Source organism: Balearica regulorum, chromosome W (genome assembly GCF_011004875.1).
Source record: "Balearica regulorum gibbericeps isolate bBalReg1 chromosome W, bBalReg1.pri, whole genome shotgun sequence".
NCBI classification, from domain to species: Eukaryota; Metazoa; Chordata; class Aves; order Gruiformes; family Gruidae; genus Balearica; species Balearica regulorum.
In genome coordinates, this window is record NC_046219.1 from 5,231,807 (window position 1) to 5,375,985 (window position 144,179).

The 144,179-nt window shown below is 45.1% G+C and overlaps 1 protein-coding gene across 2 annotated transcripts; it reads left to right on the top strand.

The window, feature by feature from the left end:
- The first annotated feature begins 34,638 nt into the window (after positions 1 to 34,638).
- LOC142599164 (nuclear cap-binding protein subunit 1-like) lies at positions 34,639 to 93,606 on the top strand. 2 transcript variants are annotated; one of them, XM_075738926.1, is made up of 23 exons: positions 34,639 to 34,835; positions 36,642 to 36,727; positions 37,517 to 37,617; positions 39,183 to 39,339; positions 40,828 to 40,935; positions 41,823 to 41,944; positions 42,427 to 42,496; positions 43,913 to 44,128; positions 47,415 to 47,512; positions 50,582 to 50,645; positions 59,154 to 59,264; positions 60,545 to 60,609; positions 61,371 to 61,433; positions 66,904 to 66,978; positions 68,038 to 68,141; positions 69,532 to 69,654; positions 70,902 to 71,004; positions 73,814 to 73,907; positions 77,114 to 77,217; positions 77,957 to 78,071; positions 87,562 to 87,705; positions 88,078 to 88,191; positions 89,113 to 93,606. In XM_075738926.1, the coding sequence occupies exons 1-23, from the start codon at positions 34,802 to 34,804 to the stop codon at positions 89,224 to 89,226; spliced, it is 2,385 nt and encodes a 794-aa protein (XP_075595041.1). In that variant the 5' UTR covers positions 34,639 to 34,801; the 3' UTR covers positions 89,227 to 93,606. The 2 variants fall into 2 exon arrangements, with proteins under 2 accessions (XP_075595041.1, XP_075595042.1); XM_075738927.1 differs by lacking the exons at positions 34,639 to 34,835; positions 36,642 to 36,727; positions 37,517 to 37,617; ... (1 more) ...; positions 40,828 to 40,935; positions 41,823 to 41,944 and adding an exon at positions 42,035 to 42,142.
- Positions 93,607 to 144,179: the final 50,573 nt, after the last annotated feature.

Here is a 144,179-nt window from a genome sequence, read left to right on the forward strand (position 1 = left end):
TGGGAAAAAGCCCTGGAAGGAAGAGGGGCCCAAGACAGCTGGGTCACCTCCTCCGAGCTCAGGAGCGATGCATCCCAACCAAGAGGAAGTCAGGCAAAAACACCCAGAGGCCCCCAAGGATGAACAAGGAGCTCCTGGGCAAAGTCAAACACAAAAAGGAAGCCTACAGAGGCTGGAAGCAAGGGCAGGTAGCCTGGGAGGAATACAGAGAAACTGTCTGCGCAGCCAGGGATCAGGTTAGGAAAGCCAAAGCCCTGATAGAAATTAGTCTGGCCAGGGATGTCAAGGACAACAAGAAAAGCTTCTATAGGTATGTCAGTGATAAAAGGAGGACGAGGGAAAATGTGGGTCCCCTCCGGAATGAAACGGGTGACCTGGTTACCCAGCATATGGAGAAGGCTGAGGTACTCAACGACTTCTTTGCCTCAGTCTTCACTGGCAAATGCTTGAGCCATATGTCCGGCTCACAGAAGGCAGGGACTGGGAGAATGAAGGACTGCCCACTGTAGGAGAAGACCAGGTTTGAGAATATCTAAGGAACCTGAAGGTGCACAAGTCCATGGGACCTGATGAGTTGCATCCACGGGTCTTGAGGGAACCGGCGGATGAAGTGGCCAGGCCACTCACCATCATATTTGAGAAGTCCTGGCAGTCCGGTGAAGTTCCCGCCGACTGGAAGAGGGGGAACATAACCCCCATTTTTAAGAAGGGGAAAAAAGGAAGACCCAGGGAACTACAGGCCGGTCAGTCTCACCTCCGTGCCTGGCAAAATCATGGAGCAGACCCTCCTGGAGACTATGCTCAGGCACATGGAAAATAAGGAGGAGATTGGTCACAGCCACCATGGCTTCACTAAGGGCAAATCGTGCCTGACAAACTTGGTGGCCTTCTGTGATGGGGTGACAGCATTGGTGGATAAGGGAAGGGCAACTGACGTCATCTACCAGGGCTTGTGTAAGGCATTTGACACTATCCCACACAACATCCTTGTCTCTAAATTGGAGAGACATGGATTCGATGGATGGACCACTCGGTCGATAAGGAATTGGCTGGATGGCCACCCTCAAAGAGTTGTGGTCAACGGCTCAATGTCCAAGTGGAGAACGGTGACGAGTGGTGTTCCTCAGGGGTCGGTACTGGGACCGGCACTGTTCAACATCTTTGTCAGGGACATGGACAGCGGGCTCGAGTGCACCCTCAGCAAGTTTGCCGACGACACCAAGCTGTGTGGTGTGGTCGACACGCTGGAGGGAAGGGATGCCATCCAGAGGGACCTTGACAGGCTGGAGAGGTGGGCCCGTGCGAACCGCCTGAAGTTCAACAAGGCCAAGTGCAAGGTCCTGCACGTGGGTCGGGGCAATCCCAAGCACAACTACGGGCTGGGCAAGGAATGGATTGAAAGCAGCCCTGAGGAGAAGGACTTGGGGGTGTTGATTGATGAGAAGCTCAACATGAGCCAGCAGTGTGCGCTTGCAGCCCAGAAAGCCAACCGTGTCCTGGGCTGCATCAAAAGAAGTGTGACCAGCAGGTCGAGGGAGGTGATCCTGCCCCTCTACTCCGCTCTTGTGAGACCCCACCTGGAGTACTGCGTCCAGCTCTGGGGGCCCCAGTACAGGAGAGTCATGGAGCTGTTGGAGGGAGTCCAGAGGAGGGCCACGAAGTTGTTTGGAGGGCTGGAGCACCTCTCCTATGAGGACAGTCTGAGAGAGTTGGGGGTTATTCAGCCTGGAGAAAAGAAGGCTCCGGGGAGATCTAATTGTGGCCTTCCAGTACCTGAAGGGGGCCTACAGGAAAGATGGTGAGGGACTGTTTATCAGGGAGTGTAGTGACAGGACAAGGGGTAATGGCTTTAAGCTGAAGGAGGGTCGATTTAGATTAGATGTGAGGAAGAAATTCTTTACTGTGAGGGTGGTGAGGTACTGGAACAGGTTGCCCAGAGAGGCCCCCTCCCTGGAAGTGTTCAAGGCCAGGTTAGATGGGGCTTTGGGCAACGTGGTCAAGTGGAGGGTGTCCCTGCCTGTGGCAGGGGGGTTGGAATTAGATGATCTTTGAGGTTCCTTCCAACCCAAAGCATTCTATGATTCTATGATCTTGGTGGTGTCTGCCCCTTTAAGCCACTCTCAACACTCCACCTTTGATCTTTCCATAGGGATGACCATGATATCTCAAATTATGTTGGATTTCTGCAGCATGCCAGGCACCTTCAAGGTGGATAGTACAGGAAATGCAGAAGAGGAATGAGACCTGATGCTCAAAAAGTTACCTCCTCAGAAAAAAACCAGCAGTAATCCCTAAAGAAAGGCTACAGCCAAGTTCCTTCTATGTCTGTATCTGACTCTTCTTCTCAGCAACTAGCTATTTCAGTTGAAATAACTGAACAACCCCAGTCAGAAGACAGCAATGTTCTTATCAATTTTAACTAGAGGTCACTGGAATTCTGGAGGCCACAAACTTTTCAAACAAGAAAGAACTGAGTGCTCCATAGCCTGGTGCCACCACTCTCTAGATTGGCCAGTATATTTTTATGTTCACTGAGATTAGTGGAGCAGGCACTAGTGGCAGTGTGAGAATCATTTTGTGACTTGGTCACTAGAGCCAAACATGGTTTGATCAGTGCTGTAAGCAACAACTGGGCAACAAGAGCAGTAGCATCTGACACCTCTACAGCTGCTAATGGCTCATAACAGCAGTCATTCTATGGGGGACACATTGTTTTACTGGCCCAGCTTTAGGGGAACCTTGCCTTGTGCTCTCATTCTCATTTTGTCTGTCTTTCAAGCCATGCAACAGCAGATCACCAGAGAAAGGGGCAGCACTGAGATAGCAAGATGAAGATGAAGAAGTCCACAAGGTAGTTGGACTCCCTCTGCCCTAGACAACTCAGTGGAGACTGTTGCAATATAACCCCAGCCTTTTCTGCTCAGATACTTGGATTGAGATATCTTCATTAGAAAAAATGATATAATGATCATCAAATACAGACAGTTTCCCCATGTAGAATCTGTCTAAAAACTCTTCTAGGTATTTGTGAACCCCTCTTTTTAGCTGGAAAATCTCTCTGCACAGTGCCTGTTTAAAGCAAATTGGCAGAAAATCTGAAAGAGACAGTGACAGTGGGCTTGTACCAGATTGCCCAAATCACATACTGGAAATGACAGGCTGAGAAGTAGCACCTTCTCGGTGACCATCAGAAGACACCACATATGCCCCACAACTCTCGCCAGTTCCAGATGGGATTGGTGGGTTGCCCATACTTAATGCTGGCTTGATGATAAACTCAAATAGATATTTAATGGTACAGTTTAAACATACTCCCCTCCTCAAACACATTCAGCAGAAAACACTTGCCTTTGAAAGTGCTTCGCACTGACTTAATGGAAGAGGAGAGGAGAGGAGAAGAGAGAAGAGAGAAGAGAGGAGAAGAGAAATTTCAGTTGGAAGGGACCTACAATGATCATCTAGTCTAACTGAGTGACCACTTCAGGCCTGACCAAAAGGTAAAATACGTTGTTACGGGCATTGTCCAAATGTCTCTTAAACACTGACAGGCATGGGGCATGGACCACGTTTCATGGTGGTGCCTCATGGTTGCTTGTTATTGACCAAATCTCATGGAGTTCACCTACAGAAAATTTCTCAGCTCCAGTGTGCCATTTCTGATCCATGAGGAAAAGAAGCAAGGTATGACCATCCTTGGAAGATTCAATTGGTTGGGAGGGACATTTCACTTTCTGCTCTGATTCAAGCCTGAATGTCCTAGCTAAATGCTCCAGCGGCCACAAAACTGCCTATTCTGGAGTGGGATTTCTCTCTTTTTTCATCTACTCTATTCCACAGAAATAATTAAGTAACCAGTGGAACACAAAGGGATATTCCATGCCATATAACATCATGCTCAGCAAAATACCTGGGGAGTAGTCTTTCCAAGGTAGCCATTCCTTGGAGAATGACTGGGCATTGTTCTGCTGGTGGGAGGTGGTGAGTGACTGCTTTTGCGTCACTTGCTTCCCCCCTCCCTTTTCTTCACTTATTAAACTGTCTTTATCTCGACCCATGAGTTTTCTTGCTTTTGCTCTTCCTTTTTTCTCCCCCATCCTGCTCGGTGGAGGAGTGAGCGAGCAGCTCGTGTGCTTAGTTGCTGGCAAGGGTCAACCGACCACATTTAGTCATTGTTTTCTCTTCAGGAAAAATCGCAGCCTGAATGACATTAAGCTGTTATTCAAATGGATCTCCCACCTTGAGGGCAAGTGCTGTGATCATTTAGCTACAATTTATGCTAGGCTTTGCAACTAATGCCAAAAGCTAGTATTCAGAATTCTATATCCGTAGCAGAGAAAGGTGCATTCCTTGGTGGAGACAGGCATCTACCCATCTCAGCTACTAAAGGCCAGAAGCCTTGTCTCATCCTGTCTTTCATTCCTGACTAATCTAGGTAAGGCTTCTCTTAGGCACTTACTTTTCCCCAGGCACTGTAAGCAGAGTGCTTATCTCAGGATTGAGAATTCCATTAGGCAGTAGAGTACCAAGACACTGCAATACCCAAGAAGGTTGGATAATACTGCTATCAGATCTTGTCACAGATCTGTTAATCTGTATGATTTAGCAGGTGAAGGGGATACAGCATTGAGCAACAGAGAAGAGCCAGGGGCTGCTGATGCATTAGGAACCAACAGGAAAACACATAAGAAATGCTGCAAAGGAATTAGGGCTTGTTCCTCTAAAAAGGTGACATGGTTGACAGCCCAACCGAAGTGCTTCTATACCAATGCATGCAGCACGGGTAACAAACAGGAGGAGCTGGAAGCCACTGTGCAGCTAGAAAGCTACGATCTAATCACTATCGCAGAAATGTGGTGGGATGAATCAGACGACTGGAGCTCTGCAATCGATGGCTATAAACTGTTCAGAAGGAAGGAGAAGTGGGGGGTTGCCCTCTATGTAAAAAAAAATTAAAAAATGGATTGACTGCATAGTGCTGTCTTTGAAAAAGAGCGATGAACAGGTTGAGCTTATGGGTGAAAATTAGAAGCCAAGCCAACAAAGGAAACCTCACGGTTGGTGTTTACTACAGGCCACCCAAACAAGGGGAGGATGTTGACAAAGAGTTCTTACTTCAACTACAGGAAGCATCACACTCGCATGCCTTGGGACTTCAACCATGCTGACACCTGCTGGAAAAGCAGTGCAGCAAGCTGCAAGCAGTCCAGGAGACTCTTGGAGAACATCAAGGATAATTTCTTAATCATAGAATCATAAAATGGTTTGAGTAGGAAGGGGCCTTTAAAGATCATCCCGTCCAACTCCCCTGCCCCTTTATATAATATATAGAGCCCTCTTTATATATTGAAAGGCCACAATAACATCTCCCCAGAGCCTTCTCTTCTGCAGGCTGAAAAATAATAACTCTTTCAGCCTTTCATCATAGGAGAGGTGTTCCAGCCCTCTGACCATTTTCGCGGCCCTCCTCTGGAGCCGCTTTAATAATTCCATGTATTTCTTGTGCTGCGGGCTCCAGAGCTGGATGCGGTACTCCAGGTGGGGTCTCACAAGAGTGGAGTATAGTGGGTGAATCACCTCCCTCAACCAGCTGGCAATGCTTCTTTTTATGCAGCCGGCTTTTTTAGTGCTGGCTCATGTCCAATTTTTTGTCCATCAGCACCTCAAGTCCTTCTCCACAGGGCTGGTGATTGATAGACAGCGAACTTCCAGTTGTTTGATGAATTGGTGTGTGGCACCGTTGCTCAACAACACAGATGAGCTAATTGGAGAGGTCAAGATTGGTGTCAACCTGGGCTGTAGTGCTCATGCCTGGTGGAATTCGTGATCTCAAGGGATGTGGGCCAGTGTCGTGGTTTAACTTGGCAGGCAGATAAAACAAACAACCACACAGGTGTTCACTTACTTCCCTCCCCACCAGTGGGAACAGAATCAAAAAGGAAAAAAAAAAAAAAAAAGGTTGAGATAAAGACAGTTTAATAGGAGAGAAAAGGAAGAGAATAATAATAATAATGATGATGATGATAAAAGAATATACAAACAAGTGATGCACAGCACAATTTCTTACCACCCGAAGCTGATGTTCAGCTAGTTCCCGAACCATGTTGCCTCTCGGCCAACCCCCAGTTATATACGGAGCATGATGTCAGATGGTATGGAATATCCCTTTGGCCAGTTCGGGTCAGCTGTCCCGGCTGCGTCCCCTCCCAGCTTCTTGGGCGGCCCCCGCCTTCTCGTTGGCAGGCCAGTATGAGAAGCTGAAAAGTCCTTGACTGCTTGGCAACAACTAAAAACATCAGTGTGTTATCAACATTATTCTCATACTAAATCCAAAACACAGCACTATACCAGCTGCTAGGAAGAAAATTAACTCTATCCCTGCTGAAAGCAGGATAGCCAGGTGAAGAGTAAAGTCAAGACCCCGAATTTCAGGAGAGTAAACTTTCAGGTGTTTAAAGAACTAGTGGATGGGACCCCCTGGGAAATTGCCCTCGGGGATAAAGGAGCAGAAGGGAGCTGGCAGCTCTTTAAGGACATTTTTCTTTAGAGCACAAGAGCTCTCGATTCCCATGCATAAGAAATCCAGGCAAGGAAGGCAGGAGACCAGCATGGCTGAGTAAGGAAGGACCTTCTGGTCGAGCTGAAGCACAGGAAGGAAATGCATAGGCAGTGGAAGCAGGGACATGCCTCCTGGGAAGAATGTAGAGATGCTGCCCGGGTGTGTAGGAATGGGATCAGGAAAGCTAAGGCACGGCTGGAGCCGAATTTGGGAAGGGATGTGCAGAATCATAGGAAGAGCTTCTACAGGTATGTTGGTTAGAAAAGGAAGATTAAAGGAAACATACCCGCCCTGATAAGTAAACCAGGAGATCTAATGACAACCAACATGGAGAAGGCTGAGGTACTCAATGATTTTTTTTCCCTCTGTTTTCACTGGCAATCACTCGTGGTTTGCCCCATACAATGATGTCATGAATGTATTGCAGGTGTTCCAGAGCTTCACCCTGTTCCAGTGCAGTCTGGATCAGTCCATGGCAAATGGTGGGACTGTGTTTCCACCCCTGGGGCAGTCGATTCCAGCTGTACTGGACGCCCCTCCAAGTGAAAGCAAACTGTGGGCTGCACTCTGCCACCAAAGGGATTGTGAAAAATGCATTTGAGATATCAATTTTGGCATACCACTTGGCTGCCTTTGACTCCAATTCGTATTGAATCATAGAATCATAGAATACCAGGTTGGAAGGGACCTCAAGGATCATCTGGTCCAACCTATCTTGGCAAAGGCTTCGTTTAGACAAAAGCACTGTCTAGACAAGGTGGCCCAGCACTCCGTCCAGCTGAATCTTAAAAGCATCCAATGTTGGGGAACAGACCGCTTCCCTGGGGAGATTATTCCAATATCTGATTGTTCTCATTGTGAAAAATTTTCCTCTTGTGTCCAGTCAGAATCTCCCCAGGAGTAACTTGCACCCATTACCTCTCATCTTTTCCATGTGACTCCATGTAAAAAGGGAGTCTCCACCTTCTTTGTAGCCACCCTTTAAGTACTGGAATATGGTGATGAGGTTTCCCCTAAGCCTTCTTTTCTCAAGGCTGAACAAACCCAGTTCTCCCAGCCTTTCCTCATATGGCAGGCTTCCCAGTCCTTGGATCATCTTCATGGCCCTTCTCTGGACCCTCTCCAGCCTGTCCATATCTTTTTTGTATAGTGGGGACCAAAACTGAACACAGTATTTCAGGTGTGGCCTGACAAGCACTGCACTCCTGGAATATGTTTTCCCAGGTGCAAGATCTTACACTTGTCCTTGCTGAACTTCATAAGGTTCTTGTTAGCCCACTCTTCCAGCCTATCCAGTTCTTCCTGCAGGGTGGATCTCCCTTCCAAAGTGTCTACTTCCCCACTCAGTTTGGCATCATCCGCAAACTTCATCAGGGTGCACTTGATCCCATCATCCAGATCACTTATGAAGATATTAAACAGCATTGGGCCCAGTATCATTTCCTGGGGGACCCCACTTGGTACAGGTTGCCAGTTGAAAAAAGAGCTATTTACCACTACCCTCTGGGTGCGGCCTGTCAGCCAGTTCCCCACCCATCGCATGGACCACTTGTCTAGACCATAACGCATCAGTTTCTCTAGCAGGAGGCTGTGGGGAACTGCACCAAAAGCCTTGGAGAAATCCAGGTAGACAGTATCCATTGCTCGCCCCACATACACCGAGCAGGTTACTTTGTTGTAGAAGGCAATCAGGTTTGTCAAGCACGATTTGCCCTTGGTGAATCTGTGCTGGCTTTTCCCAATCACGTGCTTCATTTGACTTGTGACAGCCCCCAGAAGAATTCATTCCATAACTTTCCCGGGGACTGAAGTAAGATGGATGGGCCTATAATTTCCTGGATCCTCCTTTAAGCCCTTCTTGTAGATGGGGGTGACATTAGCCTTCCTGCAGTCTTCTGGGACGTCCAAGACTTCTCAAAGATTATGGAGAGTGGCCTCACAATGACATCAGCCAGATCTCTTAACACCCTTGAGTGGATATTGTCAGGGCCCATCGATTTGTAAGGGTCAAGCTCCTGTAATAGTTCATATACCAACTCTTCCTTCACTGACGGCGGGTCCATGTTTGCATCGACCTGGATTTTTGTTCCCAAGGCCTGGGGCCCAACAGTGCTGGTAAAGACAGAGGTGAAGAAAGTGTTGAGAACCTCTGCCTTTTCAGCATTGTTGGTGACTAATTCATCTCTCCTGTTTAACAGTGGGCCAATATTTTCCTTCTGCTTCTGCTTGTTGTTTACGTACCTGAAGAACCCTTTCTTGTAGTTTTTGACATCTCTGGCCAATTTCAATTCGAGCTGAGCTTTTGCTTTTCTAACTGCATCTCTGCACACCCTTGGCAATGCCCTTGTAGTTCTCAACGGGTATTCGTATGATTTTCCATCTCTGGTACGCTTCCCTTTTGGTTTTGAGCAGACTCAGCAGCTCACAGTTAAGCCAAGGGGGTCTCATGCTCCGCCTACTTCCCTTACCTTTAAAGGAGATGAACTGGTTTTCTGCTTCCAGGAGAGCGTTCTTGGAAAATTTCCAGCACTCGCTAGCTCCTTTCTCCTCCATGGAAACTTGCCATGGAATCCCTCCCAAGTGAGCTCTGAGTGAGCTGAAGTTTGCTCTTCTAAAATCTAAAACCTTTGTCTTAGTACTAACCTTCAGCATGCTCAGCAGGATCCCAAATTCCACAATATTGTGATCACTGCAGCCAAGGCTATCGCTAACTGAGATGTTACAAAGCAGGTTTTTGTGGAGAACAACGCTTTAGCGAATAAAGACGGCGTGGGAAACGTGCGATTTCGACCTGTGCGCTAAAGCAGCGAAAACCAGCGGTTCAAAGAAAAGATATGCACAAAACAGGCCTTGCATTCTTCGGTAGCTCGTAAATAACATGTGACTGGCCGAATCCAGGAGATAAGGAGCTGAGAAGAGCCAGCCAGGCGCCTGCCAGGTGCAAGAGAAAAACAGAATAGCAGATCTTGCAGGGAACACGAATCGGGTGATGATTGGGGAATAAAAGAGCCTCCCCTTTTAACAAGAAATACTATATAATCAGGAAATTCTGTAATAAAGTGGATTCTGTATTTGCACCCTACGGAGTCCGTGCCTATCATACACCACAGATGGTGCCCGAACAGGGACATGAAAAATAGAACAGGGACTTGAAAAATAGAAGGAGGACCTGAAAAATAGAAGAAGGAAAAGCAGTGCCGATAATTACCGGTGGTGTACCCCTGCGTAGCTGGACGGAGGAAACTGCACTGCATCGAGCGCTCATATTCATCACCGGTCACTGGACGACACAGGTGAGCAGCCGCGGGGAAGTTTTTTAGACTGTTGTTTTTTCATTATGGGACAGTCAGCGACTCGAGAACAGAAGTTGCATACAGAGATTTTACAACGTATTTTACGAGAACAAGGTTTTAAGGTCGCTCCGCTGCAGTTGGTGAGGTTGCTTGTATGGATTCGGGACTATTGTCCGTGGTTCCCTGTTAAAGGCTCATATGATCTCACTCAGTGGCAGAAGGTTGGTGAGGAGCTGCAAGCTAAGCAGCTTTTGCAGTTGGAGCTCCCTGATGATATATTGACTACCTGGCGTGTGGTTTATACTGCTCTCAGGACTCTGCTACCTGCTGAACAGGTATTGCAGAAAGTGAATGACTCCGTATTACCACCCGCTGAGACAAATACGAGAAAAGAATCTCGTTTGTTTGAATTAATAGATCCTGAGTTGGAGTCAGACTATGCTGAGGTGGTGACTGAACCTCTGCTGCCGGAGGGCGGAGCAGACCCTGGGGATCCTTTTGATCCAGGTCCCGTTGATCCCGAACGAGAGCTGGATTTATATCCCCTGCTTACTCCTGTAAAAGCGATGGCTGCTTCTGCCCCCACGGCAGAAGAGATTTTGCAACAACGGAGACAAAAGACTCTCTCACGGCTATCCCTGACACCCACCCCCCCACACACTCAGAGCCCACCCGCCCCCTTCTGCGCCCCTGCCCCCCCCCCTCCGAGTTACCCATTACAAGGAACTGTTCAGTCTAAAATCTTGGGTGGACTACTTGACGAGTGCCGGACAGAGGCACTAAAAAGAGGGGACATATCGCTTCTTCAAGCCATGCCTGTGTTGTATCAACCGAACAGACCCCCCCCCGAATACCATATGATGTAATAAAGGAGGTCCGCAAATCGATAAAGGAGTATGGTTTGCAGGCATCATTCACAATGAACTTGTTACAGGTTGTAGGAGAATCTTACGTACTGACACCCTTAGACTGGAAATCCATCCTACGTCTTGTGTTGTCTGCAGCACAGTACTCTGTGTGGTTTTCGGAATACCGTGAGCTGGTGCAAGTTCAGGTGATGGACAATTTAACGGCAGGAACTGCTATTGGTCTTGACGAATTAATGGGAGAAGGGCATTATGCTACCGGGATAGCACAGGCTGGACTATCGCGGAATGTTCTTGCCCAAGCCACAGGGTTAGCCTTGAGGGCACTCCGACGGGTGCCGGATTTCAGCAAGTGAGAGTCGTCATTTGCTTCCATTCGTCAGGGACCTCAGGAGCCGTATGTACGATTTTTGGATCGTTTACAAACTGCTATACAAAGACAGATAGACTCTTCTGAAGCAGCAGAATTGTTATTGTTTCAGCTCGCTATTGAGAATGCAAACACAGACTGCAGGCGAGCCACTGATCCTATTCGTAATCACGCAAAAACTTTGAACGATCTTATTAGAGCATGCCAAAACATGGGCTCTGAGCAACATAAGGCAGGTATGCTAGCTGCTGCCTTAGCTCAACAGTTGGCACTTGCACGAGCTGCTACTAAATGTTTCTCCTGTGGTCAGGAAGGGCATGTGAAGAAAGATTGTCTGAAAGTGAGAAGAGGAGGACGAGGACGAGGACAAGGAGGGCAGGGAAGACAACTTGCTCAATTATGCCCTCATTGTCAAAAGGGATACAAACAGGGCAATCCACTCCCTGAGAATACCTCGGGAAATGGGAGGAGGGGCGCGAGGTCCGGCGCCCTGAGACTACACAACAGGACCCAGCCCCAGCCCCCGCCGGCACAGTCCTTGACCTGGCCGGCACAAATAAGCGAGATGAACGCTGGCAACCCACTACAGTCGAGTTTCTCAGACCAGCCACAGCAGGCAGCGCCGGGTTGGACCTGGCCACCAGTCAATCCACAGTAATTCGAGATCAGTCAGTACATCTAGTGCCTACAGGAGTGTACGGACCTTCGCCTAGGGGTTTATGTGCCTCATTGCTCGGTCGTTCCTCCACTTCCAGAGCAGGTTTATTTGTTTTGCCTGGGGTCATAGATTCCGATTATACTGGGGAAATAAGAATTCTGGTTTGGACCCCTACGCCACCTTGTACTATACCTATTGGAGAGCGAATTGCACAATTGCTTTTGCTGCCCAACACTCAAATTCAAACTGAAAGTTCCGCCCATGTTGGCGAAAGGGGGTCCTCTGGGTTTGGTAGTACAGGTCTGCCTCGCATTTTTTGGACACAGAAGATTACCACGGGACAACCGATGTTGACTTGTAGAATAAACGGTCGGGTGTTCACTGGCTTAGTGGACACTGGAGCGGACGTTTCTATTATCCAACGATCGGACTGGCCACAGGAATGGCATTAGTAAGCGTTTGCTGCTAGTTACTGGAATTGGAGGGACACAAATACCTTGGCAGAGTATGCATTCCTTGATTGTGGAAGGTCCTGACAACAAACAAGCAGTTTTAAAACCATATGTTTTAACTGTGCCATGTACTTTATGGGGTCGCGATCTCTTGCGACAATGGAACATGACAATAACGACACATTTTTAACACGGGCCACTGACGTTCAGCCGCAACTCAAACTGAGTTGGTTAACAGATAAGCCAGTATGGGTAGATCAGTGGCCTTTGAAAGGTGAGCGGCTAGAAAGGGCTCATGAATTGGTGCAAGAGCAGCTACGATTAGGCCATATTGTTCCCTCCATGAGCCCTTGGAATACTCCTATATTTGTTATTCCTAAAAAATCTGGCAAATGGAGATTGTTGCAGGACCTCCGAGCTATTAATGCAGTGATGGCACCTATGGGGGCCTTGCAACCAGGAACTCCTAATCCCACTATGATTCCGGACAATTGGCATTTGAAGGTTATTGACTTAAAAAATTGCTTTTTTACCATTCATTTACATCCTGAAGATTGTGCTCGTTTTGCCTTTTCGGTTCCTGTGATTAATAATGATAGACCCATGCAACGGTTTCATTGGGTGGTTTTACCGCAAGGAATGAAAAATAGCCCGACTATATGTCAAATTGTTGTTAGTGAGGCCTTGTCAAATATTCGCAAAACATATGATGCAATCATGTTATATCATTACATGGACGATATTTTGTTGGCTGTGGAAACTGAATCATCTCTTTCCCGAGTTTTCGACAGTTTAGTAGCTGAGCTTCAGCGATACGGTCTCCAAATTGCGATGGAAAAGGTACAGTCACTCCCTCCATGGAGGTATCTCGGCTGGAAACTTCTTGATTCGCATGTATATCCACAGTCTGTACGACTTGCTACTACAGTGAGTACTCTAAATGACTTACAGAAGTTGTTGGGGACAATTAACTGGCTTCGACCACTGTTGGGAATAACGACACACGAACTGTCCCCCCTTGTTTTCGTTGCTGAAGGGGAATCCTGAACTAACTTCTCCTAGATAATTGACAGAAGCAGCCCAGTCGGCGCTGCAGACAGTGATAGATAAAATTAATTTTATGTTTGCTCATCGAATTTCTCTGCAATTGCCAGTTCGATTGTCCATCATTTATCATTCCTTTCAACCATATGCTCTCCTAGGTCAGTGGGACGAGAAGGTGCAGAAGGAAGAGCATGCTTTACGCATTTTGGAGTGGTTATTTTTGCCACATTCTTTTGCAAAAACGTTGACCACTGCCCTAGAAATGATTGCTAGACTTCTTTCGCAGGGTCGTTTGAAATGTCAACAATTGACAGGACAAGATCCTACCTTCCTTCATCTACCATTAACCAAAGAAGAATTTCGTGTTGTATTGTGTAACAGTTTGGCTTTTCAGGCTGCACTGGCTGATTATACTAATGTTGTTTTGTATTCTTTGCCACGCCATCGTTTATTAGGTTCTCTGCACTGTTTACCTCTCCAACCACGGTCTTTGTTGAGTTCTGTTCCTATACAAAATGCTCGTACTGTGTTTATCGATGGTTCTGGCAAAACAGGTAAGGCTGCAGTTGCATGGCGTCACGCAAACTGCGAGGAGTGGGCCTCAGATGTTTCTCACTTATCTGGATTGACGCAGATTGTAGAGTTAGCTGCAGTGGTCCGTGCCTTTGAGTTATTTTCTAAGGAACCTCTTAATATCGTTGCAGGTTCTGCATATGTTACAGGTATTGTTCAGCGCTTAGAATCCGCTTTTATACGAGAGGTAGACAACAGACAGTTGTTTGATTTATTGTTAAAGCTAGCCCAACTTTTAAAAATCAGACAGCATTCTTATTTCATTGTCCATATTCGCTCTCACACTAACTTACCAGGACCCCTTGCTGAAGGTAATACAATAGCAGACCAATTTACAATGGCTGCGGTTTTTCCTCGACGTTTTGACCAGGCAAAATTAGCTCATGAATTTTTCCACCAAAATGCACACTCATTACGAAAGCACTTCTCTTTAACTACCGCACAAGCTCAAGATATAATTTGAGCATGCTCGGATTGTCAGCGCCTGTCCCCTTTGCCAGTTTTGCCAGGGACTAATCCCAGAGGTTTAAATGCTAATGATTTGTGGCAATCAGACGTCACACATATTTCTTCTTTTGGACGCCTTAAGTACGTTCATGTTTCTATTGACACCTTCTCTGGTTTTCTGGTAGCCACTGCCCATTCCGGAGAACGTGCCAGAGACGTTGTGAAGCATTTTTTAAGATGTTTTGCGACCATGGGGGTCCCACGGAAAGTTAAAACAGACAATGGCCCAGCTTATGTTTCTCAACGTTTTCTGTTATTCTTACAGGACTGGGGAGTTGAACATATTACTGGAATTCTGCGTTCCCCTACTGGTGAAGCAATAATAGAACGTGCCCACCGTTCTTTGAAATCTATTATTGATAAACAAAAAAGGGGGAATCCAGTAGGGACAACACCACAGGAAATACTAGACAAAGCTACTTATGTTCTAAATTTTCTTAATCTATCTGGATCTAAGCAATATAGTTCCACAGTAGATAGACATTTCAGAACTGAGGAATCCTCTACCGTGAAGCCTCAGGTGTTTTATAAAAATTTGGAATCTGGTCAATGGGAAGGACCGGTCCCCTTGCTTACCTGGGGACGGGGATATGCTTGTGTTTCTCTTCCCTCAGGTCCCTATTGGATCCCTGCAAGGTATGTAAAGCCAGCCCAAGTGAAAACGCACACTGAAGATGAACAGGACGATAAGAAACACCAAGATGATGTTGCATCTGGGATTGATCAACCTCACAATTAAGATATGGTGGCTTATAGAATTGCAGATGTATTATAATGATAGTTTTAACACATCAGATTTATCTTTTTCCCTGGCTCATTCAAATATTTGGCGCATGGGCCTTTCCCTTTTTAAGCGACAATTATATCAAGTACTAATGACGGAGAACACAACTAAGGCTAATGTAACGCTTTTGTCAAAAGCAAAAATCATGGTCTGCACAACCCATCCTTATCTTTTGCTCTAACCTCCAATGCTACTATTCTATCATGTAATGCATCTTTTTGTATTACCCTGTCTTCACCAGACTTTAGGAGTTGTATAACTTTTAGCGATTTATAAAATAAGTCTTATCTCGACTAACATAAATATAAGGCCTTGTGTGTCACGCCTCTTCTATGGAATGACACTCAGCATGATTGGAATTGTGAAACAACATTTACAAGGACATTTGATTTATCTCTTCAACATAATATTCAGTCTTTACATGATCAATTGAGGGACCAAATTAAAAAATTACAGGAACTAATGAGTCAAAGTGTATTCGACACATTAAAAAATGACCTATCACGGCTAAATCTGAAAACTTGGTTTAGTGGTTTAAATCTTTGAATGTGGGTTTTTATTGGCATAGGCACTGCGTTGTTTTTCTTGTTCTTGGTGTTTTTTACAGATTCTATGGTCGGCTATCTGACGACTGCAGAAGATAGAGGCACGTGTTATGGACACACTGTTGCTCAACGGGGTTGTCATAAACAAAAAAGATGTGGAGAACAACGCTTTAGCTAATAAAGACGGCGTGGGAAACGTGCGATTTCCACCTGTGCGCTAAAGCAGCGAAAACCAGCGGTTCAAAGAAAAGATATGCACAAAACAGGCCTTGCATTCTTCGGTAGCTCGTAAATAACATGTGACTGGCCGAATCCAGGAGATAAGGAGCTGAGAAGAGCCAGCCAGGCGCCTGCCAGGTGCAAGAGAAAAACAGAATAGCAGATCTTGCAGGGAACACGAATTGGGTGATGATTGGGGAATAAAAGAGCCTCCCCTTTTAACAAGAAATACTATATAATCAGGAAATTCTGTAATAAAGTGGATTCTGTATTTGCACCCTACGGAGTCCGTGCCTATCATACACCACAGGTTTTCTTGGTTTGTGAGTAGCAAGTCCAGCAGTGGACTCATTCCTGGTTGGCACATCTAAAATTTGTATGGGGAAACAGTCCTCTACGCATTCCAGGAACTTGATGGATGACGTGTGAGCTGCTGTATTGTTCTTCCAGCAAATGTCTGGGTAGTTGAAGTCACCCATAAGAACCAGGTTCTGTTGACCCGAAGCTTGCTTAAGTGACCCAAATATTGCTTTGTCGGCCTTATCATCTTGTTTTGGAGGTTGGTAGCAGATGCCTACTGTAAGATCCCCCTTGGAGATGACCTCTCTGATCTCGACCCAGAGGCATTCGATAGGACTTCCACAATTGCCGTAGTTGACTTCTATACATTCAAGGTTCTCTTTTACATAGAGCGCGACTCCTCCACCTCTTCTTCCCTGCCTGTCTTTACAAAACAGCCTATAGCCATCCATCACAATCCTCCAGTCATGTGAGTTGTCCCACCATGTTTCAGTTATTCCTATGATATCATAATTTTCTGACTGGACATGGAGCTCCAGTTCCTCCTGTTTCTTCCCCAGGCTGTGTGCATTGGTATACATACACTTGAGGTGGTTGGTCTTCTGGTTCACATCTTGGGAGGCAGCTAAGGAACATTTGTTGCTGGTCTGGTTGGCCTGGTTTATTCCCCAGTTGGCTGCAGTGGCGTGAGCATTGTGCCACTTTGGACCCCATCCCTCAAGTCCTTCAGTTTAAAGCCCGCTTCACCAAGTTGACCAGCCTGCTGCCAAAGATTCCCTTGCCTCTTCTAGACAGGTGGATCCCATCCCTCCCTAACAGGTTCTAGTCATCAAAGAATGTCCTGTTGTCATAAAAGTCAAAACCCTCGTGACCGCATCAGTCACGAAGCCAGGAGTTGATTTGCATTATACGTCTATTTCTGGCTGCCCCCTTTCCTCCAACTGGTAGAATGGAGGAAAAGATAACTTGGGCACCAATACTTTTCGCTTGTACCCCCGGGGCTTTGTAGTCTTCCTTGATTCTGCCCAGGTTCCAGCTTGCAATGTCATTCATGCTCACATGAAAGAGTAATTGTGGATAGTAGTCTGTGCTCTTGACAAGTTGTGGCACCCTCTCAACAACATCTTGGACTTTAGCTCCCAGAAGGCAGCATACCTTTCATGACTCCCTGTCAGGCTGGCAGATGGGCACCTTGGTGCCCCTCAGCAGAGAGCCACCCACTATGAGCACTCATCGCTTCCTTTTGTGGTATCCACTGTGTGCTGTTGGTACAGTTTCTCCTTGCAGACCTTGCTCATGGGTGTCTATAGCTGTTAAAGCTTCATATCTGGTTTTGGTTGTGAAGGTGGAGGGTGGAGACTGAAGCAGAGTCCTGCTTTTGTGGGTCACCAGGGTCCAAGGTGCCTCATTCTCAGTGGTGTCCACCACAGGAGCATGGTTCTGGAACCACCTATCTATCTATCTATCTCTGTCTCAACCCCTCTAATACTGCTCAGCCTTTTAACTGTTTACTGCAAATCGGCCACCTGACACAACAGATCATCAACCTGTGCACACCTTTTGCAGGTACTTACCTTTTCTCCAGGAGAAGGGTCTGGGCACTTGTTGCAATCTACCATCTGTACTGGAGTCTCCTTCCTTACCAGTTCTGTCTGGGTGGAAGCATCAGATATCTCAGGGGCTTTCTCAGTAGAAACACAAGTTTTAGCTCTGAGGCAAGTGCCCACCATTATGGCAGAGACCTCTTGAGCTGGTAGGGTGACTACACCCTTCCTGCGCAAACTGCCACACCACCACGCTCTGTTTGCCTGCTCTGGTCACAGCGTTCCTGGTTGCTAGTGCTCCGTAGGCTGCTTTTTATAGGCATGGGGGTGGACGCGGTTGCTCTGGCAATGCCTAGGCCTCGTCAGTGCCTCCGCAAGAGCTGTCGGCTCCTGGCATATCTCTCTGCTGCCCTGGTGTTTCCCTGCCTCAGGAAACCCCCCTGTGCATGGAGATCTGCCGCGGAGCAGCAGATCAGGCGGCCGCTGGAACAGCTCACGTCGGCGACTGACTGTTGTATTGAAGTTCTAGCATGTCCGGCACGGCAGCGCTCAGCGGCGGCGTGACTTCATTCAGGCCACGATAGTCTACTGTCAGTCTCCATTCTCCATTAGACTTTCGCACTGGCCATATGGGACTGTTAAAGGGCGAGCGATTTTTGCTGATCACTCCTTGGCTTTCCAGTTGACGAATCAGCTTATGGATGGGAATCAGGGAGTCTCAGTTGGTGTGGTATTGCCATCAGTGCACTCTTACGGTAGCAATTGACACCTGTTGTTCTTCGACCCTCAACAACCCCACAACAGGAGGGTCCTCCAAAAGACCGGGCAAGGTAGACAGCTGTTTAATTTCCTCCCTCGCCAAAGCAGCTATACCAAAAGGCCACTGATACCCTTTTGGGTCCTTGAACTATCCTCTCCAGAGGCAGTCTATGCCAAGGATGCACGGAGCCTCTGGGCCAGTCACAATGGGGTGCTTTTGCCACTTATTCCCAGTTAGGCTCACTTCAGCTTCAAATACAGTTAACTGTTGGGATCCCCCTGTGTCATGGTTTAGCCCCAGATGGCAGCTAAGCACCACACAGCCGCTCGCTTACCCCTCTCCCCCTGGTGGAATGGGGAGAAGAATTGGAAGAAAAAGGTAAAACTTGTGGGTTGGGATAAGTACAGTTTAGTAGGACAGCAAAGGAAGAGGAAAATAACAGCAACAGTACTTAGAATATACAAAGCGGGTGATACACGATGCAATTTGCTGACCTGAACCGATGCCCAGCCTATCCCCAAGCAATGGTCCCTCCTCCCCGGCCAGTTCCCTTTATATACTGAGCATGATGTCATATGGTATGGAATACCCCTTTGGTTAATTTCGGTCATCTGTTGTTTTGGGTTTGCGTGGCAAGGTTTTGGTAGCGGGGGGGGGCTACAGGGATGGCTTCTGCGAGAAGTTGCTAGAAGATTCCCCTAGGTCCGATAGAGCCAATGCCAGCCAGCTCCAAGACGGACCTGCCGCTGGCCAAGGCCAAGCCAATCAGCGATGGTGGTAGCACCTCTTTGATAACATATTCAAGAAGGGAAAAAAAAAAGGGAGTAGCAGCTTGTGCAGCTGGAGAAAGGAGTGAAAAGATGTGAGAAACTTTGCAGACACCAAGGTCAGTGCAGAAGGAGGGGGAGAAGTTGCTCCAGGCACCAGAGCAGAGATCCCCCTGCAGCCCGTGGTGAAGACCATGGTGAGGCAGGCTGTCCCCCTGCAGCCCATGGAGGATGATGGGGGTGCAGAGATTCCCATTCAGCCCGTGGAGGACCCCACACCAGAGCAGGTAGATGCACCTGAAGGAGGCTGTGGCCCCATGGGAAGCCCACGCTGGGGCAAGCTCCTGGCAGGACCTGTGGATCCGTGGAGAGAGGATCCCACGCTGGAGCAGGTTTGCTGGCAGGACTTGTGACTCCGTGGAGAGGACCCATGCTGGAGCAGTTGGTGAAGAACTGTAGCCTGTGGGAAGGACTCACCTTGGAGAAGTTCATGGAGGACTGTCTCCCGTGAGAGGGACTCCATGCTGGATCAGGGGAAGAGTGTAAGGAGTCCTCCCCCTGAGGAGGGAGTAGTGACAGAGACAATGTGTGATGAACTGACGACAACCCCCATTCCCCGTCCCCCTGTGCCACTGCGGGGGAGTAGGTAGAGAATCTGAGAGTAAAGTTGTGCCCGGGAAGAAGGGAGAGGTGGGGGGAGGTGTTTTAAGATTTGATTTTATTTCTCATTCCTCTACTCTGTTTTCCTTGGTAATAAATCAGATTAATTTTTTCTAAGTTGAGTCTGTTTTGCCTATGATGGTAATTAGTGAATGATCTCTCCCTGTCCTTATCTCGACCCATGAGCCTTTTGTTATATTTTCTCTCCCCTGTCCATTTGAGGAGGGGGAGTGATAAAGTGGCTTTGGTGGGCAGCTGGCCTCCAGTCAGGGTCAACCCACCACACCTATCCTGGCTATGTCCTCTCCCACCTTCTTGTGAAAATTAACTCTATGCCAGATGAAAACCAGGACACCCTGTCACTTTGTTGGCATTAGGGTACACTGTGCGCTGGTATCTAACTCGAGCCTTATACTCCTGGGGCTCTGATGTGCCAGGCCATCGAATCCACACAGTCCAGTTGTGTTGTTTTGCGTGGCAAGGTTTTGGTAGCAGGGGGGGCTACAGGGGTGGCTTCTGTGAGAAGCTGCTAGAAGCTTCCCCTGTGTCTGATAGAGCCAATGCCAGCCAGCTCCTAGACGGACCCGCTGCTGGCCAAGGCCAAGCCAATCAGCGCACCTCTGTGATAACTTATTTAAGAAAGAGAAAAACAGTCAGAGAGAGCTTTTGCAGCCAGAGAGAGGAGTGAGAAGATGTAAGAAACTCTGCAGACACCAAGGTCAGTGCAGAAGGAGGGGGAGGAGGTGCTCCAGGCACTGGAGCAAGATTCCCCTGCAGCCCGTGGTGAAGACCATGGTGAAGCAGGCTGTCCCCCTGCAGCCCATGGAGGGAGGATGAGGGGGTGTAGAGATTCCACCTGCAGCCCATGGAGGACCCACACTGGAGCAGGTGGAGGCACCTGAAGGAGGCTGTGGCCCCGTGGGAAGCCCGCGCTGGAGCAAGCTCCTGGCAGGACCTGTGGACCCGTGGAAAGAGGAGCCCACGCTGGAGCAGGTTTGCTGGCAGGACTTGTGACCCCGTGGGGGACCCACGCTGGAGCAGTTTGCTCCCGAAGGTCTGCACCCCGTGGAGGAGACTCACGTTGGAGAAGGTCGTGAAGAACTGTCTCCCGTGAGAGGGACCCCACGCTGGAGCAGGGGAACGATGAGAGGAGTCCTCCCCCTGAGGATGAAGAAGCGGCAGAAACACCATGTGATGAACTGACCATAACCCCCACTCCCCGTCCCCCTGTGCCGCTGAGGGGGGGACGGAGGTTGAAGCCAGGAGTGAAGTTGAGCCCGGGAAGATGGGAGGGGTGGGGGGAGGTGTTTTTAAGATTGGGTTTTATTTCTCATTGCTCTACTCTGTTTTGCTTAGTAATAAATAAGATGAATTCCCTCTCTAAGTTCGGTCTGTTTTGCTCGTGATGATAATTAGAGAATGACCTCTCCCTGTCCTTATCTCGACCCATAAGTTTTTTTTTTTCATTGTACTTTTTCTCCCCTGTCTAATGAAAGAGGGGAGTGATAGAGCGGCTCTGGTGGGCACCTGGCCCTCAGCCAGGGTCAACCCACCACACCAGTAAACCCGGTTGTCCCTTTCCTCCACCTGGCTGGAGGCAGGGCCCCTCTAGTCCTGGTCATAGTATTTGTTACCGATGAATGGTTTTGTGTGGCGCACATGGGTTCGAATCTCATCCTTGTTACTCACTTTTTGTATGTAAGAATCAGAAGCTGCTTCCATAAGATCAGAAATTAGATCATTCCTCCTACTCTGGGAACTGCCCACTGGAGGCTGGAGCAGCACTTTTCCTGGAAGAATCCCCATTTAAGATATTGTTTTTCCTAGCAATTCACGTACCCGTGCCTCTAGGGTCAAGGTAAGTTTTCCATACCACTTCCTCATGTCCTCTCCGTGGTCATGCAGGTAAAACCACAGGGTGCCTTGTGGTGTGTACCCTCTATATCCTCTCTCTTGAGCAGAGGAACACTTACTCCTAATAGCTGAGACACTGGTCCATAAAAGTGGGGAATTGGACATATCCTCTTTGATTTGTCGGACCTCCTGGGACAGTTTTTTGGATTTATCAGACAGTTTTTCCACGGCCGAGACACAGGCCCATAGGGAGGAAGAGAGATTTTCTTCATATTGCCAGAGTTGGCCAGCCACGTCATTCACTGTTTGTGTGTCTTCGTCTTTCCAGTCCACTACTGTCAATGATTTTGCATACGCTGGTTATACGCTCTGTACAAACCTCTGCCACATGGTCAGGTACATTGGATTTCATCGGGGTCTGTGGGTAACTGCACATTGTCCGGGTCATAATAAACCATCTCCCGCATGGCTAATTCCCTCAGGTACTGGATACCTCTCTCCATGGTGGTCCCCTTGCCTGGATGACATACAACATCTTCACTGAAGGTATCCCTTTCCCTCATGCTTGAAAAGTTGCCTCCGGAGGCTGAGGGATTGTGTCCTTTTTCCCAATCGCCTTGTCAATGCCCCCTTCCCTAGACAGGGATCCCAGCTACTTGGCCTCCCCACCCTCTAATTCCAGGCTACTGGCCCAGTTTTCCCAGCATCAGAGCAGCCAGGTAATGATATGTTCGCCTGGATGGTGGTTGAAATCTTTTTGCATATCTTGCAGCTTACTGAGGGATTGGGTGGTTATCTCTGCTTCTGTCTTTTCCTCCTGTTCTTGTGATGGCCCTGTTTCATCATCCTTTACTAAAGAGTTGACTTTCGTGTCCATTTCTTCTTCTGTATAGTGGTGACTGATACCAGTATGGGCTGATTCTCTGGTTCAGCTGCAGTGCTTATCGCTGGGGTTGGAGTAGCCACAGTGCCTGTCGTAGGGGTTGGAGTAGCCACAGTGCCTGTTGTGGGGGTTGATCTCCGAGTGGTATTCTTAAATAGTTATTTAATCCTAAACAAGACCTGAACCGCATTCAGGAGACCTAGTAATAGAAACATGCTGGTCTGAACATCCCAAGGATATTCAACATTCTCAAGAGCTATTGTAATTAGCCTGGAGAAGAAGGGGAAGGTGAGGGAAGGTGTCTCCCCCACATATTGGCTCTCCGAGGAGAAAAAAAAAAAAGCGTAATTATTAATAGCTTCCGACAGATGCCTCCTGAAGTATGGAGATGAAGCCGTCACTGTCACTCTGCCGCTGCTGAATACAGATTCAGTCGCCGCTGAATACAAATACAAAACTGGTCTGGCTATCAATGATTTTATCATGCTATAAACCAGTAGTACACCAAAGCGAGCGATAACCTTAATCCAAGGCCCAGAGGTGACAAACCACACATAAACACTGATAACCAGTATATATGGCATATAAGGTGCTACATGACACAACTCTGGAAACAACTCTGTGAACAAATAAAACAACATTGTGAGCAGTGGACTAGTGATGATTAAACTAATACAATGATTACTTGTAACAAATTTGTTTTAACATGCTCTGGTCAGATCTGTTGTTATCTCAATCCTTTGTGCCCCACGTTGGGCGCCAGAAAGGACTGTCATACCCCAGTCAGTAACTAAGCACCACACAGCCACTCGTTCACCTCTCTCCCCACAAGGGGATGGGGAGGTGTAGCATAAAAGGTATGAGTCTGATGTGTGGCTGAGGGAGGCCCTCCCGTTGAGTCACAAGGTTCAGAAAGGACCCCCTTGCTTTCTAAACTCCTTCTCAGAGAGGAGCCTAGGTGTGGCTAGGTCCAGTCTTAGTCCCAGACTTGGTCAACGGTTTATGTCTAAAGGATTATGTGTGTAGCCACTTATCAGAGTCAACGTTTGCCTGTCAGAGCCCCACTAAGGACTTTCACTGAAACAGTTTCGCAAAGTTGAAAAGAAAAATAGGTAATTTATTGAGGCAACAGATATAAAAAGTTCAGAATTCCCTTTTTGATAAATATACTTATGTGGTGGGTTGACCCTGGCTGAGGGCCAGGTGCCCACCAGAGCCGCTCTATCACTCCCCTCCTTCACTAGACAGGGGAGAAAAAGTATAACAAAAAGCTTATGGGTCGAGATAAGGACAGGGAGAGATCACTCACTAATTGTCGTCACGAGCAAAACAGACTGAACTTAGAGAGGGAATTCATCTAATTTATTACTAGCCAAAACGGAGTAGAGGAATGAGGAATAAAATCAAATCTTAAAACACCTCCCCCCACCCCTCCCATGTTCCTGGGCTCAACTTCACTCCCGGCTTCAACCTCCTCCTCCCCGCTCAGCGGCACAGGGGGACGGGGAATGGGGGTTACGGTCAGTTGATCACATGTTGTTTCTGCTGCTTCTTCCTCCTCAGGGGGAGGACTCCTCTCATCGTTCCCCTGCTCCAGCATGGAGTCCCTCTCACAGGAGACAGTCCTTCACGACCTTCTCCAACGTGAGTCCCTCCCACGGGCTACAGTCCTTCACGAACTGCTCCAGCATGGGTCTCTCCCATGGGGTGCAGACCTTCAGGAGCAAACTGCTCCAGCGTGGGGTCCCCCACGGGGTCACAAGTCCTGCCAGCAAACCTGCTCCAGCGTGGGCTCCTCTCTCCACGGATCCACAGGTCCTGCCAGGAGCTTGCTCCAGCACGGGCTTCCCACGGGGTCACAGCTTCCTTCAGGTGCCTCCACCTGCTCCGGTGTGGGGTCCTCCACGGGCTGCAGGTGGAATCCCTGCTCCCCCTCATCCTTCCTCCATGGGCTGCAGGGGGACAGCCTGCTTCACCATGGTCTTCACCATGGGCTGCAGGAGGATCTTGCTCCGGCGCCTGGAGCACCTCCTCCCCCTCCTTCTGCACTGACCTTGGTGTCTGCAGAGTTTCTTACATCTTCTCACTCCTCTCTCTGGCTGCAAAAGCTCTCTCTAACTGTTTTTTCCTTCTTAAATATGTTATCACAGAGGCACTGATTGGCTTGGCCTTGGCCAGCGGCGGGTCCGTCTTGGAGCCGGCTGGCATTGGCTCTATCAGACACAGGGGAAGCTTCTAGCAGCTTCTCACAGAAGCCACCCCTGTAGACCCCCCCCCCCCCCCACTACCAAAACCTTGCCACGCAAACCCAACACAACTTACTGCAGTAGTGTGAATATATGATGATGGTGCTAGCAAAATGCTATCCTGGGTATTCTTCACCAAAAGGTGAAGGCGCAGTGCTTACCAAGAAGGTGTCCCTGTCTTGGGTGGAGGAGAAGGAGCACAGCCCATTGACTGCCTCTTTGGGGTCTTCAACCTCTTCTCTCTCCCCAGAGGTATTTTCCTCAATATTTTTTCTATCCTAACCTTAGCTGTTCCCTTCCCAGGGCTGGCGTTTAACATGATTTGGGTGGAGAGTCAAGTACTATATTCATATATGTTTAGCATGCACTTCTTAAAGCTCATTATTATATTAAGGGGTGTTAACTTTAATATTCATATCATCGATAATTGAGCAAAAGGTCTCACTCTGGGCACCGTGGACTTCAAGATTCTGTGTAGAAACCGTGTATCTGCTTATTCCGCATTCTTTAGCCAAAACAGGACCGTCCTGCTGCCGCAAGACTCCCTCCTTCGGCTGCTTCTTGTGCCGACCTTGCGGATCTCCATCCATAATGTCTGCACAAGAGATAAATGGACACCAGCATTTTTAACCTCTTATGTTCAATTCTCACAGGAGGAGAATGGAAAAAAAAACTCATGGGTTGAGATAAAGACAGTTTAATAGGATAACAAAGGAAGAGCATAATAATAATAACAACAACAAAAATAATAAATAAACCAAGTGATGCACAAATGCAATTGCTCACCACATGCAGAAGGGAAAAAAACCAACCAAATGCCCAGTCTGTTTCTGAGCAGCAAATCTGCCTCCTGGCTTACCTCCCCAGTTATATATGGAGCATGATGTTACACGGTAGGGAATATCCCTTTGGTCACTCTGGGTCAGCTGTCCTGGCTATGCTCTCCCAGCTTCTTGTGCACCTGGCAGAGGGTGAGAAGCTGAAAAGTCCTTGACTTAGCGTAGACACTACAACTACCTAGCAACAATTTAAAACATCAGTGTGTTATCAACATTACTCTCATCTTAAATCCAAAACATAGCACTATACCAACTACTAGAAAGAATACTAACTCTATCTCAGCCAAAACCAGGACACTGATTTTCTCACCGAAACACAACATTGTTCCCCCAATGCTAGATAACCGATGTCTTTGAGTTATTATAGTTGGAATAAAACAGATGGTTCAGTCTCTACTTTTCAAAGCAGCTTAAGACTCAGCAAACCAAAACCTGATCCAGCAAATCCTCTGCACCAGGAACATTGACTACCAACAACAGGTCAGTTTTCCAAATCTACTTTTCCCATGTCCTGGTAACTGTGCAAAAGGGAACTTTTTTTGCTGAAAGTGATTTTTTTCTTTACTTATCTCTCACTTAAGTTATAATTTCTTTTGAAGTCAGGTTTTAATTTTCCTTAAATCAACTTATCAATTTCTCTATAGGAGGTAGTTTTTGTATCAATGCCCACAGGTACAATTTCTTCAAACACAACAACTTGAAGGTGTGGAAAAAAGTGAGCTAGGCTGTTGTGCTGGTTTTGGCTGGGATAGAGTTAATTTTCTTCACAGTAGCTGGTAAGGGGCTATGTTTTGGATTTGTGATGAAAACAGTGTTGATAATACATGGATGTTTTAGTTATTGCTGAACAGTGCTTACACAGAGTCAAGGCCTTTTCTGCTCCTCACACCGCTTCACCAGTAAGTAGGCTGGGGGTGCACAAGAAGTTGGGAGGGGACACAGCTGGGACAGCTGACCCCAACTGATCATAGGGATATTCCATACCATATGATGTCATGCTCAGCAATAAAACTATGGGAGGGGTTGGCCGGGGGGGCTGCTGCTTGGGGACTGGCTGGGCATCGGTTGGTTAGTGGTGAGCAGTTGTTTTCATTTGCATCACTTGTCTGTCTTGGGTTTTATTTTTGTTACTATTGTTATTGTTATTATTAAATTATTAAACTTTTTATCTCAACCCATGAGTTTTCTCACTTCTACCCTTCTGATTCTCTCCTCTGTCCTACTGGGGGAGAGTGAGCGAGCAGCCATGTGATGCTTAGTTGCTGGCTGGGGTTAAACCAAAACAGCTTCTCTAAAAAAGTATATACAAGAACGATACACTAAAAATATCTAGTTGTCAAGATAAAATTATCCACTTGAATGTGCTACAAGTACAGTGCATTTCTAATCTTCACATCTTCACTAGAAGCGAATATTGCAGGGTCCTGGAGGCCTGAGGTGAACAACCATCTCTAATCTTTGATTTGGTTATGTACAGAAAATGAAGCAGTACTTTCTGCTAATAAAATTGTCTGGAAGACAACAATACTGATAACAGGAAGAGCAAATAGCTTCTCCTCAAAAATAGCATACAGTATCCACAGCACTATGGGAAGCAAAACTCTTCAGAATAGCATACAGCTTTCTCCAGAGGTACCTTCAGCTGCTGTCATGGTCTGAACAGAGTAGTGAACACGTGCTCAGACATAGGCAGGAGTTAGCACCTGACTCCCTCCAGTCAGGCACTGATGGCAGCTGGGAGAAGGGTCTTGACTCTGTGCATTTCTTCTAGAAAAGAAAGGTACCTGGTTCATGGAATCAATGGCACACCTTACAGGGAGCCTGGGACAACAAAAACTCCATGAACCCAAACCAGTGCAAACTAAGCCAGGGTCTTAAGACAGAATGAGGAAGAGAGTACAAGAATACATTGCAAGGATAAAGATATGGGGTGTGTGGTCCTCTTTTGGGCAGTGTGGTTGGAGTAAAGGTATGTGATAGGAATGATGGGGCTGGAACACGTCTCTTCCTTCACCGCTATGCAGCCTGCACAGAACTGGGAGTGATTCTGAAGCAATTTGTACCTGGTAGTCAAAAGGAGAAGCAGATCCAGGATTTTGGAAGGGGTCAGTGGAACTATGCCAACTGATGAGGCAATGCACAGAGGAAGGGTGAGCAAGGAGGAACAAAGTGGGGGTAGACAAAAGGGTTATAAAAGGGGTTGGTTGCATGTAAAACAGGGCCAGTCTTGATATCCATAAAGTAGAATTTTCCACTTTGCAGGGACAGAAATGTGTTTGGGTTAGTGCTTAGACACTGTTTAATTTAGGGTTAAATGCACTACTTGCTTTGCTGCCGACTATATCTTTGAAGAAGAGCCGAAAGACTGATAAAAAGCATGCTTTGCTAAAGAGTATCCTTGAAGGAGAGCTGGAAAACTGATAAAGAGGAAACATCCTGCCCCAGAAGGCACCGAGAGCTGGGCGATTGCCAGAGAGGCCTGAAGTCAACAAGAATCAGAAGTAACTAGGGGAAAGGGAAAGGTGGCTGGGGGGGCAGGTTTACCACCACCTACCCAATTAAAGGACTATGCAAGTTACACCCCCTCAAGGAGCATGCGTGCTAATTTAAAGATGCTTGACCAACAGTAGATGATGCGGTAATTAATAACCAATTAGCGTAAATTTAGGCGGGTTTTTCTAATCCTGTAACAAGATAAATATGTGGTAGATTCTGTGTGTAGTGTGCTAGCTTTGTGGAATTGCCACCTAGCACCCATCTCTGCGCAGACATGAAATAAATAAGATACCTCTGCTCTGTGTGTATATTGGCGTACTGCACACTGGGTAAACAATCCCACTTTTGGGACAACAGTTTGGCTGAACCCTGTGCCTGATCACTGCAATCTGTCCTATCTTCTTATTAAATCCTTTCTTAACTATCTCTCTGTGGAAACCTATTCTCTATCCCGTGTGTATGCCTGCTGCAAGGTCTAAGTGCCAGCTACTGGGGGGGACTGGTGTGAACAGATTGGGTGCCAGCAACTCGAATCAGACTAGGTGTGTGCATATAACTCACTAGGAAACTGCAAGTTAGACCAGCTGGCAAGTAGGGGGATCTGTGCAGGTGTACCAGGCAGACAGAGGGGCCGTGCTGGTACTCAAGGGATCCACAAATGTGCATGTGCTTGTGAATCTAGAGATTGGGGGGTGTGTGTGCCTTCACTAGTGACCTGTCTCTTCCAGATGAAGAGAAAGGGGACTTGGCTGTCTGTGTTTGTGCTTTATGTGAGTCCTATATGTAGGTGCTGTTGAAGGCAGTGCCTTGTCTGTGGGAGTCTATGTGACTGGCCATCTCAGTGTCCTGTGTATGTGTCTCTGCAATATGTGCTCAGCTTCACTACTGGTTGAACCTCCAAATGGGAAAGTGGCAGCTATGTTCCTTAACCTGGGCAGAAATCCCGGGTCCCTGGGTGCACCAGGCTGGGTTCCGGTGGCCGGGAAGGAGGGAGTCCTGGGACAGAGCTACTGGAGGTGGTGGCCATCCCTTAACAATGGTCTTGAACAAGAAGGATACAATAAAAGAAAAACTGGGAAAAAACATTCAGTATCCACTTTTGTATCTTTTCTTAAGAATGATAGAAAAGAGTTACAAAAGCTTGTGCAAGAAAAAGAAGGTATGACTGGTTAATAGGCAAATCCCACAGTCGTTCTAGAGTTAAAACTCCCACTGGAAGTTTGCCTGAGGACAGACAGTAGAATTGTGCCCAGTAATTCAGGTAGCTAGAACAAAAAATGTCAACATGCATAATATTGACATTAAATCTAACTGATTCATTCCATCTACAGCACTGACATAAATGAACAAAATCTCTGAACCAGTGAAACAAATTTTACTGAATCAAAGGGAGTGAGAGGGAAAGAATCCTCAATTGATTGAGAAGTCAAATGCCGTATCTATCTTGGTATGATGGGTTAAACTTGTCTGGCCACTAGGTGCCCACAAAGCTGCTCTCTCACTCCTCCTCCTCAGCAGGACAAGGGGAGAAAATAAGATGAAAAGGACAGGGAGATCACTCTCCAATTACCATCACAGGCAAACCAGACTTGACTTGGGGAAGATTAATTTAAATTTTTGCCAATTAATAACAGAGTAGGATAGTGAGAAATGAGAACAAATCTAAAAACACCTTCCCCCCACCCTCACCTTCTTCCTAGGCTCAACTTCACTCCCAACTCTTCTACCTCCTCCCACTCGGAGCAGCACAGGGGGAATGAGGAATGGGGGTTGCAGTCAGTTCATAACGCTTAGTGTCTGTCGCTCCTTCCCCTGCTCCAGCATGGGATCCCTCCCACAGGATACAGTCCTTCATGAACTGCTCCCAACGTGAGTCCTTCCTACAGTCTGCAATTCTTCAAGAACTGCTCTGGCATGGGTTCTTTCCAGGGGTTACAGTCATTCAAGAATGGACTGCTCCAGTATGGGTACCCCACAGGCCGCAGTTCCTGCCAGGAGCCCACTCCACCATGGACCTCCATGGGCTGCAGAGGAATCTCTGCTCTGGCACCTGGAGCACCTCCTCCCCCTCCTTCTTCACTGACCTTGGTGTCTGCAGGCTGTTTCTCTCACATTTTCTCACTCCTGTCTCTCACAGCTGCTGCACAGTGATTTTTATCCTTTCTTAAATATGTTTTCTCAGCTTCATTGATTGGCTTAGCTTTGGCCAGCAGTAGGTCTGTTTTGAAGCTGGCTAGAACTGGCTCTGTCTGACACAGGGGCAGCCCCTGGTCTCTTCTCACAGAGGCCACCCCTGCAGCCCTCCCCCCTGCCCCCCCCCCCTTAAACCAAATACACTTGGAGAAAAAAGAGCTGGGAAACTATGAGATAAGAAGCATCAGGACATTTTACCCTGGGAGCTGCAGAGAAGTGTATGTGTATGGGGAGGTACCTTCCTTTCATTTAATCTGAACAAGGAAGACTGGCTTTGTACTTGCGGAACACTGAATTTCTTTTGCTTTAAATAGCATCAGCTCTGGGAAGGAGGTCACAGATCAGATATGCAATTCTGTTAGCTGAGTTAGAATACTGTGTGAAGTTTTGTTCCAACCTTTCAGAACAGAATCACAGAACAGTAGGGGTTGGAAGGGACCTCTAGAGATCATCTAGTCCAACCTCCCTGCTCAAGCAGGATCACCTAGAGCAGGTTGCACAGGATTGCGTCCAGATGGGTTTTGAATATGTCCAGAGAAGGAGACTCCACAACCTCTCTGGGCAGCCTGTTCCAGTGCTCGGTCACCCTCAAAGTGAAGAAGTTTTTCCTCATGTTCAGATGGACCTCCCTGTGTTCCAGTTTGTGCCCATTGCCCCTTGTCCTGTCACTGGGCACCATTGAGAAGAGTCTGGCCCCATCCTCTTGACATCCACCCTTTAGATATTTATAAGCATTGATGAGATCCCCTCTCAGTCTTTTCTTCTCCAGGCTAAACAGACCCAGCTCTCTCAGCCTTTCCTCATACGAGAGATGTTCAAGTCCCCTAATCCCCTATAATTTGATGATATAGAAAAGTAAAAAATAACCACAAAAAGAAGGAAAAAATGATATGAAGTTTGGGAAAGTGACAAAGGACACAAAGCATCAATGGCACAGTTCATCCTGCACCAGGGGATACAGACAAAGCTTAGACAATAATTTCTATGTAGTTAAGCTACAAGTGACTGACAACAACATTCAGCATTCAAGAAAATGGCAGAACAAGAAGCCAAAGCCTGTAGAGAAAAAAAAAAAAAAAAAATCACACTCTACATAAGAAAAAAAGTCCTGGGAAATGGAACACCATAATGGTTAAGTTTAGCATAGGGAGACCATTCTCCCACTATCAGCACAGAGAAAGAAAGACTCCTTTGGGAAGGCAATTCAAAGAAAAGTTTAATTAATTTTCTGCTCAGACTTGCTCTCTAGAAGAGTCTTTCCCCACTGACTATACAGGGAGCCTAAGAAACCTGGCCAACTGACCTCCTTGGCTCTAGTCTCTGAGGAATTAAGAGAACAAGGCTATTATGTAGTAATACCATTGTCAGCTGTTTTGCTCTTTTCATGCCTGACGATACAGATTACAATTTCACTCTCCATATAACACATTATCCTGCACTAAGTAAAGACAAATCTCTGTAAAGAAAGTAACCGCTGCTGCTTAAAACATTAACTTACCAGTGAGATACAGGTGTTGGCACTGAGCCTTTTGCCAAACACAGAGCTTTCCTGGGTCCTTCACCTCACAGTAACACAGCAGTACTTCTACCTTGTTGCCCATAACATGACACATTAGAACAGATAGAAAGAGGATTTTAGACTTGGCAGTGATATCTTGCATTGAATTTAAAAGTTAATCATGTTTCTGTAGCTAAGAAGTTACAGATAGTTTTTCACAGTTAAGGATGTCACAGATAGATAGCTTTGTAGATAGTTGCTAGGTACTACTAAGGATGGCTATTGTACAGTCCTACCCCTATGTTAGTTAATATTTATCCAAACAATGTATCAATTAAGACGTGATCATCAAGAGGTAGAAGCATAACTGATGAATCATTAGTCTGATCAACAGACCCTGAAGAACCATTTGGAAGTGGCAGAAGTATTGAGAAACTAGGGGAAAAGTAATTTGGGCCAGGGTCTCCGCGACCACTGACCCATGAGCCCCCTACCCAAATTATACCACCTACTCAAAAGATAAAGGCAGAGAAAAGAACTGAGCATGCGTACTAGTTTGCTGTGTTGGTTTTGCGTGGCAAGGTTTTGGTAGCGGGGGGGGGCTACAGGGGTGGCTTCTGTGAGAAGCTGCTAGAAGCTTCCCCTGTGTCTGACAGAGCCAATGCCAGCCGGCTCCAAGACGGACCCGCCGCTAGCCAAGGCCAAGCCAATCAGCGCCTCTGTGATAACATATTTAAGAAAGAGAAAAAAAAAAAACAGTTGGAGAGCACTTTTGCAGCCAGAGAGAGGAGTGAGAAGATGTAAGAACATCTGCAGACACCAAGGTCAGTGCAGAAGGAGGGGGAGGAGGTGCTCCAGGCGCCAGAGCAAGATTCCCCTGCAGCCCGTGGTGAAGACCATGGTGAAGCAGGCTGTCCCCCTGCAGCCCATGGAGGGAGGATGAGGGGGTGTAGAGATTCCACCTGCAGCCCGTGGAGGACCCCACGTTGGAGCAGGTGGAGACACCTGAAGGAGGCTGTGACTCCGTGGGAAGCTCGCGCTGGAGCAAGTTCCTGGCAGGACCTGTGGATCCGTGGAGACAGGAGCCCACGCCAGCGCAGGTTTGCTGGCAGGACTTGTGACCCCGTGGGGGACCCACACTGGAGCAGTTTGCTCCTGAAGGTCTGCACCCCGTGGAGGAGACTCACGTTGGAGAAGGTCGTGAAGAACTGTCTCCCGTGAGAGGGACCCCACGCTGGAGCAGGGGAACGATGAGAGGAGTCCTCCCCCTGAGGATGAAGAAGCGGCAGAAACACCGTGTGATGAACTGACCATAACCCCCACTCCCCGTCCCCCTGTGCCACTGATGGGGGGACGGAGGTTGAAGCCGGGAGTGAAGTTGAGCCCGGGAAGATGGGAGGGGTGGGGGGAGGTGTTTTAAGATTTGGTTTTATTTCTCATTCCTCTACTCTGTTTTGCTTAGTAATAAATAAGATGAATTCCCTCTCTAAGTTTGGTCTGTTTTGCTCGTGATGATAATTAGAGAATGATCTCTCCCTGTCCTTATCTCGACCCGTAAGTTTTTTTTTTTTTTCATTGTACCTTTTCTCCCCTGTCTAGTGAAGGAGGGGAGTGATAGAGCGGCTCTGGTGGGCACCTGGCCCTCAGCCAGGGTCAACCCACCACATTTGCATACTAGGTGAAGAAATCTGAACCAATCATTGTAACTGGGAGTGTACTAATTTGTAACTTTTGTGTATAAGTATGACAAGAGAACCGGCGTTAGGGGTGCTTGATTTGTGGAAATCCACCGAGCACCCAGGCCTGAATAAAAAGCATTATCTCTCCTGTGTGTGTGAGAATTGGCATATTGCACACCGGGCAATGAATCCGCTTTTTGGACAACAGCAGCACCAAAAAAAAAAAAAATCTTTTCCTGGCTGTGTGTCTGTTTATGGAGGTGTTGAGTAACATCAGCATAGGTCTGCTTTGACACTGCAGGAAAAATACAGTTTCAAGGGGGTAGCGGGTGGTCGTGTGGTGTATGTGATCCTATAAAGTCCATATCTTTGCCATTGATTATACCAATGTAAAATGGAGGCAAATGCTTCTGTATCAGCACAGCAATAATGCTTTGTGCAGGTGCGAGCAGCTGTGAAAGGTGCACAAAATCGGGAATGAGTTCAAGGAAACTGGATGAATTGAAGAGGGAATCTAAACCAGTTGAGTAAAGGAAAATCAAAAGCTAAGGTCTTTTCGGTACCTCAAAGTTTCACTTGTCCAAATTTCATTTTAAAAAAAGAGAAATTTGAACTTGTGCTAGATGATGTGAGGTGTGAGGCAGATGCAAACCTACTTACAGCAAGTAAGTTTTTCAAATTGTCAAGGGATTTTCTTACCTTGTCAGATCATCAAAGCTAATGTGGCTTGTGTCTGAGAGCCTACCAGAAACCTTGGGATGTCACCAGACATCAGTAAGGTACCCCAGGGGTGGGGCTCACAGAGCACAATTTACGCATGCAGTAGGCAAAATATAAGCCTTCAAAAGAGACCAGGCACAAGTGAAAGTAAATAAAACTTTTTTATTTAATAGAAAATTCATTAAATTTGTGTCTATTCCTCCCCCCATCTTAGAAATCATCTGAGTTCTTTGTACTATAGAGAAACAAGCAGAATAGAGCTAATTCCCAGAAAGTCGCAGGAAGTCACGAAAAGAGAAGGCAGCTTTTCCTATTGCTCTTTTACCCCGGAAGAAGATTGAGACGAACAGGAAGTAGGGAGGGGGCAAGTGGAGAAAAATATTCTGATCGTTGTTGTATGGTCTTTACATAGTCCTCTTCCTTCTCCTACTCTGGGTATAGCGTTCCTGCTTTTTCCTCTTTCACACGCAGATTTCTCGCAGGGGCGGTGCTAGTATGTCTCGGCGGCGGCACAGCGACGAGAGCGATGGTAAGCATGGATGGAGTGAGTTAGTTCCAGGGTCTGGACTCCGCGTGTCCTGCGCTTGGGGCTGTGTCGTCCTTAGGGCTAGGGGAGTGGCACGTCTCGGCTGAGGTGACTCCTCGAGGCGCTATCTCGCCTCTGGCTCTGGGTGGTGGCGGCTCACCCTGGTCCTCTGTCAGGACTTCTAGGGCGCTCTGATGCAAGGAATCAACTTGTGTAACTGGGGCTAAAGACTGTCCTGACCCGTTGCTTCGGTCTGCCTCAAATACAGGGAGCGCCCTGGGTGAAAATAAACTGATCAGAGCATTCAGCTCTGCATACGTGTAGTCAGAAGGATGTGTTCTCGCATCTTGTACAGGCTTAATGGAAAACGTTCAGAAAACATTGAGAGTGGAGAATGACTGACTTCAGAAACTGAAGCAAATGCTGTTTCTCTTAATAACGTAAATCTGTGTGAGTGGAGAGTTGGACAGTTTTGTGACTAGCTTTTTCAGCTTTTGATTGCAAAGATAAACTTTTTTAATCACACTTTTATTTTTTAATTGCTTTGATGTGCAGTTTTTTCTAAGCTTATAAAACCCCTAAAAATATAAGCAAGGATTCTTAATATCTTTTTATATATATACATATATGCTGAAGAAGATGTTATAAAGCACTAACAAAATACACAGTAACTGGTAACTCTGTAAAGTATGTTTAGTTTATCTCACATATACTGTCTCATACTGTAGCAGAAATGCAGAATTATTTCTAAATAAAATTTGAGACAGCTACAATGTTAACTTTATACTTCATGGATTAGGTCATCAGTAATATGGCTATACTTTTGTTTTTCTTGTTTATTGGGTCAATTTCAAATGCTTTTTCAGGACTTTTTTTCTTAGAAGTATGTTGCTGGAATGGTAAAAGTATCTAGAGAGTTTTTAGAATAAGCAGATGTACTGGGGTTGGCTGGGATGGAGTTAACTTTCTTCATAGCAGCCCATATGATGCTGTGCTTTGAATTTGTGACCAAAATGGTGTTGATAACACACCAATGTTTTAGCTATTGCTGAGCAGTGCTTGCACAGAGTCACGGCCTTTTCTTTTTCCCACTTTACCCCTCCAGTGAGTAGGCTGGGGATGGGCAAGATGTTGGGAGGGGACACAGATGAGACAACTGACACCAACTGACCAAACAAATATTCCAGACCATATAACATCATGTTCAGCAATGAAACTGGAAGAGTAGTCTTTTCAAGGTAGTTGTCACTCAGAGACTGGATAGATACTGGTCTGCTGGTGGGAGGTGGTGAATGACTAAAGGGGGCCTACAAGAAAGCTGGAGAGGACAAGGGGTAATGGGTTTAAGCTGAAGGAAGGTAGATTTAGATTAGATATTAGGAAGAAATTCTTCTACTATGAGTGGTGAGGCACTGGAACAGGTTGCCCAGAGAAGTTGTGGATGCCCCATCCCTGGAAGTGTTTAAGGCCAGGTTGGATGAGGCTTTGGGCAACGTGGTCTAGTGGAGGGTGTCCCTGCCCATGGCAGGGGGGTTGGAACTAGATGATCTTTGAGGTCCCTTCTAACCCAAACCATTCTATGATTCTATGACTGCCTTTGTATCACTTGTTTCCCTCCTGCCCTCGTTCTTCACTTATTAAACTGTGTTTTATCTCAGTCCATGAGTTTTCTCGCTGTTGCTCTTCCTGTTATCTCCCCCATCATGCTTGGTGTGGGGGGAGTGAGCAAGTGGCTGCATGCATGTTTGGCTGCTGGCCAGAATCAACCCACCACAGCAGGCAAATAACATATTTAATGTATTGAAACAGGGCAACCTCACAAAAGGAGGAGAACATCTGAGCCATCTGAAATTGAAGAGAGACTTGAATCTTTAATATGCAGAGTGGGAGAGAAGGTATAAGTACTATTTCCATATTGGTTTGTGACTTAGGGTCCTTGAACATAATGCATTGTTTTCTTTGTTTTATATGTTTTTATGTGTTAATAGACACATATATGTTAATTAGTGGTCCAAAAAAAGAAAATCCATTGGAAACTTCCTAGCCGGAAAATTGTTGGCCTCTGCAAAACTGGGTTTTTAAAAAGAAAATTCTTAAATGCTAACCCTATGATACAATGTTAAAGTATAACTAGTGAAGAGGTATCATTCCAACTCTGAACTTTATCACTGCTTCCATTTTTTCAAGGAGTAGAGGCAAACTAATGCGATGTGTACCAAAAAAAGCCAAACACACAACAAAAGATCCCACCAATGTCACAACTGGGTTTGGTGCTTGTAACAAGCATAGAAAAAAGGGTGACAACAAATATGATGGGTCTTATACATTAACTTAAGCCACATACAAGCTATGTAGTTGTTTCACTTCCCCTGATTTCATTAATATAATGTTTAATTCAGTTACTGAGAGACCTCTGAAGCTATGTTAACTCTTACTTCCTAGGAAAACACTAGAGCTCCTTGCTATGGAGAAGTCACAATTGAAGCTCCTCTTAGTCATTTTTGCTTCTTATTTCTAGCAAATGAGAGAAATTGTGAATTCCTAATGGAATTTGAATCATTACTTCTAACAGGAACAAAATGCGAAGTAATATTTTGTTTTATCCTATTTGCTTGTCTTCCGCTTGTTATTGTGGGGGTAGTTGATATACCAGATTGATGAGAAGACACTCTTTTCTTTCTTAGAGTACTTCCTCTCTGGAGAGCAACTTGGAGGGTCTAGCTGGTGTCTTGGAAGCTGATCTACCAAACTATAAAAGCAAGATATTAAGAATTCTTTGTACTGTGTATGTATGCAGAAGATTTGGGAGGTGCTCTGTTATCTATGCTAAATAGAAAAGTTTACGTATTTGAAGTACTTTAAATGCTGTGAACAGCTTTTAGTTCTTGAACACTGTTATTGCTTAGGCTTTGTCTTACTCCATGCAAAAGAAATCTGAGGAGAAGCTTAGTCTATTGACTTAGGCATAAATCAAGGAAAATATCTATGTACAGTACTCCCACTTGAAATGTGTGTGCAAGGTCATAAGCAGAGTAGATCCCAGAGCTGCTTTCTCATTGCCATGGGGGAATATGCTGGGTAGTATCTTGTTTCTGAATTGAACGGTCACTAAAGAATACAAAAATCTGTTGGGTGTCAATTCTTATCTTTGTATTCCTACTTTTCCTGTTCCCCTTTTTAGGGGCTGAGGTGCTCCTCTCTCCATGAACCTACCCTCTAGTAGTGGAGAGATGAAGGGACCAGAGGTAGGCTCCCCCCTTGGCTAGCAGCACTCCTTCCTCTCCCTAGTAAAGCACTGGAACTGAATTGCTTTGTCTGTTGGGCCACTGGGGACGTGTCCCAGGAGGGGATTGTGTGGGGTCTGCAATAGTATACCACATTGGGGAGGGAGGGGTGTGTGGGGGTGTTTCAGTGCCAGCTTGTGCTATAGCTGTAAGGAAATTTTAAATCCATTTTGTAGCACTGTTCATAAACATAAGTCAAACAGTACACCTGTTTCCCACAACAGCTGAATGCCTTTGAAGGCATGGAATTAGCTTACACATTTACAAAACATTTGAAGAAAATAAGTAGTTACAATAGGACTTAACCTTATACTGAAAATTCCTTACTTAAGTTTGAGATACTTAGAATCAAATTTAACTTGTAAGTGATGTAAAATGTTTACATCTCTCATGTAATCTTGCTGTTCTAGTATAATAGAATGGCTAACTTATGCTACACTGAACAAGTTGTCTTAAATGGTATTATTTGATCATATTCCCATAGAGTATATAAAACTGGAAAGTGAGGCAGAATAGTCAGAATGGTTTCTAATATATATATATTTTCAACAGATTTTTTTTTTTAAATGACTGATACTTTCAAAACTTTCTGTTAAATGATACATTTTGGCAGTACTTAAAATTATATTACTAGAAGCTTTTGTCAAATGTTATTCCAGTCTGATACCTTATGCCCTTTGCTTGAATAACAGCTTTTGTCCAGATTGAAAGTTTTGCTGAGTTGGAGACTGCAGCTGAAAATGTCTTAAAATGTAGTTGCTATAGGTTTTAGAAGCTACTATAATCCTAAGTGCTTATGAGTTAAGAATAATTAAAGAGAAAATATATTGAAATGTAGTTAAAAGTAGTGTAAATAATCCTAAAGGATTATAGTCCTAAAAAAGATGTTCTGTAATCTTTTGTCCACAGGACATATAACTAATGTCAGGTTAGCAGTTTACCTTGCTTAAACACAAGAGAAGCGTAACCTATACAAAGCAGGTTCAAAGATGCTATGTAAATGCAGTGGTTGGCATGTGATAAATGAACATCTAACAAAATGCTTATTTTACTTCATTTAAATCAGTGCACGTCTATTACCAGAAAAGCTTACCATTTACACAACATTAGTTGGGCTGCTGAATGCCAGGAACTACAACTTTGGTGGGGAATTCGTAGAAGCCATGATTCGTCAGCTCAAAGAATGTTTGAAAGTCAACATGTATAATGAAGCTGAGTACTTAGTAAGTGGAATCTTTCACATCTCTTTTTCCCCTAGTCTTCCTCTCCCCGTACCCACCCAATATTACTTACTCTTCCTTTTGACATCCAGAGGGACTGGAGATTTTCTGTATGCAACATGGTCTTTTCTGGCATCCCCATGTAGTGCTCTATAGACATGCTAGGAGAAAGTGTGTAGTATTCCTTCCTAAGGAGATGAAAAATTAGGTTATAATAGCAAAACTGACCTCCAAGCTATGTGTGAAATTTCCCACAACCAAATTAACTCTCAGGAAATCAGAGGGTTTCTTTCTCCCCCCCCTAGTTTGTTCTACAGGAGAATATAGAAGGTGAATGAAAGCTATTCATTTCTACTGTGCTCAGAGACAAATACTGTTCCTGTTGGATCCCTGTATTTATTTATTGATTTTAAAGGCAGCTTATTCCCAAGTGGATAGGTTATATTGGATAGCTGTAATCAGTTCTGTATGCTCATCCTGCTTGTGAGTAATGAAGACCAAGTGGGTAATTTTCAGTGCTGGCTCCTTCTGAAACCACTTCCATTTGATTAGCAGCATACCATTAGTTTGGTGCCTTGTTAAAATCTGACAATAGCAGTGGTTTTAAGGGTCTGTCTGTATGAAACTAGTTCAAGTTATGGATAAGTGACCATAGAAATGTATTTTGTATGGAAGTTTTGTATGAGCAGTATACTGATTTAACACTGATGTGTACTGTTATTCTTCTGGATACATGCAAAAAGTGAATTTCCATCTTCATTCTTGCATACTGTGTGTGTTACTCTGTGTCTCTCACCCCCAACAGCTTCCCTGCCCCACCCCTTGCCCACTCCCCATGTCTCCATCTCTCTGACTCTCGACCTTGCCCTGTGTCTTATGCATGCTCTTTCTAGCCCCTGCCTTGTGTCTCACTTGCTGGCTATTTCTTTCTCTGGATTGTGCCCTGTGTCTCATTTTCTCACTTGTTCTTTCTCCAGCTACCACCCTGTAATGCGCTCTGGCTCATGCTTCATGTCTCACTCATTCTTAGGCTCGTGCCCTCTGGCTTGCTCTCATGCTCCTGCTTTCTCCAGTTCCCTCCCTGTGATGTGCTCTAGCATTCTCTGTGTCTCACTTGTTCTTTCTTCAGCCGTCAACTGTTGATGCCCTCTGGCTCGTTCTTTCTTGAGCTCCCACCTTGTCATGTACTCTGTTTCATGTGTTTTGGCTTGTGTGTTCTTGCTGCTGCTTCTCATGCTCCTACCCTGTGACATATTCTGGCTTGTGCCCTGTGTCTCCCTCACTTCTTTCTCCAGCTGTCACTGTGTGTCCCATCCATTTCTCCCCCTGTTCTGTTGTGCCCTCTTCCTCCTTTCCCCCTCCCCCTGTGTGTCCATCCCTTCCCCCCATCTCCTTTGATGTTGAATTAATGCTTATTTCTTTTTGTGTAGTTGAATGCAAGAGTATTAATTTAAAAATTAATAAAATAACATTTTTGTTGTTGTTCAATAGGTTCGTTTTCTATCTGATCTTGTGAATTGTCACGTAATAGCTGCACCTTCAATGGTAGCCATGTTTGAGAACTTTGTGAGTGTGACACAGGAGGAAGATATACCGCAAGTAAGCATAGTAACTGCCATCTCAAGTGCTGTGCTGTTTTTACACAATTTCACTTTATCATGAATAAAACATTCACTTAGCATGAATAAAAGGATCCTGTGAGTTAGACAATACATGCATACAGTAAAATAGTTAAGTCTTCTTTAGTGAGATAACTCAAATTTCTTTTCCTTTGCTTCTGGCAAGTATATAATAGTGAGTTTTGCCAATTTTATTGAACAGTTGTAATATATAGTTAGTTTGCAGAAAGTTTCTAAAAATAATATTTGTTCTCTTATGTGTGCATGTCATGTTCCAAATAAAATATAACATCTTTCAGGTAAGAATATGTTTTTCCCTTGGCTGCCAATCCAGCTAACACACTGTGGGCTATGGAAATTTGGTTTATCTCTTTCTTTGCTGGTGAATGCATTGCAATAGCCTAAAGAATTCATAGATCATGTTAAGGTCACTGTAACAGTGATGCACCTTATGGTTTGCATATGCCTACTTTATGGAAGGGTCAATTATTAAATCATTCTGATAGCTTAGTTCAATTTCACTTTCTTTTAAGTGTTTTAAAAGAATTTCTTCAGGAAATTTGCCATTGATAACTTTGAATTATTTAAGTAAAGAGGCTCTGTAGAAGGTTTTTTGTGTGGGTCTCCAAATATAATGTATGTCTAAATGTCTGCCTCTTGAATTATGCGTTCCTGTTTTCAAACAGCCTCTTGACACGTCTTCAGGAACTTGAACTCACACGCAGTTGTAATTCTAAGTATTGATTGCTGATTTAACTTGAGTTGATCTCTACATACCCTTAAATACTCCTGGGTTTGCTACTTTCTGCATTGAGACAAATTCAATAAGTTTGACAAATAAATCCCTTTTTAATTTATTTCCCGTAGGTACGATGTGATTGGTATGTGTTTGCATTTCTGTCATCTTTGCCTTGGGTTGGAAAGGAGTTGTATGAGAAGAAAGATGCTGAAATAGATCGCCTCTTGTCCCACACAGAAAGCTATCTGAAGTAAGCTATAACCAGTAAATTCTTTCTGATACCTATTCAAGTAGGGATCAATAGCTTTGATTATTGTTAATTTAGAAATACTCTAAATTTTTAGACCCAAACAACTGTGAGGAAAAGACCCTGAAAAATAAAATAGATGGAGAGGTTTATGAATCTAAACACCTTAAGTATCACTCTCAACTTCTGTGTGTGTCTAAGGTAATATTTTCTTGATGCATATATTTCTGCATTGTTATGACTAGGCTGCTGGTCACCTGTGTCTCTCTGTGTGTGTGTGTGTGTGTGTGTCTTTTTCTCGAAGTGATTTAACACTGCCATTGAGACTAGGTGTTAGTGATTATTTAAATGTTCACAAACCTGTTTTTATACTACTGCAGACCTCATCAGCTCAATAGACCAAACAGTAGTATACTCACAATAAGAAAACATTGCTTTCTAAGATCAGCTTTTTAAGTGTTAGGTTTTCTTTCCTGTATAAACAGGCGTCGCCAGAAGATTCATGTACCCATGTTACAAGTTTGGACTGCTGATAAACCACATCCACAAGAAGAGGCAAGTAGGCTTTATTTATTTTGTACTGTTTAAAAGATGCTTTAAAATAATTATTTAGCTGAAATGTTCTTTGGAAATTCAAAATTAAAGGTGCTTTAAGAAAAAATTTAATTCTTTTGAATCGCCCTCCCATGTGTCTTTATTCCAAATGGATTCTAGGTAAGACATTCTCTTCTAAGTCTTGGGCTAAAACTTAAAACTGCATTGGGTGAGTGGGAGAGCATTTTGTTGTTTGGTGACAGTCCTCTTTAGGAAATGCTGCTAAATGAGGAATGGTCATTGAACATAATATTCTTGGGAAATGGGGTTACAAGGCTCTGTACTGAAAGTACCTTTTGGAGAAGGAAGATGTAATTTACCCATTAAAATGTTTCCCTTATGCAAAAAGAAAACCTTTAGAGTGTTCTTCCTGCAGTAGCTTTGCTTTTTACAGCTCTAGAAAGTGCTAAACAGATACACACAAACGTTATGCAGCACTAATTGCACCCTCTTTCATAATTAAACTAAAAGTATTAGAGGGGAGAGTTGGCTGATATGAGGTGGTTTTTCTTTTTATTGAACTTTTACTTTTTCCTCCACTGGACTCACTCCAGTATATATCAATGTCTGCCTTGTACTGAGGAGCCCAATACCAGACACAGCACTTCAGATGTGACCTTACAAGTACTGAATAGAGGGGAAGGATCACTTCCCTCGACCTACTGGCTATGCTCTTGCTGATAAAGCCCAGAATGTGATTGGCTTTCTTTGCTGCAAGGGCACACTGCTGGCTCATGTTTAACTTGTTCACCAAGAACCCCCAGGTCCTTTTCTCCAAAGCTGTTTCCTAGTTAGTCAGCCCCCAGCATATACTGGTGCCTGGGGTTGTTCCTCCCCAGGTGTAGGGTTTAGCATTTGCCTTTGTTGAACTGCATGAGGTTCCTGTCAGCACATTTCTCCAGCCTGTCCAGGTCCCTCTGAACAGCAGCCCTGCTCTCCTTGTATTCACCACCACTCCTACCCCCCCATTTGGTATCTCTTAGACTGTATTTAGATCTTTAATTGTAATATTGAAATAATGTGGGTCTTTTTGTAGGTGGAATGAATGTTGACTGAATTAATATTGATGCAGTGAATTTGTGTGTCACACTTGGACTCCTGGACTGCACTCTAGTGTTTATTTTACTAGTAAAATGGCAAATGCCTTTAATGCATGAAATTAGGAGCAAGATTGCTGTTCAGAGTTGTTAAGTTGTCTCTTGATTTACTGAATCACTAGATGGCTTCTAATAAGCAATTTAAGTAGCTGCTTGTTTGGGTTTTTTTCTGAATGCAATAAGGAATTTACCTAAATGTTTGATAGTCCATACGTCACAGGGAGCTACAAGTTCATTTATAAAATTCAGCATATCTTATATTTCATGTCTTTTCTTTCAGTACTTGGACTGCCTTTGGGCCCAGATTCAGAAGTTGAAAAAAGACCGTTGGCAAGAAAGACACATTCTGAGGCCTTACCTTGCCTTTGACAGTATTCTTTGTGAAGCATTGCAGCATAACCTGCCTCCATTCACTCCTCCACCTCACACTGAAGATTCAGTGTACCCAATGCCAAGGGTTATTTTTCGGATGTTTGACTACACAGATGACCCAGAGGTATGTGTTTGCTGGGGTGGAACTAAATGTGCAATGGGGGGTTGCAAGGCAGTACTGGTCAAGATGCAGTATCGCCTCTCCCAGAATGGTTATCAGTGTGAAAGTCAGCAGTAATTACATTTTGATACTGCTGGGGAGATCAACTAGATGACAGAGTTAATGCTGACAGATTATTGAAGTTTAAAATTTAGTAAGTGATTTTCAGATGTTTTCATTAAGGATATGTCTTGAACAGATTCTCTGATGTCTAATAATATAACTGTGTTCGGGTAGCAGCCTCTCCTGTGAGGATGGTGGTTTGGGTTTACTCAGCCCAGCTGCTTATAGGAACTTGATACATTGAAGACTATCCTTTAGCCATCTGTTCAAATTGCTTGATATAGATTATGGAACATAGTGGTTGACCTGGGTTAGATCAAAAGTCCATCTAGCCTGGTTTCTGTCTCCAGCAGTGGCCAAGAGCAGATGTTTTGACAAGAGAATTTAGGCATAAGGGAAGAAAAGAAAATGCTTTCCCCAAGCACTTTTCTACCTGTTAGCTTCATTTGGTGGCCCCCAGTTCTTGCATTGGAAGAGACAACAAACATTTGTTCTCTCTAACCTCTCTAGGCAAGTCATCATTTATAAAATCTCTAGCATATCCTGGCTCAACTGTGTCAACTTCAACTGGCTCAACCTAAAAAAAGGTTGAATGATAGTAGCCTGTATAATTGTTCCTTATACAGAAGATGTTCTATACCCTAGGTCACCACCATCACCTTTTTCAGAAAAGTTTTCCAGTTCTGCTATACTGCTGTATCCTGTTGGGGGAGGGGAGAATGGCAAATATGACTAGAACTGCATATGGAATGGAAGATGTGGATGCACCACGAACCTATACAGTGTCATAATGTTCAGTGTTGTTCCCTATTCCTTTTCTGATAAGTCCAGTCTGTTATTGAATACTGAGATAAGGTTTGTATAGAACTATGTCACAACCAAGTTTGCATTCCTGAACGATAGAGGGCAGTTCAGTGCTCACTTTATGTGTGAAGCTGGTCTATTTTTCCCATCTGTAGGCAAAAATCAACAAGTCATTTTATGGTTATCTTTTGCTTTAACACCCAGACACCAAATTTTTCCAGGTTTCTATAATCTGCAATTTTTCACGGATGGCCCTTGTTGTTACCAAATTATTTAAACGTAGCATCTGCAAGCTTTTTCATATCCAATGCCTGCTCCCTTTCCGGATAATTTATGGATCTGCTGAACAGCATAGGTCCCTGGATAGATTCCTGTGGGATTCTGCTGATGACCCTCCTCTGCTGTGAGAACTGTTCGCTTACTTATCTTTTAACCAGTTATTTATCTGTGTAAGGACTTCCCTTCTTATACTGTGGTTGCTTAGTTTACATGAAAGCCTTTTGAAGATCCAGCTAGGCTGTCAGCCATGTTTCTCATATCTACACGCAGTTGTTGACTTTGTCAGTGCGCTCCAATAAGTTTGAGAGGCCTGACTTTACAAAAGCTCTGCTGCCTCTTCCCCAAACAGCATTTATGCTTATGCCTTCTAATGCTATTATTTTTTTAATAGTTTTCAATAATTTGCCCAATACAGAAGTCAGCCTTGTTGGTTTGCAATTTCCTGGAAGACCTTTACAATTGTTATCATCTTAGTTGATTAGATATCAGGTTGATTCTGAATGAGAGGATATGCACCCCAATTAATAGGTCAGCTATTTCATTCTCAAGTTCCTTGAACTCTTCAGTGGGTAATCACTTGTTGGCATGTCTTCATCTAGACACAACTTCAACTTTCAGGATTCCTTTTGCTAACCTCTCTTGTACTACTGTTTAGCATGTCTGATTTCCTTTTTGCCTCTTTGCAAGTCTCTCTCAGTAAATAGTATGCATTTGCTGCATGGTAACCACCTCAAAAATGGAATATTTTAGCTGCCCCTTTTAGCTTCTATTCATAACATCCTTTTTGAAGCTAAGTATGTAAAATGAAAAAATGCAATAGTATATTTTTTACTCAGCATGTTATAGGCTGTATTGCTGTCACTGTCAGTCATGTAGTCAAATACTATGTCTTTTCCCTGTTTAGGCTTGGAATTTCAGTCCATCAGGGTTCTGTTACTTATTTACATGTTTAGCTCATTGATTCCTCTTCCAGTATGGCCTATATTCACTCCTGCATGCTTTATACCTTGATGGTTCTTTAGTTTTACAGCGAGATTGCCCTTGCCTGGTCAAAATTTCCACCTTTCTGTGAACAGAGCTGTTATCATAGCCACAATGGGAAGAGCAAATAGATATAGTAATCTTAGTGCCATTTAGTTGTATTTTCTGGAACGTTGATACATCTGTGAGCACATCACAAAGAATTAACAATGTGCTTATGAAATCATTCTATCCTACTTTTTAGGATGTTTCTGGGACTATTTATTTTGGGTTTTTGGAAGATAATTATCAGAGCCAATTAAATAGTTATCTTTTGCAAGTATTGCATTTGCTATAAATGTAGGTTTGTGATGCTTTGGGTCTAGTTTTGCAAGGCTGTAAAGGATAATAGGGTACTGGTATGCAATTGAGTTCTTGCAGCTTGAGTTCTTGCATCAGTTGATGCATAGTAACAGACAGTGCATATACAACTAAGCCACACTGTGGACTAATTATGAAGTAAAGCATGTTTGTTAAGCTAGCTATTAAACTATGCTTTTATAACCACCATAAAGACAAAACATTGAGATGATTAAAGCTGCAATGTTTTCACTTTGCAACTAGAGCAGGCTGCGTTGTCAGTTCCCAGATCACTCTGATCTTCTGTACTGTAACTGGAAAAGATGAAGTGTGTATTAATACACTCATGATGTATAATAATTTTGTGTAACTTGAAGAAACAAAAGGTGCAAAATGTAAATTGTTTAGCATGGTCCCAGCTGCCTAAATATAGAAGTACTTAAATTTTGTATGTGAAATGAACAAACTATAAATGTTACCAAAACTGTTTCATTGTAAATATGGGTGCAGTTGAAATCATAGCTGGCTATTTGTTTATAAGACTGTTACATGATTCATGTACAAATCTGGTACAAAAATCCAAAATCTTTTTGGATTGGTAACTTTGTACTGAAGTTTAAAGCCTGTATTTTAGCTGTTGACTCTAAAACTTGCTGATGTTAAATCTCCATGAGTGCCTAATTCAATCTGTCAAGTTTTATTTTTATTTATATGTGTGTGTGCATATTAAAAAATTGTGTTTCTCTACAGTGATCTTTCATCAATCTTGATTCCATTTTAATAGGGCCCTGTCATGCCTGGCAGTCATTCTGTTGAAAGATTTGTAATAGAAGAAAACCTCCACTGCATCATCAAATCCCACTGGAAAGAGAGAAAGACTTGGTAAGATGCTGCTTATTGTTATGGGTTCCCAGCATTGTTTATATACAATCATGGCTTCCCCTAACATCAGGGACCTTCAAAGCCCAGCAACATTTAAGTAAAAGTTTGAAATTCAGCATTTCCTGAAGTGTTGAGTGAACTATTCTTGATGCTGTTATCTGGAATAATGTGAGGCTAGACTATCCTGATCGTGGATTGTTCATGTAATTCAGTAGGGCTGAGGCACCGTGATGATTGCATCCTGGATTATCCAGGATTTCTCTACAGAGGATGGCACAGACCCACTCTTTGCAGTGCTGCAGAGACTCTCAAAGTGTTGGTACCATGCTTTCCAGCACAAGGATGACAAATGTTGAACTGACTCTGTCTGGAAGTTTCCTGTTGCTCCTGCTTCTTCTTCATCCCATTCTTTTTTCTTCTTTTTGTAATTATATGGAAGAGAGAATTGAGCTAGGTCTGCATGGGAGCCAGTATAGTGTCAACAAAGTTTATTATTTAAAGTTCTATGCAGCTGTAGGAAATTATGTTGCAACAATGTAGCAAATCTCAATGAGAGACCTTATGGGGAAGGAAGATGGTTTAATTTTAAAATAAAACTGAAGTAAATTATTCACACTCACCCTCTCAGGCATCAAAACATGAGTGAGTCCCAAGTGGTCTGTCCAGCAGTTGGGCACCAAGATGGTTATATCTGGGTAATTCCTTGAATTGACAAGGACAAGGGATTCCCACCAGCTACTGAGTCCTCCTCATGTTTCCTGGGTTGTTCTTCATTTGGCAACTGTGTGCTGGTTTGGGGCCTTTTTGCATATTTAAGGAGTTGACAAGTGGTTGCAATCTTTTGTCTTTCCATCCTATGTCAGACACCTCTGAGAGTCAGTAGGATTTGTTCACTGTTTCTGTTCTGTATCTCCTTATCTGGGTGTCTTATGGCTCCTACCCTCTTCTGTCTTCCCACCGTTATCTCTTAATGGCTTGAATCTTTTAGTCTGGATGTGTGCTATCACTTCTTTTAGGCTGCCCTTCCTTTCCCCAAGTTGGATATCCTGATAAGCTGCAGGTAGAGGTATGCTAGGATCTTGATGACCTGTAAATCTAGGTGACATTAACATATGGTCTTATAGCCTGTCAGGGAGCTACAAGGGTAGGGTGCCCTGCAAGGAAAGGTGAGCCGAGGGTTACCCCAGTACAGGCAGAGCAGTTGCTTCATTGACAGAGTGTGGTCCCTCAGGACCCAATCAAGAGCAGAGCAGGTCCGTGATGATAACCAGGGTCAAGCATAGTCTGATGATCGCCAGGCAAGTCTGTAGTGATGAGGCAGGGCTGAGGTTGAGTCAGTGAGTCAGAATCGGGGAGGTAAAAGCTCAGGTGTAGGCATAGTCACAACACAACTACAGTGTAGCTCATGCAGGGCCAAGGTGCAAGAACCTCAGCTTAAAAGCAGCTCCTAAGGAAAAAGGGCCTCTGCTGAGCATTCTTCTAAGTCTTCATTTTAAGGCCATGTAATGGGTCTGTCTGGGATGGAGTTAATTTTCTTCATAGCAGTCCGTATGGTTCTGTGCTTTGGATTTATGACCAGAACAGTGTTGATAAGACGCTGATATTTTAGCTACTGCTGAGCAGTGCTTGCACAGCATCAAGGTCGTCTCTGTTACTCACTGCCCCCTCAGCAAGTAGGCTGGGGGTAGGCAAGAGGCTAGGAAGGGGACACAGCCAAGACAGCTGACCCCAACTGACCAAAGGTCCGTACCATACGAGATTGTGATCAGCAATAAAAGTTTGGGAAAAGGAGGAGGAAGGAGGAAACGTTCATGGTTATGGTGTTTGTTTTTCCAAGCAGCCATTATATATGCTAAGGCCCTGCTTTCCAGGAAGTGGCTGGACATCCTCCTGCCAATGAGAAGTAGTGAATGAAATCCTTATTTTGCTTTGCTTGCTTTTGCTCTCCCTATTAAACTGTCATTATCTTGATCCACGAGTCTTTTCATCTTCCTTTTGGTTTTCTCCCCATCTTGTGGGAGAGGGGAGTGAGTGAGCAGCTGGGGGTGGGGCGTGTGTGTGGTGTTGGCTGTTAGCCAAGGCTAACCCACCACAGTCCAGCAGCAAAACCTTGTAGGGGGGATGTACTCAGGGCCTTCCTTCCCTCTCTCCTTTCTGGTGCTTTCACACCCAGACATTCCTATTAATTTTCCATTGAGGCCAGTCTTAATACTTCTCTTATAATTCTTTTTGCTGCTAGGCAACAGTCCAGTTAGATTTCTTCGTTTCTGCTGAAATAATATCTGATCTGGGTAATTGGTAACCCAGATAATTTACCACAGATATTTAACTCTCTTGTGCTCCCAAGTAAGAGCCAGCAAACTTGGTATACTGTGCAAAAATCAGGCAGGAATAGTGTTTTTAGTGCAGATGTGTTGTAGGTTTTTGGTTACAGCTTTTTGACTCAGCAGAGACTAGAAATCCAATGCTGTTGAAGTTAATGGAGGAGACTTACTTTTTTGGGGGAAATAAAGACGACTAGAGGGAGGTTATAAGAAGTGCTGGAGAGCTAAAATTTGAAAAATAGCACTTTTTCTGCTTTTTATAAATAATGCGTGATCTTTAATCAGTTCATTTGTAACACTAATATGTCTTCTGTAGCCCAGTAGTTTGATGGGTTGAGAATGACTGGAAAGCAAAGCTATTGTTTGGATTTTTTTATTTTATTTTTTCTGATATATCAATGTAGTTTATCCTTTAGTGGACAGATGACAGCATCACAAGTAACTGTGAGGGTTTATATAAAACTGCATTTTGTTTAGCAGTCTGTGTTCAAGCATTGTTTGGGTATGGAGATGAAATGTGTCTCTCTGAACCATGGTTCAGGTACTGCTGCTAAGAGCATGTGCCAGGTTTTTTGTATGTGTTCTGTGGATAAATAGACAATATCAGTCTTTGAGGTCTGCTTATTTTACCTGCTTCATAAGGATAAACTCTTGCAAAGAGTTCCAAGTTATTCCATGTTTGGTTAGTATCTACATAATTTTTGCTGTGTTTCAGTTTAAACTAAATGTATCTGTTAATTTGCAGTGCTGCACAGTTGTTGAGCTATCCAGGAAATAATAAGATCCCTTTGAACTACCACATAGTAGAGGTATGTGTTTTACAGATAACCTCTTTATTTCCAAAGTAACAAACCCCAATTAACTCCATGATGGATCTATTAAATTACATTATGATTTAGGAGTCTGCAGTCTTATCCCATTGACTTTAAGTGCAACGGCTTTGAACAGGTTAGATAATAATAAATTCAACTATTATTATTATTACTATTGTTATTTATTTATGTGATGTTTAGGAGCCTTGTTCAGGAATCAGGATCTTACGGTGCAATAGCATTCCAAGTTGTGGTATTTCTCAAGCTGTTCTTGAATGTTTCTCTGTGTTAATCACTCTAATGTGCTAGACTGTCTTGGAGATGACTGCACTTAAGATCTTGTGAATAAAAGTTACTTTTAAGTTGGTCGTCTTTTTTAGTGATCTTCTAAGTCACTTGGATAAATTGTATACCAATGCCCCTGAAAGGTATTTGTTGTGAAATAGCGGTATGTTTTCTCCTCAAGTTGAAGGATTTTAAATAACCATAAATATATATTAGCTTTCCTTTTGCTGCCTCCTTTCAGTGGACTGCTAACAAGATGCAGAACTGTATAAAACTTGCTTCAAAAACTCCTGTCTAAAGTTAAAAGATAAAAAGTGATTGCAGTAATAACAGTAAATCATCATGGGAAAAACTTAAAAAGAGGTAACCAGAAATGAAATTCAGAGCTAATTGCAACAAGTCATAAGATTGTGGAATGCTTACTTTAATCAGGATGGGATTAACAATTCAACTTTGCACCAAAACCCCAAATATTCTGAATGCCCTGAAACTTAGTTTTGGTCATCTTGAGACACTTTCCGTACTCCAAGTTCAGTCAAGAGAAATCTTAGAATTAGTAAAGTTTTTCTGCTGTGAACATCTATGTACTTTCAGGGACCTTAACACCTCAGGTGTTTGTACAACTGTTTTACAGAATATTACTTTTTGCTCAGTTACACATTACTTCCAAAAACAGTTATCTCAGATCATGATTAAACAGACTACTTAAAGGCCTTGAAAAATTATTTGATTCAGAAACTCATCAAATCTGAAAATAACCAAAGTTTGTATAGATGAAATTCTTATATTAACAGAGTGGCTTTCACTAGACCAGGTTGCTCAAAGCCCTCTCCATCCTGGCCTTGAACACTTCCAGGGAGGGGGCATCCAAAACTTCTCTGGGCAACCTGTTCCAGTGTCTCACCACCCTCATTGGAAAGAATTTTTTCCTAATACTTAATCTAAACCTACCCTCCTTCAGTTTAAACCATTGCCCCTTGTCCTGTTGCTGCAGGCCTTGGTAAACCCCCTTTATCTATTGAAAGGTTGCAATAAGATCTCCTGGGAGCCTTCTCTAGGCTGAAAAACCTGCCTTTCAGGTTGTTCAGCCTACCTTCATAGGAGATGAAGCCCTCTGATCATTTTTTTTGGCCCTCCTCTGGACCTGCTCTAACAGATCCGTGTCTGTCTTGTACTGGGGACCCCAGAGCTGGACGCAGTACTCTAGGTGGGGTCTCACAAGAGCAGAGTAAAGTGGGAGAATCACCTCCCTCAACCTGCTGGTCACGCTTGTTTTGATGCAGCCCAGGATACAGTTGGCTTTCTGGACTGCAAGCACACACTGCCAGGTCATGTCCAATTATTTGTCCAACAGTATCCCCAAGTCCTTCTCAGGGCTGTTCTCAATCCCTTCATCTCCCAGTCTGTACTGATACTGGGGACTGCCCCAACCCATGTACAGGACCTTGCACTTGGCCTTGTGGAACTTCATGAGGATCACGTGGGCCCGCTCCTCAAGCCTGTCAAAGTCCCTCTGGATGGCATTCCTTCCCTCTAGCATATCAACTGCACCACACAGCTTGGTGTCATCTGCAAACTTGCTGAGGGTGCACTCAATCCCACCTATTTATATCATTAATGAAGATATTAAACATTAATGAAGTATTAAACAATACAGACCCTTGAGGGACACTGCTCATTACTAGTTTCCATTTGGACAGTGAGCCGTTGACTGTAACTCTTTGGATGCAGCTATCCAGTCAATTCCTTATCCATCTAATAGTCGATCCATTAAATCCATCTCTCCCCAATTTAGAGGCAAGAATGTTGTGGGAGACTGTGTCAAAGGCCTTACAGAACTCTAGGTAGAGGGCATCAGTTGCTTTTCCCTTGTCCACTGATGCAGTCACTCCATCATAGAAGGCCACTAGATTAGTCAGGCATGATTTGCCCTTGGTGAAGCCATGTTGTCTAACTCAAATCAACTCCCTGCCTTCCATATGCTTCAACATGTCTTCCAGGAGGATCTGCTCCATGATTATACCAGGCACAGAGGTGAGGCTGCCTGGTCATTCGTTTCCAGGGTTAGCCTTTTTAAGAATGGATGTGATATTCCCTTTTCTCCAGTCACTGGGGGCTTTGTTTGACTGCTATGACTTTTCAAATATGATGGAGAGTGGCTTAGCGACTGCATCTGTGAGTTCCCTCAGGACTCTGGGATGCATCTCATCTGGTCCTAGGGATGTGTGTATGTTCAGGTTCCTCAGGTGGTCTTGAACCGTATTGTTTCCTACAATGGAAGGGACTTTGTTCCCCCAGTCCCTGTCTTGAGGTTCAGGGACTTGAAAGATGTGGGAACAGTGATTGCCAGTGAAAACGGAGGAAAAAAAATCGTTGAGTACCTCAGCCTTCTCCATGTCGGTTGTCACTAGATCTCCTCTCATTTATGGGAGAGGGGTGGGGGTGGTGTATGTTTTCTTTAGTCTTCCTCTTCTGACCAACACACCTGTAGAAGCCCTTCACATCCCTTCCCAAATTCGGCTCCAGCCATGCCTTAGCTTTCCTGATCCCATCCCTACACACCCGGGCAGCATCTCTACATTCTTCCCAGGAGGCATGTCCCTGCTTCCACTGCCTATGCGTTTCCTTCTTGTGCTTCAGCTCGACCAGAAGGTCCTTCCTTACTCAGCCATGCTGGTCTCCTGCCTTCCTTGCCTGGATTTCTTACACATGGTGATGTGGTTTAGCCCCAGCTGGCAGCTGAGTACCACGCTGCCGCTCACTCGCCCCTACCCCGGTGGGACGGGGAGGAGAACGGAAAAACAACGGCAAAGCCTGGAGGGTTGGGATAAGGGCAGTTTACTGGGACAGCAAGGAAGAGGGAAACAATCAGCAACAGTACTGATAACAGATATTCACAATGGGTGATAACAGAAAGCAATTTACCAATCCCACGACCGACCGACCAACTGGACACTCAGCCTGTCCTGGAGCCACGCCTGAACCCACTCCTGCTCGACTAGCCCCCTTTTATGGTGAGCATGATGTCACATGGTATGGAATAGCCCCCTGGCCAGCTTGGCTCACCTGTCCTGGCTCCTTGTGAAAATTAACTCTATCCTAGCCAGAACCAGGACATTATCCACCCCTTATTCCATACCATCTACGTCATGCCCAGATTATTTCACAGATATCATTCCCTTACTCTATGGGCCATCCCTCTAAAATGTCTGTCGAGTTCATTTAGGCCATGGCTTTGGGTTCCATCTGTCATGACAGTCTCTCAGGGCAGGAGCAATGGTGCGTGCTGCTGGATTGTTGTACGCTGCATCCGGAGTTTTCACAGCCGGTGTATCTGGTATGGTCCATGCTTGCAGTCTGGACGTCAAACGTGATTTTCGATGAAGTTCCTGGGCACCACTTGCTGAAGTCAGTTCTAGTTCCATCATGGTGGCACTTTGTTCAGTTTCAAAGTCCATCCTTCATTAGTTTTGGGTGATTCTTATGGTCATACCATTGATACAGTATATCACTATTAATATCATGCAATTTAATTTATAGGCTATTTTCACCCAAAATCAAATCCCCTTGGGGTACACACCGGACTTCCCCATCTTTTCTCATCACCCACCAAGTGCACCCTGGTCCCTGAGCAAAAGCAGTCCCGCAGATGGGCTTGCCTTTGCCTGAAGCAGGGATAACCCAAACTGTTTTACCCAACATATTTTTCATGCGCACTACAGGAGCTTTATCCCCTTCTACTGGGTGTGGGAATTTTGATTGGGCAGGGCCAGCTCGATTGGCAGATCCCTGAGTGTTAACTAACCAGGTGGCCTTGGCTAAATGTGTGTCCCAGTGTTTGAGGGTCCCCCCACCCATTGCTCTCAGGGTAGTTTTTAGCAGTCCTTTGTACCTTTTGACTTTCCCAGAGGCTGGTGCGTGGTAGGGGATGTGATACACCCACTCAATGCCATGCTCTTTGGCCCAGGTGTCTATGAGGTTGTCCCAAAAATGAGTCCCGTTGTCTGACTCAATTCTCTCTGGGGTGCCATGTCGCCACAGGACTTGCTTTTCAAGACCCAGGATAGTGTTCCGGGCAGTGGCATGGGGCACAGGATATGTTTCCAGCCACCCAGTGGTTGCTTCCACCATTGTAAGAACGTAACGCTTGCCTTGGTGGGTTTGTGGGAGCATGATGTAGTCAATTTGCCATGCTTCCCCATATTTATATTTCAACCATCGGCCTCCCTACCACAGAGGCTTTACCTGCTTGGCTTGCTTGATTGCGGCGCATGTTTCACATTCATGGATGACCTTTGAGATGGCGTCCATGGTCAAGTCCACCCCTCGATCACGACCCCATCTATATGTTGCATCTCTTCCTTGATGGCCTGAGGCGTCATGGGCCCACTGAGCTATAAATAATTCACCCTTATGTTGCCAGTCCAAATCCACCTGAGCCACTTGAATCTTGGCAGCCTGATCTACCTGCTGGTTGTTCTGATGTTCCTCAGTGGCCCGACTCTTGGGTACATGAGCATCTACATGACGTACCTTTACAACCAGCTTCTCTAGCCGGGCAGCAATATCTTGCCACAATGGGGCAGCCCAGATGGGTTTGCCTCTGCATTGCCAGTTGCTCTGCTTCCACTGCTGTAACCACCCCCACAGGGCATTGGCCACCATCCATGACTCAGTACAGAGGCAGAGCACCAGCCACTTTTATTGTTCATCAATCTCTAAAGCCAGTTGGACAGGTTTCGTCTCTGCAAAGTGACTCAATTCACCTTGTCCTTCAGCAGCTTCTGCAACTTGTCTTGTAGGACTCCATACAGCAGCCTTCCACCTTCGATGTTTTCCCTCGATGTGACAGGACCCATCAGTGAAGAGGGCATATGGTTTCTCATCCTCTGTTAGTTTATGATATGGTGGGGCTTCTTCAGCACGTGTCACCTCCTCCTCTGGTGACATTCCAAAATCTTTGCCTTCTGGCCAGTCCGTGATCCCTTCCAGAATTCCTGGACGATTGGGGTTTCCTATTCAAGCCCACTATGTAATCAGTGCGACCCCCTTACTCCATGTATCATCGGTTGCATGATGTGTAAAAGGAGCCCTCTCTTTGAACATCCAGCCCAGCACTGGCAGTCGGGGTGCCAGGAGGAGCTGTGCTTCAGTGCCAATCACTTCTGAAGCAGCTCGAACCCCTTCATAGGCTGCCAATATCTCCTTTTCCGTTGGAGTGTAGTGGGCCTCGGATCCTCTGTATCCCCGACTCCAAAACCCCAGGGGTCGACCTCGAGTCTCCCCTGGTGCTTTCTGCCAGAGACTCCAGGTAGGGCCATTCTCCCCGGCTGCGGTGTACAGCACATTCTTTACATCTGGTCCTGCCCGGACTGGCCCAAGAGCTATGGCATGACCTATTTCTTGTTAAATTTGTTCAAAAGCTTGTCGTTGCTCAGGGCCCCATTTGAAATCATTCTTCTTCCGGGTTACATGGTAGAGAGGGCTTATTATCAGACTGTAATTCAGAATGTGCATTCTCCAGAAACCCACAACGCCTAAGAAAGCCTGTGTTTCCTTTTTGTTGGATGGTGGAGACATGGCTGCTATTATCTTGATAATATCCATTGGGATCTGATGACACCCATCATGCCATCTTATTCCATGCTGCGCAGGCCCCTTGACCTTACTTTGTTTTATGGCAAAGCCAGCCTGCAGCAGGATTTGGATTATTTTGTTCCCTTTCTCAGAAACTTCCTCTGCTGAGTTGCCCCGTACAATGATGTCATCAATGTATTGCAGGTGCTCTGGGGCTTCACCCTTTTCCAGTGCAGTCTGGATCAGTCCATGGCAAATGGTGGGGCTGTGTTTCCACCCCTGAGGCAGTCACAATGGGGTGCTTTTCCCACTCAGTCCCAGTTAGACTCACTTCAGCCTCCAGCAGAGTCAACTGTTGGGATCCCCCCGTCACACCAGAAATAGATATCGGTTCCACCCCTTCATAGTTCGATGGCATTAGGGTACACTGTGCACCAGTGTCCACTAGGGCCTTGTACTCCTGTGGGTCCTATGTGCCAGGCCATCGGATCCACACAGTCCAATACATCCTGTTGTCCCTCTCCTCCACCTGGCTGGATGCAGGGCCCCTCTAATCCTGCTCATCATATTTGCTACTCACTTCTTGAAAAAAGGACTTAGAAGTCCCTTCAAGAGGATCAGAAGTGCGATCTGGCCTTTCACTTGGTCTGGGGGGCTGCCAGAGCTTTTGTGCTCGAAGGAAAACGTCCTTAAAGATCTGCCAGGTCCCTTCTGCTTCTTGATTCCCGAGGGCAATTTCCCAGGGGGTGCCATCCACTAGTTCTTTAAACATCTAAATGTTAGTTTGCTCTCCTAAAATTCAGGATCTTGACTTTACTCTTTGCCTGGTCCATATCCCTCGAGATTGCAAAGTCCACCAGGGCATGATTTTAAAAAAAAAAATAACTAAAAAGTTATTCTAAATGAACTCCAAGAGTCTCCTGGATCCCTTGCAGTGTTGCTTTTCCAGCAGATGTCAGCATGGTTGAAATCCCCCAGCAGGATCAGGGCCTGTGAGTGTGATGCTTCTGGTAGCTGAAGTAAGAACGCTTTGTCAACATCCTCCCCTTGTTTGGGCGGCCTATAGTAGACACCAACCATGAAGTTTCCTTTGTTGGCTTGGCCCCTAGTTTTCACCCATAAGCTTTCAACCTGTTCATTGCTGTCTTTCAAAGACAGCTCTCTGAAATCAATCCATTTTTTTATACAGATGGCAAGCCCCCCTCCTCTCCTTCTTTGCCTGTCCCTTTACTGAGAAGAAACAGAAAGCTGATATACAAACTGTTTGACCATAACTGCTAATTTCCTTGGTTTCCCTCCCAAGCATTTGAATTTATTTTGGAATACTAACCTTCTTTCTTGTCTACAAACTTTTTCAACAGAGCTGCAATGTTTTAAACTTTAGTGTGAATTCTGCAGCATTGTATTCCATTTGCTTATTGCTATTTCCTTCTAAGATCCGTCAAGTTGATAATACATTGCCTTCAACTACAATATAATAAACATCTCTCAGAGATTTCCCTTGCTTTGCAGATGGACATAGAGCAATAGATATAATTTAGCCTAACTGATATTTTCTAAATGCTAAAAGAACACCTTTATTTGCAAGGCAGAAGTAAATATAAACTAAAAGCACTCTATCCCTTTTCAAATAAACCCACTTGTAATGGTGACTGAAAGGATTAATCAGCTGTGGGATCTCATGTCTTTAAAGTTCATAAGGACAAACCCAGAATTCTCCATGCTACTCTGTAGTCTGTGTGAAACTTTCTGAAGTGTGGCCCCTTTTTCTTAATAGCTCCACATAGATGTATGTGTTGGTAGTATTGGTGTCTGTCAAACCAAAGTGTCAAAACAACATAAGAACTTAGAACTTAAGCTTTAGAGAGTCTGGGTATGTCATCAGTGCCCTGATGTTCCAGGTGGCCAGGTGATTTGTCCTCCCCCCAAGTATGATATGCCAGTTTGAAACTTGTATCTGAACATTTGATAATGAACACTTGATGAATTTCAAAAACATGATCCTATGTAATGTCTCAAGTAGAGACATTATCTTTATCATCCTTATCTTTTTTTTTTTTCTTATGTTTTGTATCCCAAGGATCGGAGCAGTTTTTTGCCTAACAGATATGCAAATAACCTTATATAACTTCTTAGGTGTGAGTAAAGTAAATGCAGTGCTATAAGAAAGGTACAGATGTCACTTTCATGCAACTGTTTTTTCATGTTAAATGCTTATCTTTCACTTAATACTTTCCTAGGTCAGGAACAGATGAATTCAGCTAGCTTGCTCCCTTCCTTCTTTCCTCCCTCAGATTCTGCTATAATATTGTGTTAGCTCATGCTATAACTCAGTGCACATTTCTAGACTGTTGTATTTACTGGACATAACAGAATTGTTACATAATGCTAGTCTTATGCATGGCATTAATCTAAAACGATAGGGATAATTAAGGAGGCTTATATTAGTATGGTGAAGAGTTTGCACTCTTTTGAAGCTCCTCTCTTATTCCCAGAATGTGAGTTTGACAGAATAAAATGGGCCTTGTTTTGGTATATAATTGCTGAATGCATGCATTGTTGTTCTCAAGTTCAGGACTGTGCAGGCTGAATATGACTGCACTCTGATTCTGTGCTCTGATTCTATGCTTTCTTCCCACGTAGGTAATATTTGCAGAATTGTTTCAGCTTCCATCTCCACCACATATTGAGGTTATGTACACAGCACTCCTCATTGAACTGTGCAAACTCCAGCCTGGCTCTTTACCACAAGTTGTATCCTTTTCATGCTGCTAAAGAGTCTTCTTAAAATGGAGTATTTTTTTCGTTTGTTCTGTACAAGATGGAATAGAAATAAATGTCAGCAGTAATAAATTTTCCTTCTTTAGGTGTATGAAACTTTGCCAATAACACTGCTCACATGAAGGAATAACACAGCTCAACAGTCATAAGTAAAGCCTGCATTCACATCTAAGCCTGTTCTTTAGCTTGCAGACCAGGCAGAGACCTTGTTCCAATTCTTCCTCAGATCTTTTTGAGGAGCCCTCTTGTAGCCAAGGGATGGAATAAATAACTTGCATGATTCTGAGCCCTGTTTTTACATCAGGGCAGCTTGTGGTATGGTTATAGTCACATCAAAACCTGGAAAAGAAAAGGAAATTATTAATTTCTTAAATCTTTTGTTGTAACAGCGGTATGAGTGCTCCTAGTCCATTTCACTGCAAAGTGTAGTAGATAAATTAACCTGTTTGAGTTTGCACTGAAATGGACTAGGAATATTCATAAAGTCAATAATAATCTCTCAGCTAATGGTGAGGAAGTAAGTATCAGCTCCTAGTTAATTCTGAGTGTTGCATTGGCCCCTTTTCATTGTAGTTTTAGATTGTGGCTAATGAGCTACAGTCACTGAGAATGGAGGACTAACAGACATACCTACTGGTAATTCCATTCGCAAATTTTTATTTTACTGCTTGAAACCACCCGATGATTGTAACCACATAGTCTCAGTGAGAGTTTAGGCTATCTCTAAAATTGTGGGGACCTGCTTGCTGTAAATATCAATAGGGATATAGCAACAAAGAATTGGGGTTGGCTGGCCATGGCCTTTGGGTCAGGCCAGCGTGGATGTACTTTCTTGAGCTGTTAATGATGAGCGAAGATGGTCTGTTGATTAGGCAGCAACAGGAGCATGTGAAGCTAAATCAGTGAGATCGTAAAAATGTGGTCCATAATGAGATTCATGTCCATTCATATCATTAGCATGCAGTTTTTGTTATCTCTTGGTAGGGATTCTGGCTTCCAGTAAAAGCAGCTAATGGTCTCACTGTAATTAATGGAAGAAAACCAGACTTGGATTAGAGAATAGATGTTACTTATTGGAGAAAACTGCATGCTTCATTATTTATTTATTCCTGTGGCCTTTTCAAAATGGGGTAAGTCATGATATAGAGACAGGGAGCTGTCAGTAGAGAGTTGATGAAATCACCTCTGAATAATGGAGAGAGTAGCTTATGATTTCAGATGCTTCTCTGTTAACTTTAATAAGAAACTTTCAGCTTGCACAAGCCACAGAAATGCTTTACATGCGCTTGGATACAATGAATACTACATGTATAGACAGGTAAGTATATATTTTGGGGACAACAGAAAATGTTTCTCATTTTTCTTGTGCATTGGATATTGATACATTTTTGAAAAGAATCATCTGAAATCCTCGATAAACAGTTTGGTTCTGTACAAAATGTTTTTGAGGCTCTAGACTTGAGCCATTTGAAGAGAAGGTAAGGGATGGACTGACCACTTGCCTCTCTTCCCCCAGAAACTTTTTCCTTCAAGTCACTAGTCTGATTAGCTATACAGTGCAGCTATAAAAACTATAACAACTCTTCCACATCCATACCCCCTTCTGTTATGTACTACTTTTCCTCCCTATTTGCCTGAGGAAGGAAAGGGTTGGAAGCAGGTTTATGGGAAGGTTGGCTAGCTGGAAAAGAGCAGTGGTGTTTCTGTGGTTTGAGTGGTCTGCATTATGTAGAACTAAAATTACTGTGCAAAAATGTGAAAACCTGTAGACTTGCACTAAGTTTTTTTCACTGCCTATTTTAGTAAGTCATTAGTCTCATATATGCACCAGAACAAGAGAGACTGCACATTCATCCATAAAGGCTGGCTTTTGACTCTCCATTCAGTCTTTTTGTATGAGTCAACATCAATGTCTATTTAATGCATTAATGACTATAGATTGGAGAGTTTGGGCTTATCTTTGAGATTTTCTTATAGATGTATTCTACTTGTCAATTAGGAGTTTTGTGGGGATTTTTTTTGTTTGTTGTTTTTCTTTGCAGTTCTGGTATTTAATAGAGCTTTCTTCTTTTAAAAAAGGTTTATTAACTGGTTTTCCCACCACCTGAGTAACTTTCAGTTCCGATGGAGCTGGGAAGATTGGTAAGTCAGTCTCTGTCTCCCATCAGAACTTAAACCTTCAAACTTATCCAGCAAATGTCACAGCATAGTGGTTCTGTTAACTGCTTTCCACTAACACATTTGACCCCACACACACTTGTTTACTACCATTCCTTGGTAGACAAGGTTGGTAACCTTTAGTCACTACAAAAACAATCCCAGTTTTCTGTAATGAATATCCAAGTGGTACTGTGTTCTGTAAACAGTGGAAACCTGATTTGCTTGTAGATTTTTGTCCTTATCACCTCAGTAAATTGTTTGCAAGCTTTTCAGAAGGGTTCTCCTACTTATCAGTAATTTGCCTTGACTCTCCTTCCCTTTGGCTCCTTGCATTCATAGGTGTAACCCTCCGAGTGCCATTGTAACATGACCCCCCACCCTCCCCCTGAATCTTGATCTTTTGGCTTCTAGTAGGAGCTCCCTGCACCCCCTCAGTGCCTAACCATAGCTTTCCCAAAGCCTTGTATTCCAGGTACCATGCATTCTGCTTACTCCCATCCTGTCCTGCTCCCACATATAAAGAAAGATTACTTGGGGGCTTAGTCCTCCCTACAGTCTAACTTCTGCAGCCTGCTACTGTTGTCCCAAAAGTGGGATCGTTTACCCGGTGTGCAGTACACCAATATACACACAGAGCAGAGGTATCTTATTTATTTCATGTCTGTGCAGAGATGGGTGCTAGGTGGTAATTCCACAAAGCTAGCACACCACACACAGAAACTACCACATATTTATCGTGTTACAGGATTAGAAAAACCTGCCTAAATTTACGCTAATTGGTTATTAATTACCGCATCATCTACTATTGGTCAAGCATCTTTAAATTAGGTATAGTCGTCAGCAAAGCAAGTAGTGCATTTAACCCTAAATGAAACAGTGTCTAAGCACTAACCCAAACACATTTTTGTCCCTGTAAAGTGGAAAATTCTACTTTATGGATATCACTACCATACCTGCATCCCATAGCCAATGTGCCTAGGTGTCCCTGGGAAGAGGGATGCAGCCCTGTATGTGATGCATTACTTCAGATTTACTTATGTCCCCTGTGTTGTGCCAATTGGGAGTTGTATGTTTGCTGCTTATCAAGTTTGTTCATGTTGACTGACCAAGTGGGAGCCTTCAAATAATAGTTGTTTTTTCTTTGCCTGCATTCCCCTTGTTGGGAACACTGATATGGATATCTCTACCAAGCTGCCAGTTTTCACAAAACTTTTAAGAATATAACTGTCTTTGAGACTTCTCTTTCTCTGAAATATATTTAATATCAGCTAAGAAGCCAAAGTCTAACCAACAGAGCAAACACTGCTTTCATTTTTCAGAGAAGCCATTCAAAAAGTTACCTTATGAAGATGGGATTCCCAAGATTGCTAATGGCCGATAAGGAAATAGTGATAAACTGGCTCCTTATCTTCAAATTGTGTACACTGTAAAACATGAAAGTCTAAAACAGTCTGCTGACTAGGGAGTAATCTGCTCGTCAGCTGCTGTGAGTGATGCCTGTTTAGCTGGTAAGCAGAAATGCAGCTCCCAGAGTACAGAAAACAGAAGCAGTTAGCAGGGCAGTCAGCACACCAGGGAGCTGCAGACAGCGTAGGGCTGTACAGCAATGGTGGTGATGTGCCACAGGGCTCTGTCCCCAGCACTGGTTGGAAACAACACCCCTGGTAAATTAAAAGCCTTGTTCCAGATGGAGCTTTAGAGGAAGAATGTCACTGTTGAGGTCTGGGGCTGCAGGAATTGCCTGAAGCAGGAGGTAGTGGTGGCTTGTGGGAGGTGTGCTCTGGTCAAAGAGCACAGAGTCGCCAGGTAAAGGAGCTGTGTAAGGAGGTGAGCAGACTGTTGTAGCATTAGGGAAGGCAAACGGATCAACAGGGTCTGCGCAGAGACCTTGCAAAGACCAGAGCCTGAGCCACATAGTGCAAGGAAGAAGGGACAGCAAGAAGCTACACTTAAACCGGTGGTGGATGGAAATAGCCCAGATAGGGGAGGCCGGAGACTTGTAACTTCTGGAGCAGGAGAAAGGTTCCTTCTCTGCCCTTAGTTCTGAATTTATAGGATCAGTACAGTCCTGTAATAGTTAATGCAGGGGAACAGGCTCTGTAAGGGAGGCTTCAGAGCCAGCTGGGCATGAATTGTGCATTAGCACCAGGAGGAAGCAGTGGATGATAATAGTTGGAGATCCCTTTCTGCAGAGGATGGAGGCACCCATCTGCTGACCAGACATGCTGTCATGGAAGTTTTGTTTCTTGCTAAGGGCCCATATCCAGGATGGTTGTGGAGAGACTGTTAAGACTTGTCTGGCCCTTGGACTATTACTTCTTGCTGTTCATCCACGTGGGCACCAATAACACTGCCAGGGAAGACCTGGAATATATCAAGAGTAACTACAGAGCTCTGGGGACAAAGGTGAAGGACATGGGTGGTATTCTCAAACCTACATGAGGAGTGGGTGCATTCTGTGAGTTAACAGCTGGCTGCATGGCTGATGTTGCAGGCAGCACTTTGTCTTTTATGACTGTGGGTCCTTCTGAGGAATGAGGATTGCTAAGGAAAGCCAGGATCCATATGGCAAGGTGAGGCAAGAGCATCTTTGCCAACAGGCTTGCCAACCTGGTGAGAATGGCTTTCAACTAGGTATGTTGGACATGGAGTTCATACCATGAAGTGACATGAGGTAATGGAAAATGGTGTGAAAAGTACATGGGGTGGGGTGATGGGAGTGAGAAAGCACTTGGAAGGATAAAGCAGGACAAAAGGGCCCCCTTCAAGTGCCTGTGCACAAATGCACACAGCCTGGGAAACAAAGTGCTAGAGCTCTGTGTGCAGATGAAGAACTGTGATGAGTAGCTGAGCTGTGGTGGGAGAGCTCATATAACCACAGTTCTCTAATGGATGGATTCCGACTCTTCAAAAAAGACAGGCAGGGAAGAAGAGGAGAGGAGTTGCCCTCTATGTGAAGGACCAGATTGAATACATGGACCTCTTCTATGGAATGGGCAACGGGCTGATTGAGAGCTTGTTGGTCAAGGTGGGAGGAGAGGCCAGTGAGGGTGACATCATGGTGGGAGTTACAAACTACCTGATCAGGATTACAAAGCTGTCAGTCATCTTTAAATGACTGGAAGAATTCTCTGGATCACAGGCCCTGTTCTTTATGGAGGAATTAAACCTCCTTGACATCTGCTGGAAGGGCAACACAGAGGGATGCAAGTAGTCAGGGAGATTTCTGGAGGGTGTCAGGAATAACTTTGTGACACAGGTACTGGATGGGCCAACCAGGAGCGACACACAGCTGATTCTGCTATTCACTAACAAGAAAGGACTGATTGAGGATATGATAATCAATGGCAGCCTTGGCTGTAGCAACCATGAAATACTGGAGCTCAAGATCCTGAGGGGAGTGAGGAAGGAGAGTAGCAGAGTACAGACCCTAGACTTCAGGAGAGCAGATGTGGTCTTATTCAGGGGACTGGTAGGGAGGATCCCATGGGAGACAGCTCTGAAGGGCAAAGGAACTCAAAAGAGCTGTCAGGTCTTTAAGGACACCCTCCTCCAAGTACATGAATGGTCTATCCTGATATTCAGGAAACCAAGTAGGCCAGCTTGGCTAATCAGGGAGATCATAACTGAGGTCCAATGCAAAAGGATGTGCACAGGAGGTGGAAGCAAGGACAGTCTACAAAAGAGGAATTTAGAAACATTGCCTGGGCATGCAGGGATGGTATTAGGAAAGCCAGAGCTCAGCTTGAATTGAAATTTGCAAAGGACATAAAGGGCAATGAGAGCTTCTGCTGCTATATTATCAGTAAAAGAATAAACAAGGAAAATGCAGGCCTGCAGGTGAATGGAGCAGGTCATTTAGTGACAGCAGAGGTAGCTAACATACTCAATGCCTTTTTTTTGTCTCAGTCTTCACAAACATGGTCTCCCGAGTCTCTGTGCTTAGAGATAGTGTTCAAGGAGGAGAAGAATTACTAGTAGTGGAAGACGATTGAGTCGGGAATCTCTTGGGAAATCTCAATTAGTACAAATTCATGGGACCAGATGGGGTGCACCTGGGAGAGCTGGCTGATTTCATTGTGAAGCTGCTCTCTATTGTCTTTGAAAGGCTGTGTAGATCAGAAGTCCCTGATAATTGGAGAAAGGTAAATGTTGCACCCATTTTAAAAAAAGACCAACAGAACAATCTGTGGAACTATAAGCCTGTCAGTCTCACTTTTGGTCCCTGGGAAAATCATGGAGCGAGTCCTTTTGGAACGCATTTCTGAGCACAAAGGATAAGAAGGTGTCCTGGCTCGGCTCACCTGTCCTGGCTCCTTGTGAAAATTAACTCTGTCCTAGCCAGAACCAGGACAGAAGGTGACTGGGAACAGTCAGTATGGGTTTACCAAGGGTAAATCATGCCTGACCAACCTCATTGCCTTGTATACTGAAAGCTTGCAAACAACATTACATTTGGGGGTGCAGTTGATATGCTTGAGGACAAGGCTGTCATTCAGAGGGACCTATTCAGGCTGGAGAAATGGCCTGAGAGGAACCTCCCAAAATTCTACAAGGACAAATGCAGAGTCCTGTACTTCGAATGAACTAACCCTCTGCAGTGGTGCAGATGGGGGACTGACTGGCTGGGGAGCAGCTCTGCTGAAAAGGACTTGGGGGTTCTGCTGGACAGTAGGCTAAACACAAGCCAGTAGTGTGTCTTGGCAGTGACAAAGGCCAAACAGTATCCTGGGAACTGTCAACAGGAGTGCATCCAGTAGATTGAGGGAAGTGATTATTCCCCTTTACTTGCAATTTGTTAGACCTCATCTAGAGTACTGTGTCCAGTTTTGGCCCTCCCAATACAAGACAGATATTGAGAAACTGGTGGGAGTTAATCAGAGGGCCACCAAGCTGGTCAGGGGGCTGCAGCACATGCTCTATGAGGAGAGGCTGAGGGATCTGTGCTTGTTCAGCCTGGAGAAGAGAAGGCTTCAGGGGGACCTAATAGCAGCCTTCTAATACCTACGAGGAGGTTACTGAGAGGACGAGGCCAGTCTCCTTACTGAGGTGCATGACAGGAGGATCAGAGACAGTGGCCATAAATTCAAACAGAGGAGGTTCCATCTGGATATAAAGCAAAATATTTCATTGTGAGGATAAGCACTACAGCAGGGGCCCAGAGAGGTTGTGGCATCTCAATTCTTAGAGGTTTTCAGAACTGATTGGACAAAACCCTGAGTGACCTGGTTTGAATTCATTATTGACCATGCTTCGAGCAGGAAGTTGGAGTAGGTAGCCTCCTGAGATTCTTTCCAACTTGAATGATTTTATGAATTGTGATTATCCAGTGAATGATCCCTACCTGTTATATCAGACCAAAACTGAGTAGAACACAAATACATTTGTTAAAAATTATTGTGTGGGGTATTTTTGGGTTGGTTTTGGTTTGGTTTTTTTTTTTCTTTGATAGGTCAGACTGTCTTACTCAGGACCTTGAGAAGCCCAAATCCAAATTTGTGAGAGAGGTTTTGGAAAAATGCATGAGGTAAGTAAGACTTCCGAACATCTTACTTTTGTAGTTACATTAAATTGAAGTTTGGCCATTGTTTCCAGGTAGTGATGCATTTCTTTTAATGCAGCTCTTGTCTTAAGCATACATATTTTCTCAGTTAATTTTTTTAGCTAAAGTCTGTTCTGTTGTCTTGCTCAGTTTTGTTCTAGTGTATCTGTTGTAGGGCACTGCTTATCCTAGTGGACTGGGGGACAAATAGGTGGAGCAAGTGGAGGTGACATCCCACTTGTTCATGCTTCTAGGTACAAATTAAGAAAGCTTTACTTTTTCTGCTTGGGGATAGATAAAGAGTTGATAATAGAGCAGACAGGGAAGGAAAAAGAGTACAAGTAATTTGCTGGAAAATAGTGGTTATTCACAGAAATAGGGGGGTTTATTATATCCCTAGTTTAAGATAAATAAGTATCTTGATTGTTCTGGGCATCTCTGATTCTCATGGACCTTAAAAAGAAGCTGCAAAAGCACAACAGCTGTCAGGATTGGGCTAATGATTGTGGAAATGGTGGGTATAGGAGAGTGCAAGAGCAAAATGTTCAAAGACACTATGTAATTCAGTATTTTACATGGAAAAAGCTTACGTGTTGTTTTGTGAGAGTTTAATATACAAAGTGTGAAATTGTTGTGCTGCAAGCAGATTTCATTTTGTCTGTGGCTCCTTTTGATTTAGTAGAGGAATTCAGTGTAAGGTGAGTAAAATGGAAGGTAAAATGAAGCCATTTGATTTAAGCTTTTTTTTTTTCTTTTTCCTCTTCCTCCCCTGCTTTTAATACTGGTATTTTACCATTTGTACCTACAGCATCTTAGACTTGTGTGAGGATGAAATTCTAGTATTAAGCATCTACTAGAAAGTTTTGATTAAGTTAGCTCTTGCTATCTGTCAGGAACTACCATTGCATTGAGTAAACATTTTTATTTTTATTTTTTTGCACAGTTCAAATTAAAAAATAGGAAAAATACTTTAAATCAGTGAGTTGTCAGCCCTGATGATGGTATGCCATTATAATTCTACTGCTGTGAAACTTGCTTTTATAGGCTTTCCTACCATCAGCGAATAATAGACATTGTTCCTCCAAGCTTTTCTGTCCTCAGTCCTGCAAACCCAGTGTGTATTTACAAATATGGAGATGAAAGCAATAGTAAGTATTTAAGTTACTGAAACTTCAATTCCAAGCAAATTGTTTCAAAGCAAGGGAATGTCCTAGTTTGAGTGTCAAGTCACTTAACTTCATGAAGGAGAACTCAGCTGAAATAGAATCATAGAATCATAGAATGGTTTGGGTTGGAAGGGACCTCAAAGATCATCTAGTTCCAACCCCCCTGCCATGAGCAGATTGCCCAAAGCCCCATCCAACCTGGTCTTGAACACTTCCAGGGTGGGGGCCTCCACGACTTCTCTGGGCAACCTATTCCAGTGCCTCACCACCCTCACAGTAAAGAATTTCATTCTAACATCTAATCTAAATTTACCCTCTTTCAGTTTAAAACCACTACCCCTTGTCCTATCACTACATGCCCATGTAAACAGGCCCTCCCCATCTTTCTTGTAGGCCCCCTTCAGGTACTGGAAAGCTGCTATAAGGTCTCCCTGGAGCCTTCTCTTCTCCAGGCTGAATGATCCTAACTCTCTCAGCCTGTCCTCATAGGAGAGGTGCTCCAGCCCTCTGATCAGCTTCGTGGCCTCCCTCTGGACTTGCTTGAGCAGGTCTATGTCTTTCTTATGATGGGAGCCCCAGAGCTGGACACAGTGCTCCAGGTGGGGTCTCACCAGAGCAGAGTAGAGAGGCAGGATCACCTCCCTTGACCTGCTGCTGGTCATGCTGTTTTTGATACAGCCCAGGATATAAATATGCCGATATAAAAGGATATAAATATAATAAATATGCTTGATTTTGATCTAGTGCTATGTCTGGATCTTTCTAATCTAAACCTTTTTTTAAAAAATAAAAGAAAGTCTAGCTGTATGAAGTTAAATCATGCTGAGGTGACTGCAGTCTAGGTGTTACAGCATTGCTTTGGTTTGCCAGGAGTCTAAAAAAAAATTTCATTTATTTCCATTATTCAGGCAGAATACTGTGCAGAAATGAATGTAGCAAAAGATAATGTGGACTTGTTTTGGAATGAATGGGGCACAAACAAAATTTTAGTAAAATCTTTTATTGTTAATGATACAAGCAGAGAGGCAGCAAATCACGTGAAGGATCTGTCATTATTGAAGGCAGAGATAAGTGAGAAAATGCATGTAAGTATTGCATTTTCAAGAAGCTGATGGAAATTAGAATGGAGTTTTAATCAGGGGATATTCCCCTCTCAACTCTGAAGGTGCTAGAAAAGGGCTTGAATTTGTGAAGAATAGGAAACTCATCAATGAATTTTATGGAATAGTCATGTGGACAGTGGTATTGGGAGCAGCAAGTTTTGGGGGTAGCTGGGAAGTGTACATGCTTTTCTGAGAAACATGCTAATGTAAAAATATTCATTCCATCCTAGACTTGAAAAGGATTATATGAACTTTCTGTTTTCATTTAGGGTCTCTTCCTGGGTATACCGTAGCACTCTGTTTAACAATTGCAATTAAAAATAAGGCCAGTAACGATGAAATCTTCAACATTTTAAAAGATGTGCCTAATCCAAATAAGGATGACGATGATGGTAAGGACATCTGATATTAGGCATTGCAAGGTTGTCATTAGTTTTGCTTACATTTTGCTGTCCTGTACTTATGGTTTCTGCTGCTAATTGAATTGTATGCTTTCCTTTCTAATAGTTAGTTTCAGTTTAACAATAAATGGAAGTAACATACAATTTTCAGTGTTTCTTCTGTTCTTGTCATCTACAGAGACAGGTCTGTTATAGTTAATAGAAGCAACCTGACCCTTGATGTGAATTCTGCTAATTATCCACGGAAGTGGCATGAAGGATTTTTAACATTTTCCTTTGCCTTCAGCATTAGAGCTCATTTCATGGTGTCAGCTTTGTCCCGAAGATCCAGTGCCTTTGCCCTACGTAACAGCATGCCTCCTGTTGATATAGTCCCATAGCAGTTAAAGCTAGCACCTTGGCTATCTTAGCTTTCCCTAGATCTAAATGAAACTGGCTCAAGTTCTTTCCAGCTTTGCTGTTGGTCCAGCCACACCTAATGCTCCATTTCCAAAGCCAATGTGCTCTTGGGGTCTGAAAGGAGTGTGAGTTACAAGTTTGAGGAATGATCTTTAAAACATAGGGACAGTTTGGGTAATACTGCAATACTTGTAAGTGTTCTGTTATGCAGGCACAGAGCAGCAGCGAGCATTTTTTTGCTTGAGAGCCAGTATTGTTTTCCTTGTTTTGCTATAAAGACCACATAGTAATTGATGTTCCTTTTCTTACCCATTGTTGCCAGTAGGTCTACAGTAGCGTCCAGGGGATTCAGAATCATTCACCTCAAGTGTCCTACATCCCCTATGCACAATTGGTGCCCCCCTTTCCCAACCATTACAAATACCCAACCTCTGTATTATAATCTGCAACTTCCTCTCTTCTCATCCATTCCCCCTTTCCCATGATCTATGGCCTGCTTTGTCTCCAACCCAATGCAGACTTCTGCAGCATCTTCAGCTGTTGTTCTCTGCTTCTCTCCATCAGTGCTGTTAGATGCCACTAGCATAGCTGTCTCTTTGCTGCTATTTCTTGTTAACCTGGAACTATTTCTACATGTTTTCTCCATGACAGATGGAAGTTCCAAGATCTGCACCTTTTAGAAGATATTTACTAACTCCCTGTTCAGGCTTGCAAACTCCAGTTGCTGAAACTTAATTTATTGCTTTAATTCATTTTACAAAAATTATCTTTAAAGATTTTGGAGCAACTTAAAAACTCTACTTGAAGTACTTATTGTTTTAACTTTAAATAACTTGCAGATGAAGGATTCACCTTCAATCCTTTGAAAATAGAAGTTTTTGTACAGACTCTGCTCCATCTAGCTGCGAAGTCTTTCAGCCACTCCTTCAGTGCTCTGGCTAAGTAAGTGTGGTATGTGCGTTATTTTGGGGCTTACAGAACCATTTCATTCTGACAGTGAAGTACCTGATAAAATAACTCATCTACAGGCTTCAGTAACATTTTAGATGCTATGCAATGTGATGTGATAGTGTGTTTTGGGCAGAAGCAGTAGCACTACTAAAAGGAATGTAATGCGAAAACTAGGTTACATAGCTGAGTGGAGTTATTAACAAGACCATACAGATCTCAAGCATGTTGATTGCATTAGGGTGAGGGCTCTGTCTGCTTTAAGTCTCTTGCATGTATAAAGGTACATATCAATTTGGGATTTTCTTGTTGTCACATATGGGCATATCAGTGAGCATGACTGAGTACATCCTTGAATGACTGAGTACATCCTTGAATACCTGAGCATGACTGAGTACATCCTTGAATGTCTGTGATTCAGATCCTAATTCTACCAGTAGCCCTGTAGGGGTTCTAAAATAGAGACTGTTTGGTATTCAGTCACTACACAGAAGCAATTAGGTCTTTCCTGCAGTTTAATGTTGGCAGAAAGTGCGAGAGGAAATGTACATCTGTGCAGTGGAGAATGTTGTAAATGTCTGTTATTGAAATAAAAAACCAAAAATCTTTGTAGCTTTCTCAAATGCAAATGTTACTGAAACAGATGAAATAAATCCCCTTGTACCCTTTGTTGTAGCCTACAAAGATGTCCTTCAACCCAGCTCTCACCTTGCTTTTGTTACTAACAAAAGGTATTGGGTTGTGCTGTTGTGTTTTAAATCAATCAATAACATGCAGGTTAGTCAATTGGTTTAAGAAAACAAAACAAAAAAAAACAAATAGGGGGGAGATAATTTGTGTGGCAGTTCATCAACTCATTAAGTGTGTAGGTATTTCTGTATGTGACTCCTAATTATGAAAATTTAATCTACCTAAAATATAAAGAGAGTTAATAGGAAGTCTTAAGTAATCTTTCTAACAAGTGTGGTGTGTTATGATTCTTTCTGCATACTATTGCAAAGTCTTGAGAAACACCCACTGTTCCTAGCTAGTGTCCTGATTAGCTACTTACGAATCTATTACATCCTCTTAATAGTTTCTAAACAAAACAAACGAGGCACTCCGTCTATCCTTTCCTTTGAAAGAGGAAAGTTATTGCTCAAGCCATCCTTTCTCTGTTTTTGGTTTCATTTGCATTACTGAACATTATTTAGACTTACAAAGTCCATGAGACAAAGAACTGTTACCTGACTGGAAAAAAAGTTGGAGCTGAAAATAGTCACAGTGCAGCAGATAGCTTATTGCCTGTCATGGAGGTGCTTGCAAGTGCTTGGCTGCTTTGTGATGCTAACGAATTTTATGTTTAGAAGACCCCAAAGAATAATGGGAGAAGAGTACTGCTGCAGCTAGCTTTAAAATGTACTTACTGTAGTTTGCCCTGCTTTTTTTTCTCTCACATCAAGCTTTACCTGTTCTTCCTTAACTGTCCAACAGCACATTATGCTACTAGTATCTGAAGTGCTGGGAGAAGGCACCATAGAGTGGATCAGGTGGTTTTGTTTCTTTGCTGTGTATTCTGTATTCCAAAGACTGATGCATATTTAAATGTACAAAGCCATATAGGGTATGCATAGGGGGAACCTTTCCTAAACCCGTTTGGCTGACTCCATCTGCGAGTTCACAAGCATAATGTACTTTGGAGCATCACAGAGAAGGAACAGCTGGTAGATGAGTTAATTTTAAAATTAATCATTTGCTGAGTGTCCTGAGGAGCAAGTGATATTGCTTCATGTTGAGTGACTGCATACCTCCCATGACAGTATCATGTCTTCTACAGTGTGTTGCAACAACCAGTAGGACTCAAAATCAGTTAAGTTGGTGTTTGTTTTTTTTAAATAACAATAATTAAAAAAAACCCAACCTACAACTTCTTACATATACCTAAGCAATATAAAATTTATTCTAGAATATTTTTTTTGAGTGCATGCTCTTAAAGATGTTTTAACTTCTAGAGGGTTGACTGCAGCTGTTTAAGCAAAATGAGATGAAAATAACTTATTTTTGACACTGCATACTTGATGCTGTTAAACTGTCTCAGTATGAAAGAGGTGGTCATGGGTCTTACTGAATTATTTTTCTATTTATACAACTTTATATAATTTGCAAATGTAAAAGCTTTATTTTTGTCTGCACATGGAAGATTTATGATGACTGTTTATAACAAATGATGGTCACTAGCCCACAGTCAGTAACATAAGGAGCAGGACTGTATTCAGAGCTATAGTGGTTTCACTGCTGCATATCAACAGTGATATCCATAAGGTCAAAAGGAGCCATTTAAACTTTATAGCTACATTACATAAACTGGGCTGCGAATACTGACATAGGAGTAAGCTTAACGCTACTGAAGTAGATGCTCTCAGTGCTTTCCTCAGTAGAGGGGAGATTGAATAATGGTCTCTAGTTATGGAAACACTTATCAATAGGCAAAGTCCAAGGCGCAAAAAGCAGTAAATATCACTCTGCCTGCATATAGATAAGCACACCGAGCAACAGAGTTCTCTTCTGCATTTAAAAGCATGAGAACTGTAGCCTGGCTTTGAGGAGTAAGTTTGCCCCTGAGGCAGGGTTACATTGCTTTTAGGAGTTGTCTTTGCAACCTTTTAAACTCAGGACAGTTCTATTTGTCAGGGGGTAGCCTTTCCAGAATTGTTGCAGACTGGCCAAAAGAAAATGTTGGGACCATCTACACCACTTACTATGTGTATCCTGCTTCATTGTCCTGATCCTAACCCCTCCATTGACTACTTATATTTCTTTAAAGGTTTCACGAAGTCTTCAAAGTACTTGCTGAAAGTGATGAGGGGAAACTCCATATCCTGAGAGTTGTATACGAGGTTTGGAAGAATCATCCACAGGTAAGAGCATCAATGGCAGATATTTGTTGAAGTTTCCACTCACAGAAAGTCCTGGTAAAATATAAAGCATTACATTTTCCTTTGTTTACTTAAAAATGCTGTCGATTGTCTATTTGTATTTAAAAGAATTGAAGTTGTGTTTACTACCGTTAAGTGCCTTAAACTGGACATCAAATTTAGTCTCTATCAGTGAGACTTTCATGTTAAAAGTTCAGTGTAGAAGACTTTCAGCTTTGTGCTATGCTCTGGTTTACAAGAGAATAACTTAAAAACCAAACCAAACCCAACTCAACCCTGTTTTTCTTCCAAATTTCAATACTAAAACAGCGTTCTCATGCTTTATGCTGTCGTGGGTTGACCCTGACTGAGGGCCAGGTGCCCACCAGAGCCGCTCTATCACTCCCCTCTTTCATTAGACAGGGGAGAAAAGTACAACGAAAAAAAAAACTTACGGGTCGAGATAAGGACAGGGAGAGGTCATTCTCTAATTATCATCATGAGCAAAACAGACCGAACTTAGAGAGGGAATTCATCTTATTTATTACTAAGCAAAACAGAGTAGAGGAATGAGAAATAAAGCCAAATCTTAAAAACACCTCCCCCCACCCCTCCCATCTTCCCGGGCTCAACTTCACTCCCAGCTTCAACCTCCGCCCCCCGTCAGCGGCACAGGGGGACGGGGAGTGGGGGTTACGGTCAGTTCATCACACGGTGTTTCTGCCGCTTCTTCATCCTCAGGGGGAGGACTCCTCTCATCGTTCCCCTGCTCCAGCATGGGGTCCCTCTCACGGGAGACAGTCCTTCATGACCTTCTCCAACGTGAGTCTCTTCCACGGGGTGCAGACCTTCAGGAGCAGACTGCTCCAGTGTGGGTCCCCCACGGGGTCACAAGTCCTGCCAGCAAACCTGCTCTGGCCTGGGCTCCTCTCTCCACGGATCCACAGGTCCTGCCAGGAGCTTGCTCCAGCGCGGGCTTCCCACGGGGTCACAGCCTCCTTCAGGTGTCTCCACCTGCTCCGGCGTGGGGTCCTCCACGGGCTGCAGGTGGAATCTCTACACCCCCTCATCCTCCCTCCATGGGCTGCAGGGGGACAGCCTGCTTCACCATGGTCTTCACCAGGGGCTGCAGGGGACTCTTGCTCTGGCGCCTGGAGCACCTCCTCCCCCTCCTTCTGCACTGACCTTGGTGTCTGCAGATGTTCTTACATCTTCTCACTCCTCTCTCTGGCTGCAAAAGCGCTCTCTAACTGTTGTTTTTCTCTTTCTTAAATATGTTATCGCAGAGGCGCTGATTGGCTTGGCCTTGGCCAGCGGCGGGTCTGTCTTGGAGCCAGCTGGCATTGGCTCTATCAGACACAGGGGAAGCTTCTAGCAGCTTCTCACAGAAGCCACCCCTGTAGCCCCCCTGCTACCAAAACCTTGCCACGCAAAACCAACACAAAGATGTAGATCTTGTAACATAGAAGTAGGCTGAAGAGAGAACCTGGTTAGTAGGTTAGGCAAAAAGAGGGGACCTGGTTATTTAGCACTTGTGTGTTTTTTCACTAGCAATCACAATGAGCCACAAAGACCAGGTTGGAATCATTGTTATGCACAGACAGAGCAAGTAAATCTGCTCTCAACCAACATTCAGAACAGATTTGTCTGTGACACTATGATGGTTAAAGTTCATTCCTGAGTCTGATGGAATAATGTGCTGAAAGAACTATGAAAAATACATCAATTGTTTAAAACATGCAATTTCTTCATAGTAGTTGTTGTTTCCCCATGTTGTCATTGTTTTATAAATGGAGATCAGTAAGAAACTTGTGTTTAATTTTTCTGCATTAGTTATTTGGTTATTTCTCCCTGGTGTGTTTGTAATATATGATATTATGTCTGGAAGTGATTGGTGTCTCAGTTGCATGAGCCAGACTTCCAAAAGTAAGTAATCTCATTGAGATCACCCTTGCATCTGCTACTGGGCCTCAGGCCCATTTTCTAGGGTTACTTAAAAGATTACTTTTAATATTCTTAAAAATCAAGTTCTGAAAGAGAGGTAAGATATTGTAAAATAGCTTCTTAAATAAAAGGATCAAAAAAAAAATCACGAGATTAAATATATATACACACATTCCTAGCTGAAATATCAACCTTTAAAATATGGATGGTCACAGCCTCAACTATTTTCTGGGGGCACAAAGGCTTTGATGTCATAAAGGGAAACTTTAACATCAAGATTGAATACTTTCACAAATTCCTATGTCTGTGTTACATGAAGGCTCAAACTAGGTAATCTGGATAATGCCAGGAAGAATTTCTTAAGACAAATGCACACAGGAAGCAATCTTGGAAATTGAAAAATGAGTCATGAGTTCTCTGATTCATTCCATTAATTTAGTTTTCTACCTTAACTTGAGCTTTGTTACACTTCCCTATTTGAGAATGGATGATTATGAGAATAAATATGTTGCAGGTTGAGTTTCTTGGGTATTGCAGTATGGAGTACATGAATAATTAAGATGGGCCCTTTCTTCTGAATGGCACAAAGCTGTTCTAATCACAAGATAGTTTTTGTAGCTACTTGCTTGATTTTCCCACAGGCCTCATCAAGGTAGGGTCCTGTAGTAAATACTTATATACAATGCTGGTTTCATTCTAAAATGAAGAGGTCCTGCAGGAAGGAGCATATGATTGTGGTTGGGGACTGTTGCAGTCCAAGGAGATTAGGCTAGCAGTTGCTGTTACCTTATGGTTATGTAACAGAAACATGTCTTCTGGTTGGATACTCCAGTGTTGACTATTGGGACTTGCTTCTCTGGTGCCTTGTCTCAAAATTCAGTTCTTGTATTTTTGCTCTTGGGAATAGCAGAAGTACTCACTTGAATGAAAACTGAAGTCATCACTCTCATGAGGAGTAAAGGCAACTTGTTAAAATGTGAATGCATATTTGGCATGATTGATACAGCTTCCCTAGTCTGAGCATTTTTAGGTTCAGCAAATGCTTTAAGCAGTACTAGCTTCCTAAAATGTTTGAAATCACCCATTAGTTTGACTAACATATTTGCAAAGTTGCTTAAAACCAAACTTGACTCTAATAGCTTTTCATACAACCCAGCACTGGTTGTACCTTAGCCCACAGTAATTTCACAGACTCCATGTTGCAACAGGTAAACTGGACTGTTTCTTGTGGTAGGAATGACCATCTTGTCTTTCCCAAAATGTAGATGATTGCCGTTCTTGTGGATAAGATGATTCGAACACAGATTGTTGATTGTGCTGCAGTAGCAAACTGGATCTTCTCTTCAGAACTTGCACATGATTTTACTAGGTAACAAGTGTGGAATTTCTGTCTTCAGTTGTTTTTTATCTGACTTTTTATTTTAAATGGTTAGAATCCGTTTTTTAACTTAAAATAATTGTAGTTTTTACTTTCATTATTTTGCTTTAAACTCTATGTAAAATTGTGTTGCTTCCCTAAAACACAAGCTTTAGTATTTTCCTCTGAGCTACAGTGTGCATTTCTATGTCCTGCAAAAAGCTATGCTAGCAAGATTCATGCAAGTAGCCTGTAAGTTTGCCAAAGTGGAAGGAGAAGCTCTAGGACCATTTCTGGACAAGAACCATTAACCCTGTTGTATAGCTGCTAGCCTGGTGGAGTCTTGGCTAGCACCTAGGTCATGTATCATGCATCACCCTCAGATATATTATTTACTGAGAGTGGGGAAAAATGTTTAGACCTGGCAGTTTGATGTTAGTAATGTTGCAGAATGATTCTGAAATAAAGCACTGGTTTGGTAATTCAGTGCAAAGTACAGGTAAGAAGTGAGTGATATGCTTCCTTAATATTGAATGTTTGCTCACTCCAGTAGATGTCCTAGGTAATAATGATGAAATGCTGTAAATTTGTGCGTTTCTCTGTTTATTAATTTAACTTACTCTGTAGCAATAGAAAGTTGCCCTGTTTCTGATGGTTTGAATAAGAAATGTTGAGAGTTATAGCAGACCTGTGCATTTTCTGTCTTGGAACAGCGTGCAATTTACTGGTTTGGGTTCTGCATCTTTCCTAGGTTCTATGTCTGGGAAATCTTACATTCCACAATTCGTAAAATGAACAAGCATGTACTGAAGATTCACAAAGAACTGGAGGAGACTAAGGCAAGATTGGCGAGACAGCACAAAAGAGTAATTTGTTTATTTTTTTTAATACATATATTTGACACTAAGTAACCTGCAGACTGTCACGTTTCAGACTGACACACAATTGGTTCTTGGAGGGGCTGAATAAAAATACTGTCAGGAGGCATATCTACACATGTTGCCATCTCTAGTACTAGGACACTAAATTTGACACATTTTTCGTATGCCTTTCTAAAGGCCGTTGTGGGTTAGATGAGTGGACAGTGAGGTGGATTGAGAACAGGCTGAATGACAGAGCTCAGAGGGTTGTGATAAGCAGTGCAGAGTCTAGTTGGAGGCCTGTAGCTAGTGGTGTGCCCCAGGGGTCAGTATTGGGTCCAGTCTTGTTCAACATATTCATCAATGACCTGGATGAGGGGACAGAGCGTACCCTCAGCAAATTCGCTGATGATACTAAACTGGGAGGAGTGGCCGACACACTGGAAGGCTGTGCTGCCATTCAGCAAGACCTGCACAGGCTAGAGAGCTGGGTGGAGAGGAACCAAATGAAATTCAGCAAGGTCAAGTGTAGGGTCCTGCACCTAGGGAGGAATAACCCCAAGCACCAGTACAGGTTAGGGGTTGACCTGCTGGAAAGCAGCACTGTGGAGAAGGACCTGGGAGTCCTGGTGGACAACAAGTTAAGCATGAGCCAGCAGCGTGCCCTCATGGCCAAGAAGGCCTGGGGTGCATTAAGAAGAATGTGGCCAGCAGGTCGAGGGAGGTTATCCTCCCCCTCTACTCTGCCCTGGTGAGGCCCCATCTGGAATATTGTGTCCAGTTCTGGGCTCCCCAGTTCAAGAAAGAGAGGGAACTACTGGAGACAGTCCAGCGGAGGGCTACAAAGATGATTATGGGGACTGGAGCATCTCTCTTATGAGGAAAGGCTGAGAGAGCTGGGTCTGTTTAGCCTGGAGAAGAAAAGACTGAGAGGGGATCTCATCAATGCTTATAAATATCTAAAGGGTGGATGTCTAGAGGAAGGGGCCAGACTCTTCTCAATGGTGCCCAGCGACAGGACAAGGGGCAATGGGCACAAACTGGAACACAGGAAGTTCCATCTCAATGAGGAAAAACTTCTTTACTCTGAGGGTGACAGGGCACTGGAACAGGTTGCCCAGAGAGGTTGTGGAGTCTCCTTCTCTGGAGATATTCAAAACCCGCCTGGACATGATCTTGTTCAGCCTGCTCTAGGTGATCCTGCTTTAGCAGGGGGTTTGGACTAGATGATCTCCAGAGGTCCCTTCCAACCCCTACCATTCTGTGATTCTGTGATCCCCAACAAGCCCCTCCTTGTTGGTCAGTAGGAAGTCCAACAGAGCACTTCTCCTCATTGGCTCCACTATCACTTGGGTGAGGAAGTTGTTGTCGATGCACTCCAGGAACCTCTTTGATTGCTTATGCCCTGCTGTCTCATCCCTTCAGCAGATATCAGGGTGGTTGAAGTCCCCCGTGAGGACCAGGGCCTATAAACGCGAGGCTGCTCCTATCTGTCTGTAGAGGGCCTCATCCACTTGTTCTTCCTGGTTGGGTGGCTTATAGCAAACACCCACTACAATGCCACCCTTACCCATCTTCTCTTCAATCCTTACCCATAAGCTCTCAGTCAGCTCTTTGGCCATCCCCAGGTAGGGCTTCATGCATTTCAGCTGTTCTCTCACATCAAGGGCAGCTCCCCCTCACAGAGAGTACCCAGCCACAGTCTTACTGAAAGTATTACTGCATGGACTTTCAAATGTCTCTGTATGTTCTTGCATATGGCTCCTTTGATCAGATACCCTTAAAGGACCAGACACTCTCCTTCTACATACCCTTACAATGAAGTGGTCAAGGAACTTTATTCTGCACACACCATCAGTGAAATGAGTATATTTCTACTAAAAATGTATCAAGGTTCTAGTGTTACAAAAGTTAATGCTAACAGAAATGTATAAAAACTTGACAAATACTGTGGATCAGGGGTTATGCTTTAGGCAGTAAGCAGTTTAGCTAGGGTATATATACATGAGATGCAGTCCCATAGTTTACTTCAGTGTAGACACACTCAAATTATTAGCAAGTGGAAGAAGCTGTTCATGAAGGTAAGGGACAGTTATCCTTGGAGATACTGAAAATTTCACTGGACAAGGCCCTGAAAAACCTGATCTGATTGGACCTGCTTTGAGCAAGAATCTCCATCAGTGGAGATATTCAAAACCCAATTGGACAATGTTCTGAGCAACCTGCTCTGGTTGACCCGGCTGGGTGGTGGTGGTGGTGATGGACTAGATGATCTCAAGAGATTCCTTCCAACCTCAGTGATTCTGTGATACCGTGTGATTCTGAGCAGTGTGTTAGACCGGAGACCTCTAGATATCCCTTCCAACCTACATTATTCTATGATCATTCAGCTCCACCCATGACTCCTTCAACGACCTCCCTCCAGTGCTGTTTTGTTCTTAAGAATATCGACTAAAGGGTCCTCTGCGAGTCATCTGTCTTAATCTTCAATTGCTCCAGTCTGTGCTGACAGAACAGAGATCTCTCAGGCACAAAGAGTTGCTGCAGAATCTCACCGTGTTGTTCAGGTGGAGTGAGAAAGTCTTTTCTGATGCTTTGCACCTGACAAAGCCAAAGTACTGTATGATCATGCCTCTCTGCTGGCCAGAGGTTTCAGCACCATCTTTGTCCATCACCATCTTGAAACTGTTGTCACTGTGTTCTTCTTCAGCATCAAGGATAGAGACACTGAGCTCGTCACTGAGCAGTCTCATCAGTAAGAGCCACTGTAAAATGCATTGTTGCCTGAGGTGTTACGCTCCTTTTTAGTACCTGACTTTCCTGGCACCATCACCTTGGCACTAGGAAATGGGACTGGGGCTCTCCATATTCCCTGTCAGACACTCTGTTGGGAAAAGGCTGCAGCAAAACCCTTTCTGTCCCTGGCATGCATGCCTCCTTGTTGGCTCTAAGCCTTCCATTCTGTGATTAGAGGGCTGGTGCCCTCTGCCATTTCACATTAGCTTGAGCAACCTTTCTCACTTGCATGAATGAGAAGGAACTCATTCCCAGGGAACTACAGGCCAATCAGTCTCACCTCTGTGCCTGGCAAGATCATGGAGCAGATCCTCCTGGAGACTATGCTCAGGCACATGGAAAATAAGGTGGTGATTGGTGACAACCAACATGGCTTCACTAAGGGCAAATTGTGCCTGACAAACTTGGTGGCATTCTATGATGGGGTGTCGCATAAAAGGGTACAAGTCTGATGCGTGGCTGAGGGAGGCCCTCGGCCTAGATATGTCAGTATAGATATGGCTGGCACCACATTGTGCAGCTAGTAGGACTGCCCTAAGCTCCCCTACTTGCACACTTCCTCTGCCTGTTTTGCTTAACTTTTCCCCCGTGGCCACTTCCAGTGCCACGGCCTTATAATTCCACTCATTGTTTTGCCTGTAAGATGATGCATCAGTGAATCATACCCCTTTAAGGTCACTGCTTTCCTTCAGAGGAGGTGCCTCCTGAATTGGAGATGGTTTGCTTGGTGGGGTTTGGAATAACAATGTGCTGTCTATATCTTTCTGCAATTTAGATACTTTAATGCTGCCTTCCATAATAGGCATGATGTCATTGATACTTTCCAGGTAGGCGTACCATTTACGGACTGTAGGCTTCTGGGCAATGCCTGCAGGTGGTGCTGTACCCTTCCGAACTATATCCAGAAGACGGAAAGGTCCCCGAATGATCACACTCTGTCCTTTTCTTATCTGTTCCACTTGTTGCACTGCTCGCACTAAGGCTAGCAAGCCTTTTTCAAGGTCTGAATATCTCCTCTTGGTGTGATTGAAAGAGTGGGAGCTAAACTCTAGCGGTCTCTCTGGCCCTTCTGGTCCCTTTTGCCATAGGTTACATTGGGAACCATGTTCACTGAATCCCCACTCTACGTGGATAGGGTCAGTTGGGTGTAAGGGGCCTAGCTGTTGAAATAGCCTCAGTTCTCTTATTAACAATTCTAACGCAGTCTCGTGCTGTTTAGTCCATTCCCGTGATTTACCTTTTCTGAGCAGATTGTATAAGGGACGGGCAATAATAGAAAAAACAGGGATATGTTTGCGCCAATAGCCTAAGGTTCCCAGAGCTTGCTGTAACTCCTTTATGCTAGATGGATTCTGCCCATGCTTTGTTTTTTCCAGGGTGTCGGGGGGAATAGAGGCGGCTCCTTTAATCCACCAAACTCCCAGGAACTTAACCTCCTGGGCAGGTCCCTGACACTTGGATGGGGGAATGTCTAGTCCCAAAGGTATCAATTTTTCTTGTATACCTTCCATGGTATGCCCGACTTCCTCTGAGTTTTCTCCTCCTATCAGTATGTCATCAATATATTGATATATCGTGACACCCTGTGGGCTGGGAATTTCTGCTAAAACCTTCGCCAAAGCATTGTGAGCAATGGTGGGGGAGTGTTTATATCCCTGAGGCAGCCTATTAAAGGTGTACTGTACCCCTTTCCAGGTAAAAGCGAATTGGGCCTTATAGTGTTCCTGGAGTGGGATCATAAAGAACATATCTTTGACATCTAAAGTTGCCATCCATGGGTGCGATGCTCCCTGAATTTGGGTTACTAATTCTGCAATGTTTGGTACGGCTGCTGTTAAAGGTGCAGTATTGGCATTCAATCGCCTATAATCAATTGTAAGCCGCCACTGTCCATTTGGCTTTTTTACTGGCCAGACAGGAGAATTATAGGGGGAGTGTGTGCGAGTGATAATACCTCTTTTTTCTAAGTCTGTTACCACCCCGTCAGTGCCCGAATGTGTGGCTGCTGGCAGAGGGTACTGCCTTACATTAGTAATTCTCGATGGGTGTATAGACATCTCTAGCAAGTTTATAGCTTTAGTTTCGTCCTCTTCAAGCCATGCTATTTCTCTGTCACCTCGTCCAGCGAAACTCCAGACTGACCCATCAGGGAGTTTCCACACTCTGCCATACAACACATCAAATCCCAATATGTTGGTGTTTGCAGCACCGACCAGTACTTCAGTGCGGGTCAATTTGCTCTCGCCTGAGAAGCCACAAGGCAATTTTTGCTGTGGGGCATTCCTTTACGATCCCATCAATCCCTGTAAATTTTACCTTACGGCAACCAGGTTTTATATCTAGGCATTCCGTGGTCTCCTTGGTGATTACTGACATTTGAGCACCCGTATCAATGAGGAAATATGTAAAAATTCTCCTTGGTCCTACTGGAATGACAGGTTCGTGATGTTTATCAAAGAGCCATTGTATAGTTAGCACTTGCCGGGCAGGGTGGCTCACTGTCCTCCCCGGGGATGCAAGTTTTTTGTTGGAGTATCTACTAAATCAGTTAGGTCCTACTGCTGGGCTGAGGGCATGGATCTAACAGGAATTGATTTATTTCCTGCCATCTGACTTCCCCCCACTGAATCAATTCTTTGGCTTAGTGATTTTACCAGAGCTCGGAGGTCAGTGGTGGGCGTGCCATATAGCAACTGTCATGGCACTCCCATCGCCAAGGCTCTGCACCACAGATCGTTACGTTCCTTATCAAACTTTGGTTTGAACTCTGGTTTAAGCTTAGTGGTGTGGACTTGACGAACTTGTCGAGGGGGTGGTTCTGGCAGTTTCCCAGTGGTCGGTCCAATCCAACCCATGCGGTATCCATAATTCACTATCTCTTGCACAAATTTGCTCCAGGTGGGATACGGCTGATCCCTATAGTTGGATCTCCCTGCTCAGGGTGCACGGTAAGGTACAGCATTAGCCTCCCCGGTCGCTCTGATCCTATCCTGGACATTAGCTACATATGTCTTTAGGCTGTCCAGGAGGCCACGGATGAGGGGAGTTAACCTTGCTGGGTCAATAGGGGCTAGCATTGGGGATCTCCTTAACACATCCCTCTCATACATTGCTTGGCTGTGTCTGTACAAAAGGCAGCCTGCATACAAGTCAGAGAATCCTGATGTTTTGATAACAAGGGGATCTCCTCTTTCTTGCGGGTCTATGCCGCCAGCCCAATAGGCAGCCTGCATTGTTAATGAGTAATTACAATTGCCTAGTGTAGTGGTTAAAAACACTCCAGGGCCCCAATAGCCTCCTGCTTCTTCCTCGCTTAGTAGAATTCTGTTCTCCCCTGTAAGGGAGACTCACCACACATATTCTGTCTCAGACTCCTCCAGATTCCTGGAATACTTTTCCTGCAACTTTGCTAATTCAGCAGGAGACCAGTGAACAGTGCGTACAGTAATATGAACATTGTCACCCCCCTCATTTGTGGTTTCGGTTTTGATCAATGGTTGTATAGGCACAGGTTCTGGGGTAAGATCAAAATCTTCCACCGGTTCATCATTATCGTTATCATACCAGATGTCTCCATCCCATGTCTTGGGATCTGCACAGTGTATTAATTTGCAGATTTGTTTAGCCGAGACCGAGGATGGCATTTGATTTAGTAATAGATTTAATTTTTCCTGCAGTTGTTTTTCTCGTCTTTCCCCTGAGGCTAATAGCATTTTAAGTTCCCTATTTTCTGTTTTTAAGCTTTGGTTTTCAATCATGAGGGCATCTACTCATGTCCCCAATTTCTCACCTTTTTCCTTTTCAAAGGTTAATGATGTTTTCAATACTTCATTTTCTGATTTCAGAGAGGCATATTCTACATCTGCAACTCGTTCGGGGGGAGGGGACTTTTTAATTTCCTTTAGCACACAAGATAAGCCCCCAACACAGCACAAACAATTCCTTTGCCTTTACCTTTTTTAATCTTTTGCTCACTTCTACACTGTTCTAGCCTCTCTACCACTTTGTCCTCATCTTTCCAAAATTTTTGGGCCCATTCTATTCCTGCTTGGGATGGTGCACACTTATATTTTTGCAGCAGTTTATCCATGGCAATCCTGTCCGTGATGCCAATTTTACTGTCGCGTGAAAGGGTACAAGTCTGATGTGTGGCTGAGGGAGGCCCTCCCGTTGAGTCACGAGATTCAGAAAGGACCCCCTTGCTTTCTAAACTCCTTCTCAGAGAGGAGCCTAGGTGCGGCTAGGTCCAGTCTTAGTCCCAGACTTGGTCAATGGTTTATGTCTAAAGGGTTATGTGTACTTATCAGAGTCAACGTTTGCCTGTCAGAGCCCTCTCAAGGACTTTCACTGAGACAGTTTTGCAAAGTTGAAAAAGATAGGTAATTTATTGAGGCGACAGATATAAAAAGTTTGGAATTGCCATTGATAAATAAACTTACTGCAAAAATCAAGCTCAATAGTTCAGCGCTTTTGTTAATGACAGTTTTTCCCGGGGTAACATCCGACATAATCGGAGGCGCAAGTCTTACCAAAGAGGCGTCCCTGCTTGGGGAGGAGAGAGGTCCAGGCCAGTCGACCCGTCCGGATAGTTGGAGTTCTCGTCCTCAAAATGGAGGATTCTAAATGCCAGATTTATACTTTTGGTGAGGTGGGACTAAGTCAGGTATTGTGTGTCGATTGGCCCTTAACAAGACTTGTGGTGTTGATCAAGGGAGGAGTAGTGGAGAACAAAGGCGTTCAGTATAGAGGGGCGGTGGTCTGTTTAGCTTTACCGAAGTAACATTGGGCTGTGAAGCCACCCACTCACCCCAGGCGTCACTCAGTTGATTCAGGTAGTAGACCGTCAGGCGCCACATCTGTCAAGATGAGCAACTTGCTCATCCCTTGCCTTTGTTCAGTGTTTGTTCTAGTGCTTATCAGTACAAGATAAGCACGTTGCTCAATCTGCGCTCTCGCTCAAGTCGGACCCCGCTACTTTCTGCCGACTCACAGTGACCCCATATTCAGCACCAACATGCCTGGACAAATTCGATGTCCCGCACGAGGTTACAGCGTTGGTGGATAAGGGAAGAGTGACTGACGTCATCTACCTGAACTTGTGCAAAGCATTTGACGCTGTCCCCCATGACATCCTTGTCTCTAAATTGGAGAGACATGGATTTGATGGATGGACCACTCATTGGATAAGAAATTGGCTGGACGGTCACACTCAAAGAGTTGTGGTCAACGGCTCGATGTCTACACTCACAGAGGACATTCAAAAACCAGCATTAAACAATGCATTAAAAAATCTGGAGGGGAAAATATTAAAGCACTTGACTGGAAAGATTTCTGGAGTTTATTCACTGTGGGGAATATTTTAGCCATTAAATCATTTTGGTTTATATCTATAATTTTTATGCATCTCATTTTCCTCCTTGCTTGTTTCTCTGGATGTTAATGGACCTGAGAACTAACAGCACCTTACACAAGCACTGGACAACTGAAAAAGGTTCGGACTGCTCTCTGCATGCCAGCCTTTGTTAATACCATTCAGCTACTCCTCTGCTGTCAGTGCTGGCTGGACTCCAGTAGCCGGGGGTAGATGTCTCCCTGGTATGATTCAGACTGCAAACAAATAGGAAATCCAGAGTCACATCAGACACTAGTTACAGTTAGGTTTGGCACGGTGCTTAGGAGCATGGCAGAGGAAGTAATTTTTATTTGTTTTTAATCTTGGTTTGAGATGTGCACCACAAACGTTTACCAGCACTGACACAAAATTTTCTCACCTGCCCTGAGCTTCCCTCTTCCTGATCTAAATCATTGCTTGGAAGAAAGGAATTTTGAAGGTCTATTTTAATTCATTTCAGTAAGGCTTTTACATATCCAGACAACATATTGGGAGATGGGTAACATGACCCTTGGTAACACAATGGATACAAAGGGTTGGCACAAGCCACAAATCATCAGCCAGTCTGAGATCAATTGGTTCAAGGAATAATGTTTGAGGAACACAGGCTGTGCAGCCTCCTCACTTCTTACCGTAACTCTTCCAGTGGGCAACACAGCTCTTCCAAGACAGCATACCTCCTGCAGAACAGAGGGCCTTCTGTCCTGGTGTCAGAGAGAGGTCCCAGGCACTCCCTGCAGCTTGGGACTTGGAGAGGTGCTTTTACCATCTGAAGCTCTGTCTGTGTCGAAGCCTCTGCTCTGGCAGGGACAGCTGCTCCAACAACTGCTGGGGAATCTTCCCTGTAGCATGTTACCACCACACCTGAGACTGTTACACTGGTACAAATTCAGCTGAGGCACTTTTCTGCACAAACTACTGTGTATGTTGGCTGTGTCCGTTAGCTGCCCTCTGGGAACTGCCATCTAGGCCTCTCCTGAGCAGCAACTAAAAGGATGCTTGACCCTCCCTAATCATGGTTCTTCTGTTTGGTTTGTTTGTTTCCAGGCCTTTTCCATCCTGGCATTGTCTCAAGTTGATTCAGCTTAATCTTCTCATTCTCCCTCCTTCCAAATTTCCTTTTTTAATTGTATTTATAAAGTAAGCAGCGCTCAACATATAGCACTTGAAAGGCTACAGAGCAGCTTCAGTTGTGCTGCAGACTTTGTGTTTGGTCAGTCAAGAGGCCTGTTTATCATTCCAATGGATACTAGCAGAATACACAGGTAGTCACATCTCCAGTTAGTTGTGTTTCATTTTTACTTACAGCGAGAAAGTGATGAAGATGACGACGATGATGACCGAAGTAGTGATAGGGAAGATGGACCTTTAGAAGAGCAAATAGAACGCTTGCAGGAGAGAGTAGAATCAGCCCAGAGTGAACAGAAGAATCTCTTCCTTGTTATATTCCAGGTAATGATGAGTGATATCTTTGCAGCATCATTTGTATCTTAATCATTTTCTTGGGGTGAATACATGGGAAGGGCTTATTCTGGATAAGAAACAAAGAACTGCCTAACTCCCCTAAACAAGAATTGTTTCAACATCAAGAGCCTGGGAAAACAAGTTCTTTTGATAGCATGCAATTTCCTGAATAAACAAAAGGTATTTTGAATATAAGTAGTTACTCTACTTATTGTCTCCTAAGTGAAATATTCATTCTGACATTGCTGTTCAAAGCTTCTATCTGTCAAATGTCCCATGGATTATCTCATCTGAGGCTAGTAACCTATTTTCATCTCACAAGATTTGCTGAACCAACATTCTGTTTGTGTTCTTCTACAGCGTTTCATTATGTTGTTAACTGAACACTTGGTGCGCTGTGAAACTGATGGGATTGATGTATTTACACCTTGGTACAAAAGCTGTATAGAGAGGTTGCAGCAAATCTTCCTACAGGTAAGTTTCACTTCTTGTTTTGGAAGGCTTTGGGCTGCTGGAAAGAAAAGCTTACATGATTTGAGAGCTGAGCTTGGTCACTTATTTTTACCAGCTCCATTAGAACAGACATAGCTGGCATCACCAGTCTTTTTCAGGGACTAGTGTGAGTTTTGGCTGTGTCTGTCTCTGGTTTTGACCCCATCTTTGCTACAGACTTCCTAAATGACTGGAGGGTGAGCTCCTTCATTTGTTTCTTGCACTGTGAATATAGTGCAAAACAATATTGAGATGTGGTTGTAAATGTAGCTGAGTTTTTCTTACCACATGTTATATAGTAAGGGTAGTCTTGAGAGAACAAGTATACCAAAATAAGTGCCTAACAAGTGGATGAAAATGTTTTAAATTTATGTATCTGATTATAATGAATAGCTATTTAAAAATATAACTTGGAACTCTTGGCTCTATATTAAATCTGGCAACAGATGTAAAAAGCCAGTTAAGTAACTGCCTGAAAACAACAGCCAGAGCAATAGAAAATTATTTGTGTTTACATGAACATAAATTGTGTTAGAGAATGGGAAACTGCATGGGATTAATGGCATAATTCCCTCTATGGGTTAGTCTCTACCCTGATCATAAAAATGACTTAATGCTAAAGCAAATGTCCTGAGTCCTAGCATATCTGTGCAGTTGCCTCTACACACTATTCAGAATCAGGATTAGAACTTAGCTACAGGGAACCCAGTACTTCTCAAAACAGGTTTTCAATGTGTGCTCCATTCTTGCAGTTGACAGTGATTAATGTGTTGTGTAAATTAGATGTGCTTGTTAGTTCTGGTGAAAACATTTGATCTGTGATACAATATGTCTTGACTCTTCTGCCTGTTCTTGTGTATGAAGATGAATGAAAACAACAAAGGTTTATCTTTTTATCTGCAGCATCACCAGATAATTCAGCAGTACATGGTGACCCTGGAGAATCTCCTGTTTACAGCTGAACTGGACCATCACATACTGGCTGTATTTCAGCAATTTTGTGCTCTGCAGGCCTGAGGATTTTCATGTGTTGTTTTATCTGCAAGACTTAAAACCATTTTTCTTTTATGAGAGAAGCTCACCATGGGGAAAGAGGAAAGTCTTTAATTCAGAAGAGCTTTCATGTGTTCCTACATAAAGCAATACAGTACTCTAACTAATAGTAACTGTTTTAGCATTGTCTTATTAGCTATGATTGATAGAGGAGCGATATGGAATAATGTATGTACTCTTTTAATTTGTCCTTTAATTTGGTTTGAATCTTCATGGTAGTGTTTTTGCTTTATTCCCTCTGTCATTTATATGACAATAACAAATAGGTAAAAACATTACAGAATTGGTTACCTCTGACTGTTAAAGTAAATAAATTGCAGAAATGTGAAACAGGATTTGTGGATGTGGCAGAAATGCACCTCTTCAGTGAGCAGTTTGATAAGATATTTGTAGTATGGCACAAGAAAAATGACTTAACTCTGGGCATGTGAAACACTGAGCTTTCAAAATAGTCTAGAGCATGTGGGTTTGTCTATCAAACTGACTAGATTATCAAAGTTTGAAAGAACATGGTTGACAAACAATTGAAATATGTTTTTTAAATGTATTGTCTGATGTATTATTACAGTAGCTGCAAACAGCCAGTAGAGAAATTTTATGAACAGTTTTTGAAGACTCTGATTCTTTTCCTAGTGTGTCTGAAAAAAACATGAATACCCCAACACTGGTCCCAGCTGGTAAATAATTGAGACCAATCAGAGGCAATCTGTCCTGAATGGGGCAGAGTTTCCACTTCAGTATTGCAAAGTACATAAACTTTGGACACCATGCACACACATTAAGGAGGATGTTTATCCTGTTATTTTGTTTTAGCTTGTAACTCCTTGGGCAACTGAGCTTGCACTGGATTGGACCTATGGGTCAGCAATGATGCTAAAATCTTTCTTGATGTTGATTGTGGATAAACCAAGTGTCCATCTGTGATTCAGCAACTTCTCTATGTCAGTTGAATCTGCTTGCCTTTTAATCTCTACAATGTGAAGGCAGTGTCTGGCTCCCACACTTGCAAATAGCATTTTAGAGCTGAATTAGGTGTGACTTTGTCCCCAATTTAAGTTTCTTGCATGTACAACCTGGAAATGTAGTAGCCTTATCTTTCGTTTGATAAGTTTGAGTTATGCAAATAACATTACTTACATAAGCATGAAGATGGTTGGTATCAGGGCAAGCAATAAGAAAGGTAGGGTGGAGGCATTATCTTAGATGTTTAGTTCTCTGCAGTAATTCTGGTGCATTTACAATCTGTTTACAGTCTCTGTCAGATAAGTGTTCATACTCAGTGCTATTCAATACTTGAACTAGAAAATGGTGAGCTTTGAAGGATTTTGTTCTATAGTGGTTGTTTTTCTCCCCCCAAATAAGTACCAAGTAATGCATAATCACTTTCATTCCTACATTAATCAATTGGCCTGATACTCAAGTGCGGAAGGCAAAAATTAATTGTTTGAGCATAGATGTAAAGCTTTTGTGTGGTCTGCAGCGATTGGGCACATCTTCAGAATCTTGAATCTGCTACTTTTTTCTTTACCTGTTCTGTGTGATTTGACTAATTCCTCCACTCTTCTAGAGTCAGCCTTAATGTGTTTGTAAATTTGTTTTATACAAGGTGTTTGTCGGTCATGCACAGACACTTGCTTCAGTCAGTATCACAGATGCCCCCACTCTGACTGAGTGAACAGTACTTTGGTTCAGGCATCACTGACAAGTAGGCCTGACTGAAATCAGCCTTACTGTGCAAACCTTGAAAATTGTGCTAGGCCATATCTTCTCAGGAACTAAGGAACCTGACCACGTCTTATCAGGGGTAACAGTACCAGCTTGAGCTGGGACTGGACAAAACTACAACTGCTACAGCTGCACTCCTGCACATACACCAAAGGGAGGTTTGACTACAAGTCAATCAATTTATGCTATTAATATCTGTAGCCCCTTTGAGCCCATTGAGCTCTCCTGTACAGCAGCAGGCTGCACAGCAATGATCTCTCCCTTGAGCAGGGATGCCTCTCAAGGTTACTCCTTGAGGTTCACAGACCCCTTACCTGGCATCTGATATCTATAATGAAGTAAGTGACATTTTACATTAGGCCTAAAGGTATATTGTATGCTAGTGACATGTATATATCCAGCTATAGCTTAATTATTAGAAGCGTAGTAAGTAGTAGAGTGTTTGACGGCCATCTAATCACCATCTAAATTATTGTTTAAATCATCATTTAAATTATTGTCAAATCATTGTCAAATCACTGTTTAATTACATTCAATTATTGCTTAATCACCATTTGATTACCATTTCATTTTCATTCAATCACTGATTAATTATTATTTGATCATTGTTTAATCATTAATAAAACCCTGTCAGTTAACCCCACAACAATGACTTCTCTATAATTCACCTGCAGCAGTCAAATACCCTATTTTTCTTTAGAAGCTTTGTTGTAGTTTAGCCCCAGCCAGCAGTTAATGACCATGCGGCTGCTGCTCATTGATCTTTCCTTCCCTTTCCTTTTCTTCCCCTTTCCTTCCCTTTCCTCCTCTTTCCCCCCCTTTCCCCTTTCCTTTCCCTACCCCCCCCCCCCCCCCCCCCCCCCCCCCCCCCCCCGTGGGATGGGGAGGAGAATTGGAAGACAAAGGCAACAAAGACTGGTAAGGCACAGGACCGCACACTCAGTCAGTCCTGGAGCTGTCTCTCCCCATCTAGCCCCCTTTTATGCTGAGCATGATGTCACATGGTATGAAATACCCCTTTGGGCAGTTTGGGTCACCTGTCCTGGCTGTGTCCCATCCCAGCTTCTGGTGAAAATTAACTCTATCCTAGTCAAAAACCAGGACAAGCATTTAATACAGTACAGAGTTGTGAATTGGGATCATAGAGTTGGATTTCCAGTGGGACTGACCAATAAGGGGTTGTCTCACTTTCATTAATGGAGGAGATGTCATTGAATTTAAAGTTGATTTCTCTAAAACTGAGAATGCGATGAAACTTACAGATGTGTAACTGCTCCTCCAAGCCTTTCATCAAGTAGACAAATGCTCCTGCTGGGAATATAGCAGCAAATAACTGAGCATGGACAGCATAATCCTAATCACATAATTTAAAACCAAATTACAGTGCCTTTAAAAATAATCACAATAAAGATCTGTCATAATAATGGCTGCTGAAGCCTCTCTTGTAGAGTGTTTTTATCAGTGTTTTGCTGGTGTTGGTCTTGGTTGTAAGCACTGAAAGTACATGAGGATGTGCTTGACCATGTTTGTGTTAGTGGCTATATGACAAGTTATCTGTGTGTCTGTGGCTTGACAGTACTGCTCTCCTGCAAGGGAGAAGCATTTTCTTTTCCCAGCTGAAGTCCTCTTCAGAGAGTTGAAGTTCTCAGAACCAAAGTGGAAAAAGGAGTTCTCATGGCTTTATCAACTGCATGCTGGTCCATGACAAAGCACTCATAGATATTAAATTGGTAACTACAGAACAGATTGAAAACTAGTCACAACACAAGTAGTTTCATTTTACTTTCATACAAAATCTCCTTAAAAAGATACACAATGAAAATAAAATCAGGGTAACACTACATCTTGTTAATTTATGGTCACATACAGTACATCTTTGTATGTGTATCTACTCTTCTCTGAATGAGTTTTGATTTGTCTTGCAGAATCTAACTTTTCCTTGTTCGCGTTATCTTAATGGACAGAACTACACAAATATGAGATCTCATGTGTGTTGCAGGCCAAAAAAGAGTTTTGAGTCAGGGAATTTTGATGAAGTTATTACCAATTAACCAACATTTAATTACTGATTCTGATATTGGGAAATAAATACATAAACACTTGGAGAAAACACAACTCGGCTCTTCCCCAGACACCTCTCCTCCCCTCTTCCTGGTCTCCATTCCCTTTGTTGTTGACACATTACACTCGGTCCCTTCAGTGAAGTGACAGGCAGGGCAGGAGATTGGGGTCAGTGTTGTGGTTCCTTTTCTTTTGTCTTTCCCTCTTTCTTGCTCAATTTCTCCAGCATGTGAAGGGGAAATCCAAATTGTAACTGCTTAGCAATGGTAATTTGAGACTGAGGAATGATCTGGCCTGGTGGGCAAGAAGGCCTGACTGCAGAACCAGGTTAAGCAATAGAAGCTGGAATGTTGGGAGGTTGAACAACTCCATATCAAGTTCCCTTGCTGATAAGAAATGCCACAGTATTGACTTGTAACGATATGATTGGTGCTGGTGCAAGTGTATATAAGGAATTGACTGGTGCCACATCTTTGCAGACTCCTTGTAGAACCACTTATGGCGGTAGGGCTCTGTCCAATGCATTGTTCATTAAATCTCTTTATACTTAAGTACAAATGTGTGTTTAATTTGCCTCAAGGGATACAATAAAAATTCCCCAGCATGTGGGTTCCTCTACCAACTACAGTCCCTTCAGAGTTGTACCTCCTCCTCTCTGTCCCTGCCTGGGCAGCTCTTTTCCTTTGGTGTTTTTCCTGCTATACTGCCCTACCTGCCCTGGCATCTCACTTGTGTCTCTGTCTAGCAGCTACCATCCTTTCTTAAATATGTTTTTGCAGAGGCACCATAAACTTGTCTGATCAGTTCTGTTTTGGTGCACAGTGGGTCTGTTTTGTCCATTGCCAAGCCATCTGGAACTGGCTGTGACTGACACAGGACAGTCCATGATCTCCTACACAGATCACCCCTGCAGCCACACGCACCCCAAAACCCCCTGCCAATTATGCCAAATACACATATGAAAGGCTGTTTTCCCCTGTTTAAAAATTTATTCAAGTGTATTTAAGTGGATTAGTTGGAGATTTGGGGGTATGAGGAGAAAGTGTAGAAAGGAATTTTGCAAAATACTTTACCGCAAGCCAGGCACACCTGAAGTCTTTGAAGTAGTCATGGCAAAAGAAACCCAACATACCATTCTAGTATAGTAAAGGCTCTCATTTCTTCCATTAAGCTCTCATCACCTTCATGGCTTCATAAAAAATATTTCTAACTTTTAAAGAATAATAGAATAATCCAAATACTTAAAATATAAATAGCTCGTATTTTCACTATGATGCAACCACTTCCATTTACCTCAACCCTTCCATGTTACACAGTGGTCAGAGACAGGCATGGGAACCATCCATTTCAACAGTCAGCTCTTAATTTGACTTGTGTCTCATCTGCACTGTAAGTCTCTGAGTCCCTGCAGCCTTGCTACCACAATTATTTTCCACTGACCAAGAGGAACAACTTCTCATTGAGTTCTGAGTATTCATTCCAAATGATTCAAAGCTCTTTGTGAACTTTAGGCCAAATCTTGTGAGTTCCTACCCCAGCAGTACCAGTGAAATATTGGTAGGTTCTCAACTGACCATAGACAGGAGGTTGAGATAGACACATTAATAGTATCTTCTACACAGGCAGCAAGTACATTATACTTACATAAAATTTTAATCACATCAGAGGTCAAGGGTGCCTATGTGGTATCATGGTGGATGGTTATTGAAGTTTGTTGTGCCTACTCCTTTGCCTGTTTCAATAGTTAATGTAAGTTTTTGTGTTGCAAAAGCTATTCAGTTAGAGATCAATTCACACCTATAGGGGTAGGGGTGATGTGGTGGTAGAGGGTAATTAGATGACAGTACTTGATAAGTGATAATTGGGGCAGTATCGATAAAATCACATCCAGATAGGGTAGTAAAGTTGCAGATACATAGCTAAACACCTCTAGATAAAGTATGGTTATACATAGAATCAATATATTCAAAAGGGCATGAAGATTGTAAGCATACACAGCCATTCCCGACACACGTGAGTATTGTCTCAGCATGTTAATTGGGGTGTACTGAGAAATGACAGACTCCACCAGGGGAATTAAAGCACATATCAGAGGTTCTAAAGGAATTTCCTTCACACACAAACCCCAGACCTGGCTCAGGGATGCAAGCTTCAATGTCTACTGATCGCCATCTTTTCATTCCCTGCTGGGCCCATTGTCAATGATCCATGGATCATTGACATCTGTGCCATCACAGATCTGTTTTGGTGTAAACTCAGAGATATGAGGGGATAGATTAATTCAATAGTAACATCTCATATAGTTGATGTGTAGGCAACAGCTAAGTCTGCACTTGCATCGTAAGTAAAGTTTGCCAAGCACCAACAGGCTTGTAGGTGTTATTCGGTGTTGGTGGAATTATCCTAAACAACCTTATGGATTTCAGCAGGTAGAATTCCACTGTCACCTTCTCTTAAGATTCCAGCTACTGCATCTTGGATCTATAGCTGGGCTTAAAGGCAGTTCAAAGCCAAGGAAACATTCCCTTGGGTTACCCCTAAGCCATTTAATAATAACATAGTCACCATGATTTAGACATCCCCATAAAAGGAAAGTGTTTGCAGTCAACCACTGTCCCATTCCAACTCAAGTAGTGATGATTGTAAGAGAATGCAAAGGTTTCGCAGTGAGATAGTCATTGCATCTAGCTTATTGGTCAGGACTCCTGCATCAATACTGTTCAGCACTCCCATGCCTGTCCCCAGATAGCCCATAAGGTCTCTACATGGGCATAAGTTTGGCTGAGGTAGAGTACACCTATGGAGCCAGGCTAGCCATCCTTCATAAGTGGTAGATGAGAAAGGGACACACTGCGGGTTCAGTCTGGATACATTGGTTAACAGTGTTAACTCTACCCATTTTAAGGACCAGTTACAATCCAAAAGTAATTGTTGCATATGATTCTTTCCAAATCACATAGGGATCTACTTTGGTAATAATGGGGGATGAAGCAAAGGATGAACTGGGAAGGATAGTTGGAGGGATGAGGGATGGTTGTGGTGAGTTTGGGAAGAGAAGTAGGAGAGGAACTCAGAGACAAGGGAATAACATTAAATTTAAAAGAGTGATTGGAGGCTTAGCCCAAAGGCACACAATGGCAACAAGTGAGAAAGTACAAGAGTCAAACTACAAAAAGGGTTGATGTAGGCACATGATATGCTGATTGTTGGTCTGCTGATGGTTTGGTCCATTAACTGATATAGGGGTGTCCCCCATTATATAGTTTACAATCCCACAATTAACTGTGACATTCTGCCCTTGAGGTACAGAGGTATAATATTGTCTCAAAGAAGAGAGATACTGGGGGAAGTGTGGGGTTTTCCTCCTACCAATATTAAAGTAGTGAGGTTCCATGAGCCAGGTTGTCTTATTTGTCCTGTAAATTTAGTGAACCGAGACGCATGGGAAATTGGGTTTTCTTCTTCAGAGTAGCAGGATTTCAAAGGACACAATATGTAAGAAAAAGAACAAAATGCATCCTGTCTAGGCTACAAGCCAGGTGACAGGTTATGTTATTTGAGTTCCTCCTTCCAGAATTCCTTCATACAAATTAATTCAGTCACAGTAAACCTGTACTTAGAGCTGTGGTGCTGATGTTGGTAGGGGGAATACATGCTCATCGAAATTAGCGGGGCTCATCGACAGAGCTTTAAACTAGGCTCAAAGGGGGAGGGGGATAACATCAGGCTTGCCAGCGACATGTTGTGGGATGATGTGCCCCGGTTGGAGGGATGGGGCACTGGCGAGGACCCTCAGCCTACTGCTCAGAGACATGCTGGATGCACTACAGCACGCTCGAAGCCTAGAGGAGATGAGCCAGGGGCCCCAGATGCAACAGGAACTGACGGGGTAACACTGGGAAGATACATCAAAAGAATCCCAGCCACCCCAGCCAATAAGTCAGCCTCATCGGGGGCACAAGTGAAATGCCTCTACGCAAAAGCACAGAGCATGGGGAATAAACAAGAGGAGCTGGAGATATGTGTGCGTGCCTGCAAGGCTATGACCTTATTGGCATTACAGAGACGTGGTGGGACAGCTCCTATGACTGGAGCGTTGGGATGGAAGGCTACAGGCTCTTTAGGAAGGACAGGCAGGGCAGGCGAGGAGGGGATGTCGCCCTCTACATCAATGACCAGCTGGAGTGCATGGAGCTCCACCTGGGGATGGACAAGGAGCTGACCAAGAGCTTATGGGTCAGGATTAAAGGGAGGGCTGGGGCAGGGGACATCATAGTGGGGGTCTGCTACAGGCCACCTGACCAGGGGGACTGAGCAGATGAGGCCCTCTATAGGCAGATAGGAGCAGCCTCATGCTCACAAGCCCTGGTCCTTATGGGGGACTTCAACCACCCTGACATCTGCTGGAGGGACAATGCAGCTGAGCGCAAGCAATCCAGGAAGTTCCTGGAATGTGTCGATGACAACTTTCTCCTCCAAGTGATAGAGGAGCCCCCGAGGAGAGGTGCCATGCTGGACCTTGTTCTCACCAACAAGGAGGGGCTTGGTAGGGGATGTGAAGCTCAAGGGCAGCCTTGGCTGCAGGGACCACGAAATGGTGGAATTCAGGATCCTCAGGGCAGGGAGGAGGGAATGCAGCAAGCTCACTACCCTGGACTTCAGGAGAGCAGACTTTGGCCTCTTCAGGGATCTGCTTGGTAGAATACCACGGGAAAAAGCCCTGGAGGGAAGAGGGGCCCAAGACAGCTGGCTAGGATTCAAGGGTCACCTCCTCCAAGCTCACCATAGGCCCCCATGGATGAACAAGGAGCTCCTGGGCAAAAAGTCAAACAAAAAAAGGAAGCCTACAGAGGCTGGAAGCAAGGGTAGGTAGCCTGGGAGGAATACAGAGAAACTGTCTGCGCAGCCAGGGATCAGGTGAGGAAAGCCAAAGCCCTGATAGAAATTAGTCTGGCCGGGGATGTCAAGGACAACAAGAAAAGCTTCTATAGGTATGTCAGTGATAAAAGGAGGACGAGGGAAAATGTGGGTCCCCTCCAGAATGAAACGGGTGACCTGGTTACCCAGGATATGGAGAAGGCTGAGGTACTCAATGACTTCTTTCCCTCATTCTTCACTGGCAAATGCTTGAGCCATATGTCCAGCTCACAGAAGGCAGGGACTGGGAGAAGGCGGAACCACCCACTGTAGGAGAAGATCAGGTTCAAGAATATCTAAGGAACCTGAAAGTGCACAAGTCCATGGGACCTGATGAGTTGCATCCACGGGTCTTGAGGGAACTGGCAGATGAAGTGGCCGGGCCACTCTCCATCATATTTGAGAAGTCCTGGCAGTCCGGTGAAGTTCCCGCCGACTGGAAAAGGGGAAACATAACCCCCATTTTTAAGAAGGGTAAAAAGGAAGACCCAGGGAACTACAGGCCGGTCAGTCTCACCTCTGTGCCTGGCAAAATTATGGAGCAGACCCTCCTGGAGACTATGCTCAGGCACATGGAAAATAAGGAGGTGATTGGTGACAGCCACCATGGCTTCACTAAGGGCAAATCGTGCCTGACAAACTTGGTGGCCTTCTGTGATGGGGTGACAGCATTGGTGGATAAGGGAAGGGCAACTGACGTCATCTACCAGGGCTTGTGTAAGGCATTTGACACTGTCCCGCACGACATCCTTGTCTCTAAACTGGAGAGACATGGATTCGATGGATGGACCACTCGGTCGATAAGGAATTGGCTGGATGGCCACCCTCAAAGAGTTGTGGTCAACGGCTCAATGTCCAAGTGGAGAACGGTGACGAGTGGTGTTCCTCGGGGTCGGTACTGGGACCGGCACTGTTCAACATCTTTGTCGGCGACATGGACAGTGGGATCGAGTGCACCCTCAGCAAGTTTGCCAATGACACCAAGCTGTGTGGTGTGGTCGACACGCTGGAGGGAAGGGATGCCATCCAGAGGGACCTTGACAGGCTGGAGAGGTAGGCCCATGCGAACCGCCTGAAGTTCAACAAGGCCAAGTGCAAGGTCCTGCACGTGGGTCGGGGCAATCCCAAGCACCACTATAGGCTGGGCGAGGAATGGACTGAAAGCAGCCCTGAGGAGAAGGACATGGGGGTATTGATTGATGAGAAGCTCAACATGAGCCAGCAGTGTGCGCTTGCAGCCCAGAAAGCCAACTGTGTCCTGGGCTGCATCAACAGAAGTGTGACCAGCAGGTCGAGGGAAGTGATTCTGCCCCTCTACTCTGCTCTGGTGAGACCCCACCTGGAGTACTGCATCCAGCTCTGGGGGCCCCAGTACAGGAGAGACATGGAGCTGTTGGAGCGAGTCCAGAGGAGGGCCACGAAGTTGTTTGGAGGGCTGGAGCACCTCTCCTATGAGGACAGGCTGAGAGAGTTGGGGTTGTTCAGCCTGGAGAAAAGAAGGCTCCGGGGAGACCTAATTGCGGCCTTCCAGTACCTGAAGGGGGCCTACAGGAAAGATGGTGAGGGCCTGTTTATGAGGGAGTGTAGTGACAGGACAAGGGGTAATGGGTTTAAACTAAAAGAGGGTAGATTTAGATTAGATGTTAGAAAGAAATTATTTACTCTGAGTGTGGTGAGGTACTGGAACAGGTTGCCCAGAGAGGTTGTGGAGGCCCCATCCCTGGAAGTGTTCAAGGCCAGGTTGGATGGGGCTTTGGGCAACGTGGTCTAGTGGAGGGTGTCCCTGTCCATAGCAGGGGGGTTGGAACTAGATGATCTTTAAGGTCCCTTCCAACCCAAACCATTCTATGATTCTATGATTCTATGATTCTATGATTCTGTGCTCACACACTAGTCCTTATGAGAGCTTGCAAATGTGTCAGGGTTTCCATGGAGTGTAAAGATGAGTTTTCTGAGTGTGGAATGAGCCAATATGTGAGTTTTATGGGGCTACCCATTAGTCCTCTCTCTGTTCAAGAGGGCAGCTACTTGCTGAGGAAAGGTTATTTCCCTAAGTGTGTATAGTTCAGCCTTTAGCAACTTATCCACTCCACTAAGTTATTGGCCCATGGGTTGTAAGGGTGGTGGAATGTCCACCTTTGTGTTTATCCGCCCAGGCATGAACATGATGGTTCTTGAAGTGCAACTTGTCTGATTCAGTTGTTATGGGTTGTACATGGGCTGGCTGGGATGGAGTTCACTTTCTTCTTAGTAGCCTATATGGTGCTGTGCTTTGCACTTGTGGCGAAAACACTATTGATAACACACCAATGTTTTGGCTATTGCCGAACAGTGCTTGCACAGTGTCAAAGGTTTCTCACCAGCTCCACTCCCACCCAAAGGCAAGTAGGCTGGAGGTGGGCAAGAGGTTGGGAGGGGACACAGCCAGGACAGCTGACCCAAACTCACCAAAGGACTATTCCATACCACATGATGTTGCACTCATCAATAATAAGGTCCCAAATACTGATACTGTTGAATACTTTTTAGGAGAAGAGTTAGGGCCTGTTGATGACTCACATTTCAGCCCCAGGTGGAACATTTGCACAGCAAGGAATACAGAGAATGCGCTAGCTGAATAAAACCAGAGACGTGGGCATGCCAAAAATTTAAAATTCCTAGGAGGCTCTGGAGGTTGTATTTGGGGGAGGGAGAAGGTAAAGATAAAACAAATTGCAAGACATTTTCAGTAATATCTTAGGTACCAACACACAAGGAAACTCCTAAAAAAATTCCATTCTGGGCAATACTCTGGCATTTACCAGAAGGAATAGAAAGATTCCAGCATTCTTTGAGGGATGAAATTAAGAGGGTCATATCTTGCGCAACAGATTTGGGTGTAGGTCCGCCCAGGAGTATGCCATCAATATATTGGTGGTGAGAAACATCAGGAGCAGGAGAAATTTCAGCTAAGACTGAAGCTAACAGGCCATGAACGATGGTAGGAGTATGGTGATAGTCTTGAGTTAAACAAGTAAAGGTGTACTGAATGCCATTCCAAGTAAAAGCAAAGCAAGCTTGGTTGTCTGAGCAGATAGGGTAGTGGAAGAACATATCTTTAACATCCAAAACCACCATACATAGATAAGAAACAACACAAATGGCATTGAGTACTTCAGCAGCTGTTGGGACTGCTGCATGGAGAGGAGGCAGAGTTTATGCCTCAGTAGTCAATGGTCAGACACCAAGACACTTTGGGTTTGCACACTAGCCATACGGGGTTGATAAAAGGGGAGTTGGTGAGAATGACTGCTCCCTGTTCTTCCAATTCTGTGAGAAGGGAGGTGATGGGTTTTGGGGCTTGTGGGTTCACAGGTTACTGTTGTAAATTAACAGCATGGGTCATCAGAGGTAGGGGAGGTGCTTTTCACAGTACGCAAACTAGCAGGAGGTTAGGTTCAGAAGTACCAAGAGACCATACCTTCCCTTTAGCATCATGGAAGATTTGGCCACTGAGTAGATGGAGGGAGAAAAGACACTTATTAGTGTATCATCTCATTGAACTTCACATTATCTTGAGTTCTTTTCTACGTGGCCAGCCAGCAAGCCAAGCAGAATAATCATCAGGTACATAGGTCAGAGCCAATCCTCGCATACGGCCTTTTGCCTCTGTAGAAGGAAACTGGAGGGAGAAAGAAAGTGAAACTGCTGATGGGTAATAGAAGATTTAGAAGTTGGAATTGCTGTGGTGCAAGTAAAAAGGAAAATACAAATCTGTAAGAAACCAAGGCCTATTAGTTCTGCTGTCTGAAGGACACCATCTATTGGAGTCAGCCTTCTGCGTGTAACGGCAAACTTACAGATGGTTTTGCAGGTTTCAGCTCAAACTCATCTGTTGACTACTAAGATAATTTTGAACTTGAGTTTGGAGTCACTTTTGGTCTAGGCTATTTGATCTCACTAAATTATGAACTATAGCCCATGTGTTCTGGTCTGGAGCATCTGCACTTCTCAGTGAGGATATGGGCAACAGTGCTTAGAAGGTATACCTTAGAAAATACTCAGTTCTGCTCATGACAGAAATCCTAGCAGTTATCCTTTCCTTTCTAAGTTTTTTAGGAAATCATGTGCTTTTATATTAATAGACTAACAACATGAGTGTTTAGAGTGCAGGGACATGTGTGATAGGGGAGATGAGGCAAGAAAACCTCTGGATCAGCCTCACAGGTGTTGTGAGTAGAGTTCAGTATTTTCTAAGACATACCTTCTTCTATTTAAGAGCATATTGAAATGCTATTTGTATTCTGGCAGCTGAGGTGCTCTGCTCTCCCTCTCCTTTTTCACATATTTAAAGATGGCATAAGGATTCAGAAAAGTCCCTTGGTTGGCTCATTTAAAGGACTATGCAGTTCTAGTTCTCCTGCAAAAGAGAGAAAAATTGCAGAACTGATCTGCTCTGGCCCAGAGTTTATGCCTCACTGAATGAGTATGACACTTTTGAGTTTACAAGTTGCTGCTTGAACACAGATACGTACATAACCCATTGATAACTATACAATCCCATAAAACTGATGAGTCTGGGAATGCCAACTGGAAACATCTCTAACTACAATAGCATATTGTAGTATGTTTATAGGTGGGCTAGGGATTTGTGATTACCAGCACTATTAAAATCCTAGACTATTTCCTAGTGCTTTTCCTCTCTAAGGAAAAAAGAGGCAGTAGTCCACAATTAGTCTGTGATGACTCTAGTTATCAATGCTCATGATAAAAATCTTGCTATTTCAGAATATGTGCCAAGGAAAAATTTCCAACCTAATGCTATAGCAGCTGCTCACTGCATTACTTCCTTTGAAAGCGGATTTGTACAGTTTCACTTCAGTATTATCATAAGTAGCAATTAAAATGAGTTTGAAAACAGATACTTAATGGTGTGAGCAATGTGAATTGTTAAACATAAACCAGGATCCAAGGAGATTGCCTATATTTTCTAACACCACCTATGGTTGAGATGCTAACAAGTATCACTAAGAAGGGATTTCTTCCTTAAAACCGGACTGAAAGCCAGGGGCAAACCTCTCTTCCATTCATCTTTGGAGATTGGTTGGTTGTTTTTCAGAAGGGTTTTTTTTCCCTAGTTATTTGAAACTTGTATCACTTACTTAGTCTAATCTTTAGGTTTGTGCCCCTGGATTTCTTCAGCCCTGATTCTTAAATCACCTGTAACAGTACAGACTGGGAGCAACTCGATGGATGAATGAATGAATGAGAGACATTTGATTCATTGTACTGGGTCTGGCTGGGATGGAGTTAATTTTCTTCGTAGCACCCCATATGATGCCATGTTTTGCATGTGTGACTAAGATGATAACACAACCATGTTTTAGTTATTACTGAACAGTGCTTACACAGTGTCAAGGCCTTTTCTTTTTCCCACTCTGCCCCCGACATCTGCTGGAAAAGTAGCATGGTGAGCTGTAGGCAATCTAGGAGACTCCTGGAGTGCATTGAGGATAACTTCTGAAGCCAGGTAATAGACAGCCCTACCAGAGGGGATGCAATACTGGACCTGTTGGTCACCAACGCAAGTGAACTAATTGGTGACATCAAGATTGGAGGCAGCCTGGGCTGCAGTGATCACGCACTGGTGGAGTTCACAGTCCTGAGGGACATGGGACAGGTAAAGAGTAAAGTCAGGACCCTGAATTTTAGGAAAGCAAACTTCCAGCTGTTCAAGGAGTTAGTCAATAAGAACCTCGGGGAACTGCCCTCAGGGACAAGGGAGCAGAACAGAGCTGGCAGATCTTTAAGGATGCTTTCCATAGAGCACAAGAGCTCTCAATCCCCAGGTGTAAGAAATCAGGAAAGGAAGGCAAGAGACTAGCATGGATGAGTCGAGACCTGCTGATCAACCTAAAGGGCAAAAAAGAAATGTACAGGCAGTGGAAGCAGGGACAGGTATCCTGGGAAGAATAGAGGGATGCTGCCTGGTTGTGTAGGGATGGGGTCAGGAAGGCCAAGGTGCATCTGGAGCTGAACTTGGCAAGGGATGCAAAGAATAATAAGAAGGGCTTCTACAGGTATGTCAGCCAGAGAAGGAAGGTCAAAGTGTACCCCCCACTGATGAACACGACTGGCAAATTGGTAACAACAGACAAGGAGAAGGCTGAGGGTACTCAACAACTTTTTTGCCTCAGTCTTCTCTCGCAACCTCTCTACCGACACCTCTCAAGTGGATGGACCTCAAGACAGGGACTGGGGGAGCAAAGTCCTCCCACTGTAAGAGAAGATCAGGTTCGTGACTACCTGAGGAACCTGAACATACATAAGTCTATGGGACCTGACGAGATGCATCCCAAAGTCCTGAGGGAAGTGGCTAATGTAGTTGCCAAGCCACTCTCCATGATATTTGGAAAGTCCCCAGTGATTGGAAAAAGGGAAACATTGCGCCCATTTTTAAAAAGGGTAGAAAGGAGGATCCTGGGAACTACCGACCAGTCAGCCTCACCTCTGTACCCAGTAAGATCATGGAGCAGATCCTCTTGGAAGACATGTCAAAGTATATGGAAGACAGGTTGGTGATTTGAGTTAGACAGCATGACTTCACCAAGGCCAAATCGTGCCTGACTAATCTAGTGGCCTTCTACGACAGAGTGACTGCATCAGTGGACAAGGGAAGAGCACGGATATCATCTATCTGGACTTCTGTAAGACCTGTGACATGGTCCCCCACAACATTCTTGCCTCTAAATTGAGGAGATATAGATTTGATGGATTGATCATTCGGTGGGTGAGGAATTGGCTGGATGTTCGCATCCAGAAGGTAGTGGTCAACGGCTCAATGTCCGGATGGAGGTCAGTGACAAGTGATGTCCTTCAGGGGTCTGTACTGGGACCAGTTACTGTTTAATAGCTTCATCAATAACATAGTGGGATTGACTGCATCCTCAGCAAGTCTGCAGATGACACCAAGCTGAGTGGTGCAGTTTATATGCTAGAGGGATGGGATGACATCCAGAGGGACCATGACAGGCTTGAGAAGTGGGCCCATGTGACCTTCATGAAGTTCCACAAGGTCAAGTGCAAGGTCCTGCACCTGGGTTGGGGCAACCCCTGGTATCAATACAGGCTGGGGGATGAATGGATTGAGAGCAGTTCAGTGGAGGACTTGGGGATAATGGTGGACAATAAGCATCAAAAGAACCATGGCCAGCAGGTCAATGGAGGTGATTCTGCCCCTCCACTCTCGTGAGACCTCACCTGGAGTACTGTGTTCAGCTCTGGAGTCCCCAGTACAGGAATGACATGGACCTGTTGGAGCAGCCACAAAAATGATCAGATGGCTGGAACACCTCTCCTATGAGGAAAGGCTGAGAGCATTGGGGTTGTTCAGCGTGGAGAAGAGAAGGCTCCAGGGATACTTTATTGCGGCATTTCAATGCTTAGAGGGGGCTTATAAGAAAGATGGGGGAAGACTTTTTACCAAGGCCTGTACTGATAGGACAAGGGGTAATGGTTTTAAACTAAAAGATGATAGATTTAGACTAGATATAAGGAAGACTTTTTTTTTACAGTGAGGGTGGTGAAACACTGGAACAGGTTTTCCAGAGAAGTTGCAGATGCCCCATCCCTGGAAACATTCAAGGTCAGATTGGACGGGACTCTGAGCAACTCAATCTAGTTGAAGATGTCCCTGGTCATTGCAGGGGGGGGTTCAACTAGATGACCTTTAAAGATCTCTTCCAACCCAAACCATTCTATGATTCTATGAACTGGGTGATGTCTTACATGCCAGCCGGGTTCAACCCACCACATTCATTTATCAGAAAAATCTAAGGGTTTAGAGCTCTGACCAACACATGTTAGCAAAGAAAAATTGGATCATGTAGCTGTCATTCTTGAGATGTCTGAGATATAATACCTTTTTTAATGTGCTAGACTGAAAACTACAGAGGTTCAGGAATGCATTCACTGACAGACCATAGAATCATAGAATGATTTGGGTTGGAAGGGACCTCAAAGATCATCTAGTTCCAACCCCCCTGCCATGGGCAGGGACACCCTCCACTAGAACAGGTTGCCCAAAGCCCCATCTAACCTGGCCTTGAACACTTCCAGGGATGGGGCATCCACAGCTTCTCTGGGCAACTTATTCCAGTGCCTCACCACCCTCACAGTAAAGAATTTCTTCCTAGTATCTAATCTAAATCTACACTCCCTGATAAACAGTCCCTCTCCATCTTTCCTTCAGGCCCACTTCAGGTACTGGAAGGTCAGGCATGCCTGCCTCTCTCCTCTTAGCAGAACTTGGCAGACAGCTGCTCATGATGCCAGCCACTAGCATCCAGTTCTAATGCTTTTGGTTTCTTTCTCTGCTTTTAGAATACCTAAAAGCACAACCTCTAGAGAAGACAGTGAGACTATTTACTTACTTCTGAAGTTGTGTGTATTTACACTCTTGTGATGCTTTTTGGATTTTCTTAAATCATTTTATATTATGCTTGTTGAGATAAATTTTGCATGTGTCTTCATTTATGTTCTAAAGTGATTTAAGCATGTAAGCCAGTTACTAGAATTTGAAGGTTTTTCACCCTCTCTCAGCTGACTATGAAATGTCTTGTGTTTTTTCAGAGTAAGCAAAATAATCCAAATCATACAATATTGCTGTAGCTTTGTAGCAGCATTTACTCCAGTGATTCAAACACTGCAAAGCTTGAAATACATGTGAAAAAACTGTAATAAAATAGGGTTTATGAAGAATTCAGAGATACTAAATCAAAGAATCTTGAAAGATGTTTCTAGGTTTAAAAAGCCATTTATAATTGCAATTTTGGTCTTAATGTTTACTTCTTTGTCTTGTGCAACCCACAGACAGAGTCAGCATATCACAGACAGCCTCTTGTGTCAGAAATCAGGTCATTACTAGTAGCTGTTAGCTGCCTTATAATCCTGTCTCCCTGCTAACCAAAATGGCATATCAGTGCTGTTCAGATAGCATTCTCTTAATGGATATCGATAGGACTGTTAACAGCAGAAGTTGCTTTGCATATTTGGTACCTGTACCAGAGTATACATAGCCAGCATGGTAACCAGCTAAGTGGCAGACCAGTAAAAAGATTTGAGGACATTCAAAGCAAAAATCCACTTCCCTCCCATATTGTGAAAGTAAAGTTATATTATATTTAAAGACCATTTGGTGTGCCAGTAAACATAAACTATTGTGGTTGAAACCCATAGAGAAAATTGGAATAATACTGTGCAGCATAAGATGTGTCGAAGCAACTGGAGCAACTGCTATGTTTACTGAAGCCCTGTTTCCCGGGAAGTGGCTGGACATTGCCTGCTGATGGGAAGTAGAGAATAAATCTTTTGACTTTTTTTCCTTTGCTTCCATCCACAGCCTTTTGCTTTTGCATTATTAAACTGCCTTTATCATGACCGATGCAGTTTTTTCCATCTTATTTTTGTCCCCTCCATGTCCTGCTCAAGAAGGGAGTGATAGAGTGGCTTGGTGGACACCGGGCATCCAAGAAAGGTCAACCAACCACAGTGGCTAAAACAGTGTTGGTGACAAAACAAAGTTTTGGCTATTGATGAAGAGTCTTTGTACAGCATCAAGGCTTTATCTGTCCCCCCTCCCTATAAAAGCCAGTAGGATGGGGATGGGAAAGAGATTGGGAGGGGGGCACACGCAGGACAGCTGACCCAAACTGACCAAAGGGATATTCATAGAATCATAAAATGGCCTGGGTTGGAAGGGACCTCAAAGCTCATCTAGTTCCAGCACTCCCCCCCCGCCATGGGCAGGGACACCCTCCACTAGACCACGTTGCCCAAAGCCCCATCCAACCTGGCCTTGAACACTTCCAGGGAGGGGGCATCTACAACTTCTCTGAGCAACCTGTTCCAGTGCCTCAACACCCTCACAATAAAGAATTTCTTTCAAACATCTAATCTAAATCTAGCCTCTTTTACTTTAAACCCATTACCCTCATCCTATCACTACATGCCCTTTTAAACAGTCCCTCTCCAGGTTTCTTATAAGCCCCCTTCAGGTACTGGAAGGCTGCTATAAGGTCTCCCTGGAGCCTTCTCTTCTCCAGGCTGAATGATCCTAATTCTCTCAGCCTGTCTTCATAGGAGAGGCGCTCCAGCCCTCTGATCATCTTCCTGACCCTCCTCTGGACTCACTCCAACAGCTCCATGTCCTTCTTATGTTGGGGGCCCCAGAGCTGAGCACAGTACTCCAGGTGGGGTCTCACAAGAGATGAGTAGAGAAGAAGAATCACCTCCCTTGACCTGCTGGTCACGCTTCTTTTGATGCAGCTCAGGATACGACTGGCTTTCTGGGTTGCAAGCGCACATTACTGGGTCATGTTGAGCTTTTCATCAATCAATCAACACCCCCAAGTCCTTCTCCTCAGGGCTGCTCTCAATCCATTCTCCATCAGCCTGTAGTTGTGCTTGGGATTGCCCCAACCCATGTGCAGGACCTTGCACTTAGCCTTGTTGAACTTCATGAGGTTTGCACGGGCCCACTTCTCAAGCCTGTCAAGGTCCCTCTGGATGGCATCCCTTCCCTCCAGCATGTCGACTGCGCCACACAGCTTGGCGTCATTGGCAAACTTCCTGAGGATGCACTCAGTCCCACTGTCCATGTCGCCAACAAAGGTGTTAAACTTTTGATCTTTTGATGCAGCCCAGGATACAGTTCTTTTTATACATTTTACTACCATAAAGAGGTTTTCTTTTCCAGTTAAAAATTATTTACCAAATCCATGACTGACATTTTGCCTTTTCATAGAAAAATTATGGAGAAGATCATACTGGGTACTATTGAAAGGCATGTAAAGGATAATGCAGTCATCAGGCACAGTCAACACGGGTTCACAAAGGGAAAGTCCTGTGTAACTAATTTCATCTCCTACGATAGGGTCATTCGCCTAGTGGATGAAGAGAAGTTAGTGGATGTAGTTTTTCTGGATTTTTAGTAAGGCTTTTGATACTGTTCCTCACAGCATCCTTCTTTGTTAAGAAAGCTAACAAAATTTCTAAAGAAATATTTTCCTTTATGAAAATTGGTGTTTGTGGTGGGTTGACCCTGGCTGAGGGCCAGGTGCCCACCAGAGCCGCTCTATCACTCCCCTCTTTCATTAGACAGGGGAGAAAAGGTACAATGAAAAAAACAAACTTACGAATCGAGATAAGGACAGGGAGAGGTCATTCTCTAATTATCATCACGAGCAAAACAGACCGAACTTAGAGAGGGAATTCATCTTATTTATTACTAAGCAAAACAGAGTAGAGGAATGAGAAATAAAACCAAATCTTAAAAACACCTCCCCCCACCCCTCCCATCTTCCTGGGCTCAACTTCACTCCCAGCTTCAACCTCCGCCCCCCGTCAGCGGCACAGGGGGACGGGGAGTGGGGGTTACGGTCAGTTCATCACATGTTGTTTCTGCCGCTTCTTCATCCTCAGGGGGAGGACTCCTCTCATCGTTCCCCCGCTCCAGCATGGGGTCCCTCTCACGGGAGACAGTCCTTCACAGCCTTCTCCAACGTGAGTCTCCTCCACGGGGTGCAGACCAAAAGAGTAATTTTGGTAATGTCCTGGTTTTCGGCTGGGATAGAGTTAATTTTCACAAGAAGCTGGGAGGGAACACAGCCAGGACATCTGACTAAGCTAGCCAAAGGAGTATTCTATACCATATGAGGTCGTGCTCAGAATTTAAAGGGGGCTGCTGGGGAGGAGGGGCTGCTGCCTTCGGATAGGCTGGTGTCCTGGTTCTGGCAAGGATAGAGTTAATTTCACAAGGAGCCAGGACAGGTGAGCCAAGCTGGCCAGGGGCTATTCCATACCATGTGCACGTCATGCTCACCATAAAAGGGGGCTACTCTGGCAGGGGTGGGTTCGGCGTTGCTCCGGGATGGGCTGAGCATCCGGTCAGTCGGTCATGGGATCGGTAAATTGCTTTCTGTTATCACCCATTGTGAATATCTGTTATCAGTACTGTTGTTGATTGCTTTTCCCTCTCCCTTGCTGTCCCAGCAAACTGTCCTTATCCCAACCCTTGAGGCTTTGCCGTTGTTTTTCCGTTCTCCTCCCCATCCCGCCGGGGGCACAGGGTGAGTGAGCGGCTGCATGGCACTCAGCTGCCGGCTGGGGCTAAACCACGTCAGTCCTTTTTGGCGCCCAACATGGGGCAAGAAGCCTTGTGATAACGACAGCTCTGACCCGAGTGTGTTAAAACAAAGTTGTTATAAGCATTTATAATGTTATTGAAACAGTCGCTGGTCACAATGATGTTCTGTTTGGTCATGTGGCTCTGTTTCGTAAACCCGTGTTTACTCTATGTAATCTCTGCGGCGCTGTTTATCACCTCTGGGAGAGGGGTTCGTGTTCTCATGTTGTTGTATTGTGTGATATCGACTTATGATATCATTGACAGTCATGAGTCTAAGCTGGTACATGCATTTCTGTCATGCCTGTACCTTGGTCAATATCTTTCAGAATTGATTAATAATTGTACCCAATCTATGGGGAAGATGGGGGGGGATACCTTCTCCCACTCTTTCACCTCCCCTTTTCCCTTTTGGTTGGTTACAACAATTTTTGAGAATTTTGAATATCCTTGGAATGTTCAGGCCAGTATATTCCTGTTGCTAGGTCTCCTGCATGCTTTCCAAGTCCTGTTCAGGGTTAGCAAAAATTGTTTCAAGAATACCACCCAGGGATCTTCCCCGAGGCTGAATGGTCAGGACTGGCATGGCATGTGGGAGAGTATGGGCAGGTATCTAGAGACCTTCTCACCCCCAACGGTTTGGAGCTTCATTCCCAAACAACTGCAAGACCCTGATAAAATGGTAGAATATTTGAAAGGAAAATGTTGTGGGTATTCTAAGGAGACACAACTTGCCGTACTGTGCTGGGCCCTGGCCACGATCTATCAAACACTGCTCGATAGTAGACAGCACCATCCAGGGGGAGAGAGCGGACCCTCAGGCACTGCAGCTGCCCAAGCCCCTGCAACAGGCACTGTAGTCAAGCCAAAAGATCAACCCACACCAGTATCAGTTGCCCCTATACACAAAAAGAAATACACAAGGAAATCAGTTCGCTTAGTGAAAGATGATGATGAACCGGGACCATCACGAGAACAAGAAGAGCCAGAACCAGAAGTGATCACCCGATCCCTGTCCCTGAGTGAGCTGCGAGATATGCGGAAAGATTTCAGCCGCCTTCCAGGGGAGCACATTATTACCTGGCTGCTCCGCTGCTGGGATAACGGGGCCAGTAGCCTGGAACTGGAGGGCAGGGAGGCCAAGCAGCTGGGATCCCTGTCTAGGGAAGGGGGCATTGACAAGGCAATTGGGAAGAAGGCACAGGCCCTCAGCCTCTGGAGGCGACTCCTGTCAAGTGTGAGGGAAAGGTATCCTTTCAGCGAAGATGTCGTATGTCGGCCAGGCAAGTGGACCACCATGGAGAGAGGTATTCAATATCTGAGGGAATTAGTCATGCGGGAGATGGTTTATTATGATCCGGACAATGCACAGTTGCCCACAGACCCTGATGAAGTGCAAAGTACCCGACCCATGTGGCGAAAATTTGTGCGAAGTGCACCATCATCGTACGCCGACTCACTGGCGGTAATCGACTGGAAAAGTGAAGAGGCACCCACGGTGGACGAAATGGCTGGCCGACTCCGGCAGTATGAGGAGAGCCTTTCTTCCTCCCTCGTCTCGGCTGTGGAGAAACTGTCTCAGGACGTCCAGCAACTCAAAGAGGATATATCTTACTCCCCACCTGTACAGACCCGCATTTCAGCTGTTAGGAGTAAGCGTTTTTCTGCTCCAGAGAGGGGATATAGAGCATACACACCACGAGGTATCCTGTGGTTTTACTTGCGTGACCACGGAGAAGACATGAGGAAATGGGATGGGAAGCCCACCTCAACCCTGCGGGCACGCGTACATGAGCTACAAGGCAAGACAGCTGTAAGAAGGGACTCTTCCAGAAAGAATGCTGCTCCAGTTTCCACCAGGCAGCCCCCCAGACCAAGTGAAAGGCCAGATCGCACTTCTGATCCTCTTGAAGGGACTTCTAAGTCCTTTTTGCAAGAGGTGAGTAGTGACTATGACGAGCAGGACTAGAGGGGCCCTGCCTCCAGCCAGGTGGAGGAAAGGGACAATAGGGTTTATTGGACTGTGTGGATCCGATGGCCTGGCACATCGGACCCACAGGAGTACAAAGCCCTAGTGGACACTGGTGCACAGTGTACCCTAATGCCATCGAACTATGAAGGGGTGGAACCGATATCTATTTCTGGTGTGACGGAGGGATCCCAACAGTTGACTCTGCTGGAGGCTGAAGTGAGTCTAACTGGGAATGAGTGGGAAAAGCACCCCATTGTGACTGGGCCAGAGGCTCCGTGCATCCTGGGCATAGACTACCTCAGGAGAGGGTATTTCAAAGATCCAAAAGGCTACCGTTGGGCTTTAGGATTAGCTGCCTTGGAAGCGGAGGAAATTGAACCATTGTCTAGTCTCCCTGGTCTCTCAGAGGACCCTTCTGTTGTAGGGTTGCTGAGGGTTGAAGAGCAACAGGTGCCAATTGCTACCACAACTGTGCACCGGCAGCAATACCGCACCAACAGAGACTCCCTGGTTCCCATCCACAAGCTAATTCGTCAACTGGAGGGTCAGGGAGTGATCAGCAGAACCCACTCACCCTTTAACAGTCCCATATGGCCAGTGCGGAAGTCCAATGGAGAGTGGAGGCTGACGGTAGACTATCATGGCCTGAATGAAGTCACACTGCCCATGAGTGCTGCCGTGCCGGATATGCTGGAACTTCAATATGAACTGGAGTCAAAGGCAGCCAAATGGTACGCCACAATTGATATAGCTAATGCATTTTTCTCGATCCCTTTGGCAGCAGAGTGCAGGCCACAGTTTGCCTTCACTTGGAGGGGCATCCAGTACACCTGGAATCGACTGCCCCAGGGGTGGAAACACAGCCCCACCATCTGCCATGGACTGATCCAGACTGCCCTGGAAAAGGGTGAAGCCCCGGAGCACCTGCAATACATTGATGACATCATTGTATGGGGCAACTCAGCAGAGGAAGTTTCTGAGAAAGGGAAGAAAATAATCCAAATCCTGCTGCAGGCTGGCTTTGCCATAAAACGAAGTAAGGTGAAGGGGCCTGCGCAGGAAATCCAATTTTTAGGCATAAGGTGGCATGATGGGCGGTGTCAGATCCCTATGGATATTATCAACAAAATAGCAGCCATGTCCCCACCGACCAACAAAAAGGAGACACAGGCCTTCTTAGGTGTTGTGGGTTTCTGGAGAATGCACATTCCAAATTACAGTCTGATAATAAGCCCTCTCTACCATGTAACCCGGAAGAAGAATGATTTCAAATGGGGCCCTGAGCAACGACAAGCTTTTGAACAAATTTAACAAGAAATAGGTCATGCCATAGCTCTTGGGCCAGTCTGGGCAGGACCAGATGTAAAGAATGTGCTGTACACCGCAGCCGAGGAGAATGGCCCTACCCGGAATCTCTGGCAGAAAGCACCAGGGGAGACTCGAGGTCGACCCCTGGGGTTTTGGAGTTGGGGATATAGAGGATCCGAGGCCCACTACACTCCAACTGAAAGAGAGATATTGGCAGCCTATGAAGGGGCTTGATCTGCTTCAGAAGTGATTGGTACTGAAGCACAGCTCCTCCTGGCACCCCGACTGCCAGTGATGGGCTGGATGTTCAAAGAGAGGGTCCCCTCTAGACATCATGCGACCGATGCTACATGGACCAAGGGGGTTGCACTGATTACACAGAGGGCTCAAATAGGAAACCCCAATCGCCCTGGAATTCTGGAAGTGATCACAGACTGGCCAGAACACAATGATTTTGCAATGTCGACAGAGGAGGAGGTGACATGTGCTGAAGAAGCCCCACCGTATAATAAACTAACAGAAGATGAGAAGCCATATGCCCTCTTCACTGATGGGTCCTGTCACATCGAGGGAAAGCATCGAAGGTGGAAGGCCGTTGTATGGAGTCCTACATGGCGACTTGCAGAAGCTGCAGGAGAAGGTGAATGGAGCCAGTTTGCAGAGGTGAAAGCCATCCAGCTGGCTTTAGATATTGCTGAAAGAGACAAGTGGCTCATGCTCTATCTCTGTACTGACTCCATGGATGGTGGCCAATGCCCTGTGGGGGTGGTTGCAGCAGTGGAAGCGGAGCAACTGGCAGCGCAGAGGCAAACCCATCTGGGCTGCCCCATTGTGGCAAGATATTGCTGCCCGGCTAGAGAAGCTGATTGTAAAGGTACGTCATGTAGATGCCCACGTACCCAAGAGTCGGGCCACTGAGGAACATCAGAACAACCAGGAGGTGGATCAGGCTGCTAAGATTCAAGTGGCTCAGGTGGATTTGGACTGGCAACATAAGGGTGAATTATTGATAGTTCGGTGGGCCCATGACACCTCAGGCCATCAAGGAAGAGAAGCAACATACAGATCGGCCCGTGACCGAGGGGTGGACTTGAGCATGGACGCCATCTCACAGGTCATCCATGAATGTGAAACATGCGCTGCCATTAAGCAAGCCAAGCGGGTAAAGCCTCTGTGGTATGGAGGACAATGGCTGAAATATAAATATGGGGAAGCATGGCGAATCGACTACATCATGCTCCCACAAACCTGCCAAGGCAAGCGTTATGTTCTTACAATGGTGGAAGCAACCACTGGATGGCTGGAAACATATCCTGTGCCCCATGCCACTGCCTGGAACACTATTATGGGCCTTGAAAAGCAAGTCCTGTGGTGACATGGCACCCCAGAACGAATTGAGTCAGACAACGGGACTCATTTTCAGGACAACCTCATAGACACCTGGGCCAAAGAGCATGGTATTGAGTGGGTGTATCACATCCCCTACCACGCACCAGCCTCTGGGAAAATCGAAAGGTACAATGGACTGCTAAAAACTACCCTGAGGGCAATGGGTGGTGGGACCCTCAAACACTGGGACACACATTTAGCCAAGGCCACCTGGTTAGTTAACACTAGGGGATCTGCCAATCGAGCTGGCCCTGCCCAGTCAAAATTCCCACACCCAGTAGAAGGGGATAAAGCTCCTGTAGTGCGCATGAAAAATATGTTGGGGAAGACAGTTTGGGTTATCCCTGCTTCAGGCAAAGGCAAGCCCATCTGCGGGACTGCTTTTGCTCAGGGACCAGGGTGCACTTGGTGGGTGATGAGAAAAGATGGGGAAGTCCGGTGTGTACCCCAAGGGGATTTGATTTTGGGTGAAAATAGCCTATAAATTAAATTGCATGATGTTAATAGCGATATACTGTATCAATGGTATGACCATAAGAATCACCCAAAACTAATGAAGGATGGACTTTGAAACTGAACAAAGTGCCACGATGATGGAACTAGAACTGACTTCAACTGGTGCCCGGGAACTTCATCAAAAATCACATCTTTGGCATCCAGACTGTGAGCATGGACCATACCAGATACACCAGCCGTGAAAACTCCGGATGCAGCTGTGGTGGGTTGACCCTGGCTGAGGGCCAGGTGCCCACCAGAGCCGCTCTATCACTCCCCTCCTTCTCTAGACAGGGGAGAAAAGGTGCAATGAAAAGCTTGTGGGTCGAGATAAGGACAGGGAGAGATCACTCACTAATTATCGTCATGAGCAAACCAGACTGAACTTAGAGAGGGAATTCATCTTATTTATTACTAAGCAAAACAGAGTAGAGGAATGAGAAATAAAATCAAGTCTTAAAACACCTCCCCCCACCCCTCCCATCTTCCAGGGCTCAACTTCACTCCCGGCTTCAACCTCCGGCCCCCCCTCAGCGGCACAGGGGGACAGGGAGTGGGGGTTACGGTCAGTTCATCACACATTGTTTCTGCCCCTTCTTCATCCTCAGGGGAAGGACTCCTCTCATCGTTCCCCTGCTCCAGCATGGGGTCTCTCCCACGGGCTACAGTCCTTCAGGAACTGCTCCAGCGTGGGTTTCTTCCATGGGGTGCAGACCTTCAGGAGCAAACTGCTCCAGCGTGGGATCCCTCACAGGGTCACAAGTCCTGCCAGCAAACCTGCTCTGGCATGGGCTCCTCTCTCCATGGGTCCACAGGTCCTGCCAGGAACTTGCTCCAGCGTGGGCTACCCACGGGGTCACAGCCTCCTTCAGGTGCCTCCACCTGCTCCGGCATGGGGTCCTGCACGGGCTGCAGGTGGAATCGCTACACCCCCTCATCCTCCCTCCATGGGCTGCAGGGGGACAGCCTGCTTCACCATGGTCTTCACCACGGGCTGCAGGGGGATCTCTGCTCCGGCGCCTGGAGCACCTCCTCCCCCTCCTTCTGCACTGACCTTGGTGTCTGCAGATGTTCTTACATCTTCTCACTCCTCTCTCTGGCTGCAAAAATCTCTCTCTAACTGTTTTTTCTCTTTCTTAAATATGTTATCACAGAGGCGCTGATTGGCTTGGCCTTGGCCAGCGGCGGGTCCGTCTTGGAGCCAGCTGGCATTGGCTCTATCAGACACAGGGGAAGCTTCTAGCAGCTTCTCACAGAAGCCACCCCTGTAGCCCCCCGCTACCAAAACCTTGCCACGCAAATCCAACACAGCAGCATGCAACAATCCAGCAGCACGCACCATTGCTCCTGCTCTGAGAGACTGTAATGACAGATGGAACCCAAAGCCATGGACTAAATGAACTCGACAGACATTTTAGAGCGATAGCCCATAGAGTAAGGCAATGAGATCTGTGAAATAATCTGGGCATGACATAGATGGTATGGAATAAGGGGTGGATAATGTCCTGGTTCTGTCGAGGATAGAGTTAATTTCACAAGGAGCCAGGACAGGTGAGCCAAGCTGGCCGGGGGCTATTCCATACCATGTGACGTCATGCTCACCATAAAAGGGGGCTAGTCGGGCAGGGGCCGGTTCCGCGTTGCTCCTTGATGGGTTGAGCGTCCGGTCGGTGGGTCGTGGGATCGGTAAATTGTTCTCTGTTGTCACCCATTGTTACTATCTGTTATCAGTACTGTTGTTGATTGTTTTCCCTCTCCCTTGCTGTCCCAGTAAACTGCCCTTATCCCAACCCTTGAGGCTTTGCCTTTTTTTTTTTCCCATTCTCCTCCCCATCCCGCCGGGGGAGGGTGAGCAAGCAGCGCGTGGCACTCAGCTGCTGTCTGGGGCTAAACCATGTCATTTTTCCTGGGAAATAATACATGTAATATGGGTGCAGCTACCTCTGCCGAAGTATCCCTGTGTACTCCCTTAGGATACACCCTGAAAAATTCGACAAAGTTTGGAGGGGATCCCCTAAAGAAAGATAAATTAAAAGCTTATTGTGCCCAATGGTGGCCGATGTATGAACTCGAGAATGGAGAAAAATGGCCAGAAAATTAATCCATAAGATATAGTACTACACTACAATTAATGCTAGTTTGCCACTGAATGGAAAAATGAGATGAAGTCCCGTATGTTGATGCATTCATGTCTGTATGGATAACCGGATGTTCAGAAAAATGTAAATTGGGGGGATATATGATTATGCCAATATGTGGTGATAATTGTTACAAGAGTGGATCTGTATGTTTGGGGGTGGGAACCAGAGGACATACAATTGCTGGTACCCATGGCCCATATGGTATAAAGGCAGAAAAGCCACTCAATGCTCCCAAAAAGCAATTGGGTAACAGAAATTTTAGTCCAGTTTCTAGCAGGACAAGGGGACATACTTAACCTATTATTCAAGCACCTCTGACACAAACAGTGGGGCCAGAGGGATTGCCAGTTTTTGTACATGTGCCGTTTACTACCTCTGGTTTGTTGGACTGGGAACAATCTGTTGGTTCCTATCGGGAAAACCCTGAAGGAATGTACCAGCTTCTGGAAACTGTAATGCAGATGCATAATTCTACTAACGGAGGAGGAAAGACTCAATTGAAATAATACCAACAGTTAATATTATATGGGGCTCAATATGGAGTGCTTAAACCGAAAAATCTGTTTAAGTTATATGAAGTGAGGCAGGGTCTGGATGAAAATCCATCAGCCTTCTATGAAAGGCTGTGCAAAGTAGCTAAAAGGTGGACAGATTTGAATCCGGATGAAGAGAATGTTTAACATGTTGTTTATTGGACAGTCAGCACAAGATATTAGAAACTACAGAAAATTGATGGGGCAAGAGGAATGTTGGTTTCACAGTTGGTGGAGGTGGCATGCAGGGTGTGTGGCAGTTGGGATGAGAGGGGGGAGCAGAGTGGTGTGGGGTTGCAGGCATCCCTATTGGCAGCTGCTATGGTAAGGAATACCATTGGGGGTAGAGGAAGAGGTAGAGGAAGAGGCGGAATGGGAAGGAGTAAGGGAAGAGGTGGAATGGGATGGAGAAAGAATCCACAGGGTCGACCGCCTTTGGGACCAAACCAATATGAGGTCTGTAAACAGGAAGGGCACTGGAAGAATGAATACCCAAACCAAAAGGGGTCAGAGGAACAAGATCATGCATGAAATGCTAATCTCATTATGTTAGAAGATCCAGACAATGAATGAAGGGAACTGGGGGAAAACATTAAAGTCTCCCCAGCCAATCCTCTAGTTCCAGTTAAGCTGGGGAACGAGATCACAGATTTTTAGTTGACAGTGGGGCCACTCATTCAGTAATCACCATTTGTAAGGGACCTCTAAGTAATGTAATTATACCTATTGTTGGGGCAACAGGAAAGAAAACACTAAGGCCATTTTTGCAACCTATGGAATGTACAATTGAGGACACAAAATTAATTCATAAGTTTTTATATATCATAGAATCATAGAATGGTTTGGGTTGGGAGGGACCTTAAAGATCATCTAGTTCCAACACCCCTGCTATGGACAGGGACACCTTCCACTAGAACAGGTTGCCCAAAGCCTCATCCAACCTGGATTTGAACACTTCCAGGGAGGGGGCCTCCACAACCTCTCTGGGCAAACTGTTCCAGTGCCTCACCACCCTCACAATGAAGAATTTCTTTCTAACATCTAATCTAAATCTAGCCTCTTTTACTTTAAACCCATTACCCTCATCCTATCACTACATGCCCTTTTAAACAGTCCCTCTCCAGATTTCTTATAAGCCCCCTTCAGGTAGTGGAAGGCCACAATTAGATCTCCCCAGAGCTGCCTTTTCTCCAGGCTGAACAACCCCACCTGTCTCAGTTTGTCCTCATAGGAGAGGTGCTCCAGCCCTCTGATCATCTTCATGGCCCTCCTCTGGACTCGCTCCAACTCATTCCATATGCCAGAATGCTCTTTCAACTACTTAGATGGGATTTGCTATGCAAATGTGTTGGGTTTGCGTGGCAAGGTTTTGGTAGCGGGGGGCTACAGGGGTGGCTTCTGTGAGAAGCTGCTAGAAGCTTCCCCTGTGTCTGATAGAGCCAATGCCAGCTGGCTCCAAGACAGACCCGCCGCTGGCCAAGGCCAAGCCAATCAGTGCCTCTGCGATAACATATTTAAGAAGGAAAAAAAAAAAAGTTAGGGGGAGCTTTTGCAGCCAGAGAGAGGAGTGAGAAGATGTAAGAACATCTGCAGACACCAAGGTCAGTGCAGAAGGAGGGGGAGGAGGTGCTCCAGGCGCCGGAGCAGAGATTCCCCTGCAGCCTGTGGTGAAGACCATGGTGAAGCAGGCTGTCCCCCTGCAGCCCATGGAGGAAGGATGAGGGGGTGTAGCGATTCCACCTGCAGCCCGTGGAGGACCCCATGCCGGAGCAGGTGGAGGCACCTGATGGAGGCTGTGGCCCGTGGGAAGCCCGTGCTGGAGCAAGTTCCTGGCAGGACCTGTGGCCCCGTGGAGAGAGGAGCCCACGCCAGAGCAGGTTTGCTGACAGGACTTGTGACCCTGTGAGGGACCCCACACTGGAGCAGTCTGCTCCTGAAGGTCTGCACCCCGTGGGAGAGACCCACGCTGGAGCAGTTCGTGAAGGGCTGTAGCCCGTGGGAGAGACTCACGTTGGACAAGGTCGTGAAGGACTGTCTCCCGTGAGAGGGACTCCATGCTGGAGCAGGGGAACGATGAGAGGAGTCCATCCCCTGAGGATGAAGAAGCGGCAGAAACAACGTGTGATGAACTGACCGCAACCCCCATTCCCCATCCCCCTGTGCCACTGATAGGGGGAGGAGGTTGAAGCCGGGAGTGAAGTTGAGCCCGGGAAGATGGGAGGGGTGGGGGGAGGTGTTTTAAGATTTGATTTTATTTCTCATTCCTCTACTCTGTTTTGCCTAGTAGTAAATAAGATGAATTCCCTCTCTAAGTTCGGTCTGTTTTGCCCGTGATGACAATTAGTGAGTGATCTCTCCCTGTCCTTTTCTTGACCAATAAGCTTTTCGTTGCACCTTTTCTCCCCTGTCTAGTGAAGGAGGGGAGTGATAGAGCGGCTCTGGTGGGCACCTGGCCCCCAGCCAGGGTCAACCCACCACAGCAAACTAAATGCACAAGTAACCTTTTCTGAGAATGCTGTACAGCTCAATATCCTGCCTGAAACAGCTTGGAGAGCCCAGATCTGCTTGCTGACAGATGAATCATCAGAAGAATCTGAAGAGAATATTCTGAACGCTGTATTAAATGCAGTAGTTCCCCTGGTATGAGCCTTTAAGGAACCGGGTAAAGCAAAAAAAACCTAAGTCCAATCAAAATAGAACTAAAAGATGGAGCAAAACCAATAAGAGTGCATCAGTACCCTATTTGGCTGGAAGCTCACGCGGGCCTTGAACCCCTGATAAATATCTTTATGCAATATGGACTGCTCAGGGAATGTCAATCAGAGTATAATACTCCCATCTTACCATTTAAGAAACCTTGAACTCAAGAGTATTGGTTGGTACAAGACTTGAGAGAAATTGATAAAATCACAGTTGATGTACATCCAGTTATACCAAATCCTTATACCTTGTTGTTAGCAATACCTGAAGACAATGTGTGTTTTACAAGTGTTAGATGTAAAAGATGCTTTCTTTTGCATCCCCTTGGAAAAAGAAAGCCAGAAGATATTTGCCTTTGAGTGGGAGAGTCCTACCACAGGGAGGAAAATACAACTCTGCTGGACCATGCTGCCACAAGGATTCAAGAATTGTTTGGTAATGTACTTGCCAAGGAATTGGAAAATTGGCAAGGTAAGAATCCTTCCATTACTTTGCTGCAATATGTAGATGACATTCTACTTGGGGCAAAGACTGAACAAGAGTGTAAAACTGCAACTATAGATTTGCTAAATTTTTTTAGACTGACTGGATACCGAGTATCTCAGAAAAAGGCTCAAATAATACAGACCACTGTAACTTACTTGGGATTTGAGACATCCCTGGGGAAAAGAGAACTAGGAGCAGAAAGAAAGGAAGCTATTTGTCGAATAGCTTCCCCTTGATCTAAGAAAGAACTGCAAAGGTTCTTGGGAATGGCTGGATGGTGCAGACTCTGGATACCAAATTTTAGCCTGATTGCCAAACCGTTATATGCAGCTATCAAGCGGCCTGGAGAAACTTTGGAATGGACACCAGAGTGCCGGAAAGGATTTGATTCCATTAAGACTGAACTAATGAGAGTTCCTGCTCTGGGTCTGCTGGACTTAAGCAAACCCTTTACGTTATATGTGCATGAAAGGCAACACGTAGCATTGGGAGTCCTGACTCAGACTCTGAGAGACTGGAAAAGACCGGTAGCTTACTTCTCCGAGCAGTTAGATGAAGTAAGGAAAGGATGAGCCTTTGAAAGAAAAGTGGAAAGGACCTGGTGCTACTTATTACTTATACTGCTGTAAAAGTAAAGGGTATAGATTCATGGATACACTATACCCGCGTGAAGAAAGCTCTGCAGAAGGAGTAGATCTCTGAAGAAACGGGAGCACTGAAGCTGAGGCTGTCTTGATCTCAATGAACTGTAGCTGGCACTCTGAAAAGTCATATATTGAACTAAACTGTATACAAAGCCTAGTATCTTTGTATTGTGTTTTAATAATTATTTTCATATCTTTGCTAGTGTATTTGTGTAAATATATAGGTTTTTTTTTTTTAGGATAAGAAATGAAGGAACTAAGGGAGCTGATACTCCTCTGTTGCCTATGGATGAAGTTAAACAATGGGGAACCAGGAAATCCATGGGAAAAGAATTTGCATTTTAAATTATTACAACAAACTGTTCAGATTGCAAATAAGTTGAGTTGCTGGGTTTGTACTCATTTTCCAGAACATTCAAACAAAGGGATCCTGCTAATTGGAATTCTGGTGCCGACTAATATCTCATCATGGAATAATTTATTGAAAAATATAACTTGCAGTGCCAACAACTCTGAAAATCAGGAATGGGAAACTGAAATTACAAATTCTACAGAAAGTTATGCAACTTGTCTAATGATAAGTCCCAGAGGTAACCACTCGGTGGGGATGTATCCATGTTGTAAGGAAAAGAACATAATAGTTCTAGATGGTTAGAAGGAAGACCATTATTGGAACACGCTGAATGGGACAGGATGGTATTGAATTTGTGGAAATAAAGCCTGTAAGGCCCTACCACCAAATTGGTCAGGAACTTGCGCTCTAGGACCCGTAGTTCCAAATATCAAAATAATCGAGAAATTAGAATCTCAAGTGTGGATAAGCCTTCGTTAGATGGTTTATCCCCTGGTTAGGAGTTAGTGAATTAGAAAAAACTATAGTAAATATTTCAGCCTGTCCTGGTTTCAGCTGAGAGAGTTAATTTTCTTCATAGTAGCTAGTATGGAGCTATGTTTTGGATTTGTGCTGGAAACAGTGTTGATAATATAGAGATGTTTTTGTTGTATAGAGGTGTGTTTTGTTATTGTTGAGCAGTGTTTACACGGGGCCAAGGCCTTTTCTACTTCTCACACTGCCCTGCCAGCAGGATGGCTGGGGGTGCACAAGAAGTTGGGAGGGGACACAGACAGGACAGGTGACCCAAACTGACCAAAGGCATATTCCATACTATATGACGTCATGCTCAGTTTATATGGGGCTTGGGGAAGAGGAAGCGGGGGGCAGCAGCGTTTGGAGTGATGGTGTTTGTCTTCCCAAGTAACCGTTACACATGATGGAGCCCTGCTTTCCTGGAGATGGCTGAACACCTGCCTGCCCATGGGAAGTGGTGAATGAATCCCTTGCTTTGCTTTGCTTGTGCACGCGGCTTTTGCTTTACTTATTAAACTGTCTTTATCTCAACCCACGAGTTTTCTCACTTTAACTTTTCTAATTCTCGTCCCCATCCTGACGAGTGGAGTGAGTGAGAGGCTGTGCGGTGCTCAGCTGCCAGCTGGGGTAAAAGCACTACAAGCTGCAATTGAAAAAATTGGAAATGAGACTTACGATGCTATTAAAGGCCCTACAAGAAAAAGTGTCTGAATTGGCTAAAATCACCTTGCAAAATAGAATGGCTCTTGATATGATGCTAACTTCCCAGGGAGGGGTATGCACAGTTCTAAATACTAGTTGCTGTGTGTATGTAAATCAGAATGGCAGAATTTCTGCAGACCTAGAAGAGATCTGGACACAGACTAAAATGCTCCATGAGATACAAAAGGATGACACATCTTATGGATTTGAAGAAACATTTAAATGGTTAACTTCCTGGTTCCCTGATCTGAATTTATGGGTAAAGAAGTTATTGAGCATTATAATAATTGCCTTATTAGCTTATGTATGCATTTACATGATAATACAGTGGTTTTGGAAATGTTGTTCTACAGTAGGGAGGCAAAGTTATGAGATGAGACTAATATAAGAGAAACTACAATGAAGTTCCTCTTTTATAGTCTCAAAGGAGGGAAATGTAGACTAAAAGTAAAAACATATGTTTGAGTTAATGCTTAGGTTATACTGATACTCTTTAATTTAGGGTTAAATATACTGCATTGGTCTTCTAAGGAAGACCATTGATCATTAGCTTTATTGTGTAAGCCCAATTATTTTGTATAAACAATGCATGCCTTGCTAATGACTATCCTTGAAGAGGAACTAAAAGACTGATTAAAAAGGGAACATCCTGCCCCAGAAGGCCTGAAAGCTGGATGATTGTCAAGGAAGCATGAAGTCAACAAAAATCTGCAGTAACTGGAGGAAAGGTAAAGGTGGCAGAGGGAGATCATGATCATGGATTCAATGAAAGGACTATGCAAATTACCCCCCCAATACCCTCCAAGAGTATGTGTGTTAATTTAAATATGTTTAACCAATAGTAGATGATATAGTAATTACTAATCAATAAGTGTAAATTTAGGTGGGTTTTTCTAATCATGTAACAAGATAAATATGTTGTAGTTTCTTTGTGTAGTGTGCTAGGTTTGTGGAATTACCACCTAGCATCCATCTTTGCACAAACATGAAATAAATAAATATCTCAGCTCTGTGTGTAAGATTGGCTTATTGCACACTAGGTACCGGACCCCTGCTTGTGGGACAACACTAGGACTTGGAACCAGAAACATCCTTGAAAAGTGCATTTGGCCTCTTTGAAGAACAGCCTGTATGAGGAACGGCTGAGGACACTGGTTTTGTCTAGTTTGGAGAAAAGGAGGCTGAGGGGTGACCTCATTGCTCTCTGCAGCTTCCTGAGGAGGGGAAGGGGAGAGGGAAAGGAGGTGCTTATCTCTTCTCCCTGGTATCCAGTGATAGGACACATGGGAATGGTTCAAAGCTGCATCAGGGGAGGTTCGGACTGGACATTAGGAAGTGTTTCTTTACTGAGAGGGTGATCAAAAACCGGAACAGGCTTCCTAGAGAAGTAGGCGATGCCTCATGCCTGTCATTTGGACAATGCCCTTAATAACATGCTTTAACTTTTACTCAGCCTTGAAGTGGTCAGGCAGTTGGACTAGATGATGTAGGTCCCTTCCAACTGTTCTATCCTATTTCACCCTTACACTGAGCACCCCATGCACCCCAAAGCTGTTTGAGGCTGACTAGCTAGGTTAGAAAATTCACTGGACTAATCCACCCCTTTAACCCCAGTTAATTCAAATGGAGACTTAATAGAAATAAAAAGGACTGCAAACAAATCCTCACACCATGCCTTTGTGGTCACATCCTTTCTTCCAGGCTGGTTTCAGCCTAGCAACTCAGGGGTCTGGCTGGGCTGTGTCAGACTCAGTGCCACCTCAGCCAGGCTCCCACAGCCATCTGCTCTCCCCTGTCCCTTCTGAGGTACCTGGCTGTGTACTTGTTTTCTGCTCTCCACTCACCAGCTGGCAAGCTTTGCTGTAGCAGAGGGCTCACTCTTGGGCATTTTCTCACACTGCTCCCCCTCTGCCCTGCCTCACTACCTTCTGGGAGGTCCTTCCAGGGAAGACTCAGCCTCTCACTCCTTCCCCAGTCTTCCGTCCTTCCCACAAGGCAAACTTGTAGCCTCCTCTGCTGTCAAGCTGCACCCTTGGAAAAGAACATAATAAACTGCATGCAATAAATTGTAAAATAACCCAATAAAATAGGTATGGCCTTTCACAGGTGGTAACTGCGTAGAAATTACAGCCTCAAAGGAGCAGTAGCAACAGTGAGGTGAGAGAGGTGCCAAGTCAGGGCAAATATCCCTTAGCCCTGCCAGCTGGCCTTACCACAATGACAGCCAATAGGTCAACAGCACAAATTATTGAGAAGCTGTGGGGAGGAAGGGGAGTCCAGGCACCAAGATGACTCTGTGAGTGCTACAGCAACTTCAGACAGCCTTCGATGTCAGCTACCAGGTAAACCTGTCAAAGCATCTTCAAAAAAGAGAAGATTCACAAAATTGCCTCCACCCTCAGGCTTCTCACCAAACAGGGCCACATCTTGCATTGCAATGAGCAAGATGAGCCTCCCAGTAAGGGTCCTGAGCCAGGAAGGAGTGCACCATCATTATCAGGAGCTTTTGCACAGCTGTATAAAGCCTAGCACCCCACATGTATCTTAGGTAGGTGATAGGCCACCACACTACCTGATGGAAAGAAAATATTTGAGAGTTCTTGCCACCGCTCCCTTGGCTTTTTTAAAAATTTCCACTATTCACAAGCTCCTTCAGAAGCTTTCCTGGCTTGCTGCTTAAGTCCTGAGATGTGTAGCTGATTTTACTCACTGCTTTTGCTGAAAAATAGATGCTACGCTAGTTTCTTGTTCCCCTGAGCAGCATACAGAAGTCAGACACATATTCTTATGAAAACTGAGAATGAAATGAAGATTGGTTTGTATTACAGAATTTCAGGGTTAGCACTTAGGTTGTCTCTGATACTGTGACTGCTAGTATGACCATTTAGTATCTATCTGCTTCAAATTCTTTACTTTCTTATTAACAATTTCCTGCAGTCTATTAACAGCTTCCTATTAAGGCCTATGGTCAAGCTGTTGTCAGCTATGAGACTTTTCTTCTTAAGCTTTGAAGTTTTTTTTTTCTGACACCTGGTTTGATTAATGGTAGCCCAATGTCACTGAAGGCAGCAGGGCCAGAAAAAACAACAGGGTCCTTTGGCTCAGGTTTGACTGATGAACCAGAAAAAGCTGCAATGAATGTGATTTTTTACATAGGACTTGTGATAAAAACTGTATCAGTGCATAATAACTTACATCAGCAGGATGGGCAGTTAAAAAAAAACAACCCTTCACACTGGAGAAGAGATGGGGAGATGCAGTGGGTTGACCTTGGCCAACTACCAGATGCCCACCCAGTTGCTCTCTCACTCCCTCAACAGGACAAGGGAAGAAAGTAGTATCGAAAAGATCATGGGCTGAGACAAAGACAGGGAAACTGCTTACCAGCTAATGTCATGAGCAAAACAGACTCAACTTGGGGAAAACTGATTTAATTTATTGTCAATTAAAGTAGATTGGGACGCTGAGAAATGAAGCAAAATTAAAACAACGCATTCATAGGTATGTCAGTGATAAAAGGAGGATGAGGGAAAATGTGGGTCCCCTCCGGAATGAAACAGGTGACCTGGTTACCCAGGATATGGAGAAGGCTGAGGTACTCAATGACTTCTTTGCCTCAGTCTTCACCGGCAAATGCTTGAGCCATATGTCCAGCTCACAGAAGGCAGGGACTGGGAGAATGCAGAACCGCCCACTGTAGGAGAAGACCAGGTTCGAGAATATCTAAGGAACCTGAAGGTGCATAAGTCCATGGGATCTGATGAGATGTATCCAAGGGTCCTGAGGGAACTGGCAGATGAAGTGGCCAGGCCACTCTCCATCATATTTGAGAAGTCTTGGCAGTCCAGTGAAGTTCCCACTGACTGGAAGAGGGGAAACATAACCCCCATTTTTAAGAAGGGTAAAAAGGAAGACCCAGGGAACAACCTGCCGGTCAGTCTCACCTCTGTGCCCAGCAAGATCATGGAGCAGACCCTCCTGGAGAATATGCTCAGGCACATGGAAGATAAGGAGCTGATTGGTGACAGCCACCATGGCTTCACTAAGGGCAAATCGTGCCTGACAAACTTGGTGGCCTTCTATGATGGGGTGACAGCATTGGTGGATAAGGGAAGGGCAACTGACGTCATCTACCTGGAGTTGTGCAAGGCATTTGACACTGTCCCACACAACATCCTTGTCTCTAAATTGGAGAGACATGGATTCGATGGATGGACCACTCGGTGGATAAGGAATTGGCTGGATGGTCACACTCAAAGAGTTGTGGTCAACAGCTCAATGTCCAAGTGGAGACCGGTGACGAGTGGTGTTCCTCAGGGGTCGGTACTGGGACCGGCACTGTTCAACATCTTTGTTGGCAACATGGACAGTGGGATCGAGTGCACCCTCAGCAAGTTTGCCGACGACACCAAGCTGTGTGGTGTGGTCGACACGCTGGAGGGAAGGGATGCCATCCAGAGGGACCTTGACAGGCTGGAGAGGCGGGCCCGTGCAAACCTCATGAAGTTCAACAAGGCCAAGTGCAAGGTCCTGCACATGGGTCGGTGCAATCCCAAGCACAACTACAGGCTGATGGAGAATGGATTGAGAGAAGCCCTGAGGAGAAGGACTTGGGGGTGTTGATTGATTGATGAAAAGCTCAACATGACCCAGTAATGTGCGCTTGCAACCCAGAAAGCCAGTCGTATCCTGAGCTGCATCAAAAGAGGTGTGACCAGCAGGTCAAGGGAGGTGATTCTTTTTCTCTACTCATCTCTTGTGAGACCTCGCCTGGAGTACTGTGCTCAGCTCTGGGGCCCCCAACATAAGAAGGACATGGAGCTGTTGGAGCGAGTCCAGAGGAGGACCACAAAGATGATCAGAGGGCTGGAGCTCCTCTCCTATGAAGACAGGCTGAGAGAGTTGGGATTGTTCAGCCTGGAGAAGAGAAGGCTCCAGGGAGACCTTATAGCAGCCTTCCAGTACCTGAAGGGGGCCTACAGGAAAGATGGTGAGGGACTGTTTATCATTGAGTGTAGCAATAGGACAAGGGGTAATGGCCTTAAGCTGAAGGAGGGTCGATTTAGATTAGATGTTAGAAAGAAATTCTTTTCTGTGAGGGTGGTGAGGTACTGGAACAGGTTGCCCAGAGAGGTTGTGGAGGTCCCATCCCTGGAAGTGTTCAAGGCCAGGTTGGATGAGGCTTTGAGCAATGTGGTCTAGTGGAGGGTGTCCCTGCCTGCAGCAGCGGGGGGGGTTGGAACTAGATGGGGGTTGGAACTAGATGATCTTTGAGGTCCCTTCCAACTGAAACCATTCCATGATTCTATGATTCTATAAATCATATGGTCAAGAGCAACAAAATATATACCATATTCCTTCAAGTGCTGGCCAGGTCAAGTTTGCCTTTTTCTGATTCATTTTCCACCTCTGCTCAAGAATCTGGTTACCCTGGTTCAGCACATAGGGTTACAGTTGGTTGTTTGATCCAGAAATTTGAGGACATGCAAGAATCCAGAAGCAGAAATTGGCCAGTCAAAATATCTCTGTGTCCTGGTTTTCGACTGGAATAGAGTTAATTTTCACAAGAAGCTGGGAGGGGACACAGCCAGGATAGCTGACCAAACTAGCCAAAGGGATATTTGATACCATGCTGTCATGCTCGGAATATAAAGGGGGCTGGCCAGGAAGGAGGAGTTGGGCTGGGCATTGCATTTTGGGCTGTGAGCAAATTGGATTGTGTGTCACCTGCTTTTTATATTCTTTTGTAAGAAATGTTGCTGTTACTTTCCTTTTCCTTTGCTGTCCTAGTAAACTCTCCTTATCCAAACCCATGAGTTTTATCTTTTCCTTCAGCTTCTCCTCCCCATCCCACCAGGGGGAGTGAGGAGTGAGCAAGTGGCTGTGTGGTGCTTAGCTGCCGACTGGGGATAAACCATGACAGTCCTTTTTGCTCCCAAATGTGGGGCTCAAAGGGCTGAGATAATGACAGATCTGACCAGAGCATGTTAAAACAAAGTTGTTATATGTATTTATTATATTAAATAGTCACTGGTCACAATGGTGTTTTGTTTGTTCACATGGCTGTGGTATGTAAACCCTTACTTGCTGTATGTATTCCCTGCAGCGCTGTTTATCACCTCTGGGAGAGGAATCAGGATTCTCATTTTGCTGTACTGTGCAATATCGACTTATGATATAACATCACTGGTCATGATGTTAAACTGGTATTTGTATGTGGCATTGCTGTCATGCCCATACCTCAGATGACATCTCTTGGAATTTATTTATAATCGGACCCAATCTATGGGGAAGATGGGAGCGGGATATACTTTCTCCCACTCTTTCACCTCCCTTTTATCCTTTAGGCTACTTACAACAGCTTTTGAGAATTTTGAATATTCTTGGGATGTTTAAGCCAGCATGCTTCTATTGCTATGTCTCCTGAATGTGTTCTGGGTCTTGTTTAGGGTTACAAAAAATTGTTTTAAGAATATGTCCTGGGTTCAGCTAGGATAGAGTTAATTTTCACCAGAAGCTGGGATGGGACACAGCCAGGACAGGTGACCCAAACTAGCCAAAGGAGGTATTCCATACCATGTGACATCATGCTCAGTATAAAAGGGGGGCTAGTCGGGGAGGGACGGCGTGGCTCCAGGGCGCATGTCTCGGGGATAGTCCGGCTTTGGGACGGGTCTGAGCATGCGTTTTGAGTTGTACGGTCGTTGGGTGAGAAACTGCATTGTGTATCACCAGTTTTGTATATTCTGTTAAGAACTGTTGTTATTTCCCTCTCCCTTTGCTGTCCTAGTAAACCGTCCTTATCCCAACCCACAAGGCTTTGCCTTTGTCTTCCCATTCTCCTCCCCATCCCAGCGGGGGAGGTGGGGGGGTGAGCAAGCAGCTGGCTGGGGCTAAACCACAATAGAATAGCACCCAGAGATCTGCCTCGAGGCTGAATAGTCATGGGTGGCATGGCATATGGGAGAATATAGGCAGGTATCTAGAGAACTTTTCACCTCCAATGGTTTGGAATTTCACTCCTGAACAAATACAGGACCCTGATAAAGTGGTAGAATATTTTAAAGGAAAATGCTGTGGCTATTCCAAGGAGGCACATCTTACCGCACTATTAGGCAGCACCCTGAGTGGGAAGAGAAAGAAAATGGAGCGACAGGCACTGTGGCTACTCAAACCCTGGTGGACAGGCACTGCAGCTGAACCAAAAGACCAACCCGTGCCGGTATCAGTCACCCCTATACACAAGAAGAAATACACAAAAAAATCCCTTTGCTTAGTAAGGGATCACAGTGAACCAGGACCATCACGAGAACAGGAGGAAAAGACAGAACCAGAGGTAATCACCCAATCCCTGTCCCTGAGTGAGCTGTGAGATATAAGAAAAGATTTCAGCTGCCATCCAGGAGAGCACATTATTACCTGGCTGCTCTGATGCTGGGATAACGGGGCCAGTAGCTTGGAACTGGATGGTAGGGAAGCCAAGCAGCTGGGATCCCTGTCTAGGGAAGGGGGCACTGACGAGATGATTGGGAAGAAGACACAAGCCCTCAGCCTCTGGAGTCAAGTGTGAAGGAAAAGTATCCCTTCAGCGAAGATGTCGTATGTCGGCCAGGCAAGTGGACCACCATGGAGAGAGGTATTCAATATCTGAGGGAATTAGTCATGCGGGAGATGGTTTATTATGATCCAGACAATGCACAGTTACCCACAGACCCTGATGAAGTCCAATACACATGGCTCATGTCGGAAGTAAGTTTGTACAGAGCGCATCACCGTCGTATGCCAAGTCATTGGCAGTACTGGCCTGGAAAGGTGAAGAGGGACCAACGGTGGCTTAAGTGGCTGGCTGACTCCATTAATACGAAGAAAGTGTCTCTTCCTCCCTTGTCTTGGATGTGGATAAACTGTCCTGGAAGTTCCAGCAACTTGAAGAGAATATGTCCTATTGCCCACCTGTACAGAGCAATATCTCAGCTATTAAGAGTAAGCATTCCCCTGCTCAAGAGAGAGGATATAGAGGGTACACACCACGAGACACCCTGTGGTTTTATCTACATGACCATGGAGAGGACATGAGGAAGTGGGATGGAAAACCTACCTTAACTCTGGAGGCACAAGTACGTGAGTTGCAAGGAAAAACAATCTCAAATGGGGATTCTTCCTGGAAGAATGCCGCTCCAATTTCCAGCAGGTAGTTCCCCAGATGGAGTGGAAGGGCTGATCATACTTATGATCCTCTTGAAGGCATTTCTAAGTCATTTTTGCAAGAAGTAACAAATGCAATGACCAGGATTAGAGGGGCCCTGCCTCCAGCCAGGTGGAGGAAAGGGGCAACCGGGATTATGAGTGGCAAAAGCACCCCATTGTGACTGGCCCAGAGGCTGCATGCATCCTCGGCATAGACTACCTCTGGAGAGGGTATTTCAAGGACCCAAAAGGATACCAGTAGGCTTTTGGTATAGCTGCCTTGGAGTTGGAGGAAATAAAACAGCTGCCTACTTTGCTTGGTCTCTCAGAGGACCGTTCCGTTGTGGAGTTGCTCAGGGTCGAAGAACAACAGGTGCCAATCACTACCACAATGGTGCACTGACAGCAATATTGCACCAACAGATACTCCCTGATTCCCATCCATAAGCTTATCTGTCATCTGGAGAGCCAAGGAATGATCAGCAAGGCTCACTCACCCTTTAATAATCCCATAAGGCCAGTGTGAAAATCTAATGGAGAGTGGAGGCTGACAGTAGTCTATCGTGGCCTGAATGAAGTCACGCTGCCAATGAGTGCTGCCATGCCAGACATGCTGGAAGTTCAATATGAACTGGAGTCAAAGGCAGCCAAGTGGTACGCCACGATTGATATAGCCAATGCATTTTTCTCGATCCCTTTGGCAGCAGAGTGCAGGCCACAGTTTGCCTTCACTTGGAGGGGCGTCCAGTACACCTGGAATCGACTGCCCCAGGGGTGGAAACACAGCCCCACCATTTGCCATGGACTGATCCAGAGTGCACTGGAAAAGGGTGAAGCCCCAGAGCATCTGCAATACATTGACGAGATCATGATATGGAGCAACACAGCAGCAGAAGTCTCTGAGAAAGGGAAGAAAATAGTCCAAATACTTCTGAAAGCTGTTTTCACCATAAAGTAAGGTCAAGGGACCTGCACAGGAGATCCAGTTTTTAGGAATAAAGTGGCAAAATAGATGCTGTCAGATCCCAATGGATGTGATCAATAAAATAACAGCTATGTCTCCACCAACTAGCAAAAAGGGGACACAAGCTTTTTTAGGCGTTGTGGGTTTCTGGCGGATGCACATTCCAAATTACAGTCTCATTGTAAGCCCTCTCTACCACGTAACACAGAAGAAGAACAATTTTGAATGGGGCCCTGAGCAATGACAAGACTTTGAACAAATTAAACAGGAAATAGTTCATGCGGTGGCCCTTGGGCCAGTCCGAGCAGGACCAGATGTAAAGAATGTGCTGTACACCGCAGCCGAGGAGAATGGCCCTACCTGGAGTCTCTGGCAGAAAGCACCAGGGGAGACTCGAGGTCGACCCCTGGGGTTTTGGAGTCAGGGATACAAAGGATCCGAGGCCCGCTACACTCCAACGGAAAAGGAGATATTGGCAGCCTATGAAGGGGCTTGATCTGCTTCAGAAGCGATTGGCACTGAAGCACAGCTCCTCCTGGCACCCCGACTGCCAGTGATGGGCTGGATGTTCAAAGAGAGGGCTCCTTCTACACATCATGCGACCGATGCTACGTGGAGTAAAGGGGTCGCACTGATTGCATAGCGGGCTTGAATAGGAAACCCCAATCAGCCAGGAATTCTGGAATTGATCACAGACTGGCCAGAAGGGAAAGATTTTGGAATGTCGCCAGAGGAGGAGGTGACACGTGCTGAAGAAGCCCCACCATATAATAAATTGCCAGGGAATGAGAAGCCATATGCCCTCTTCACTGATGGGTCCTGTCGCATTGTGGGAAAGCATCGAAGGTGGAAGGCCGCTGTATGGAGTCCTACACAGCAAGTTGCAGAAGCTGCTGAAGGAGAAGGTGAATCGAGCCAGTTTGCAGAGGTGAAAGCCATCCAGCTGGCTCTAGACATTGCTGAAAGAGACAAGTGGCTCATGCTCTACCTCTGTACTGACTCCATGGATGGTGGCCAATGCCCTGTGGGGGTGGTTGCAGCAGTGGAAGCAGAGCAACTGGCAGCGCAGAGGCACACCCATCTGGGCTGCCCCATTGTGGCAAGATATTGCTGCCCACCTAGAGAAGCTGGTCATGAAAGTACGTCATGTAGATGCCCACGTACCCAAGAGTCGGGCCACTGAGGAACATCAGAACAACCAGCAGGTGGATCAGGCTGCTAAGACTGAAGTGGCTCAGGTGGATTTGGACTGGCAACATAAAGGTGAATTATTTATAGCTCGGTGGGCCCATGACACCTCAGGCCATCAGGGAAGAGATGCAACCTATAGATGGGCTCGTGACCGAGGGGTGGACTTGAGCATGGATGCCATCTCACAGGTCATCCATCAATGTGAAATGTGCGCTGCCATTAAGCAAGCCAAGCAGGTAAAGCCTGTCTGGTATGGAGGACGATGGCTGAAATATAAATATGGGGAAGCATGGCACATCGACTACATCACGCTCCCACAAACCCGCCAAGGCAAGTGCTACGTTCTTATAGTGGTGGAAGCAACCACTGGGTGGCTGGAAACATATCCTGTGCCCCATGCCACCATCCGGAACACTATCCTGGGTCTTGAAAAGCAAGTCCTGTGGCGACATGGCACCCCAGAGAGAATTGAGTCAGACAACGGGACTCATTTTTGGAACAACCTCATAGACACCTGGGCCAAAGAGCATGGCATTGAGTGGGTGTATCACATCCCCTACTGACATGGTTTAGGCCCAGCCGGCAGCAAGGTACCACGCAGCCGCTCGCTCACCCCTCCCCCAGCACGATGGGGAGGAGAAGTATAACAAAAGGCTTGGGTCAAGATAAGGACAGGGAGAGATCACTCACTAATTATCGTCATGAGCAAAACAGACTGAACTTAGAAAAGGGATTCATCTAATTTATTACTAAGCAAAACAGAATAGAGCAATGAGAAAAATAACATCAAATCTTAAAACACCTCCCCCCACCCCTCCCATCTTCCCAGGCTCAACTTCACTCCCGGCTTCAACCTCCTCCCCCCTCAGTGGCACGGGGGGGGGGGGGGGGGGAATGGGGGTTGTGGTCAGTGCAGCGCACGTTGTTTCTGCCGCTTCTTTGTCCTCGGGGGAAGGACTCCTCTCAACGTTCCCCTGCTCCAAAATGGAGTCTCTCCCACGGGCTACAGTCCTTCACGAACTGCTCTGGCGTGGTCTCTTCCATGGGGTGCAGACCTTCGGGAGCAAACTGCTCCAGCGTGGGTCCCCCACGGGGTCACAAGTCCTCCCAGCAAACCTGCCCTGGCGTGGGCTCCCCTCTCCACGGGTCTATAGGTCCGGCCAGGGACTTGCTTCAGCCTGGGCTTCCCACGGGGCCACAGCCTCCTTCGGGTGCCTCCACCTGCTCCGGCGTGGGGTCCTCCACAGGCTGCAGGTGGAATCTCTACACCCCCTCATCCTTCCTCCACGGGCTGCAAGGGAACAGCCTGCTTCCCCATGGAAGCCCCCTTGGCCAGGGGCAGGCCCATCTTGGAGCTGGCTGGCATTGGCTCTGTCAGACACAGTGGAAGCTTCTAGAAGCTCCTCACAGGAGCCACCCCTATAGCCCCCACCCGCTACCAAAACCTTGCCACGCAAACCCAACACACCTACCATGCACCAGCCGCTGGGAAAATTGAATGATACAATGGACTGCTAAAAACAACCCTGAGAGCAATGGGTGGTGGGACCCTCAAACACTGGGACACACATTTAGCCAAGGCCACCTGTTCAGTTAACTCTACGGGGTCTACCAGTCGAGCTGGCCCTGCACACTCAAAACTTCCACACACTGTAGAAGGGGATAAAGTTCCTGTAGTGCGCATGAAGAATATGCTGGAGAAGACAGTCTGGGTTAGCCCTGCTTCAGACAAGAGCAAACCCATCTGTGGTATTGCTTTTGCTCAAGGACCTGGGTGCACATGGTGGGTGAAGCAGAAGGATGGGGAAGTCCGATGTGTACCTCAAGGGGATCTGATTTTAGGTGAGAATAGCCAATAAATTAGAATGTATGTTGTTAACTGCTAAAATAACCCTGTCATTGTACCTTATCATTGCTACAATTGTTATATGCTGTATCAATGGTATTATAGTAAGAATCACCCAAATTAATGAAGGATGAATACTGCAATGATGGAATTAGAACTGGCCTTAGCAACTGGTGCCCAGCAACTTCTTTGGAAAAAAAAAAAAAAAAAGAGCAAAACACCTTCAACCCATGGACTGTGAGCATGGACCACACCAAACACCAATTGCAAGTTCCGGAATACAGCATGTAGGAGTCCAACAGTACACATCATCACTCCTGCCCTGAGAGACTGTTATGATAAATGAAGCCCAAGGTTATGGGCTGAGTGAACTCAATCGACATTTTGTGGACATTTATGGACATTTTAAAAGGGTAGTCCACAGACTAAGGGAATGATATCAGTATATTATATTATATTAAGGGATGAGAAAGGTGGTAGTGGTTAATGAGGATGTATTGAATTGTGTGGGACCTGAGCATGATGTAAATACTATGGAATGAGGGGTGGATAATGTCCTGGTTTCAGCTGAGAGGGTTCATTTTCTTCACAGTAGCTAGTATGGGGCTATGTTTTGGATTTGTGCTGGAAACAGCGTTGATAATATAGAGTTGTTTTTGTTATGTGGACCTGTTGTTGAGCAGTGCTTACACAGAGCCAAGGCCTTTTCTGCTTCTTGCACTGCCTTGCCAGCGGGACGGCTGGGGGTGCACAAGGAGTCGGGAGGGGACACACACAGTACAGGTGACCCAAACTAGCCAAAGGGGGTATTCCATACCATGTGACATCATGCTCAGTATAAAAGGGGAGCTAGCCGGGGAGGGGCGGCAGCATTTCCAGGATGCGTGGCTTAGGAACAGTCCGGTTTTGGGACAGGTCTGAGCGTGCGGTCTGAGTTGTACAGTCCTTGGGTGAGAAACTGCATTGTGTATCACCAGTTTTGTATACTCTAAGTACTGTTTTGTTTTGTTTTGTTTTGTTTTGTCTTCCCCTCTCCTTTTGCTATCCCAGTAAACTGTCCTTATACCAGCCCACCAGGCCTTGCCTTTTCCTTCCCATTCTCCTCTCCATCCCACGGGGGGGGGGGGGGGGGGGGGGGGGGGGGGGGGGGGAAGGGGGGAGGGAAGGAGGAGGGGGGGAGTGAGTGAGTGGCTGCGTGGTGCTCAGCTGCCGGGTGGGGCTAAACCACAACAGTCCTGATGATGAATGGTATCTCTGATAATGGTAATCCATGAAGCTAACTGTATCTGATGTTGTGGTTTAGCCCCAGCTGTCAGTTAAGCACCATGTGGCTGCTTGCTCACTCCTTCCCCCACCCCATGGGATGGGGAGGAGAATCAGAAGACAAAAGTAAAATTCATGGATTGGGATAAGGACAGTTTACTAGGACCGCAAAGGAAGAGGAAAATAACAACAACAGTACTTAGAATATACAAAGCAGGTGATACACAATGCAATTTTCCAACCTGACGACCCAAGCACTACCGCACAGTCAGCCCATCCATCCAGGAGCTGCTGCTCCTCCCTGGCCAGCCCCTTTATATGCTGGGCATGACGTCTTATGGTATGGAATACCCCTTTGGCTACCTTGGTCAGCTGTCCTGGCTGTGTCCCAGCTTCTTGTGAAAATTAACTCTATCGTAGCTGAAAACCAGGACAGATGTTTTCTCAAGTGCATGTGCATATAAATATGTATTATGCATGTATATAAAAAATTAATCTAATTTCTTAATACTTTAAACTATCAAAACCAAATTTGAATTTTTCAGTAGTTCTTTTTAATCTTTGATAGGACATTAAAACCCTCCGCAATTCCTGAGTTCTATTTCGTAATGAAAAAAAATTTGTTTGTATAACTCTGTGGTAAAATAATCTTAGCACATACTAGAACAATTAATTAATATATTGTGTTATGTTATAATGTTTTGTTCATCAATGACAACCAGACTCTATTATGTTAATGTTTAAGTAGGAATATATTAGGAAACATTTAATTAAGAGCTTAAAGTGAATATTCTTCAGAACTTTTTCTTTTGAAGTGTATTTTTTAGTATGAACCACATTTTATTTGGCAGTCCCATGAGGAAGTTTGTGTGCCTTCTATTCTATTCTATTTTACTATTACAGATTCTCACTCTTCCAACAGGTCATGTGCAGTCCCTGGATCTTTATGAAGACTTGGTCCATTTTCCTCTTCCTCTTTTCTGTTTCCCATATAGTGGGATTTCTTAATCCTCTCCATGCTTTGAGTTCTGAGTGGCCTGTATTTTCATCATCCATCTTTTTCCTATTCTTGAGTCTTCTATTTTCCTTGTCTTTGGTGGGAACTGTGTTAGTGTCTCCAAGTTTTCACTTTGTTCAATGCAAGGATTTATCATTACCTCTCATTAAAATAGATGGGTGCACATCACAAACTCCCTCTAAGAACTCTATGCCTTGTCCTTTTCTTTCATTTCCATAAGGTTCTCCCTCATGTGGATTCATTTGTGGATTCATGTATGGATTCATCATCCACCATGATGATGTACTCTTCTCTCTCAGAGTTTCTCTGTGTCCCACCACTTTTTTGCATCCGTCCTCACTGGCAAGTGCTCTAGCCACACCACCCAACTCACAGAATCCAAAGGCAGGGACTGGGAAAATGAAGAAACACCCAGTGTAGGAGAAGATTGGGTTCAACACCATCTAAGGAACCTGAATGTGCACAAGTCCATGGGACCTGATGAGATGCATCCAAGGGTCCTGAGGGAACTGGTGGATGAAGTTGCTAAGCCACTCTCCATCATATTTGAGAAGTCGTGGCAGTCCGGAGAAGTTCTCACTGACTGGAAAAGGGGAAACATAACCCTCATTTTTAAAAAGGGTAAAAAGGAAGACCCAGGGAACTACAGGCTGGTCAGTCTCACCTCCGTGCCTGGCAAAATCATGGAGCAGACCCTCCTGGAGACTATGCTCAGGCACATGGAAAATAAGGAGGTGATAGGTGACAGCCACCATGGCTTCACTAAGGGCAAATCGTGCCTGACAAACTTGGCGGCCTTCTATGATGGGGTTACAGCGTTGGTGGATAAGGGAAGGGCAACTGACATCATCTACCTGGACTTGGGCAAGGCATTTGGCACTGTCCCACACAACATCCTTGTCTCTAAATTGGAGAGACATCGATTTGATGGATGGACCACTCGGTGGATAAGGAATTGGCTGGATGGCCACCCTCAAAGAGTTGTGGTCAACGGCTCAATGTCCAAGTGGAGAACGGTGACGAGTGGTGTTCCTCAGGGGTCGGTACTGGGACCGGCACTGTTCAACATCTTTGTTGGCAACATGGACAGTGGGATCGAGTGCACCCTCAGCAAGTTTGCCGACGACACCAAGCTGTGTGGTGTGGTCGACACGCTGGAGGGAAGGGATGCCATCCAGAGGGACCTTGACAGGCTGGAGAGGCGGGCCCGTCCGAACCGCATGAAGTTCAGCAAGGCCAAGTGCAAGGTCCTGCACATTTGTTGGGGCAATCCCAAGCACGACTATAGGCTGGGCAAGGAATGGATTGAAAGCAGCCCTGAGGAGAAAGACTTGGGGGTATTGATTGATGAGAAGCTCAACATGAGCCGGCAGTGGGCGCTTGCAGGCCAGAAAGCCAACCGTGTCCTGGGCTGCATCAAAAGAGGCGTGACCAGCAGGTCGAGGGAGGTGATCCTGCCCCTCTACGCTGCTCTCGTGAGATCCCACCTGGAGTACTGCGTCCAGCTCTGGGGGCCCCAGTACAGGAGAGACATGGAGCTGTTGGAGCGAGTCCAGAGGAGGGCTATGAAGCTGATCAGAGGGCTGGAGCACCTCTCCTATGAGGACAGGCTGAGAGAGTTGGGATTGTTCAGCCTGGAGAAGAGAAGGCTCCAGGGACATCTAATTGCGGCCTTCCAGTACCTGAAGGGGGCCTACAGGAAAGATGGTGAGGGACTGTTTACGAGGGAGTGTAGTGACAGGACAAGGGGCAATGGGTTCAAGCTGAAGGAGGGTCGATTTAGATTAGATGTGAGGAAGAAATTCTTCACTGTGAGGGTGGTGAGGCACTGAAACAGGTTGCCCAGAGAGGTTGCGGATGCCCCATCCCTGGAAGTGTTTAAGGCCTGGTTGGATGAGGCTTTGAGCAATGTGGTCTAGTGGAGGGTGACCCTGCCCACAGCAGGGGGGTTGGAACTAGATGATCTTTGAGGTCCCTTCCAACCCAAACCATTCTATAATTCTGTGATTCCCTCTTCTATGTACCAGTAACCCCTTCTTGAAATTTAAAGTTCAAGGGCTCCATTTGCCTGTTTTGTTTGTACCAGTGTTTTGGCTTTCCTCATTATGACTGAGGCCTACCTGATCAGTGATTCTGAGATTGTGGAATTGTGGCACAGGTTAAATATTTCAGTATTGTGTTGCATGCATAAAGACAAAAGAGGAACTGACCTTAAGCAGACTGTAGGCCTTGCATATGTAGCCAATACATATGTAGCCATATATATAGAATGCTGTTTGATTTATAATAGCTAAATATCATTAAAGAATTCCATCACCACTGAGTATATTGTAAGTACGGGATTTCACAAGTTGCTTCCCTCCTCTTTCATGTTTTTACATAGTTATGTATATTATATATTTTATAAATTTATAATATATATTTATATATTTTATATTTTGTATATTTATACAGGAAATTGACAGAAATAACTAATAACCATTTCCGAATCTAGATTGCTTCCAAACACCTTAACATATGACAAATTCTTTGCAGGTATTGACCATGCAATGTTTATGCCTGCTTATACAAAATGTACAGTGGAGGATTTCCTTTCCATATGATCTGCTGTTCTAGTGCCACTTGCTTCCAGTTCTGAACCAAAATCTTTTATTCTGACTTTCTCTTTATCATTCACTGTTTTTCAAGTTCTTATCCATTGATCAAAGTGAAAATTTCACCATGGTTTAACCTTTTATTTTCTAGCTCACTCATGAATATTCATGTTTTACATTTAGAATTTTCTTGCATCCTGACTTTTCTAATCTGTTACTCTCAGGAGTTTTGGGGTCCATCAAGGAATTTCTCAAATAATTATAGTATAAATAAATATAGTAATTATCAGTATATGTTTTTTGTTCTTTTATAGAATAGTGTTTGAATGAGATACACTTGTGAAAGGATCATCTTTTGATGATCCTTTTGTGTCCCCATCTTTTGAATCTACTGAAGTATTCTCATCTCTTTTATGCACACATACATCCCTAAAATTGAAATACTTCCTCTAAGTGACTGTTAAAAAACCTGTTAAATGGTCAGCAACCAGCTACACCACTTAGACACACACAAGTCTATGGGGCCCGATGGGATCCACCCAAGGGTACAGAGGGAGCTGGTGGAAGTGCTCACCAAGCCACTCTCCATCATTTATATCAGCAGTCCTGGCTAACAAGAGAGGTCCCAGTTGACTGGAGGTTAACAAATGTGATGCCCATCTACAAGAAGGGCTGGAAGGAGGATCAAGGGAATTACAGGCCTGTCAGTCTGACCTCGGCGCCAGGGAAGGTTATGGAGCAGATCATCTTGAGTGCCATCACGCAATACATACAGGACAACCAGGCGATCAGGCCCAGTCAGCATGGGTTTATGAAAGGCAGGTCCTGCTTGACTAACCTGATCTCCTTCTATGACAAGGTGACCCACTTACTGGATAAGGGAAAGATTGTGGATGTTGTCCGCCTTTACTTTAGTAAAGCATTCTCCTGGAGAAACTGGCTGCTCATGGCTTAGACAGATATACTCTTCTCTGGGTAAAAAAATTGACTGGATGGATGGCCGGCCTAGGCCAACTGTATGAGGATCAACAAGGCTAAGTGCCAGGTCCTGCACTTGGGTCACAACAATCCCATGCAATGCTACAGGCTTGGGGAAGGGTGGCCGGAAAGCTTCCTGGTGGAAAAGGACCTGGGGGTATTGGTCAATAGTCAGCTGAATATGAGCCAGCAGTGTGCCCAGGTGGCCAAGAAGGCCAACAGCACTCTGGCTTGTATCAGGAATAGCGTGGCCAGCAGGACTAGGGAAGGGATTGTGCCCCTGTACTTGGCTCTAGTGAGGCTGCACCTCGCGTACTGTGTTCAGGTTTGGGCCCCTCAGTACAAGAAGGACATTGAGCTACTGGAGCATGTCCAAAGAAGGGCAACAAAGCTGGTGAAGGGTGTAGAGAACAGGTCTTATGAGGAGCAGCTGAGGGAACTGGGGTTGTTTAGCCTGGAGAAGAGAAGGCCAAGGGGAGACCTTATTGCTGTCTACAACTACCTGAAAGGAGGTTGTAGTGAGGTGGGTGTTGGTCTCTTCTCCAAGTAACTAGCGATAGGACAAGAGGAAACTGCCTCAATTTGTGCCAGGGGAGGTTTAGATTGAATATCGGGAAAAATTTCTTCACCGAAAGGGTTGTCGATCACTGGAACAGGTTGCCCAGGGAAGTGGTTGAGTCACCATCTGTGGTGGGTTGACCCTGGCTGAGGGCCAGGTACCCACCAGAGCCGCTCCATCACTCCCCTCTTTCATTAGACAGGGGAGAAAAGGTACAATGAAAGAAAACTTACGGGTCGAGATAAGGACAGGGAGAGATCATTCTCTAGTTATCATCACGAGCAAAACAGATGGAACTTAGAGAGGAAATTCATCTTATTTATTACTAAGCAAAACAGAGTAGAGGAATGAGAAATAAAACCAAATCTTAAAAACACCTCCCCCCACCCCTCCCATCTTCCAGGGCTCAACTTCACTCCCGGCTTCAACCTCCGCCCCCCCCAGCGGCACAGGGGGACAGGGAGTGGGGGTTACGGTCAGTTCATCACACGGTGTTTCTGCCGCTTCTTCATCCTCAGGGGGAGGACTCATTGTTCCCCCGCTCCAGCGTGGGGTCCCTCTCACGGGAGACAGTCCTTCACGGCCTTCTCCAACGTGAGTCTCCTCCACGGGGTGCAGACCTTCAGGAGCAAACTGCTCCAGCGTGGGTCCCCCACGGGGTCACAAGTCCTGTCAGCAAACCTGCTCTGGCGTGGGCTCCTCTCTCCACGGGTCCACAGGTCCTGCCAGGAGCTTGCTCCAGCACGGGCTTCCCACGGGGCCACAGCCTCCTTCAGGTGTCTCCACCTGCTCCGGCGTGGGGTCCTCCACGGGCTGCAGGTGGAATCGCTACACCCCCTCATCCTTCCTCCATGGGCTGCAGGGGGACAGCCTGCTTCACCATGGTCTTCACCAGGGGCTGCAGGGGAATCTTGCTCCGGCGCCTGGAGCACCTCCTCCCCCTCCTTCTTCACTGACCTTGGTGTCTGCAGATGTTCTTACATCTTCTCACTCCTCTCTCTGGCTGCAAAAGCTCTCCCTAACTGTTTTTCTCTTTCTTAAATATGTTATCACAGAGGCGCTGATTGGCTTGGCCTTGGCCAGCAGTGGGTCCGTCTTGGAGCTGGCTGGCATTGGCTCTATCAGACACAGGGGAAGCTTCTAGCAGCTTCTCACAGAAGCCACCCCTGTAGCCCCCCCGCTACCAAAACCTTGCCACGCAAAACCAACACACCATCCCTGGAGGTATTTAAAAGACATGTAGATGTGGTGCTTAGGGACTTGGCAGTGCTAGGTTAATGGTTGAACTTGATGATCTTAAAGGCCTTTTCCAATCTGAATGATTCTATGATTCTGTGAAACAAACTTTGTTTTAAAACTCCAGTCTTTTTCTGCTAGATTATGTCACCAAATTTGTTGTGAGTTTAAACAAAACACATAGAGATGAGATGAGCTAGAAAACTGTCATTGGCACTCAGACTTTGCTAGATAAAGGAGAAGAACCTAAAAAATCTTATTTTAAAAAATCACATAATTAGGAAAAACAATTGAATGGAACCAAGAAGTAGAAACACCACCCCACACGTGTGAGGGTGCTGACAGCCATAGTTTCAGCCGCAAGGAGTTGCTGTCGGGCTCGGGAGTCGCTTTTGCCACTGTAGTGAGAAGTGGGCAGAGTCTCGGGAGCAGGCAGTGCTGGTGGCCTCGCCAGCTCCCAGCATCTCGCCTTCTCCCGAGCAGGGAAGAGAGCGAGGTGAGGTGATTATGGCCAGTTTCGCATCCAAGTTCCTGTCTCTCCGGAGCAGGGATCAAGTGGAACAGCCAGATGGAGGGAGTGAGGCATCAGAAACCTCTTCCTTCCCAGCACAGGGGAACCTGTGCTGCTCCCTGATTTTAAAGCTTCACATGGCGCTGTCAAAGCTGCGTGCGCTGAGTGAGCTGTGGAGATGTGTCCTTGTGTAATGGGAAGACTCAGAAGTCAGCACAGAGTGAGAGAAAGCTGATGAAACAAGACCTTGCTGAGGGGAAGCTAGAGTGAGCAAAAAGTAGCTGCAGAGAGGAAGATTAAGGGAGAGGGAGCGGGTGTTACCGCCTCTCCCCAGGGTGACGGCGGCTGCACTGGCGGCATTATCACTTGTCACTATGGCAGGGGTGGGGTGTGCTTGGGACCTTGCGTTGTCTCTAATGCAGTTCTGTTCTGGGCGCTGGTTGGCAGTTTAAAGCACCAAGTTGTT

Bases quoted from the DNA above. Each gene is read 5' to 3' on its own strand.
- LOC142599164 (XM_075738926.1), top strand. From the start codon at position 34,802: ATGTCTCGGCGGCGGCACAGCGACGAGAGCGATG. The intron at 39,340-40,827 runs GTAAGTGGAATC...GTTGTTCAATAG, and splicing joins ATAATGAAGCTGAGTACTTA to GTTCGTTTTCTATCTGATCT. The intron at 66,979-68,037 runs GTAAGTAAGACT...TTGCTTTTATAG, and splicing joins GTTTTGGAAAAATGCATGAG to GCTTTCCTACCATCAGCGAA.